This window comes from Diplotaxodon limnothrissa, linkage group LG6 (genome assembly GCF_057381915.1).
Source record: "Diplotaxodon limnothrissa isolate DT_005_m linkage group LG6, D_limnothrissa_male_GT1.1, whole genome shotgun sequence".
Classification (NCBI taxonomy): domain Eukaryota; kingdom Metazoa; phylum Chordata; class Actinopteri; order Cichliformes; family Cichlidae; genus Diplotaxodon; species Diplotaxodon limnothrissa.
In genome coordinates this window covers 36,161,529-36,304,290 of record NC_140601.1, presented here as the reverse complement: position 1 = coordinate 36,304,290, position 142,762 = coordinate 36,161,529, and the positions used below count along the sequence as shown (strand labels likewise).

The following is a 142,762-nucleotide window of genomic DNA, read 5'->3' as shown; positions in this document are numbered from 1 at the left end:
CTGTCGACAAGTTTCCTTGCCTCTTCCACGGTGGGGAAACTCTGTAGGCAGTTGTCCACATAAAAACACCTTTCGACCGAGAGTCTCACGTCATCATCTGGCTGGCTGTTATCCATGACATGACGCTGCAGGGCAAATGTGGCACAGCAGGGGCTACACGTGGTTCCGAACGGGAGCACCCGCCACTCGTAGACTGCTGGAGGGCTCTCGTCGCTGATGTCTCGCCAGACGAATCTGAGCAGGGCACGATCTTCTGGTAAGAGATGAACCTGGTGGAACATGCCTTTAATGTCCCCACTCACTGCAACTGCATGCTCTCTGAAGCGCAATAGGACTCCCAGAAGCGACGCACCTAAGGTGGGCCCAGGCAGCAGGTAGTCGTTCAAGTTCTGTCCTCTGTACTGAAATGAGCAGTTGAAAACCAATCGGTTCTTGCCATTATGGCTCACCATGTGATGAGGGATGTACCACGCCTCCTGACCTTCTGTCACAGGTGTCCCAGAGCCACACTTAATGATGGAGCCAGCCTTGATAAGCTTCTCCATCTCCACTTTGTAGGCCTCAGCTCGTTCTGGGTCTTTGGCCAGCCTTCTCTCTACACCCCGTAGACTTGGCATGACGGCGTCTTTAGTTGCCTGCAGTAGAGGCATCCCCTTCCGGCGAAGCAGTGGGGTGGCATAGCGACGTATGCCTTCAACCTCTATTCGGACAGTTCTGGTCTCCAGAATGCATATGGCCTCTTGGTCTTGCCTTGAACGAGTAACAAGCTTCTCGTTTCGGAATGGAACGATGTCGACCTGCCACAGTTTCTCCACATGTTTCATTAACTCACTGACCTGAGGTGCAACAGAAGTCAGCAAGCACTGCTGCGGTTGGGTAAGCTGGCCAACTATACTTGCTGGCCCTTGTAGCGCCCAACCTAGCCTGGTACGAATAGCAGCAGGCCCTCCTGGAGGTCCCAGCCTGACTGGTTCAACGGGGGTAACCAGATGGGGATGGTCACTGCCAATGAGTAGCAAAGGTTTCACATTTAACAAGGTGTGGATCGGAAGACCAATCAGGTGCTTGTACCTTTCCCTGAGTTGCTCCATGGGATAAGTGTGGCCTGCAAGTCCGATGCGTGCAGCAGTGAAGGCCCCAGCAATCTTGAACCTGGTCCTGGGCCTTGATGGAGAAGAAACAGAGAACGACACTGACTCACCTCTGAGAGTCTGCACGTCCTGCCTAATCGTGCGCAGTGGGACGTCCTCTGCGATCCCTTGCATGCCTAACTTCTCGGCAGCCTCCGGCAGAAGCATTGTCCTCTCTGACCCGTCATCCAGTACAGCATAAGTGCTGATTGTTCGCTTGCCATAATGAATGCAGACTTTGACAATCTTTAGAAGGACTTTGCAGCCTTCAGTGGGTCTGTCTAGATACAGGACGTCGGTTGCTGCCTTCGAGTCACCGCTCACCACCGCTGTTGTTAGCGACCCTTTAGGTGTTCTAACATTGACATCATGCAGTACCTGCAGGTGCTTCCCTTGGCAGAGGCTGCAAGTCTTCCTCAGATTGCACTGGGCTGCCTGGTGTGACCGTGCGCAGCGCCAGCACCTCTTGTTACTCTTTATCCACTCTGTTAGCTGGTCCTTTGTCAACTTGGATACCATTGTGCACTGACTGAGATAGTGCTCTTCCGTGTTACAGAATGGACAGTATGGCTTGTTCTTGCTGGCCACACCACCTGGCCTCAAAGCCTGTGGGTTCGTCATTACCTCCTTTGCACCATGAAGGACTGTGATGGATCTCTTACCCTGGCGCACCTCAGGCCTGGGCCACTGTTTCTCCTTTGTCCCTTTCACTGCTAGCTGCCCTTCAGAGTCTTGGCACCAGGACTCATACTTAAGCCACCCTGCGAGATCTGCCAAGGTATGCATCCTCACACCTTGTTGGAACATGCAGCGGCGGAACTCCGCTCTCTGCTCGGGGGGTAGTTTACTAAGCAGACGAGAAACATGTGAACCACAGTGTAGTTCCACTTCTCCTTCTGGGCCTAGTGTCCTTAACATCCCCACCAGTGACTGTATCTGGAGGGCAAATCTCTCAAATGCCGAGACGTCTCCACGTCTGATGTCAGGTGAGTCCATCATCGCAGCAATACGCCTCAGCACTATCTGATGTGGTTGGCCGAATTTGTCATTGAGGGCCTCCATCGTATCAGTGAAGGGTGTGGCAGAGTTGAGGTAAGCATCGGCTATTAATCTGGCCTCCTCTAAGTGCAGGTGATCAACCAACACTTGATACTTGAACAGCTCAGTCGTGTCCTCAGGTAGAAGATTCCCCAATGCCATCTTAAGCCTAGCAAACTCACTAGGGTCTCGACTGGAGAAGTTGGGGATTGTTGGGCGGGGACCACGGTAAACTGTCTCTGAGGTGATAGGAGTCCTGCCCGGATTCGGTCTGTCCGGCAGTGGCTGTGGAGAGGACAGATTGAACTGCTGCTCAGGGGATGCTGGATTACAGCCATGCTCAGTCTTACTGTCCCCATAGGCGGCGCGCGGATGCTTGGACCCACCCAGTGGGAAACTGCCTGGGCGAGGTGGGAGATGAACCGGCTTGAACCAGGGAGGTGGATTATGGGAGGCTTTATCTGGAAACCTGAGAGCTGGTGGAGGATCTGATGACAGACTCTGTCCTGGGTGGTCCACGACCATATTAGCAGGTGGGATTGCCATTGCCTCTGTCTTAATGGCTGGAAACATACATGCATCTTGGCGATGGGGGTTCAACACTGGTGGGTCACTAGGCAGTGGCGCTTCCTCAATTGGATCTGGCCACGGTGGTGGGGCAGGCCAGTCATCATCCTCCTCAATCTCTGGTGCATCACCCGGTAGCGGTGACTGCATTGACTTACTGGTTTGGAGAGAAGATGGGCCCTGCATGCTCTGGACAGCTTCCACTAACTGTCTCATTTCTGCCCGCAGTGCCTTGAGTTCGACCAGATCTGATGACATACGTTGCTGGCTCTGCTGGATGAGGTGGCGCTCCTGACGGATATCCTCTAACTCTGCACTTACTTCCTTATTTGGATGTGTATAGGGGAGCACGAACGGTAGAGGAGTAGAGTGATCATAGGCTTGTTCCCCATGCCATCTCTCCGGATACAGCTGGGGGGCTAGCTGATTCTCCTGAATGTGCTGTTGGCTCTGAGCTCCATAGCGCGAGGCCGTCTCATGGAGAATAGCATCCCGCCTCCACTGAGGGCTGGCTAGGTTGCAGCTAAAGGGGGAAGCGAGGGAGGTCATCCTGGCCTTGTCCTCTTGGTGTCTGAGCTCTACATCCTCTCTATATGCATGGCTAATGTAGCCTGGGTACTCCACCTCATAATCTGCGTAGTGCACAGGTGGGCGAGCATGTCGTTTAGGGCGTGCGCCACGAGCCTCGTACTCTGGGCCTGGTTCCATCTCTGAGGCGAACCTAGTGCATCCGGCTCGAAGGACCAATTAATGTAGTGGAGATATCAAAGATAGGCACGGCTGTGGCACTGATTCAGTCTTTGAGCACTACGGTCACCCCGGTGTGTCGGCCAGAACACCACTTAAGGCCAAATTGCCCAGAGCACGAAAGAAGGAGAGAGCTTGAGGTTCCGTTTGAGGCACTTTATTGTCACCGCTTAATTTCTGGGGCTGTAACACAGCGGGTGTACATAAGTGTGTGTCTGGGTGTGTGTGTGTGTGGTTTCCTACAAAGGAAATAAACAAGGGAAATAACAATAAATAAAGAGAATGGAAAAGTCAAATACTCAAATATAAACATAATACAACATAGTTAACATAATCAAATATAAAGATCAGAAAAATATAATACACTTCAAACTGCTCACACTATGCAACTAAATAGCATTAGTGCGAGGTTAAGCAACCGTCAGTACACGTGAACTACTTCCGGTAGTTATACAAAATAAAAGCGTCCCCCATTATATTCCGCTATAATGCTCTTATTGTGAAGGGCAAGCGGGACGCCATACTTCCGGTTATACTACGTTTGCTATTTTATTAATCCACGTACCTAATTGTTCGCTACAAACTCCGCTACTTCAAAGTAAACAATCACAAGCATCACATACAACATATAGAGAAGGTCTGATAACACAGGAATGACATTATGGACATACGAGCGACCGTACATGCGTCAACAAGCTAAACCGGGGCCAAGCTAACAACATAAGTTAGCATATGAAATGAGGGTGAACTCACACGTTGCATGCGTGGCCTACCGCTCCAACTATGGACTACATTAGCTCCTAAATGGTAACATACTACAGTACTGACACAACAAAGGCAAAATACGACACAGGTCACTACTTACTTGTCATTTACGCACACCTAACATGCCCCAGGAATCAGTGCACCCCCTCCGGACCAACACTGCTCAGCCGCCATTAAACTGCCCACCTTACTAACCGGATGATGTCACTAGAAGGTGGGCTGGCCCAAACTGACAGAAGATGGAACATTACATGAACTTATATAAACTTATAAACACCAGTAAAACTATTATATGAACTTTGGGGCCTTTTATACAGGAGCTTCTAGCCAAACGCGCTCTGTTCCAAACCACTGTGGTTCCTGTAATGTAGGAGGCAATGAATTATCAGGTGTAAACCATGGAAAATGGATATTAGACCTCCAGTCACAAGAGCTGCGAACTTACCGTGTCTGTTTAAGAAGAGGATTTGTATTATCGTCCTAAGTATTAACACTTGCGTTTTGTTGATCTTGGGTTTTCTTCCGTATACTTTGGTACCCGACAGACGCCTTACTTGCATGTGCAAAAACAAGGGAAAGCGATAAATCAGTCGCTATTGTTTTTTAAATATACATTTTTTTTAACCCTCAAAACGTTTGAAACTATTGAAGTGACCTTCACCCGTTCTATTACAAACTTGGTTTGCATGTTTGATAAAGGTACAGCTTTTTTGGAGTTTTTTCGCTTCCTGTATTGTAATCCCAGTGTTAACTGCTAAATGCAGATATATTTCATCAGACTGTTATATCAATTTGTTTAATAAAAATGTATTAACGCCACAGAGTATTTAAAAAAATCAATGCAATTTCCAATTCTGAACAGTGAAGTGAATGCAGAGTGAACCAGGATTAGCCGGTTCCTTAAACCTGCATTTATTTCTCAAAACCAGCATCGGGGGAAATCCTGTGCTTGCAAAAAAGTAGTCTGATTGTATAAAAGTCATTGGGAAAATGGAGACCAGCTTTTTAATTTATGACCTCAATAAAGACTTTATTTAGTAAATTATTGTTCCCATTAGATTCAGAAATAACAAAGCTGAGTATGCATTACAACAGGCCTACCTTGTAATTTGCAAGTCACAACCTAATAAGAATGCAGTCCACAATCAAGTTGTCATTCAGATCAACCCCATACTCTTAAAAACACTCAACTCGGGGCTTCTTAATGCGACCTCACTGTTGATGTTGGTACCTAAGGACAAAACTAATCTCAAAAGCCAGGATCTCTTGCCCTGTATGAGTGGTAGGAAGGATAATGCTGCTATTATCTTGTTTCTCCTTCTCCTCTTCACCTTACAATCATGATAAAATGCTGAAATGACCACACATTAACACATCAAATAGCTCAATATTCAATTATTTCATAGATTACATTTTGCTATGCAATGACGGAGCCAAAACATATCTCCATATGCAAATTTTAACTCCCAAAAGACCCCTAAATGTGCCCTGCGATATCAAATGCAAAGACATGAGTGGCAGATCCTTGTAAGTCCTGCAAGGTCAAAGAGGTTCAAACATGTTCCAGCAACTTGGGTCAAGATTTGTCTCTCCTTGTTACTCACTCTATAAACCACACATTTTGAAGATGAACTAAATTGTTTGGACGTTATAACATTTAGTCATTTTCCCTGCATCCAACAGAAACTGGATGTTCTCTTACCTTCAAATGTATTCCAGACGTTGACATGCACTGTTGTCACACAGTGAAAAACATAACATCGTCAAGCGGCTTTATCTCACTGGTTTATATCTTGGTTGTGATGTTTTTTTTAAAAATTTTTCTTCTTTTGCTACGGGGAACTCTACAGACTGACTCATCAAAGTCAAGTAAATATATTCCAGGAAGTGTATACAGTGAGAGTTTGTCTTCTTTTTATACTCGTTATTGGTTACTATGGTTCATTTGAAAGTCTGTAGATGACAGACACATTCAGACAGTCAACAAGGTCCAGACTCAGCCGATCCAGGCACTAAACATGGAACATACTCATTAGAGGGTAACCTGAGGTAAGGTCCCTGCCCACACGTAACAGGTGTCTGACTGTTTAATTTGGAAAGTAAACATCTTAATATATTACCTGTGATTATTTAAAGTTCAAAACCTGCTTTGGTCAAATATATAACTGGCTTCACTCACAATCCCAGAGTAATCTCACTTACTATGCACCTAACAGACACTAAAAATAAGTTCAGCACTATGTGTAATAAATAGTGCTAGTAAGGAAGAATAAAATCCTTGTTTCAGATTTTTGTAGGTCTCACATCATTTGATGGGCAGAGTGGAAAAAGTATACATTGGATGTTATGTCTGTGAAGGTTCTCAGTCATCCAGGTCATCGTAGTCAAAGGAGCTTGCAACGAAAAGCGTCTGGACTTCTATAAGTTGCTTGAAGACGTTTCACCTCTCATCCGAGAAGCTTCTTCAGTTCTCAGGTCAAATTGTGGGGAGTCCCAGATTTAAACCTAGTGGGAGTATCCCCCCAAAGAGGGACAAAAGGACCCCTGATGATCCTCTAATCGCCTGAGCCAAGGTGTGAAACTGGGTGTTCATCCCAATCAGCCAGGGTTTTGGGTGAGCTCATTGTGAAACCTGGCCCCACCAGGATGTGAGTGGGCGTTAAGGCGTCTGGGGAGGGAACTCAAAACTGGATTATAGATGGCAGAGAGTTGGTGTCGTAAACCACCGCCTCTGTTCAAAGATGGTCGCTCACAGTGGACGTAAATGGCTTCTTTCACTCCTCTTTCAAACCATCTGTCCTCTCTAGGGATGGGTATCGTTTAGGTTTTATCCGATACCGGTGCCAAATCGGTACTTTTGAAACGGTGCCGGTGCTTAAACGGTGCTCGAACCGGTGCTTAAAGAATGGAGAACACAAAATTGGTCCAAAAACCTCTCATGTTCAGCTGGGTTTTTTTGTAAAAAGATAACAATGTTAGCCTTTTCTGCAGCTATGGGGCATATATGGCATCACTCTTGGCTGGAAGCAGTGCTTAAACAATGGAAAAAACACAAACTTAAACCCTCTCATGTTTAACTGTTTCCCACTTTTTCTTTGGTCATTTTAGCCTTTTTGGCCAGGGTGAAGGGAGTATCTGCCATCAAACAAGAAGACAGCCGCATGTAGCTATGATGATGTTTGCTAGTTCACCTTACATGCATTAATGTAATAACGTGGTTAGCCTACTCAACGTAAATTGCACACGAACAACATGAAGCTACTCACGCAGAGAAGAACGGCTGCTGCTGCATCATCATCCGTCATCATTTCTGCTACACTGGCAGGGCTAGGGGCCAGGACTCTATTCTTCGGGTTTTTGGGGGATGTTGCTCCGGGTCCGATAACTGGCAACCCACCCGACGTGCACGGTATGAGGTCTCGCAGCAAGCTATCAAATACGGCGCATTTCTCGGCTTTTAAAAAAGACGCTATGCGTCGCCAGCTGTTTAATCGGATTCTTGGTGTTACCTCCTTTGACAGTATCACAGTATCACCTTAAAGCACTTGTTGCAGGCTGCTGAGTTTGCATATTTTGCTGTGAAGTACAGCCAGACTTTTGACCGCTTCGCCTTGGACATTTTTAATCTGTAGCTCTGCTCTAACAGAACGTACGTACCTGGCCCCGCCTACTATCCTCGGAAACGTAAAATGATTGGCTAGAAGTGTATCACAGCTCAGGAAAAAAAGCACCGAAATAAAGCACCGAAATGTGCGCTGCTTTTCGGTCTGGTTACTACCGTTTATGTCAGAACCGGTGCCATCATGGCACCGGACACCGGTACCCATCCCTAGTCCTCTCTGTCCAAAATATGAACATTGGCATCCTCGAAAGAGTGACCTTTGTCCTTAAGATGCAGATGGACTGCTGAGTCTTGTCCTGTGGAGGTGGCTCTTCTATGTTGTGCCATGCGCTTGTGAAGTGGCTGTTTGGTCTCTCCGATGTAGAGGTCTGGGCATTCCTCGCTGCACTGTACAGCATACACCACATTGTTAAGTTTGTGTTTTGGAGTTTTGTCTTTCAGGTGAACCAGTTTTTGTCTGAGTGTGTTGCTGGGTCTGAAATGCACCGGGATGTCATGCTTGGAGAAAACTCTCCTGAGTTTTTCTGATACATAGGGAATGACAATGTTGTTGCGTCTGGACAGAGAGGACAGATGGTTTGAAAGAGGAGTGAAAGAGAATCTATGTCCACTGTGAGCGACCATCTTTGAACAGAGGCGGTGGTTTACGACACCAACTCTCTGCCATCTATAATCCAGTTTTGAGTTCCCTCCCCAGACGCCTTAACGCCCACTCACAGCCTGGGCCATCTGACCTCAGGAATTCGCATGATAAGGTGGGGCCAGGTTTCACAATGAGCTCACCCAAAACCCTGGCTGATTGGGACACACACCCATTTTCACACCTTGGCTCAGGCGATTAGAGGATCATCAGGTTATTAAGGTGGAGAGGTGAAACGTCTTCAAGCAACCTAAATAAGTCCAGACGCTATTCTTTGCAAGCTCCTTTGATTGGATGTTATGTACAAGCTCCAAGTGACTCTTCATTGTGTCACATAAACAGAAGCCTCCTCCATAGTGCAGTGATGCTCTGCAGGGCTGCACAAACTCCAAATATGGAACCAAAATTATTGGGAAGTGACCAAATTCTTTCAAAGCTTACTGTTTTATTTTATTACAGGGGGCTGTTTATAATGATGCCTCATTCAGCAGCAAGTACAGGCTAATATAGCCGCCCGCCCCATCTTAATCCCGCTGAGGGGAAAAAACGCAGAGTTTGGCTGATGAACAAACGTTGACTCATGTAGTTTCATAACCGATTGTTCACTCTCTCCCCTTGGACTCATCATGTTCCTCTTTCACTCTCTGTGAAGGTTCAAGTCAGCAGCAGTTCTTTTCAAACATGAAAACACCATCTAAATTAACCCTCGAAACACACACTTTAGTGATAGTAAAAAAAAAAAAGAACTAAATAAAACAAAACTTATGTTAGTTTTTTTCCAATTTCAAAGCTCACTTTCTTATAAGAGGCAAACAAACTCATTGTGTACCATTGTTAAATCCACACTTAGAGAGACAGAGTACAAAGATTGTATATAAAAAATGGAAATAGTTGCTGTGATGCCACCCACAGTTTCAAAAGACTGTGGGTGACATCAGTCTTTTGAAACAGACTGGAAAAAAGTGCTATCAACCTCTAGTAAAGGAACTGCATTTTTTTGGCACCCGGAGGCCTTGGAGGTTCCTGCTTGCTAGGGACCAACACACAGAGGCACAATAATTCATTAAGGTGATAAGGCACTGTCTACAAGCAACTGCAAGTTAAATCATTTTTAGTCCCACTGGGGTTGCAAACAAACACTAATGACCTTTTCATGATGAATCTTGCTGATATAATATTGGCAGACCTGTTGATGGAGTTTAATGGTGTGTTTCTGTGGCAATAAGTAAGACATACATCTGCCTGGTTGGATTCAAAGCAGGACTTTGTACCAAGTGTGTAAACGAAATGGTGACTATAGTCAAACCAAACAAGGTGACTAATAATAGGTTTATCAGTCTCTGCCTCTTAGTGTTTCTGCTTCCACACAAACACCTCTGTCTCTCTGCATATTTAGCTGTTGCCCTTTTTATTCTCTCGAGAGCTGTTTTTAGATGTTTGTGGAAGTTGGCCAGCAGGCTCCACCTGGTCCCTTTGTGGATAGAGGATAGCAGTCCAGTAACCCAATGTCCTCTCCACCCACAGTACACAGAAGCCAGTCAACAGTTTTTCACCAAGGGATTTTTACATCATACTCTGGAGCTATAAATTTTAAATTTCCCATAAATTCACACAAAGACCACTTCAGGTCCTGATGCATGTTAAACTGCAAAGTTTTAAAATATTATTGTGCAATGACTTACAAAAAGCAATCCACCCAGACTCCACAGAGAAATAGGCAAACATGAGATCTGCATAGTACAAATCTCATGCGAACAAAAACAGAATAAAAAGTTCAGCCAGTCGGCTGCACAAACTGCCAAAAAGAATGTACTGTACTAAAATCTGTGAAATTACAGGATTTCCAGCTTCACACCCATTGGATTAAGCCTCTATGTAGTTTCATTTTTCATCACTTCTTATAATTGTGCTTCTTTTCCCATTCTCCTCTTTTCTGTTGGGATTAGTGTTTCATGAGTTGAAACATTCCAGAATGCCGTGGAGATCTGAGGTCATACATGGATAGCAGTGCTGCTACCTTTGGTGAAAATTAGGGACTGCTCACTGTAAGAAGGAGCAAAGAGGAAAAATTGTACATTCCACTCTTGCTGCACCTGTTCCATATTTCATAACCGTTTGGTGCCAAGTTGCCAAAGTGGATTCAAAAATTTATTTCACAGTTTAATAAGGCTATTTGAAAACACAGACCAAAATGCAGAGACCCAGGGAGTCAGTGTTCAGAATACAAACAGAACCATTTATTAAGGCTGGTTACAGGACACAGGATAAAGCAGGAAACAAACAGACGGCAATACAACAAAAAACAGAAATAAACTGAGGGCTTAAAGACATGAGAGGTAATGAAAGAAGCAGAAACAAGTGGAGAACTAAACATAGCTGAAACTAACCAAGGATGACAAGACAAGGAAGGTAAAGCTAGGAACGAGACATGGAAGATAACAGCTTCCAAAACAGAACAAGAAGTGACACAGACTTAACAGGATGCAATGGAACACAGGTTAAACTGAAGCTCAAGGACCCCCCAAAAGGTTAATTCTGTTCATCTGGAGGTTTTCAGTGGGAGAAACATTTCGTCACTCATCCAAGTGACTTCTTCAGTCTCAGGTGACTGCAGCTTTCCCCAACCTTAAACATAAACATTGCATTTGCATTTACATTACTGAGGAACAATGGGCTGTGACGTCAGTTTCTTGATTATTAATGTGCAAATTGTCATGACCATTGATCAACAACCACTGATCAAAGCCCATTAATCCATAATCAATGACCATTGATCAATGGCTATGAGTACCATTTACAGAGAGTTAGGGAATGGCTGCAATCACAGCATTGTAAGATGGCGATGTACCCTTAGGCTCCCTCCTTGATTCAGAGATGGTCTTTCCCTTTTCACGTAAATGGCCTCCTTGACTCATCTGGACAGTTGATTCTGTCCAGATGCACAACAACAACTTTTTATGATTTCCTTACCATGATGATTGAGCATGCATCATGAAACTCAAGCCTTTAAATATAAACTCTAACAATAAAATAGAAACGTCACTGTAAAACACAACAAAAATGAAAATAAGAAAATCTAAACCGAGAAAATAACCAACCAGACAATCTGTAACATAATAATAACACAAAATTCAAAAAGAACTCAAAACTACAAAGGACAGATGCTTAAAAATCGGATGAGTCAAGTGGAGGATACCAAAAACAAAAAGGTAAAAGTTCAAGAAGGTGACAAAAGAGCTCAGGAAGAGCTCATCACCAAAGGAAACAGGCAGGTTCAAAATCCAGAGTCAAGCAGCAAGCTGGAACATTCAGTTCCAGTTCAGTTTAGCTGCTTAACATCTGACATAAAGACGCTCTAAGAAGGAATGAAAAAGGTCTTATCACAATGCAGCCTGTAACCATGTTTGCTTCATTAGTGTATTGGTGTTAAACAGTTCCCTACACTGGATGCTGTTCTACATTAAAAAGTGTTAAGTGGATGTGTTGGTGCAGTACCTGTTCTGTGTCCAATATAAAGGAAAGTCCACACAGTAAAAGATACAAGTCCCATGTGTTTCTTTCAGAATCCTTCGTCTGTTTGGGAAAGACAAAGGTATCCTAAAGCTTGCTGTTCTTTTTTCCTCCCCTACATGTTAATTAAGTAGTAAAATAATCCAACACCGCATCAGCTACAGTGTTGACTCTACACTGAGTTACACTTGTCACAGAGTGGGAGGGTGTATGGTATGGACTGGAATTGGGCCGCAGACTATAAACACACAGAGGGATACCAATTAGGCACATGTGCAACACATTAGAACAGGAGAAAGCAATCTTCCTGGTGGTAAACACAAGAGGACAAAAACTGAAACCAGAGGAGTGGGGCGGTGTTGGGAAATAAAAGAAAAGAACCGTAATTTACGATGGAAATAGTGTCTGACTCAGAGACAGACAGACAGAAACAGATATAGCTGATTATTTTAACTTCACAGGTGCAGCTGACATGTGTCAAGTAGACTTTTTAAAAAAGATTTAAATACAGCATTGTGCTAAAGGTCTGTGACTAAAACAAAATATCCCACAATGATAATTTGGTAGCCTTGCCAGCTGAAGATCAAACAGCATTGTTCTTGTAAGTAATACATATGTAGCAATCTCATATCATCACATCATGATGCTGCCTCATAACTGGCTCCTGTGAAACTACTTATGATAGGTTGAAACTAGTTAATGATATTAACTATGGATATACTACTGAAGTTAATGGTTGCTTACATGAGAGAAGATGAACATGTATCATATAAAAATATGCACTTTTCCTTCCAAAGGCAAAACTATTTGCATGTAGAGTTTGCTGCCTTGACAACCTCAGCCATACAGTGTCAACATAAGGAGCAACTGAAAGCATCTGCACTTTTATGCTAAAGTGTCTAAGACAGGATTGGACCACTTAGTGCAACAGATATGGATTGATACATCTGTTGTGAATTGCTAGCACAGCCTTTTAGGTTGTCAGCACTTCCATTTAAGTTTTAAAGCAAGTGGCAATACTGTTTCTCAAGAGGGATCTGTGGGACATCTAATGGGTTTCCAAGTAATAACTTGGATATCCAGCAAGTGTAGGCCAGGAAATAAACTATATTTCCTTACTGGTTTTACCGGCAAAGTCTAAACGTTTATTCAACTGTTTCAATAAAAAAAAAACCTCATTTAGATTCCAGATGTTTCAATAAAATCAACCAAGGCAAGTAAAAACACAGGTAGCTCACAATTGGCTGCACAGCTCATTTCCTCTTCTAGCTGATCATTTTAAGGGTGAGGCATAGCCTGTATTTCAAGTTAATGGATATGTACAACATGAAGACTCAAACACTGAAAACCAGTGCTCTGAGATGGGCCTAAGTTCAAAGGAAAAGAGATTTACCCCAGCCAGACTTGCTAATGATACGCAGATGCAGATTAGTCAATTGTTCAACAGTCTGCTGAATGTCATAGCCAAGGTTTTCCAGCACTAGTTCTTTGGAACTATACTTTGGAACTATTTGGCATTTATTTCAACCTTTCCCTGATGACAACTGTAAGAGGGCTGCTGATGTGGTGGAGGAAACGCACTTGGAGACAGGAATTCTCTTTATTTAAAAATGCTGATAACAAGGCAGCTCAGGTATACAAAAACACAAAAGCATAACAAAGAAATTCTACTTACCACAAGTCTCTTCTTACAAATACACAAGTGTGTTTGTGATGTTTAAAAGACTATTTGAAAATATTAACAATAAAATTATAAACTTCGCTCTGTGTTAGCCAGTTAGTAAGCTCCAAATCCCCTTTATTTCAAAAATGTTTGGACAACGCCACTTCCTGATTGATAGTCTGGACTTTGAGGATGGCAAGAACCTTCAAGCATTTGCAATAATAAATTAGATTGGATGCGTGAGCCCACTGTTTAGTTATATTTATAGTATGACATGAATTATGTTAATGCTTATGAAAATTACAGCAAGTATATATCAAATTTATTCTAGCTAAGTCTCAAGAAAACCAATGAAGGACGGCCCACAGCATTAGCCTCACATTCACAACTAAAACAACTTTGTTTTGCCTGCTAGATGTAATAGAGCAATAGAAAACATTAAGACACATTTTATTTTAAACTTGACAGACAGAGTTGAAAGAAATAAGTCACCGCTGTATGCTGACTGTCTCTGCAGCACGAGCCTCCGGTCACGAGGAGTTTATAATTGCCAGCGCCAGTGACGTGTTCACTTAACATGAATTCTCCTGGTTTAGTTCATTTTTGTTTCAAAAGCAGTATAAATCAGCACTTGACCTACTTTGAACTGACATGAACATATCTGAAAATTGCCAACAGATGTCTGACAGGAACTATTACTGTTGTCACGCATACATAAATATCTTATTACTAAATATTTGTTATTACATGTAATAACACTGTTGGACAAACTAGAGTTTTAAATTAAGCTTGAAATAGAACTGTCATCATCATACCAATCTTATGTTCACCATCCATCTGTCTGTTTAATCACTTATCCAGGGTAGGCTAGTGTGCACCATGGACAGACCATTAGTCTGTCAAGTCCATCACAGCCATAGACTGAATAAAATAAACTTTCTTTCTTTCATAACTATGAAATCTAAACCAGAACTCTGCATTTAAAAATGAATGATTTAGGCTGCTTCTTCATGGTATTTGTGGTGTTTGAAATTATTTCCTTTCTTACAACATGGACGCATTTAACATGGTAACATTGACTGCATGAGGATTCAGTATGAGAAATTCTAACAGAGAAATCGTTAAATGACAGAAAGTTGGCACCAGTCAAGTCACTCTTCATAAAACTTTGGCTTTCCTTTGTTCTCAGTATTAAGGCTTAGTTCTTTTCTTTTTGCACTTTTCTTTTAAAATTTCCTTTCTTCTTCTTCCATTCATTACCAAATGACAATTTTATTTACACACACTCGGCTCATTTGTTTTGCGTCTGTTTTTAGAGACAAAAAATCCAAGATTCAATTTATTTTTTCTCTAAATTTGATCTGCAATATGTAAATATGTTGGGAGGAAAAAACAGCCATTACATATCCACAGTGTTGGGAAGGTTACTTTTAAAATGTATTCCATTACAGAATACAGAATACATGCCCTAAAATGTATTCTGTAACGTATTCCGTTACGTTACTCAATGACAGTAACGTATTCTGAATACTTTGGATTACTTAATATATTATCATGCTTTTTACAACAACGTGAATGTACTATTGCTGTGTGATTTATTACTATTACTGAAGGTCCGCGACTCCGAACTGTAGTAAAGGGACCTCTGACTAATACGGCTCGTAGCCGAAAAATAGCTTTACTTTGTTGTGTGGGTCAACTTTTCTTGCGAGAGATAGAGAGAGGCGTTGAAAGGCTGCTCCAACGGAAATTATTGTTTCGGAGGAAAACATGAACACGGTGTACAGTCGAGTCTTAATAGCTTACTTACAACTGGGCTCGTCAGGCACTCTTCTTGGCTGCAGTGGTTATTATTATATTTACATGCTTCCAGCTCCCGTTTTTGCTCGATGACAACTCGTACCTTTCCACTCCCCTTTTTCTCCCTCCTCGCGCTCACAGACCAATAACGTGTATGGCAGTCCATTCTCCCTGCAACACGGACTACACTGCCCATGATGCTACATTCTTTAGAGCTATGCTTGTAGCATTCTGCCTGTTAGCTTAGCACAACAACAACAACAACGAAAAGGCGCTCTCTCACCCAGGAAACACACAGACGCAGAGAGAGAGAGATAGAGCGTCGCCCTGTAACCATGGCAACCGTAGCGCTGCCGCCTGGAACAACAGAACGTAGCTGTCAAACAAAACCCAAACAGTCCTGACCCGCGACAAAATGAAACAGGAAAGTACTGCAGTGTAATCCATTTATTTCAACAAAGTAACTGTATTCTAAATACCACCTTTTTAAACGGTAACTGTAACGGAATACAGTTACTCATATTTTGTATTTTAAATACGTAACGGCGGTACATGTATTCCGTTACTCCCCAACACTGCATATCCAATAGTTTAATCTTTAATATTAGGAAGCAATAGCCACACTTTTACACAATAACTATATACTTCAGCAAAGAATTGCAGACTACTGTGAGCTGAGAATACTAGAATGTATTTTTTATTTAAATTATAATCTAATTTACATTTAAATTAGATTATAAGTGACACTATTAGGAATTATCAAAGGTTTTATATATTTTAATAACCAAAAAGCACATCATGGGCTGAGGGACTTGTGTGGTTGTACTGTAGCTAAACAAATACTCTTACCTGTCAAAACAGCCAGAAAAAGGGAAGGTCGTCTCATGCTGGGTTAAAAATGTGCAACTAAAGCGTCCTTTGAAATGCTGCCAAATGATACAAAGTACTCATTAAAAACATCCATTAACTTCCTTAATGTCTAAGTAGCTAAAATGAGGTTAAATCAGACACTGCTAGTACTCCTGATTTGTACCCCTGTAGACCCTACATTTACAGTAAAAAAAAAAAAAATGGCTGTGATTTTAGACAACTTTAAAAGCTCTGTTGTTTTTTTAAGGTGGAATATTTTATAGACCTGCAGGTAGTCATGCATGCTTTTCACTTCATGTAGACTTGACTCGTGAAAGTTTGGTATGTTATTTTTAATATTTCCTGTCTTGCACATCTGCAGATGGTACAAAATGCAGCAGCCTGTCTTTTAATAATTTTAGCCTCTAACCAGATGCTTCTTGTGGTTACCTAACAGGAGGATCATGCTTTTCAGGTTGCCGCCATAAAGCTTGAAGCGTGAAGCAATTTACTGCTTTTTATCAGATAAGCCAAAATATTATCTACTTTTAAATCAATCCTTTACACCTGCTGTTTCCAGCAGACGTTTGGTCCAGCTTGAGTTGAGAATTATTAATATTTTTTTATCCTGCTATGAGTAAGCAATAACTTACTTATTATGTATTATTTGTGCCCATTGTTTGAGATAGTCAGTGTGTTTTTCTACGTGTGTGTTTGTGTTTTAGATAGCCTTTTTTTCCTGAGAGTTATGCGGCACTGCTGTAGTTTTGAAATAAGGTCTTGAAGTACACTTTGACTTGACATACAGGGTGAAAGGTCAAACAGAGGCCAGCCTCAGGTGCTGTTGACTCTCAAAGACTTCAGATGCGTTATATATTCTCATTAGTGAATCAGGATGATCAAGAAATGTCAAATTTCATATTTAACAGTGTCTAAACTATTATCCATTATAATATTTATGACTGACATCTGCTCTCAGTATGTGCAAAATGTGAAAAATTCACTCTCTTGCCCAGATCTTGTAAAAAATACTTAGCTTACATGTTATTGATTCCAGATGATTCAAAGTCTGGATTCTCATTCATTCTTTAATCAAAAGGCTATAATATATTAAGAAAAACTCACATTTCTGTTTGAGTACTATATTTATATTGAGCTATGTCTGAAATTGAATTTTAGTTAACTTTTTTCATTTATTGCTTTTACAGTAATTCCTTCTGATGTCTAACAGATGCAAATTAAGCTCAAACTGCTTTTTAACCCCGTAAAATGTGGGCTGTAGTGCCCTAACATGGATAACACTGCGACAGTGTGTGGTTATGAAAAGCAGCTGTTTGTCCCAAACATGTGGTTTTGGTTCAGTGTATGAGGACACGGGGTCATTCAAACATGCACTCGTGCTGTTAACACACCATACATACAAGCAGGAGTTGTGGAGACCTTGCTATTTTACTGCCTTTCACTGAGTTTATTGTGTAAATAAGAAACACTTACAGAATTCAAGCTGGAGTGTTTCCAATGCGATAAGAGGAAATTACAGTATAGGTCACAAAGTCAAGTCGCTCTTTTATGCCAACTGCATTTCTTGGCCAGCAGCTCTGTCTCTACCCAACTCTCCCATGTTTGTGAAATTGCACTGTAAGGAGTGATGTAATGTGCTTCTTTTAATGCCCGTCTATCTAAAAGTAGTGCTATCATTACCATCCATATTTTTCCATCAAGTTTCATCCTCACATATTTACTGCAGAGATTGTAGCAGACGTCCACCTACACAGAATAAGCTCCACGTTACTAAGTGGAAACTTGCACATCAACACGTCCATCAGAAAAATGTTGTTCAAGCACAGCCAAAATCAGAGTGCTGGGATTTATGTGCATTTTTGACTGCATATGTCAATGAATATGTTTGTGTATTTATTTGTGCAGTGTGCACATGTATCTATAAAGCCAGCTCACCCAAAGCATGTTTATAATCATGTTTAGTTGCTTGTGACTAAAAGCCTTGTGTGATATTTGGTCTCTCAGTGTTTCATTAACAACACAGGACTATGAACCGTGAATATATACAAACAGTGAGCCATGCACCAATCACACCAAAACATTAAAACCATTAACAGCTGTGAACTTCCATTTTTAAGCTGGCAATGAAAGTATTAGTGATCCATGTCATTTCTCCTAATGATCCGCATACCATAATCAGCTACAGTATCTTACAGGAGCTTTTAAAACCCCTTTGGTCCAGTTATTTTTCTAATACTTATTCTTTAGAAATGCAGGAGCTTCTGAAAGATGTGTCCCGGTTCTGTGTTTCTCAAATGCCACTCCACAGTTTTATTTTTGTCTAAGAGGAACCAACTGGAAGAAAATGTGTGATACCATCAAATCAGTTTGAGCCCATGCTGTAAAGATGCTGTGGAAACGAGGCTCGGTGATGAGCCTTTGATCCGCCATAAAGCCTCGTGAAAGGGTAGAACAATGACTGACCTCCCCTGGCTCTCACCCCAGCTGTTAGAGAAGAGAAAATAAACAGCCTCCTCAGGACAGCCTCTGTAATCAGAAACGCTGTTTGTCTTTCTGTGCAAACCGTAAAGTGTTGATTTAGTTGCCTGCATTTGCAATCCGTTTGTTGGACACAGTGAAAAGCTCGGAAATTCTAATTTTATCGTGTTATTGATGAATTTCCAAAATATGTCTTTTTTACTTTTGTGATTTTTATTTTATTTTAATTGTTTTATTATGGTGCAAATTAAATTATCTACATATAAGCAAGACAGAAGACAAACTGCACTACCCAGCAGCATGACTGTTAAGCCTTGCAAATCTAAATGTATTTTTTTCTATTAAAGTGACTTCATATCCACACTTTTAAATTACTTTATAAATATCAGGACTGGGTAAGTTTGTATGAACCTTTAAATCTATAAGAGATTTATTTATCTTTATTTTTTTTTTTATTAAGAACATATGATCATTAACAAAAGTTGACATCTAGTGTGCTTCACAGCAGTACATTCTATTTAAGAAAAAGTAAATAAATAAGGGACAAACAAAATCACAATGTATATATTAAAATTAATTTTAACAGTTCCATCTAACACAAACATTTAGGAGTGAAAATAAAGTAAATAAAGTATAGAATAAAGATAAATAAGTAAAATAAGTAAAAGCTGTAGCCAAACCAGAAAAGAATAGTCCATCAAGCCTAGTCATGTTAGAAAATTCAAAAAGCGAGTCCATGTTTGCTCAAACTGTTCATTTCCCCCTATACTGAATGGAGGATTTTTTCAGGAGTGTAGTTTGATGACAGCTCGTTAATCCAGTGTTTCTGGCTCGGAAGTGCTGTTGATTTCCAGTTTTTTAAGTATACGCATTTTGCTACAGTAGTTGGAAGCAACGCAAAGTATCTCCAAGTATCCAGATCTTAGGAGCAGAGTCCAAATGAAATTCACACACCTCTGAGGTTATTGTGATCACAGCGTTCCAGTAGGACTGTAACTGCACACAACTCCAAAGCATATGAACAAGATCCCCAACAGAGATTTTACACCTTTTGAACTGGTCAGAGATACAGTCTCTCAGTTTACTCAGTCTATATGAAGTGTAATATTCAGTGGATAATATTAACTGTGTTGAGTAGATAACAATCATGTCTGAGATGAATTTAGCAACCAGACAAATTACTGTCTTCATATGTTCAATTTAAGTCTAATTCCTTATTTGATTTTTTTTGAACAATTATCACAGGCTGGTAAATTGTCAGTGACAATTTCATAAACAGAAGAAATAAGGCCTTTTGTGGAGTTGCGTTTGGTATGGTATGCTAATGTTTGGCTCCTGACCCAATGTTTAATCTGTAGGCATTTAAAAAGATTATGTCTGTGTAGACCATTGAATTCGGATAGCTGTCTGAAGCTAGTAAACATATTATTAGTAGGTCTCCAACTGAACTAATGTCAAACCCAGGTTTGTGATATAGCATCTGCTAAAGCTGCAAGGATATTGGGGTTGTCTTTAAGTGGTGTGTTGACAAACAGCTGTACATCTAGGCCCAAGGCGGAGTGTGACTGCTGCCATGCATCTTAAGTAGCTAAAATAAAAGGGTTTAAAGGTTAATGTGGCAAGCTGCTAGCAATTATCCCCAAGATAGGGGATAATTTCTAATGGTATTGACTTTAATTCCTGATTTATTTATCTTTTTAAAAGAACTATCTTTTGTTTTAACCTCTTTATGAGGCTTTTATTGCTGAGATCTTGTGTTTATAAAAAGAAAAAGTGTTTGTTTTTGGGATTCTACCCTGACAGGATTAATAAATAGTCAGATGGAGTCATGGAGCAACAGATGGCCTGGAAAAGCTAGGACTGATTTTAAAATAAATGACTTACACTGCTTTTAATAGTTTTTTTAAAATTATCAGTATTTCAGTTTAGTGCTGGATTTTCCTAAATTTGCAAATTTCATATGACATTGTAACCTTCGCTATGATAAAAATTAACAAACATTAGGGAACCTCTATTAAGAGGCAATAACCTATAATGTTAAACCTTTTGCTAGAAAGAAAGGCTCACGTGTTGAAAGACTACCTATACATCCGTACATACATACTTAGTCGGACTAAGGAACAGGATCGTGCTTTAAAAGCCCCTCGTTATCGATCGACCTATCCAAAAATTGGTGATTCTTGTTGAAAGGGAAAAATAATCAACATGTTAATTTCTGAGATGAACTGACAGAAATGATGTAACATTCCAAGTGACAACTGCTCGATGATGGCCTGTACACCTTGGTTAAACTGGTTCACCCATTTGAGTTCAGATATATACACATAAAGGGCAGGTGCACCAAGCCAAAAAACAAAACAAAACAAAAAAACCTTTTTCCTCCATTGAAAAAAACGGACAAATCTACAGAGACAAGACAGGCCAGGTCCTGCTCCAGAGAGTGAAGACTAACAAAAAATGGGCAGGAGATGCATTAACAGGAAGCCAAGAAAAACAAAGGGTCATTTAGCAAGGCTTATGAGTCCTGGAAGGAGTTAGCAACAGGGATTTGACCGAAACTAAAAGGTTTTTGCTCAACAGAAGACCTTATTAGAACACAAATTGACAGGCTAAAGAAGCATTAGTGCATCAACTGTATGAGCCTATCTGCCATAATCATACGTCTACTCCAGATGTTGTCGAGAGAATGGATGAGTGTGTTGCCCTAACAACAGAAATTTGTGATCTTATTGGTAAACGACTAGAAGATATAGATAAGACCTTTAATGACAGGCTCAAGAAGGAGCTTGTAAGGATGATAATAAGTAAAGAGGAGTATGGATCTGTTTTGGGGGGGAAACTGAAACAGAAACAGTTATTTCAGAGCATTCAGATTCTCAGGCTCAGATTCATACTCCAGAGCCGCCTCTATGTCTTCTAGCAAACTTGTGGACGCAGAAGCTGACCTTGCAGCTAAACTAGAACAGACGAAAGCAATGCAACAAATACATGAACAGCAAGCAAAGTTGAGTAGCTTAGCATGAATGGAAAATCAAAGAAGCACAAACAATTGCAGAATTTACAGTAAAACTAGAGGACGAGAGAAATAAACTACAACAGCTACAAGCAGAAAATAAGGTAAAAGTAGCAGCAGCAAGAGTGAGAGCTTACAACAATTGCAATAGATTGGAAGGCTTTAAGGATGAGGCAGATGACAAATCACAGCCTTACAGCCAAATTATTGAATCTCTAAATTCATTGATCCCACAGGCCAAAAACCATTTCAACCTCAATGTGCACCACCTGAGATTTTGTGAAAGCAGGAGGAGGTCAGCCTGACACAGGAGCTTGCAAGCTTGTCTCCAACCGTCTGCCTGCACCTGAACCCACAGTGTTCACTGGTGACCCTTTAAAGTTTAAAGACTGGAAGATATCTTTTATGGCATTGATTGGCCAAAAAATCCTTCCCTGCAGGAGAAAAATGTTGTACTCGAAAAGTTATCTTCCAGGTGACGGGTCACACTAGTAAAGAATGCAAGAGAAGGCACACATGCACTGTATGTGGTCGAAGCCATCCAACCTGATTGGACATAGAGAGAAATGAGGGTGCCAGTGAAATGTCAAAGTGATTCACCATCTGAAGGAAATGAGACAAAGGAAGTTCACAATGTCATGTCACCCACATTGACAAGATACTCCTCTGCTACATCTAGTATTGTTCCAGTTTTTGTGTCTTTGGCATCAGACCCCCACAGATTTTCACATATGCTCTTCTTAGCACACAGAGTGACTCAACTTTCATCTGGTCTCTGGACTAAATGTGAAGCCTCAGTCAGTGCAGTTCAATACACTGACATAGACAGTCATAGTGAAGTTGCTTGTGGATTGCAAGTTCATGGGTTCAACAGTGAGTTGCATGTTCAACTACGCCAGGTGTACACAAGGGATTTCATCCCAGCTAATAAGTCTCACATTCCTGCAAAGGATACTGCACTTTAGTGGCCACACCTAGGGCAACTGGCAAAAAAGCTACAGCCACTTTAAGACTGTTAAGTGGGATTTTTGATTGGCTACGATTGCCCATCAGCACTGCTTCATCTAGAAATAATTGCAGGCTGAGAAAATCAGCCTTTTGCTCAAAGAAATGTGCTTAGATGGAGCATCATAGGATGGGATAAAATACACTGTTAAGTCTGTTTCTGACATAAGGTTTGCTACTGTGTTTGCATCGTGATATATCTGTAAACTCTCTCGTTCTATACTTACGTTGAATTGCTATTTTTAGCAAATGGATGCATGTGTGTCACTTAAGCTAGCAGCGCTCCACGAGGAAGGGATCAAATGTTTAAATGTTCACGGGAGTTTTCCCCCTTGGCAAGCGGAACAAGGTATGTGATGTAATGTTATATTTTATTTGATTAACCTGTGAAGCACCCTTTTTTGTTTTATTTAATCAGTGACTGAAAGTAAATCTCAGAAGTACTTATTTTTGAATTTACCTGACTTAATTTAAACTAATTTTTTGTTATTGTTTATCGGTAAAGCATAATTCAAAGGGACTGTGTGAGTAGAAATTTTTTCTTATTTTTGTAGTTTGCTCAACGATGCCCAGTGAATGAGACTCTTCTGTCATTGCTGATGCCAGGGGCTGCCACACTTACCTACATATATGCATACATCTATCCATCAGGTAGGATACATCATGAGCAGATCACCAGTCTCTCAAACAAATACTGTTTTGTTTTTTATATAAATCCTCACATCAACTTGCTTTTAGATGAGTTACAGATGCTTTAAAAGCTTATAAAAACAAGTGCTTGAAATTGTATTATGCCATGTCGTATTCATCATCTCTTGGTTTTCTGTAAATGTTATATGGGGTGTTAAAGAATTTATTCCTGCTATTAAGGATAAATGTCCTTTAATCCTAGAGATGAGGTTTGACCTTTATTAGAGTCATAAGACAAATTACCTGACAGTAGAAAAAGGTCAGACAGCACAATAACTGTCAGCAGTGTTACGATTATGTGTGAGCTGGCAGGTTACTTTTGCTGTGTCACCAGGTACAGCCTGTACCAAACTATGCTGAGCAAGATCAGTGTCGTGAAAGCAGTTATCTGTCCTTCAGCCAACACGATGTCCTGCAGCGTCACACAGCTGTGGGCGGCCTGCACTAAATCTGCCACACACTTCAGTACTCTCATCCCTGCGTAACCACTCAAGTAGAAGACAAATGAAGGAAAAGTGAAGGAGGAGCTTCTTATGCAAACAGCTTCCCAATCCACCACAACAGTGTGCAACAATATTGGCCCATTTAAAGGTATTACTGCTGGTCCGTGAGTTCAATACTTTAATCTGAGAAAGCATGTTTTTATCAACAGCTCTGCAATGACACTTGAGTTAATATGTATTCTATTGATATAAAGCTTTAATCTTCAGAGCACTGCCACCCACAGACATTTCATCACGGCTGTGACACTGATGGCAAAACGGAAATTAAATAGGTGGAGGGGACTGGAGCGAAGAAAGATGGATGGCTTTAACATTTCAACCCACCCACAGTGGTAAGGTTTCATATTAGTGCTAGCAATGTAAATCTTCAGCATGAAAAACATTTAAAAAATTAATAATGTATAATTAAGGTCTCTGTGTATATGCATAGAGAGATATCTGATGTCCATCACAGTAGCCAACAAAGTTCAAAGCAATGAAGCGACTTCATTGATATCTGCAAACAAGAGCAATCCTGTGACTCTGAATTGGATAAATTGTTAAGACAATAAATTGATGGATGAAAAAATAAAAAATTAGTTTATGTAAATGATCAAGTTTTTTTCCACATTAAATCCGGGTGGTCAAAAATTTTCTTCATCAGTCTAGTCACATATCTTACACAGTTCATTTGTGGCAGATGAAAGTTGAAAGAAAGATGAAAGAATGCACGAGAACATGAACTGCCAATTGGCAAGACAGGGCAGAGTCCAAAAATGGAGACCATCCAGCATTTATTATAAGGTAAATAGGAGCTTAATGTGTCTTTGTGAGTCTGTTTTAGAAGTCAGAATATTAAAAAAATGACAAAACAGAGACTACTTCTGCTCGTTTTGTTTCTGTCATTTAACTTTGTAAATGTTAAAGCCTTGGGGCTGACTCCATTTGTCTGCGTTAAATGGCATTTCTGTCCTCTCAGCTTCAATTGTTGAATATTTTGTGCTGATAAAATGGTTCTGAGAACCGAGCAAACAGTAAATAGTGACAAACATTACTGAACAAGCTATCACAAGAGTGATAGCCTGGTATTTTTCAAATTAAGACATCTTTAGCGGAGACTGTTGGGGTTCTTAGCAAAAATTCTCGGGGGCAGGGGGGCTCTAATCAGTATTTATCACTTATGTTACAAATAATCTGACGCCACCAACAACAGTGCTATAAAATAACAAGGAAACGGCAGCCAAAGAGCACACTGACTGGTTATTAGGCGTTAATACTCCAGCTAGCTCCTACGTTTTTTTGGTCTGCTAGCTATGCTAAAAAGATTACTGTCTGTGTCCTGATGAACTCCACTCTGTTACATTACCACACAAGGCTGCAACATCAAAATAAGCAAAAGAAGTACGTAATGCTAGTGGAAGTTATTCAAATCTTCCTCATATTTAGGGCTAGACTAGCAGCAGTTGATTATTTAGCATTATATTTATTATTTGATACACTCACATCTGTCTCCCTTGTTTTCTCTCTTTGTTTTCATTGTGATGTTTTCCAAGCTGGCATTACTTTTGTCACGCATAATCATATGCAGTGTTGGTCAAGTTACTTTAAAAAAGTATTTAGTTACTTTATTACTTAGTTACTTTTAAAAAACATGATACACAACCTGATTACTTTAGCCCTTTCAGCCCAATTCTATTTTTTCTGCATATTCCAGCAAAAAATAACTAAAAGTAAAGATTCAGCAGCAGGATCTTCAGTGGACGCTAATGTTTGTGTCACTTTTTAATGGAACCAAAATTAAAGTAATGGTGTTACTTACAAGCTTTAAATGCTGCATGGTCGTACTCTCTCCCACACTCCATATTATGCTTTGTTGATCTACACATGTGTGATGCTACCACGGACGCCAAATGCTCGTACGTCATTGTCAGGAGACACTCTCACAAACAACATTACTTTTTTTGCAACAGTAATCCCTTACGTTCCTCGTTACTTGAAAAAAGTAATCACAGTGCCCATCCCTGATCATATATGATACTTGCAATGGAAGAGAGTCAGCTACTGTCATTGCAAACTTTCTACATTGCCACTGCTGTAGTTGAAAGTTTGTCCAACCTCAGAGCCCCCCTCCCCCACTGGCCTGTAACCCTAAACAGTTGCCTGGCTTACCTGGTATCAAGCAGGGCCTCTTTTTAATTTAAAATACAGAGCTACATCCAGAAAATAATTGGAATCAAGAGGTTATGTATAGATTTAACAAGATATAACACTTTAAATAGGAAGCTATTAGGTGGATTTTGTCAGTACTGAGAACAACAAAAGTTGTTTCTGCCCTGCTTTAACTTAGGGTTGGCTAACGATCTCTGGACTCTACCTTCAAAATACACAGATGTTGGCCATTACAGCATCAGGAATCCTGCTACCTACCTAATCAGCAGTGACTAAGCAGGAGATTACGCATACACTCATAAAATTGAACTTACACCCAGCTGCTACCATTAGATCTTTTCAAAAGAATCACTTCTCTGTCCAACAAAGGCCAGTATGAATTCCCAACCACTCATAATAATAATAATACGTGTCTTCTGAGCTTCATTGGAAATAATAGATTGAGCCAACAAGATTTTAATCAGTTCAGGGTTATTTAGAAAGTTTTATCATGACCTCAACATGTACTACTGCATGGCAGTGAATAAGTTTTAAAAAAAAGTATTCTATAAGCAAATATCTTGATTTAATCTAAATAATATTAAAGAAATCTCACCAGTATTTCAAAACTATGGTGAATAATGCCATCATCTGCTAAGAATTAACAGTGACGTTGTTTTTGAATAAAGACGATTTAAAGACTAGCTGGCTTTCCAGGTAAAAGGTTAATGTCTGTTTTTGTGTGTGAGATGGTAGGTGATGAGCACTTGCATCACAGTTTCCTTTTAATAGCATCTCTGCTAATTAGCAGGCTGCGGCTCTTAAACCTCACACCAATGCAGATGCACTTTAATTACCTCAGCCTCGCTTTTCTTCACACTGACAAGAGCTCTCATTAATCACTACACAAAAGCAAGCGCTTCATTTTTATTACCCCAGACATCAGCAAGACCTCTTAACTCTCAGCCCACATAGTGCGATGGTGGGTTCTTCACGTTAGAATTTATGTTTTTCAATGTCAGTCATGCATTTAAAATTTCTGTCTAGGAACATAACCATCCAACCAACCACGTCGACACAGCTGGAGGTAGACAGAGTCCTCTTTAAGATTCATTCAGAGTATGGGTTTATTTGGCAGGGACAGAGATCTGATGTAGGCCATTAGATGTTGACTGGGAAAACTGTCATTTTTTTTTTCCTCTATGAAAAAGATTTAAGAGAGAAAAGCCCACAAAAATGTTACAGTCTTTTCAAGGATAACAGGAAGGAAGCTATTAGAATTTCTCTTCTTGGATTAAGATTCAGTCTTTTTTCTTTATAAAAAGGTCACTGTGTTCTTCTTGTGTTCACTGAGAATTTACTGCATGAACATTCACAGAACAATTTAGGGAGCTCAGAGTGCTCTGTACATCACCAAATATGATTTTTATTTATTTATTTATTTATTTATTTATTTATTTATTTTATCACAAAAGCTCTGAAAACAGCAGATGATCACATTTATAACTAAAGCACTTTTTTTGACAAAATGGGAATGAGCTCTATTCAGAAAACTTAGCAACGACAAAGTGAATAAGGGAAAAAATCAGATATTTAAAGAACAGGTGTCTCAAGCAAGCCAACCAGTAAAGACTGTGCTTGTACTTGGCAAATCTTGGTTGTAAAAAGCTGTATTGCTAAAACAGCATGTGTGTGTGGTTGGATAGCTTTGAAGTTATAATGTTCCAGTATTGGGTAGCATGCTGGAACAGTGGTTAGCACTCGTGTCTTTCTGTGTTAGCCCTGCGTCAGGTTGGCGACCTGTGCAGGACGTATCCCACCTCTTACCCTATAGTAGCTAAGGTTCCGTTAACTCTGTTCTTTCTTTTAATTTATACAAATCTGTGCCATATCTTTCTTTCCTGAATGAATCAAATTTTTATAGGCTCATATTTTGGCTTTGTCAGTATACAGTGAATGTAATATATACTCACCTGCCACTGTTAGGTGTTTGGACCCTCATTCTTGGCATGAAGACCTATAAATCGCCCTCACAACCACCAAGTTCATCTGATTTCCCAGTTTGCCGAACTTGTTGGCCAGACAGACTGTATATGTAAACTGACAGGAGTTTAATGGGCTTAGAAATATAACTTTCCCTTTTTGTTTTTACCTTGATACAAGGCTAGATGGATCCATAGATATTTGAATTGCTGTTGCCTCCCTATCAATTTGAACCTCTTTTTTTCTGTAAAACCTGGAGATGGTTATGTGAGAAAATCCCAGTAGGTCAGGAAAATTTCAGAGGATCCCCTACTACCTTTTTATCTTTCTTCCCCAGACCTGTTTGAAGTTCAGGAGGCTGTTTTTGTGCCTAAATGCACTGAGCTGCTGACATGTAATTTTCTGATTAGATATTTGTGTTAATGAGCAGTTCAACAAAGTCATCAGTGCTTGTTGGGTAGAGAAAGGTTTGAATCTGCAGAAGTATTTTTGACGTTTCAACTCTCCAGTGGCTGAGCCAACAAAGCTCTAATGAAAGCATATACATGGTGGATTTTGAGGCAAGAGATCTGATGTAAATTTGATTTGAAGAACTCCAAACAAGTCAAACTTTTAAATGAAAATCCCATACTTCAGCAGAATTTGTTTTTGAATATGCAGATTGTTATGGTTTTAATTAAAATAATCCTGGATTGCTTTACAAAAATATTATGTATTGTTGTTGGTTACAGCACAAAAACAATGCGTTGACTAGTTAACGTTTACTCTCCCTTAATCAAATAAATGCTTCTTTTATTTTATGCATTGAGAATGTCTTACTAAATCCAGCTTGGAAAAAACATAACAGCAAGGCCAAATGTGGACAATGGCATCTGTTTTAAATCTACAAATATTTGGTCTGAGTCACAGTCTGCAGTGTCTAAACAAAACACCTAGTATAATGAATGCAGAGTACTCCAGATTCTTGAGCTTCATGCATTCATTTGAGACTGTCATGCCACTCTCCTTTCACATATTGTCACAATGGAGTTATTTTGTATTGCTGAGGAAATCGAGGCTCAAATTGACCAAACTACGGAAGTTCTTATGCCATATGCTCTTTTCAATGAATCACTGCAACTGCATTTGTACAGATCTAACAACTATATCTGTCTACAAATTTGTTTTTCCCTTAAAACATAAAGTATTAGGAAACCTATCCATTAGGAAAGCTTGCTATTGCCTTTACACTGTATGCGGTTCAACAATAAAACCACACGATTAGTGTCTTTTCCCTCAAATTCTGACCTTGACCTTGAAATCTGCATCACATGACTGATTGTATTTTGTCTCAGAACACTGATTACCATGAGTTCTTCTTAATGTTTATCCATGCTGGAAACCAAAAAATCAACCATAATGATCATGATACACTGCCCAGAGCAGATGTCATCTGTTATTATCTGTGGATCCTACAAGACTGGGATTTTCTATTTCTCCTGGCATAATCAGCACCCGTCTTTACAGAGTTCGAGACATGCAGCAGGCAAAACAGTAACCAAATATTAGAAATTGCTTCTGGGTTCCAGCCTGACAATCTGACAGTGTGTTGTTTTTTTGTTTTACAATTTGCACTGCAGGGAGTGTGTGCTACATCAGAGAAAAGTAGTTGAAATTGTTTCTCTCTTTGACAGCGTGTTTGTCTTTTCTTCTCCCAGCTGAATATTTTCATGCAAACATTCCACTGTTCGGTTTTTGGCCAGACAGATAATGTGTGGCTTTCCACTCATAATAGCAAAGAATTCCCATAAATATAATAAAACTGAGGAATGCACCCATATCATGGACACCTTTGCCCCACTGAATATGTTTGCATGATATCACAATGCTTGATTAAAGCTAGCACAGTATAATTGTGCAAAGTGGTGTGATAGAGGGGAATGTTCTTGATGTTAAAACCAAAACTGCAAATCACTTTTCTAAACCCGTAAAACTCCTGTCAGTTCACATATTCAGGCTCTCTAAACAACATGGTGGTTGTGGTGGGCGATTTTTGAGTCTTCATGTCAAGAAGATTTTTTCTGCATATGCAACACTAGAATTTCTTTTTCTTCCATGTTGCATGTTAAAGGATAAAGGCCTTTGTAACCTCTGAAGAGCATTTCCATCTCCCAGTGCGACAAAAAAAAATCAGGTATGCAGTGAGTGAGTTTTTTCTCTTTGCGGTGAATGTAAGGGTGTAGAAGGAGCCTCAAACCCATAAACCTCAGACTTAGTATTGGACAAGCCAGTGGACTGCAGATGCCAAATGGCATATTTTGTAGTAATTCGTGAAGAAAATGGAGGCAGCAGGGTCTCCTTTAAGAGGTAGGATAACAAACATGTATGGCAGCCAAGCGCTCGATTGTTGCGCTCTCTAAGTGGGCACTGGTAAAGGAGAAGGATCAGACCTAAATGATTTAGTCCAAGACCAACATAAATAGAGACATGTCTAATTGAATGTCCTAACAAGATAAATGAAGCCAATAAAATATAAAACTATCTAGTTTAGAATTAACATCTTTATGTGCCATCGTTATGTCTCTGTTCTATCAAATAGTGAATTTCTTTCTGTTGGATTTAACAACAAAACTAAAACTAGCTGAAGTGATCTATCTGGTTCTCGTTCACACCTGCTGTGTTTTAGCTCATGGTATTTAAGCACTGGCTGGCACTGCTACTCTCTGCCTTCCATCTGGACTCTGTGAACAATGTCATGAGGTAAAAACTATTTTCATGTAGAAAATTCACCAAATAAAGAAATCAAATGTTCAGGAAATTGTGGCGATTAGGTCAAGTACATGACTCTTCTGGTTCATGAAGAGTAATATTGAGCTATCCCTCTGACTGGCTAAAGTGGGTTTTTATAGTGTGTCCGTTCACTTACACTTTTTTGGGAAAAATGTGCGTCCATGCAAAAGAAAAAGGATTAAAAGCACAGACAGAGGCTGCAGTTGACACTTTTCATTATTTCATTGTGTCCTATAACTTCACTCTCCTTTCCGTCTGGTTCACAGAGCAACAGCAACACAACCAAGAGTGGACCATGGATGGCTGGAGCGCGTGCTTTGTACCCTGCCGTCATCTGACAACAGAGCTCAATGCAGGCAGACGGGCAGTCCCTGGAGTGGAACGGACGGCGAACGTGCTCCCTGTGTTTGACTATAAATCCCACTTAGGTAAAAGGATGAAGAGACAAAGTAACTGGTTAAAAGGAAGACAAGTGGAGAAAAGGAGAAACCTTTAGGAGGCAGTAAGAGAAGCTACTCTTTGCCACGTTGTTGTTCCTATTGTAGTGGGTGTTAAGCCTCTAATGCCTCTAAAAAGTTTTTGTGTTTTTTCAGTCTGTATACCTGCTTTCTTGACTGTTCTTCAGTTGCCCAGCCAAAATCAGAGTGATTGCACTGTTTTCTGGGACTCCTGTTGCTTCAAGGAGTGTCACAGACACTTCCAGTTCCACTTGCCTGGACCATCCAGCCAGTCACTGCTCCTGCAAAGAAAAACACTGCAATACTACAACAACAGGGAACTCATCAGAGGCTAGATCCACTGAATCGCACTATTCAATCAGTGAATTTGAAATTGCCACAACCCTCTGTCACTGAAACATCAGTTCAGCCCAATGTAATGGAATCTGATTTTGTTCCCCTGTGTGTGCAACCCCTGTGTATACACGTGAGCTGGGTTACTGCAGGGGTTTTCTGTTGAAGTGGCCTTTATTGCTCAGTAATACACCCCGTGGCTTCTCTAACGACTACCCAAAGATTTCTCATGTTGTGGGTTTGCTTAATGATCGAGCTGATAACGACTGTGTTGAGTCTGTTCCTTCCCATTCCCTACAAGGCCACCTGGGTTGGCTGGAAGACTCTTTACTTAGCCTGGCAGGGCGAAGGACACTGTCTCAGCTGAACTATGGACACGCACACACATACATATACTGATACTGATAAGCACTCACTGATGCATCACCCTCCCTACCCCGGATCCAACGCCACCTCCAACGCTTACCTCCCCCATGATGTGGACATCGGGTCAGCTGGAGGCGCAGTCGAAAAATTGTAGCGGTCCCAGATCAGATGTACACACTGGAACTCTTTCCCATGTTGCTTGTCTGTGTTTATTGTGTTATGGTGTGTTGATACCTGTGCATTCCTGTATTATCCTTTTGTGTTGCACATTTCAATGTTTTTTTTCCTCGCTACCTGGCCTGACCTGTCTCCCCAATGTGATGTTTGTATTGTATGTACGGTCGGCAAGGTCTGTCATCTCGGTTGTGGGCAAAAGATCTGCAACTGACAAATAAAGGCTATCTCATCTCTCATCTCATCTCTTCGGAGAGCTGAGTCTTATTTAATTAGCAGGTCAAATGAGTCATCCACATAAGTTTGTAAGGCGTTTAAGAGAGTGTTTGATCAGCTAGATGGTTCTTTAATTTATACCAGACAAATACTGTCACTGAGTTCTCAACTGAATTGTGTCAGGGACAAAGGCACTAAAAATCGGTTACCATCATTTCTTAAATAATCAGCTTAAACATGAACTAGCTTTAAAGGACGAGCCAGCATCTCTGAAAGACTTAAGATCTCTAACCACAAGAAACGATAGTCAGCTTTCCAAGTCTTTGTTGATTCCACTGGAGAACAAATCCTGCTTGATGACCAATTGTGGATCCATCCATCCATCCATCCATCCATCCATCCATCCATCTTCTCCAGTGGGTGCTGGGTTTTTGGAAGACCACATTTAATACACCTTTATAGTATCGCGTGGTGTCTTTTTGGATTAACTAACTCAGCTTCAGCCCTCCAAGCTTTACTTTCTTAAGGAATTTCTGAACAACTTTGTGTTTCTTGATGACATTCTAGAAAAAAATAAAATGCCATTTCATTAAGGCTTTGCAAAAGTAACTGGAAAAGAGACTGTGTGTGAAGGAAAAGAGATGTGAATTTCACACTTCTTTAGTATCATTTTTGAGTTATATCTCAAGAGTGGGCCAGTGAAAATGGACCCGGAGAAAGTCAAAGCCATGACCAAAGGGCCCACTCCAACCACTTGGAAACAATTACAGCACTTTATGGGCTTTGCCAGCTTCTATTGCCAATTCATCACAAACTATAACCAGGTAGCAGTACCTCTAACTCATCTCACTTCTACCTCCAGAGCTTTTGCTTCATTTCCAGAAGCTGAATGCGCTGACCAGTTACTCCTATTTCATGGCCAGGCTCAGTTGTCATTGACAGGTTCTTAAAAGTAATGCATTTCTTAGCCTTGCCTAAACTTCCCACAGTTACCATAACAAACCAACAATTAGTTTAACATGTTTTCAGGTTGGATGGAATTCACTCAGACATTATTTCTGTCAAATGACAAAGATTCATCTCTCAGGTTTGGAGCGCTTTCTGTGATGCACTATGATTCAAAGTTAGTTTAGTTTCTGGTTTTCATCTACAATCCAGTGGCAAGACACAGATCAAATCATCCAGGCAGCAAATCAGGAGGATTTGCTGATTGGCTTGGAGCTGCCTTGCATTGTGTTGTTTCTTCCAACCCACCTACGTGAAGCTCAATTTGCCTGCTTCTATGAGAATTTGTCCCACTTTCTCCATTTCTCAAATCATACCAGTCACTTCTGTTTTGGAAGCCCTCTTTTTTGGCAAATCCCTAAGGACCTGTGGGGAGGCGTTCATTATCCTGAGAAAATATTTCCTGCTGACCTTTATCACATTACTTCTCCTCAAGCTTTAAAAAACATTTTTTTCATTGCAGACAAAAAATTATAACAGAAGACAGGGGTAAGATGCAACTAAGGATGCCTTAATTTTTATGTGTTTATTTTGGTGGGCACTTTCGACCCTGAAACATCTGTTTGGGTACATGTGATTCTGAATACGAAACTTCAAACCACAGGGATCCAAAAGAGCGCTTACAGTTTCGCTTTGCATTTAAACATTAATAATAATTGCTGGATGGCCTTCATATTTTGTACACAAGGATGAACCCAAATGACGTTAGTTCAGTTTAATTCAATTCGGTTTTATTTACATAGCACCAACTTACAACAACAGTTGTTTCAACACACTTTATATTGTAAGACCAAACAAATGGAGTACACAAACATACAATTTTGCTCTTTGTATGTGTGTTTGTCATTGAGAAAGAGAGAGAAAGCAAGAGAGAGAATGTGAGTGTCTTTGTATAAGCATTTGTCATGAAACATACTTAAGAATGAGGGTGAGAGACTCCAACAACAACAACTATGCCCCCTCAAAAGCCAGAGGTTAACAGTGAATACATGGGAAGCCCTAAGAAAACCCAAAACCCAAGGCCACACATGCAGATGACGATTGAGCACTCAAATCAGACGGGGGAAGAGAAAGGTCCCGGACAGAGCCGAGGGCAAGAATGCCAAGGGACTGCAGGCAGCGAGAAGCTGACCCCAGTACAAGCCGAGGACGGGGCCCCGCATGCTTCAGTATTAAGAAGTAATGATGCTTAATAGTGAAACCTCTGAAAGGCAGAGTAGAGATCTTTACTGATGTAAATAATGTTACCTGATTGTAATGGAGTGGTGGAGGTGTTCTGATATTTACAGTTCACAGGTAGAGGTCTTGATTTACCCCAGTTAAATCTATGAGCGTAATTCGCTCCAGAAGAGAGTTTTGTGAGTTCCCAAGGAAAAGTAATAGCATCATCAGCGTATAGGCATGTCGGATTGCTGCTGCTAGTGGTTCAATGAAAAGGACAAAAGCTAGGCCTGTCTGGTGCCCCTCATTAGATTAAAGCCTTGCAAATTAAGTTTATTTGTCCTAACACATGCATTTGGATAGCTGTGTTTTGATCCATTTTTTGAAGAATGTACCAAATCCAAATTTGTGTAAAACTGCAAATAAAAATTTCCACTTTACCTGGTCTATGTCTAACGAGACAACTGTGGTTTCTAGTTTATTGATTGTGGAGCAATGATCTATTGCATTAAATGGTCTGTGTGTATTGTTTGCTAAGTGTCTACGCTTGATTAAACCTGTTCAATCAGGATGTATTATGAATGGAGTAATTTCACCTGCTCAGGTGAAATTAACTCCAGGAGGAGGATTTTTGGACTTCTGCTGTTTGCATCAATGTGTGTCAGTGTGAAATAAACCAAGTCAAGGGTAAACAGTGTTGGGGAGTAACGGAATACATGTACCACCGTTACGTATTTAAAATACAAAATATGAGTAACTGTATTCCGTTACAGTTACCGTTTAAAAAGGTGGTATTCAGAATACAGTTACTTTGTTGAAATAAATGGATTACACTGCAGTACTTTCCTGTTTCATTTTGTCGCAGGTCAGGACTGTTTGGGTTTTGTTTGACAGCTGTTGTTCCAAGCGGCAGCGTTACGGTTGCCATGGTTACAGGGCGATGCTCTCTCTCTCTCTGCGACTGTGTGTTTCCTGGGTGAGAGAGCGCCTTTTCGTTGTTGTTGTTGTTGTGCTAAGCTAACAGGCAGAATGCTACAAGCATAGCTCTAAAGAATGTAGCATCATGGGCAGTGTAGTCCGTGTTGCAGGGAGAATGGACTGCCATACACGTTATTGGTCTGTGAGCGCGAGGAGGGAGAAAAAGGGGAGTGGAAAGGTACGAGTTGTCATCGAGGAAAAACGGCAGCTGGAAGCATGTAAATGTAATAATAACCACTTCAGCCAAGAAGAGTGCCTGACGAGCCCAGTTGTAAGTAAGCTATTAAGACTCGACTGTACACCGTGTTCGTGTTTTCCTCCGAAAACAATAAGTTCCGTTGGAGCAGCCTTTCAACGCCTCTCTCTGTCTCTGGCAAGAAAAGTTGACCCACACAACAAAGTAAAGCTATTTTTCGGCTACAAGCCGACAGGGACCCCGCCGTATTAGTCAGAGGTCCCTTTACTACAGTTCGGAGTCGCGGACCTTCAGTAATAGTAATAAATCACACAGCAATAGTACATTCACGTTGTTGTAAAAAGCACGATAATATATTAAGTAATCCAAAGTATTCAGAATACGTTACTGTCATTGAGTAACGTAACGGAATACGTTACAGAATACATTTTGGGGCATGTATTCTGTATTCTGTAATGGAATACATTTTAAAAGTAACCTTCCCAACACTGAGGGTAAACTATAGGTGCCACCAGTGACTATCTTTCTGTTGGAATGAGACAGCAAGCAGCCTGGTCCACCTTACGCCAAGAATCCACTTGCACCAGTCTTTCGTAGAGGAAAATGTTTTTCATCTGCATAAACAAGAAAAAAAAAGTATGACATTTGTGTCTTGGATCATAAATCAACTAAATTTTTCGCCTGTTTTACAAACCTCTTTGAGACTGGGCTTCTTTTTCAAGATGTAATCCCATCTAATAGATGTTTTGATATTTTCTGCGCACTCCTCCCTTTAAGACTCTCGCAGGGCCTAAATTCTTCCTCCAGGTGTCTTGATTTAATTTTTTTAAAGGAAAAAAAACAAAATGAAAACAATTTACATGTCAGTGCCCATCTCTGCTCTTTCCTGTGAACCAGCAGCCAATCTCTAATGTTGCTTTTGCTCAGTTTCCAACCCAAAATGTGTGCTAGTGTGCTCCAGCTTGCATTCCACGACCTTGTAAAATTCAAACAAACAAAGCCACCTGGCTTCAGTATGTACTACAGGAAAAATGTCAATCAAGCAGAATACATTTTTCCTTTACACAGCTGCAGAAACCCTCAAGACTAACACCAGGGTCCTTGAGGAACATCTGTTTTATTTTCTAGAGCGTGAATATGGCTTTTCCATACCAAATTATCTAAACTACAACTGCAAAACAAACACCTTCACATGTATCCTCGTCTTTTTTAAACATTTTTTTTTATTTAATTGTTTTTTAAATTATATCTATAAACGTCAGCCTTTTGCTCCTGAATACTGAGGTCGTTTATTGGAATTACTGAAATAGAAGACCCTTCATAGGAAGAACTAATATCCACCATGTACTGGACAACTGATACCTCAGCAGAGGTTATTTTGAGCTCAGAGTTACGCAGTCAACTGCAAAAATAAATAGATTAATAGCGCAGCCTATGGAACCGAATCTGTTCAGATCGATTCATTTACAGAAGAGCCAGGAGCTGAAAAGTGTCTTCGCTTCAAGCTGATTACTGCAAATAAAGCTTTATTAACTATTTCGAGACCAACATTTTGAAGTTTACAGGGAAATTAAAACTCTAACAGCTGCTTAGGTAAAAAATAATGACTTTTTCTTTTTAAATTATTTTTCCCTTCACTCTTTTTTTGAGAAATAGTGACGCTAGGTTGCGCTTACTGGTCGTGCAGGTAATGTAAACAGGCTGCAGGGAAAGTGCAGCACAGGGGTGAGACGGACTTGACTCAGGGGGCGAACAGCAGCAGAGACGCCCACACAGACTGGAGGACACCGCGCTATAAAAATGTGAGTCGGTATTTCAGCGTCAGTGGGGATCCTTTAAAAGCCACAGTGAAATAGACAGGAGCCTTAAGCAATGGAAAAAACTCCGCGACGGACATCGCTGCAGTGGAGCTTGTCGAAAGGAAACATGACTTCTAATGAAAACAGATTTTTTCTTCTGGATTTCTTTGGACTATCCTTATGAATCACAAAGATAAACCAGCTGGACTTATAAGATAACTAATCAACTGTCGAGTGGTAAGTAATTTCTTCCATTTAAATAATAATAATGATGAAGAGGAGTAATAAAAAAGAATACGTCTTTGTTTATTTTATATGTATTATTTTTTGTTAACATCTGTATATATGTTTCTTATTTAGTGGAAATGTGAACTTTTCTGAAAATATACAGATCAGTGTGGGAATTCTCATAGATTTAACAAAGTGGTGAGAAGAAATTGTGATAGGGTGTGTTGTGGTGCAGAAAAGCAGCTTACTGGCTGTCTCTGCACTCTAAAAAATATTTTGTTGCCTCAACTTAAAAAAGTAAGGTAACAATTTCCACTCAGCTTTTTAAGTTACAAATTTTGCATATTATTAAGTAAATTCAGCAAGTAATTTTTAGGTTTGGCTAACTCAACTTGTTTAACAAACCAACATGATTTACCTTGACCTCCACAAGCATAATTAAGTTTATTCAACCTAATATTAATTTAAAATTTCTGGTAAAATTAAGTTGAGAAATTACATTAGTTGAGTTACACCAACGAACTTTTTTACATATATCCTACTCACAATTATCCATGCCAATTAGTTTAGGTTTCTATAGTAGCTTTTCTAAAAATCACACAAAGCCATTTCACTTATTCCAATTGATTATTTTATTACAAAACATTTTCAAAGTAATACACTTCTGTGTCAATACAACATAAATGAAACATTACAGCAGCCCTTTAATTATAAATGACTAAAAAAAAAAAGTACTTCATGTACATTAACATTAACATAAATTGGTATCAACTTGTTCAACTTGTCGCAGAATCAAGGAAATGACAAAAGATTTTAATGTTCAACAACAGAACAATCCAAAGCTAAGATTATATGTATTACAAACTTTTCTCAAAACTACACTCATCTGGGACTGCATACAAAAACGTAAGAGGCACATCGGAATACTACAGTCCAATTCACATTCGTTTCATGACAGAAGTTTGCACTTAACAGACATTACCCGTGGACTGGTTTAAGCCCATCAAGTTCCAGAAATACCTCTAGTGTTCTTTACTTGTTTTGGGTAGCTCAGATTGAGAGTGTATATAAGCCCCATCATTAAGGCACACACTCTGGGCACATCAAGGTCTTCCAGGACTGCTGTTCCTTCAATCACAATTTTAGCGACAGCTTTGAGAGACACTGCTGCACGTCTGGTGACTACAATCTTTACTACTTCTTCTGGGAACTGTTGTTCACCATCCTGGCAAGTAGGTAGTTTAAATGGAAACATGTCAGCATTTTATGTGCCATTTAAAAATAAAACAAAAGAATGCGAGATTCACCTACCAGCTGTTCTCTGAAGAGATCCTCTTCCTTCTCTTTCAGATACACCTTCATGCAACGGATTGCGACCTCTCTCTTCATTTCCACCGAACTCTGGAGAATAAAAAAAGCAAAACAAAACTTAAACTTACAGTTTATTAGGTGAAAAGTCAAAACTATTACATTTATGTGACTTGCATTGTGCCAAATATTGATTTTAAATATGTTTTTAAAAGAAATAAAGATTTAATCTTTGTAACTTCAATTTAAACTGTTACACACTGGCCTGCTTTAAATGCCCACTTTGCTAGCAATAGGATAAAGTGACTAAAAGTAAATGTAACCTAAATTTCATCAACAGCACAATTGTGCTTTTGATGAATAGGACCTGAATCAGAGAATGACATGAACTATAACTGTAACTGTAACAACTAATTCATCAATACACCTGCGAGGTACATTATATATACTTTCCAGTTTTAGTAGTAGGTGGGCTAAATGTTTCTCAATTAAATTAGGCAATTCCCCAATTTCTTCATCCTCTTCATTTGCTACATCTTCACACAATGGATTTTCATTATGTTCCTCAAGAGGATCATCTCCTGCATTCAAACGACTGACACACCGCTGTATCAGCTCAGGCTTGAAGTCATCCAATGAGTGAGGAGTGTGTTTTCGGTTCCTATGAGAAGCATATGTTCAAATGAGCAGTTACAATCCCAGTACAGGCAAGGCATAAACAGTCCACCATGGCTATGTTTAAGCCTGTAATGCTTTAAGAGCTCATTCCTTCTTGATGTTTCAAACTTGCAAATTTTGCAAGTCCAATGCATTTTGAAATTTACTGCAACCTTTTGTAATGCAAAGAATTATTGAAGCTTTTGAGTTAACAAGCTATTTTAAGTATAAAACCTTCTCTAAAACACTACAATGCAACACTGAAAAAGATTAATCATAAAGACTGAACAAAATTGAATTTTAAAATTGACATCTACAGACTGCAGTTTAAACTTGTAATAAGGTGTCAAATCCAAATGTGCAAGAGAAATTTCTTTTAAACTATTTAAATACCACTGTGGACATGCCACAATCCCACACTTTACATTATGCTTACAATTACAGAAAGCAAATGCAAGTCGTATGCACACACACACACACACACACACACACACACACACACAATATTGTTTTTTGGTTTTTTTTTGCTAGGTCAACCAACTTTAATCTCAGGCAGAATTCCCAGTCGAGCTTAGAACATCAACACAATTGATAGAAATACTTTTAGTCAGGGATAAATTCACCACATTTTACTCTGTCAGTAATTAGTTACCTCACCCGAGACCATCTTGTGGAAACACGAATTTACTCTGACACCATGATAAAAATGCAGGCAGCTACTGACCGGTTAATTTGAACATATACGGGTTCAAATTGAACATGCTCTGCTGTCGACATAGTCTATCAGCTAACCAAATGTACCCTGACAAGTGACATGTTTTAATTGTATCTGTACTCTTTTATTTGTGAGGAACGTTTGCTAGCTAAAAGAAACGGCTAGCTAAACTTAAAAAAACAACAACAACTATACTCTGCTAAATTACGATTAAAACCATCAAATTTCAGTTTTTTTTAAATATGACATTTTAGAGTGTACAATAGTGATGGGACGTTCTGTATCGAGGCTTCGGAGCGTGTGTCGAGTAATGGAGGGGGCGTTTCCGCGAAGCGCGTATCGAGGCTTGCTTCATTTATGGGAGGAGCTGAAAATGATGACGTCCGAAGCCTCGCTGCCCGGCTGTACCACGTGACTGGTTCATGAAGCGGTTCGAACTTTGCCGCAAATAATCATTTTCCATACTGCCAGCATAAATATACACAGTATACTGCCATCACTGCAATATAGATGTTTTACACACTCCTTTTGTTGTTGACATTTACAGGCTGTGTGCAAAATGCCACACTCTTCAAATTCATGCCAGCTATTATTTTTACGTCCAGTAGGTGTCCTGCTAGAGCAAATGAAGCTTCATGAAGCTTCGCGTTGGGGTGAACCAATTGGATGAAAAGCTTCAGTGCTTCATGGGGCTTCATCTGCCCATCACTAGTGTACAAATATAACTTGTAATTCATCTATTTAGAATTCAGTACTTACTTAACTCACCGAACACAGTCGAGGGCAAACACACCTCTTCTCCCACGAAGCCACAAGAATCCAGAAACTGTTGCGCACGATACGAACATATGCTACGGGGTTGCCCTTGTCTGTCTGAATGGTCTCAATTCAAACAGGAAGGATGTTGAAACTCATTTTTACATGTTACACAAACTTAATATTTTCTGTTGTTGATTGATGACAAAAGTATTTTATTCAATATACTCAAACATTTAAGTTAAGGAGCTGTTTTTTAATTTTTGTGTTGCACTGACTTCTAACATTGATTATTCAACTCACTAAAACGTGTACATGTAGGCAACTTACTTTTTTTAGCAGAAAAATGCTTTTTTGTTAAGTTCTACCGACAAACACAACGAATATTTTTTAGAGTGTGGGCTCTGTGGAAGTCTGAAACAGTAGGCAGGAGACAGCCCTAAAAAAATAATATTTCTTTCTGGTAGAAACTGGATCCAGTAATTGTTTTAATTAGTTTAAATTAAGGCAATTACTGTTACTGTTTAGACACCACAAACGAGGTATAAGGATTCTCTGTGTTAAAAAAATGTATGTGATTATGGAATGAAGCATCGTGAACAGTGAGCTGAATAATGCTCAGCTCTGATTTCCCCCAATATTTAGTCTTTTTTTTTGTGTTGCTGGGAGTTCTGTTCTGTTTAACTATGTTTGACCTCCAAACTAAACCTAACAGTGACGCTCCACTTTGATTAACAAAGCACTGCAGTCCTGACAGCTGCCTCAGTAGCCTCTACTTGCTGTCTGTCATCCTGTGTCCTTTCATCGCTCAAGTGTGTCAGGTTGGGTTCAAAAGGAATATTTACAAATCAAAAAGAAGAAGAAGAAGAAGAACTTAAACATTTGTCATCTATTAAATATATATATATTAAATATATGTATAAAAGATTGAAAAAATGTTCCTGCCTATGATGAATAATTATAAGTACATTTATAAGACATTTGTGTGTCATACGACTATTAAAGTTCTCTCCTTTGCACTTCTTTCACATACTTCCACCTGAATCAAACTCAGTTATAAAAGAACAAGAGCCATATTCGTGGGGAACGCAATAGATGTGAAAACAATAATTTCCTTCTTTTCTTTCTTGTAGTGTTTTTGAATCTTTTAAATGTCAGCAGCCCTGAAATCTTAAAAGATGACCATTATAGGATGTCACGTAAAGGTGGTGCCTTTGGTTTCAGAAGCGGCTTTACTGCCTCTTGTCAGTGATTCTTTGGCCAGAGAAAGAGATGAACGCATTTCTTCTGAAAGCTATTGTCTCTTTTGGCGTTTTAACAATCTGCCAATATCTAATAGCCTACCCTCTAAGGGCTGTGGCTAAAGGACCACCTGACCTGGCACTGTCCCCCACTCAGGAAGATAAAACATATTTACGGTTGTAACCGTACTGCATTTTGTGCCCCAGAGTTCAATCGTGTGCTTCAGTGCAGCCACCATGCCTCATTGCAAGGCAGCCACGTCTCCCTGTTTATGCTTCGAGGCAGGAATTCTGTTCACAAATAAAACCGTTAGTCTCATGTTCCCCCCACCTGGTTGGTTTTTGTGTCCTCCTGTGTCATCACATTTAAATAAACAAATCTGGGAACACTATTGTAGATGTTTGGTTGGGTTGGGATTTTCTGCATTCATTTTTTCCAGGATATTTCCTGAACTTTTATTTGTATTTGTGTGAATAGTTATTACAGCTTTTGTTAAATCAACTCATCAATATTTATTTATTTATTTATTTATTTATTTATTTATTTATTTATTTATTTATTTATTGTCATTGTCAAGAACAATGAAATTGCGTTTGGGGCTTCCATACAACCCAAAAAAAAGAAGAAAATAATAAATACCCCTTAAAACCCAAGTGTACATATTTAACCCAGTGTGACTCCAATGCAATAAGACAATCCTTAGCAATAATGTTCGTAGAAATTCAGACAAAGACCTGAGAAACATGACAAAATACAACAATGCAACCCATTCAATATTATTGTACTCCACCAAAAGTGCAAAAGTGTAGGAGCTCCGGGCCGCTGCGTCTGTGCGCGCCGCCATCTTGGTTAACTTAATATCATTTTACACGGATTAACAGCAGCTTAAGAGTGCTTTATAACTAAATATGCCTTTTCTATCTCCTGCAGCCTCACCTAACTATGGATCTCACGACCTTCAGAGTTCAGAGATGTTAGCTTTGAGCCACTACAACTCCTCAGCCCCCCTGCTTCTCCCTCATGTGGCTAATGACAGTGGAGGGAAGGTGGAGGTCAGGGCTGCTGTTGAAGGGCTGTCACACCATGAAAACCTCACCTTTGAGGAGCCTACCGCTGGTGGAGCGTTCATTGTCATATTGTCCATGACACTGGGCATCATCTCCAACATTGTGGCCCTCTTCATCCTGGTTAATGCTTACTCCCTTCAGCGCCGGCGCTCCAAAGCTACATTCCTTCTGTTTGCCACGTCACTAGTGATTACAGACTCGATTGGCCATGTGATTCCTGGTGCCCTGGTTCTCCGACTCTACCTCTCTGGAGCTGCAAGGCCTCAGTATGTCAACTCCTCTGATGGGATGTGCCAGTTCCTCGGTGGCAGCATGGTGTTCTTCGGACTATGCCCTCTCTTCATGGGCTGTGCCATGGCTGCCGAGCGATGCCTGGGTGTTACTAAACCACTGCTGCACTCATCTTTGGTCACAAAAAGACGTGCAAAAATTTGTCTTTCCATCATCTGGCTGGCAGCCTTAAGTGTGGCCTTGCTACCCTGCTTTCAGCTGGGTTCCTACACCTATCAAGAGCCAGGGACCTGGTGTTTCATCAAAGTGCTCAGTGACACTAAGGAGGTGGATGTGGCATTTGTAGTATTGTTCTCTGGACTTGGGCTGGCCTCGCTAGCTGTGGCGCTGGTTTGTAACACCATCAGTGGACTGACACTGGTCTTCGCCCGGCTCAGGAGGCAGCCCGGCTCCCATCACTCAGCCAAGTCCCACGACATAGAGATGGTGGTGCAGCTCGTTGGAATAATGGTCACTTCGTGTATCTGTTGGAGCCCTCTGCTGGTGAGTGTCAGGAAGTACAAGGTTAAGAAAGAAAAGTCAGTAAGATGGTAGACTTCACCTGTTGTCTAAAAATAAAAAAAGAAAGAGCTCTTACGCATCAAATGTTCTCTCACACAGATGTTTCTACTTAGGTTGGATGATTAGTGACACTCTGAGCATGCTTGCCTTCATGCCCATACTGTGCTTTATTAACTCTCGTCAGTTTTATTGCAGCTGTTAGATCACAACAGCTTTACAGCTCTCTTACTCATTCTGGCAGCTCACTACAAGTGGATTTTTAGCCAGTATGTTTGAAAGCACCTATGTGGTGGTTAAGCAGTATTTTTACTCCTCAAATTTTTGGAGGTTTTCAAGTTATGTCACATAGTGCAACTGTGAGATTAGGGGCAAACTGAGAATTTTGGTTAAAAACTGTGAAGTTAGAAGTAATATTTAAAGTCACACTGCATTAGCAACAGGATCAGTGCTGACAAAGACAAAAAAAGAAAGAAAGAATCTTCTGTCCAAATGGCCTTGTTTCTGTAAAAACAAAACAAAACATGAAATTCTTATTTAACACATTTCTGAAGAGAACTGGATCACATTACACAGCTGGATCATTATGGGATCAAATGTCAGACAGGGAACAACAACTGCTAAATTAAAGAGTAAGTGCTCTTACTTTGTGTAAGTCAATCACTTTGTTTAAATATCAAGCTCAGTTAAGAAAACAAAAAAAACAATGTGCAAACAGAGACTGAAGCAGAAATGTGGTCAGAAAGAAAGACCGCATATTTAAAAAGTGCGTCACATGCATAATAACAGAGGGATTTTGCACGCTATCAAGGGTTTATATAGGATTAGCAGAAAATGAGAATGGGAAAGTATCTCTCAAGTTAGACCTGCCAACAAACTCTAGCTTACATCTCAAGGAACAACAGCAGTCCAAAAATTCTTGCTCAAGCTTTCATGCAGCCACTCAAGTGAACTGTGCAGCAGTCCTCAAGGACAAAACAACATACACAGCTGGTATCTGGTTTGTATCATATTAAGAAGCTTACAATGTGTTTTTTAATTTGGTGATTTCAGTTTACTCAGATTGTCATTTGCTTGACTGACTCACGTAAAGATTCAGCCAAATTCTGTTTTACTAAAGTGAAATTATTTCCATCGGTTGCTTCCATCCTTCCATTTTCTTAACTGTTTATCCAAATTCAGGGTTTGTGTGGGGCTCGAGCCAATGCCACCTGACAAAAGTCAGGGCGCACCTCGGACAGGTGACCAGTCCATTACAGTTTCAAACTGGGCATGACAGGCATGGTGACTTTGTTATTTTTTGGTCAAACATCAGCACATTGCTGATAGTTACATATCAGTAGCATGCAAATTTAATGTAATGTAATGTAAGAAGGCTCAGGTGTTACTTCTGTGCACAAACATATATGAAGCAGAAGGTTTTTTGTCTTATGATACCTGCATGTGATCAGAGAATTTGCACTATCATTATTAAATAAATGGTAAATACAAGTGATCTCATTACATTGCTCTCCCTAAGATGATTGCATATTATAGATTTCACTAATTAAAAGTATTGGTATCAAAGCTGAAGATTTTAATACCAGGTATTAGGCGCAATGCAGTCCAGCTAAACTTTTACTCCTGCAGTCTCTACTTTAAAATATCAATAAGAGGTTAGTACAACTATAGCCAGACCTTATAAAGCAATGTCACTGTATCTATGACACTAAGGAGGGCAGAGTGGCATTCTATTTTTATAAACATTTATTTTGCTATTCTTTTAATATATTGTTTTTACTTTTCATTTTACTAACTGCAGTTTTATGTTTCATGTCTGCAGATCTTTGGCCTGATGTCCGTGATTCACTCCTACACGGGAACCATTGGACACAGCTTGTCATACTATAAAACCCTGATGGTGATGGGAGTGAGGCTGGCCACGTGGAACCAGATCCTCGACCCCTGGGTTTACATCCTGTTGCGCCGCACCGTGCTCCGCAAAATCTACCTCATCGCTAAGTGCCAGGCAGGCCTGAGGGGTACTATTTTGGGCCGTTGGGAGCCGTCCTCTTTTCCTAGCTCAGAGAAGAATGATGTAGATCAAGTCTGATCTGAGAGAAAGGCTGACATAGTAATTTGCGGATATATTTTGTTACCAGGTCAGTGAGCATATGAAGAACTCAGCAAAGATCTTTATAAAGAAAAGCCAACAGAAGAGCAGGATGTTTGAAAACACCTCCGTGGCTTTTAAACCTTCTCTAAAAAAGTGCTTCTTGGATTTAATCATCATTTCTCTTTCTCACATCATCAAAGTTTACCCTGAGTTCATGGTCTGGACCTTATAAATGAAAGCTAGCTAATGCTATGATTTTGCACAAAATATACACTTTTCTACTGTTTACCTGCATTGAGTGAACATTCCTTGTTATTATACCCTCATAAGGAAACTCTGAAGAGGACAAGGGAACGATTTAGGCCGCATATGGCTGCAGTACTAACCACGCTTTGTCTGGAGAAGCTCAAAGTTTTGCAGAAGTGCCACTTATACAGGGACTACATACAGTATTGCATTGATTTATTTGTACTCAGTTCTATCTGCTTTTAAAGACATGAATTGCACAGTTGGCATGCCTTCATTGTATGGTTGCAAAAGAAATCGGTTGTACTGGTTTTAACATTTGGACGGAGCACCGTACTAAACCCAGAAGTATTTAGAGCGTATTCTGCTGAATGTGTTTCATTAAGGAATGTTAATATTCAAATACTGTGGAGTTTATGTATGTTTATATGCTCTATGTGTGCTTATATATTTCTTTTTGTGAAATAAAGTAAGAGGTTATAACGTAATACTTGAATTATACACTCATTTTTCTGAGTGTGTGTAAAGACTGAATGTAAATAAAAAACGATTCAATGTGATTTTATTCCAGAACTTTGTATTTATTTTTTCCCTAAGCTAGAAACAGAACCTTTTAGCTTTGAAAAAATGTTGTACTCTACTATCATACAGATGTCTGTGACATCAGTGTTTATTATTATTATTATTATTAGTAGTAGTAGTAGTAGTAGTAGTAGTAGTTCACCTACAACCACATAAAAGCCTTTTTATTTTGTCCTAGAAATGTCTCTAAATTCCTAGAAGATCTAGACTTGCTATTTCCAATTGCTCCTTCATTATTCTGGATAATGTTAAATATTACTGCAAAATGTTAAATAAATGAAATCTGATATTTATTTAACCTCCCATAAAGCTTTCAGTCCAATCATAATAGGTTTTGCCATCCAATCTTGGTGAGTGGACATATGCCCTATTGACCCTTTCTTATTTCAGCTGATCACAGGATCTGGACTGGTTATATTGTGGGGTACAGAGCAGGTAAAATAATTCAATCATGATCATGTTTCTTGCAAGTTTGTTTTTTCATTTACCCATACAGTGATTAACAAAATTATTAGACCACATAAAAACAAGAAAACACAAATATTTTAGAAATCTGTCAGTAACTAAAAGTCATGTTGATGTTTATTAGGGGAAAAAATAAACTGAATTCATGTTGTAATACCTACATTTGAACTGGCAAACTGGACTTCTCTGAGAAGTCCGAAACCAATCCAGCATAACATTCAACAACGACAACAACAACAACAAAATAATATTATTTTTTTTGTTCAGGACTCCAAGTAAATAACTGTAATTTCAATTTCAAAAAAATATTTTTATGTACTAATTTTTTGCTTTTTTATGGAACAGTAAGTTTTAAAATTTGTGGATAACAAAAATTTTTGCATAAAAAAAATATCATTTTGATAAAATAGCTTGTGAAGATGGATTAACATTACAGAAACATAAATAATGATTTTCGCAATTACCAAATTTTAAATTATTAATTTAGGGCAGTTGAGCCTTACATTGGGTGGTGATCTTATAATTTTGTTAAGCACTGTATGCAATGGAGGACACTGATACAAATTCTACATTTTTGTTTTTTGTGTATGCGTTTCTAAATTAAATACAGTTAACTTTATGTGTGTCTGAAATAAAATAAAATACTGACCTGTATTAAAATGGATCTCAAACAACAGAATCCTTTACAAGAACCATTTAGGTTAAGTTCAAACAGAAATATTGGACCAAATAACTGTTTTTAAGTGGACTGGATCATCTTTCCATCCATTTTCTAAATCACTTTCCAAGCTTAGGGTTGCAGGGAGTGGCTGGAGCCTATGTAGCTGTCATAGAGCAAGAGGCACAGAACAACCTGGACTGATCGCAATTGTATCAGATCATTTAAAACTAAAAAATAATCTGCATCATGAATAGAAAAAATTGATTAAATTAACATATTTATTCCTATTTGTTCTCCAAAATATTAGCAGCTAACAACATTGCATTGTATCTTTGTTAGTATGAAGCAGGACCAAAGTCTAACCAGATTGCATAATGCAAACTGGTGAAAGCTGACATATTACAAAAAGGGAAATAACGATAGCAGAAGAATATGATGTGAAAAGGTAAGAGTAGTAACTGTGTGATGTAATGTTCCTCCGTGGATATTTTCAGTGTTAGATGTGGACTTACATCACACAGAACAGAAGAGAAAATGGATTCAAAAAAGAAAGATGGTCTGAGTTTATGTAAAGAGGAATGACTTTAATACTATACAAATATTTACTTGGGATGATCAGGGGAGTGGATATCTGAACATATACAACTGAGTCTGATGGCTATATTGGAAAAAAAAAAATTGACGTAGAGCAGTTAGTTCCAATAATTTTTGGTTTGTAACAGATAGAAGAGGCCCAAGAGGCTTAGATCCCAGAGCCATAAGTAGACACTGAGATCATCATATTCCACTTAGAATGTTTTTCCTCGAATAGTTAGGTCTCAGCAAATGGGTGGGTCAAGATCCAAATATAAACAGAAATGCATAATGAACTTCAAGAGAAGAAATATTGATGAACTAATGGATGACAGTCGAGCGATACCATAATGGAAAACTGGGAGACAGTGAAGGATTTGTGACAGAAGAAGTGGTATGCAGCTTTTCCATTGAGGATTATCTCCTTCCCGTCTGCATTCTCCTCCTGTTGCACTAGTCTGTTCTCCTCCTTTCCTCCTGCTTCAGAGCTCCTTCTTCAACAACCTTTGCCCAGTCTATCCTCTGTCCCTCCTCTGAATATTCAAGATTAAAGATTCAAGGTTTTTATTGTCAGTATAACAATATACACAGTATACAGCATATCAAAATGCCATTTCATCCCTTGCTAAATTTAAGTCAAATTAAAAAGATAAAAATGTACTACTACTAACCAAATATATGTACAATAAACAAAGACAGAATAAGAGACAATACAAAGTGGTCATGTGCAATTACAGTAAAGTGAGACTATTGTGCAGTGGGTATTGAATACCAGGTTCATGTTATGCTCACAATATTGTAGACAAGACAGGACGAAGACATGTGCAAGATGCAAAATGTGCAAATATATTGTAGACGTGTTCAATAACTATGTGACTGAGGTGTGCAAATAAGCATATTGTTCCAAGGTCTAGTTTGTAGTGCATTTGTGGAATGTCCAACATGGAACATGTTCAAACAAGTCATCCTTTTTACTCTTGCTTTTACTTTGCATTTATTTATTTATTTATTTATTTATTTAGTTAGTTAGTTAGTTAGTTAGTTAGTTATGACATAACGCACACTCCGGTTCACCAGGTGGCGGTATACACCTAAACACGGTAATGTGCGACCCGCAATTAAACTAGGAGAAGAAGAAGCGAAACTTCACCGGAGTGACCGATCCTGCGCAGGCCTGGCTCATCTCAAACTAACCTAACATCCTGAAGCTAACAACGTTAAGGGACCTACACCTGTTTACTGGCCCGTTGACAGAGGTGAGCTCTAAAGACATAATCGAAATGTAATGCAACGTTAACAGCACTGACATTCTGGGTAACTTCACCTAGCTTGCTAGCATCCAGTCGCTGTAAACATAGGCTAATTGGCTGCCTTGACTTATGTGGATGGAATAATTATGGGTGTAAGGGACCAGTTTTTTTTATTATTATTATCATCGTTATTATTATTATTATAAATATATTTAGTTTGCTGTGAGCGTAGTTACTGCATCCTAACCACATGTCTCAGCCTGCAGCGTAACAAGTGTACCGCTTAGTTAACGTTAGCATATACATGGATAATGTCAAATCATCTGCTGCTTTATTGTGGTTGTTATTACACAGCCAATTGCCTGCTAACTGTTTTTAACAGTGGTGTATACTTGGGGGCGCACAGGTGGTAGCTTGGGTCCTGCGATCGCGACAGCATGGCGGCCGCTGCAGCGCCAGTGTGGGACGAGCACCAGGCATACGAGGAGCTGCTGTACTGGGACAGCCTGATACAACAGGGACACCGCCTCCATCCGCATGATTTCGACAGGTACACGCACATGATGCATGGTCCTGAATAAAAGATGCCCGAAAGCTAGCATTTGCATAGTACACTCTGTACTTTTCATTAAAATACAGCAACAGGTTCTGTATAAAGGAAAAAAAAAACTAATGAAATTAGGGCTGTGCGATATGACCAAAATCTCATATCCCGATATAAGAATTCTATCTTCCCGATAACGACATAAATCACAAAAATGTAACATTTTCTGTAAATTCTGTGACTCTCGGGAAGCTCGTCTTGCGGGAAGTGTTTCCAGCTGCGCGTCATGTAGCTGGAGTCGAGTGTTTTAACCGATGCATGAAACTATACATTTTTAGACATAAGTTGTAACAGCATAACTGTAACAGTTTTCTTTGTGAGTATTTATTACACAGCGTGCTGCGGGGAAAAGCCTGTTCTAACGTTTGAGTCTAAGGTTTATTTTTTAGCACCTGGCGGCTCTTTTTTTAATTCTCATCCGTAAATAATCTGCTCTTTCACGTGATTCAGTTTATTTTGAAAAGTCTCAACAGGATCTTGAGCTTTATTGTGAAAGGTTTGTGTGGAAAATAAACAAGCGGACACGCGATGCTGTTACCATCTTTGTTGCTAACCACAATGCATAAAAACAGGCGCTTGTCCATTGTAGTGTGGTTATATAAAATATAAGAGAAAGAGAGAACTTTAAGAAATTAATATAGCCACTACAGTGACCATCAAAACGATGAAAAAAATATTGCTGTAAACAGTTTATTTTATGACACCACAAAACAAACGATAGTGTAAAATGAACCATCCGATATATATCGTTATATCGAACAGCCCTAAATGAAATAAACAAAACACAAACTATGAAGAATAATCTCTTGAAGACTGAAAAGTCTCTTTCAGTCAGGCAGCTCATGTTCAAGGAATTGGTTCATTGCAAGCACAGAATAAAGGTTCACTCACATGTTGCCACATTGGCCTGTGTTCACACCATGCTTAAACATCTGGCTGGAGTATGCTTCAGGTTTGTTTGTGCATCTCATTGCCTCTCTCGCTTTCTTGAACACACACACTTTTTAAAGGCACACTTGCAAAATATAGGGAGCTTCATGACTTTATGTATTTTGTTGTTTTTTTGTTTTTTTAGGTAAGTCTTCTCTTAAATGGCTTTTAGATCTGTCAAATAACAAAGCAATCAAGGCTGCTGTTGTTGACAAAATATCTGAGTTTCATGTTTGGGCACAGTTTACATTCATCACATACTGGCACTAGTCAAATAATGTGGACTTTGGGGGGGTCAAACATACTTGAGCACTGTACGGAGTGTGCCTAGTGTGATTATACTTGCACAGCCAGTTTACAGACCTGCATTATACCTAGTTCTAAAGTGTGAAAAATTAAAAAAAGAATACCACTTTTTTAAAATTCATTTTTAATCTAAGGTTAGTTTGTGTCTGGGACACAGAGTTTTAGACTTTAAATTCTAGGCTCAGTCCTTCCAAATATGCTTCCTATAAAATTGTGAGAGGCGAGTAAACATCCCTCCCTTGCACGTAGGTATTGATTGAGTGTTTGGGATGTCACGCAAGTAGAATAAGGCACATTATGTGTCTATGATGCGGCACAGTTCGACTTGTCTGCTGGAACAAGTCTGCAGCCTTTGAACAGCTCTGTCAGATAATGAGGAATAGATTTGTTTTCCAGTAAGCTAAATGCTTGTTATTATTGTGCTGAAAACAACCTTTATTACTCTATAGAAGAAATTGTTGTTATTATCATTGAAGCATACTGAGTAGATCAGCCGTTTCAGTGCAAATTTAAGAGCCGATACATTAACAAGAGTATGTTTCCCTGTCCTGTGAAATTAAGCAGAGATGGGCGCGTTACTGTAATCTGATTACTTTTTTCAGGTAACGAGTAAAGTAAGGGATTACTATTGCAAAAACGGTAATTAGATTACCGTTACTTTCCCGTAGTAACGCTGCGTTACTAAAACCGTGATTTTTAGCGAGAATGTCTCATGACAGTGACGTAAGTGAGTGCGACGTTCGTGACAACAACTGTGTGCAGATCAACAGTGCATCATATATCGAGTGCGGGAGAGAGTATGAGCGTGCAGCGTTTAAAGCGTGGAAGTACTGACCTTATTTTGAGTTTGATTCCATAAAAAGTGACAAAAACATTAGTGTCCGTTGTGCGTGGGAAGAAAACTTCTTTTTAAAGTGAAAAAAAACCCCTAAACTTCCAAGCAAGCACGGAGTGCGCTATGACGTAATGGGAAATTCACAGAGAAACTCGCGGATTCTTCCACTGACTGCTGCGGCACACCTGCACCAGGGTAAACCTCTGCCTATGCCACTCCTGCTGTACAGGTGAAAATAGAGCAAAAGCACCGCTAGTCTTTGATGTTATTTATTTTCTGCTGTGTTTTACTTGCATCTATTTGAAAGAGTGAGTGTAAACACACAAAAAATATATATTTTATGTGCTGGAATGTGCAGAAAATAGGTTTAAATAGGTTTAAAACAAATTTCTTCCAGTCAGAGAATGTTGCATATAATTTAATTTTTGCTTGATGCATAAAGTTAAAAGGTTAAAACTGATAAAACAAGTTTTAAAAAGAGACTTTTCCATTTGATTACATTTTGTATGATGGATTATGCAGAAAAAGTAGAATTGGGCTGAAAGATCTATCACTTTATCACCTATTCAGGTTGTAAATCGTGTTTTTTAAAAGGTAACTAAGTAACTAAGTAATTAATTACTTTTGAAAATAAGTAATCAGTAAAGTAACGGGATTACTTTTTTGGGGGAGTAATTGGTTATTAGTTACTGATTACTTTTTTCAAGTAACTTGACCAACACTGAAATTAAGTGACATAAATTATGTCACTTGACACATCTCTTCTAACTTGAGCTCTGAAACTTTTCTTCATATGTTCTCAAATTCTTTTGTCTTCCAGATATGAGGAGTTGCGTTACTGGTATGACTGTCTGTGCTATGAAGAGGAGCTTAGACAGTACCATGACTACATTGCTGCTATCGAGCATATGGAGGATAAACGTTATCGTGAGGTTGGTTCTGTTTTGCCTGATAAATAGATACACTAGATAATCACAGGGTTTCTACTCCATTGTATTACAAACCCTGCAGCTTTCCATGTCTAAGTTTAGCAGAGGTTAACGATTAAATATTATTAAGTGTTGTCCTTCTGGTATTTCTATGATTTTAAACACACAACCTTTTTTTAAGTCTTTTTTAGTCGTGACAATATAACAGGAGAATATTGTCTCATGAATATCTTGTGACGTTAAGTTACTGTAATAAACCCCCATTTTGGTCACAGTAGCCGCCAGGTCCAACAACTTCCCTGGTGGAAACCCTGAATTCACAGAACATGTCGTATTTTTCCATCCCCATTTTGTTTCCCCTCGTTCTGCAAAAACATTGTTCCTCTTGAAAGCTGTCGCCTGTTTATTTTTCCTTTTTTTTTTTTTTTTTTTTTTTAAATCACAGACTTCCTATTACCGCTATTACTCTATTATTATACTTCTTCATATGTCTTCACTGGAATATATCAGCAGCAGTAAAACGTAGTTTAAAAAATGGCTTTAATGAATCCTAACACTTACCTGTCATGAAATAATATTGCAATATGAAGTAATTATACATTTACTGTTATCTGCAGTGAGTTTCCTCCAGTATGAACTTTGTCTTTATTTTATTTATTTATTTATTTTTTCTATTTAAGGAATCTGCAACAACTCACGTACAGGCGGGCCCATATGATCGCTACGTGTTGGCCAAACATTCTGAAGTGTACCCCCCAACAGAGGAGTTGGAGGCAGTACAGACAATCGTCTCCCATGTGGAGTGCGCTCTCAAGACTGTATCTGACCAGATGGATGCTCCAAAAGATGACGAAGCAAATACAGAAGCACAGAGGTAAGAGAGAATAACCTGCGATGCTTTTAAAAGGATATCTGCAAGCTTTTAAAATAAATAAATAAAACTGCTTTTGTTTTAATATAAATGATTTAATTGGCAATTTTTATTTTTTATTTTTTTGCGCCCCTCAACTTAAAGTGATGGCTCACAAGAGCGTGTGCTGCGTGGGGTTATGCGAGTTGGTTTGGTGGCTAAGGGACTCCTTCTGAAGGGGGACAAGAACGTGGAGCTGGTGCTGCTTTGTTCCAACAAGCCTACAGTTACTCTGCTGAAACAAGTGGCCGAAAAACTCTCTGCACAGTTAGAGGTAGAAATGAGTGCCTGCAGCATACTTTAAAAACACATGTCACATATTTTGACTTGGATTATTTTAATCCAGGTTTAACCGTCTTAATTATTTGTTCTCTTTTTTTAATAGACTAATTCACCTGAGACATATGCAGTCAGCCAGTGTCCAGGAGATGCAGCCATTGTTGTTACGAGCACCAAGGAGTCAGTTCTGACTCTTATTATCCACCTGACATCACCTCTTGTCAGGACAGTGCAAGAGAGTGAAACTGCTGAAGAAGAAGCAGAAGAAGAAGAAGGTGCGTATGTCGGCCCAGCCCTGATCTGTGTTGTCGGTATGCAGGCGCTGTACTGCTCCACTGATTTATTAATCTGCACTGACTGTTTGAAATCAAACCAGTTGTCCCATCTCATTAAACCTCAGTGGAGCTTGTACAGTGACCGTGTCAGACTGATGCCAGTGAACATTGACTCTTTGCTCGCACGAGAGTCCTTTCGTCGTTTTTGTTGCAAACTGACGTATGCAGGATATTTCCTCTGTAGTCACTGATGCATCCTGCTCATGTTGTTAGTGACAGTGCCTCAGTCATTTAAAACAACAACAAAAAAAAACTTGTATATTCTTGTTGTTTTCATGTTTCAAGTGAAGGCTTTTTTTAAGAATAACAAGTTCAAGCGCGCATGCATGATCCTTGATGCTGAACATGTGTTTGGAACTAGCTGCAGCAAAACTGATCAGCTGTTGCCTACCTTAGGAGGATTTACAGTATAAGGCAAAAAAATCATTGTTCAGGTGAATATTTTGGTTGGTGTAGTGTTTGAAAGCTCCTGTGTTGATTAGCGTTAGCTGCATTTATCTGGTAGTCTAAAGTTTATTTGAATTTCAGGGGGAGCCTCAGACTGAGAACCATATCAGTCTCAGTGCAGTTTTAGTCCATTTTAATACACTATACACTGGGACTGCACATTAAAAATCCTGCAATATTAGTAATAAAATTATTAGACTGGATAATTATTGGAGCTGTTACGTCCTGGGGTAGGATTATTAATGCTTAATCATTGTTGGATCAAACCATATTTACTCTGTTTCAATAAAACAATCATTTTAGGCAAAGGTCTAATTTAAGGTCAAGGTTTGGACAAGTTAAATGTGCAAGTTGATATTTTAAAACTTTAAGTTGTGTTTGTTAAATGCCACAGTGATTAAAATCCTTGCTAATATCATGCACCCCTGATGAAAATGCATATTATCAATTTAAATTCAGTCAACTCCACTCAACTCAACAGAGTCCAAGCAGAGTTGTGCATAGTATACTGTCCAAACATGGATCAGCCTTGTTAAGTGAGCAGATATTTTTTTCCCAAAACATATTTACTGTTGCATATTTACAGTGGCAGAGATTGATCTTGTTGATCTTTCACATCAATTCTAGGGGTAATAAATACTAACAAAAAATCATGGCATAGGTTACTGCACAAATTATTTGTCATCAGCATTGGCATAGATTATCAGCCGGTGTATCCCTAGCTGTATAATGTAGAACAAATGAGCTAAAACTTGCCCAAAGCTGGTATTTTTTCTTTGTTTGTTTTGTTGTTGTTTTTTGTTTTTGTTTTTTAATATAGTCAGTCTGTCATAAAGCCTTTTTTAGGCCACTTTTTTTCTGAGGGATTCATCAGTTTTGCTGCAGCGTAGGGCAGACGTAAAGCTTCTTAAATGCTTGTGATTTACAACTGATTACCTTTTAGTTTGTCAAGTTTTTTAGGAACGCTGGACCTTTGACCAACTGGACACACTGTCTCAGGAGGGGGGAGAAGCAACAAACCTAATCCCAGTGGCTCAGGGGAGGGGGTATTTGATGTAGTGCAGTGCATATATTTTAATGCTGTGCAATGTTATAAATAAATACTACAGCTGTTTCTGACAGTCGTCTTACTTCCGCATACACTGTGGAAAATATAATTGGGATCTCTTTTAGCAGACCTTTATGGTTGCTGGGACAAAACGTGTCTTTATGTAAACCCCCTTTCCCTGCTGCTGGTTGTTTGCTGGTTTTTGTTTGCTACTCCCTGAGCTGCAAGACAGAGACAACCCCCTTGGTCAAACTGTACCTTTTCTTCTTACCCCACCTCGTCAATAGAAACGCGAACAGTCAACGATCCGCCGGACGTTCTGGACAGGCAGAAATGCCTAACTGCCTTGGCGTCTCTCCGCCACGCCAAGTGGTTCCAGGTTTGCATTCACGTCCTTACTTGTACATCAGGTTGAACTGTTTTCCTTGAGTGATCTTTTATTTCCTGTCCATTTAGAGGACCGTAACAGTTTTTGCTCTCAGTTTTTGTTCATATTGTTAATGATCTTTATAAAATGTCTAAATTAATGCTCATCTATACCAATGACAGAAGTGGATAAATCATTGGTATCAACATGAGTACATGTCGAGAGACTGAGCTCTCTCGATTTCAACGTCAAAGGTCATAAAAGGCTAACATAGCTTGAATAAGTTTTACTTACTGTTGATTTGGAGAAGGCTCAGTACTTATTACTCTTCTGTGCTTGGGTTGTTTTGTTTTTGTTTGTTTGAAATCTCAGAAAGGATTCCATCACAGACAGAAGCTCTGCTAACCTAATGGGCTTTGTTTCTGCCTCCAGGCAAAAGTTAACACCCTGAATTCTGCCGTCGTTGTGATCCGACTCATGAGGGACTTGTGTAACCGCGTTCCTACCTGGACGCCACTCTCAGGATGGGTGAGGAAACTCTTTGTGCATCTACTCCGACAGCAGCAAAGCAGAGATTTGTGTTTAAGTCATTTCAGCTGCTTTCATCCTGAAGTGTCGGTTTTGTCTTCTTGTCTCCACATAGCCACTTGAACTGCTAGTGGAGAAAGCTATTGGTACATCTGAGAGATCACTGGGAGCGGGCGAGGCCCTCCGCAGGGTTTTAGAGTGCGTAGCCTCAGGAATACTTATGGAAGGTGAGATTTTATTTGAGTTGTGCAACTTGCATGTAAATTTATACACTGAGCTGACATTCATGCACCAGTTGAATGGTATTTGTGCACAGATGGCCCTGGAATTAAAGATCCTTGTGAAAAGGAAGCTGTTGATGCCATTGGCTATTTGACTAGGCAGCAGTGTGAAGACATCACACAGAGTGCTCAGGTAAGGTGAGCCTGTAGAAGCACCCACACACATGTACACCTTTAAAATTAAATCAACAAATTAGTGCATAACTTTGATGTTTTTCTTAGTTTGCCTTGAGGCTGTGTGCATTTGGACAGATGCACAAAGTGTTGGGGATGGACTCTAAACCTCTGAGGTCACGAAAATCGCTGGGAGCAAATTACAGAGATGGCATGGGTGGGCTATTATTTTTTTTTATTTTTCTTTATTTCCTGTGTTCGAAAAATCAACACTTCCATCAAATCTCCTTTTTTTCCCTTTTTTTTTTTTTTAATAACTGTAGCCCAGATACCACCTGTTGGACAACTGAACCTGCCAGCTAAGAGACCTTTCACAGACGTGGACACAGGAGAAGAAGACACACACCTCAACAGCAAACAGAGAAAGTTTCTCAAGTTCCAGAAACGCTTTCAGAAGAAATCCTGTGAGTAATGAATGTCAAATTATTCACTGTAACACAAAAAATACTGCTGTAAAATCCCTTTGATCTTTAACTGTATGACAAAACACAGACTTGGTATTGTGGAATAAATATTCTGTATGTTTACATACATGAACATGCTTTTCTGGCAAGGTGTACATAATTTCCTTTTGCCATAATATTTCATTCTGTTTATCAAAATAATTATAAATGCTATTAAAAGTTAGATTTACTTTTTTAAATCTTTTGGTGTCCTTGGATAGAATATTTAAGTCACATAAGCTGAGTAGTGCTGTGAAAATGACAACTTTGTGACTCCTATGTTAATGTGACATTTGTCTTTTACTCTTTATGCTGACTTCTGTAGCCTTATTTTTCTGTGTGTGCTTCTCAAAATGAATCTGTTTGCTCATTTTGTTGTTTCCTTGTAGTCACCGATGATCTTACCATGAATGCCGTGATGCGTCTGAACCAGTACAGACCTGGTCTGGATTACAGACTTACATCTCAGACTGGCCCAGTTCACGAGCCGGTCTTTACAATGGCTGTCGATCTAAATGGAAAGACGTACGAGGCAACGGGGCCTTCCAAACGTGCCGCTAAGCTTAATGTAGCCACAAAGGTAATGGTGTTTGTTATCTACACAAGCTGACTTTTAGTATAAATACTCAGTACTGTGTTCTTCTTGGTTACTTTTTGGCTGATGGACTAGTTACTGTTTATTGATTGGTTCCATACATTTTGCTAATTGATTGTTTGTTTAAGTGCAGCCCAACTTGTAAGTTTGAACATTTGTAAAGTCAGACTGGGCAAAGAAATCAATGTTGTTTTATGTGTCTTATAGTTTTTTTACTTTCATTTTTCACAGGTACTGCAAGATCTCGGTCTTCCCACAACTTCTGAATCTAAATCAGAGCCCAGTAGTGAAAATGAAGGAAGCCAGGACTCTGTTAAAGCTGTTGCACCGACTTCTTCTACATCTGAAGATGTATGTCGTTGAGCTCTCTTTGGACTCCGTATTTACAAATGCATCCTAAAAGTTCCCACAGAGAGAAACACTTGTGCATTTCACCACAGTTTTTTCTTATGTGTGCTTGCTGTGAACAGACTGGTCAGGGTCCAATCTTAACAAAAAATGGCAAGAACCCTGTGATGGAGCTGAACGAGAAGCGCCGCAGCCTGAAATACGAGCTGTCGGCAGAGACGGGTGGCTCCCATGAAAAGTGCTTTGTGATGGAGGTGAGTCAGCAGTATTGTATACAGCAAACAGAAATCAGGTGTAAAGTGAGCACTGCACTGTATAGCAGCTTTGATATCTTGGGCTTTGTAAAGGCAACTGTAGAGCCAAGTAAAGATTTCTGTATTTGTGTTTAATCTGTTAAGTCCCATGTGGGTGGGATTATTTCAGAAAGAAGGACAGAGGTGGGAGATAAACGATTTCCTTTGGTCCTGTGAGCCATTATTCTGGACAGGATTCTTCCCAAAATTAACAGCATATGGTCTGTAATAGATGTTTAAACTCGGCAGGATAAACCCAAACTAATAAACATCCATAGATCAGAGGATACATTAGAGTTACTATAATGAGCTGTTAGGCTGTGCGGGTGTAACAGGCGATTTGTTGGTGGTGGCTTTCCACTCACTAAAATTCTAATGTTATGCTATGCTGCACATGTGGAGGTTCAGCAGAACACTGTAGCTATGTTTTTGCACTGCTGCTCAAAAGAATAGACACGGCGTGCACAACACACATTCTCCATCTCCTCTACCAGCAGGAGTCACTCTCTGTGTATAAATGCTGTGACATGCTTCATAAAATCCTAAAATCTTTTCTCCTCATTTCTGTCTCACAGGTGGAAGTTGATGGGCAGAAGTTCAAAGGACGAGGCTCCAACAAGAAGGAAGCAAAGGCCTACGCTGCCCTCGCTGCTTTAGAGAAGCTGTTCCCAGATGACAGTGGACTTTTAAATAACAGAAATCCCTCAAAGAAGAAAGTCACCTACACTGACATGGTAATGTATCCAACTGGTGAGCTTTAAAATGCACAACTCAAGCAATTTAACTATCAGGCTGTTTCAAAATGACATTTTTCTCACGTTTCCTTTTTGACAGCACATCCCAGGATTCGGCACCATCCGCGGCATCCCTTCAGACTCAGGGTCCCGTGGCTGGGGTCCCCACAGAGGGGGTCGGGGCAGGGGTCGAGGCAAGCAGTTTCCAGCAGGACCCAGCTATAACAAGAGTAAGAAACTTTATGCTATTTACGAGTCAATTTAATCATCGTAGGAAACCTTTAAACCTGTAAATGGAGTTTGCACTAAATGGTGATTTCTTGTTTTAAAAGCCAACTACAGTTATGAGAGCAGCACTGGCACAGGCTATCGTAAGTATCTGAATGTCTGTTAGCTTTATGCACTCTGGTTTTATGTTAGGGTGTGTGTGTGTATTTGGTTTTACATGTTTTTTGTGATGTACACTTTTTTTTAAATAAGGCTTAAATGTCATGCAGATTCGTTGAAAGGCATAAGATGCCTAATTACAGTTATATGTGATGGATATATGTGATGATGCATGCAATAACAAGGCTAAAAGACCTTTTTTTTTTTTTGTAATTATGTTTACCAAAATTTAAAACTTCTAGGTAAACATTCCAAGATGTGTTTCACTTATTTATCTTTGTCCCAAAAAGTTGATTCTGTTCTTCTGGGCGTAGCTTTTTCAGTTGGAGAAATGTTTCAGCACTCATTCAAATGACTTCTTCAGTCTCAGCTCACTGCAGGTTTCCAACCCAGTACATTTGCATAAAGACTGAAACTAGCACCACTGGTGAAAAATGGCCTGGAGGTCAGTTTCTTGATCATTAATATGCAAATTGACATGACCATTGATCAACAAACATTGAGAAGTGATAGTTGGTCAATGGCCATTCACAGAGAGTTAGGGATTGGCTGCAGTCACAGTGTTGTAAGATGGTGCCCTTAGGCCCCCTGCTTGATTCAGAGGTCTTTCCCTTTTCATGTAAATGGTCTCCTTGACTCTGCGCTCAAACCAGTGTTGCTCCCTGCCCAGGATGTGTACATCCTCATCATTGAAAGAGTGTCCACTGGCCTGTAGGTGTGAATAGACCTGTGGGTTGTGTGTGTGTGTGCAATGGCTTAACAGCGTACGCTAAATTACTCTGGTTGTGCCGGGGGACCCGATACTTAGGGTGGACCAGTTTCTGCCAGAGCACGTTTTGGGGGTTGAAAGCCACAGAGATGAGGTCTCAGCCGTTCCGATACTCCTGACACATAAGGGATCACTAAAGGTTTTCACTTAGGTAACAGTTGTCCTTCTTCTCTTCTGGATTGCCTGGAGATTTCTTTAGGTGCCCTCCCACCTTTGACAAATGTCCAGCTGGGATAGCGACTTTCACTCAGGGCTTTCTTCAAATGATGTTTTTCTGCTTCCCTGCTACGCTATGTCCAGATAAACAGGATCAACTTTTTGGGATTCCCTTACCTGGATGATTGAGCATGCATCAAGATCTTTATCTTTATGTGTGTGGTGGGGTTTTGTTTGTTTGTTTGTTTAAACTTGAACAAGCGTGAACTGTCTCGGTTCTATGATTTGCAAATAGATCAACAGTCACTTGTAGTTGTCGTCAGTTGCAGCTCTAGGATCGTGTCTTTTAAGAAAATGGCACTTACCTCTCATTTACCTCTTGTTTCTCTTATCTTAAAGATAAATTATATGGCAATAATGGAGCCACTGCCACAGCCAAAGGTACCGCCCCCACCACCTCAGCCTACGGCACCTTTTACCCCGAAAGCACCACCATCACGTACTCATCCCCACCCGTCTCCAGCTCCAACACCAGCACCACGAAAGAAGAAAGCTACCAGTCAATGCCGCCTCCTGCTGATCAGGAGAGTCCGTACAGCTACGGCTACGGAGATGAGAAGAGAAAGATGCTGACCCAAGGTGGAGACTACTCTATGTACAGCACTGCTTACCCCAGCTCTGTCACCGGGGGACAGAGTTATAATAATTATGGCAAGTTCCTTTTCTATTTCTTACAGTAACTTCCCGCTTTTCCTATTTCTTTATATTTAATCTTGATTTATACATATAAATGATCTGGGGTTATAAATGTTTCTTCACAGGCTGGGAAAACCAGTCGTCCTGGGGGAATCAGGGGTACAGCATGTACCAGGGATTTGGAGGACACACCCAGGGCTCATACTCTGGATACGGCGACATGAATTACTGATCATAACATCACTGGTGCTTTTTATTATGCTTACATGACTCCCTTTTTTTCCTCATGTCTTGACTGCTTCAAGCAATGCTATAAGGAAGGATAGGCCTGTTTCCCAGCTCTGAGCTCCTGCAGATGCCTCCTCATTTCCTCAAGGTGGGATTTAAGCAGTTCAGAGTTCCTCTGTGATGGCAGAGGGGGAGGGGAAAGAGTGCAAGGAAGCATGTCAGCATAATGAAATATGTAGTCTTTCCCACCTTGATGATTAGGGATCATCCTAAGGTACCTCTCTTAAAAAGAAATAAAAAAAGAAATGCTGGTGTTTTCTCTGAAACTGGAATTCTGCTGATCTTGTTTGATACTCTTAACCTCAGTTGTCAGTTCTTTTGACAAACCAGTAAGCCAGTTTTAAGTTACGTTTCTTTTATCTGTAGCCTTCATCACGTCAATGTTGACATGAGTGTTACGTTGGGTTGTTTTGTCTTTTTAATGTAGTGTACTGGTTCTGTATCAGTATATTTTTTTTATGTAAAGCTGCTTGTTGTTTTAAACTGAAGTCCTTTCTGTCTCATAAAAACGCTCTAATCCTTGTACAAATAAATGACTTATTTTGGAGCTGAGCTTCTGACCATCAGTTTCTTAATTACAGACATTGCAGAGATCTTGTTAGTATGATTGTTGGCATTTTAAGAGCTTCATCTTATTCAAGCTCTGACATGTGACAGCTGCAAATGATTTGTGCATGCACAGCCAGACTGCTGTGAATGCAGGACAAGCATACGGCACCCACGCGCTCCCTACCTGCGCTGCTATCAAAGCTGACAGGAACCCTCACTGACCCGTAATTAGAGGAGTGTAGTTAAAAGTTATTTGAAAATTTAAAGCACATTTTGCAAGCTTGATCCAATATTAGCACTCCCAGTGAAATTTGATAAAGATTAAAGGAGGGGACAAGTGGAAGCTCCAGAGATGAGGGTTTGCTGACTGTCGGCAAAAACAAAAAACTTAAGGACAGCAAATTATTAACAGTAAAACTCATCTTGTGTTTTTGTTTTAGCAAATGAATATCGCTCGAAAACAACTTTAGGGAATTGAGCTCAAGTTCAAGTTCAACTTTGTCACTTCAACCATATACAGTTTAAAAATACACAGTGAGGCGAAACAACGTTCCTCCAGGAACCAAGGTGCTACAAGACAAGTTAGTGCAAAAAAAAAATATATATATAATATATCTAGTAATAATATTGTGCAAAAGAGCATTTACAGGTTGGTGTGTGCGATGGTTTGGTGGTGTAGGTCAGTGTGTTTGCGCTTTGTGTTGGTTAGTCAGTCCAGTCTCAATGTTTTGAGGTATTTGAGTTAAGCTGAGTGATAATGTTAGTGTATGTGTGTGTGTGCGTGTTTATCAGTCAGTCCCTTTTTGCTGAGGAGACGGATGGCTTGTGGAAAAAAGCTGTTGCACAGTCTGGATGTGCGTGCCCGAATGCTTCGGTACCTTTTTCCAGATGGCAGGAGTGTAAAGAGTGTGTGAGAGGGGTGTGTCCGATCAGCCACAATGCTGGTGGCTTTGCGAATGCAGCGTGTGGTGTAGATGTCCTCAATAGAGGGTAGAGAGACCCCGATGATCTTCTCTGCTGTTCCCACTATCCGCTGTAGGGTCTTGCGGTCTGATATGGCACAGCTCCCAAACCAGACAGTGATGCAGCCGCTCAGGATGCTCTCAATAGTTCCTCTATAGAAGGTGGTCAGGATCGGTGGTGGAAGCCGGGCCTTTCTCAGTCTTCTCAGAAAGAAGAGACGCTGTTGGGCTTTCTTGTGCAGGGAGCTGGTGTTGAGGGACCAGCCGAGGTAACCACACTAAAAGGAGAACTGCATACTTTGTTTTTGCATTAGTATGTGACACCTCTAGGTGTGAGAGACAATTCCAGTAATGTCTTACAGCAGTTTTTCTTGATAGAGGCTTCACATACTTCAACCTTTTACCAAAACTTGTGTGAAACACTGTGAAAAAGTCTTCAACCTCTTTTTTTTGTTGGATATTTGTAAGACTTGCGTGTTTCAGATCAAGCAAGTTCTAATATGAGATAAAGATAAGGCCGGTTTTCAGGTGATGATCGTCATTTATTAAGGGGAAAAAGGCCCAAACCAAAATGAACTAACTGGGATTAACCACGTTTTTTGGAAAGCATTGTGAGTCAGTGTTTTCAGTCGTTATGCAAATGTAGTGTTTGTAAGGTTGGGAAAGCTGCAGTAAGCTGAAACTGAAGTCATTTGAATGGGTGATCAAAGATTTCAACCAGTGAAAATGCAACGTCCAGACGAAAAGAATCAACTTTCTTTGGTTCATGTTTAATTCAGCAATTTGACCCATTATTTTACTGAACTTAGTGTTTTACGTGTTATTTTGAAGTTATTCAAAAAGCAGGAAGCAAAAGATGGAAAGAAAACAAGCTAAACAGGAAAATCAGTGAATAATATTGAAGTGGAAAACATGTCTGGACACCAGCTATATTAACCACAATGGATCACATGTGTGCCCTTATGACCTTCTAGTCAGTGTCTGAGCAATGATCATGCCTCTCCAGCGTGTCCCGGGGCTGGTCCTCCTACATCCTCTCCTCCAGGACTGCTGATAAAAGGCGAGGGGGGAACGACGATCACTCTGAGGGTGGAGAGTGTCCCAACAGATCCCATCAGCCGTGAGTGTTTTGTCTTTGACGACATTATCTCTGCATATTGACACCTATTCTTTACACATGAAAAGCTGTTTCCCCCCCTCATCAATCAGGCAGCACTTCACACTGTTGTTGTGGCGTCTCTGTTGAGGGTCTTTTTATCTGTTTAATTATGTAGACGTTTGACCTTTGCCTCACACACACACGGTTTCTTTGATTGGTTTCTATTTACTCCAGCTGAGGCATGTCAGCTTTAGGCTGCAGCCAATCACAAGTCACCTTTAGGACAAAAAAAAAAAGCATAACTGAGGGACTTGTTCTTTAGCGTAGTGGGAGGCAGAGAGAGAGAGAGAGAGCGCGCGAAGCTTAGCGTCACATGGTAGGTTGTGGTTTTGGTTGTTTCATTTTGCTTCTGCTTTGTTGCTTTTGCAGGTGCTGACTTTCATTTCTGTGGTGTCACATCTTGTGACTGAGCCGAGTTTAAATTTGCCGTTAACTTAAATTCCAATGCTTTGTTTGTCTTTGAAGATGGCAGTCACTATTTTATCCATCTTGATTGCTGCCATCCCCGTGGCCTACTGCTATCCAACTGCCTTCCAAAACCTGGAGGAAAGTCGCAGTGAGTATTACGCCACACTGACTTTCATAAGCTTACTTTCCAATCAGAAGTACTAATATTCTTTTCCTCTTACAGGCAACAGAACCTCCATTAAGTTTCTGGCAGTGGGCGACTGGGGTGGTGTGCCTTATCCCCCCTACATCACTGCTGTGCAGAAGGCCACAGCTCAAGAAATGAGCAAAATAGCAGACCAGATGGGAGCTGATTTTGTTCTTGCTCTGGGCGATAACTTCTACTACAAAGGTGTGAACACTGTGGATTCTCCTCGGTTTAAGGTGAGTAGAATAAATGTGGCGTGAAAAAACAACACTGTATTTTAAAACTGTGTGTTGAAAGCAGTAACTATGTTTTCCTTCTTCTTATCAGGAAACTTTTGAATCTGTGTACACTGCAAAGTCCCTCCAAGTCCCTTGGTATGTGATCGCTGGCAATCACGACCACGCAGGGAATGTCAAAGCCCAGATCGACTACAGCAGCAGATCTAACAGATGGTAAGGGGCAGAATATAAAGTTCGGACATCTTAAAGTTTTAAGCTTTTAGGAAATACTCAGTTAAATTTTGATGCCTCTTCATTACCTTTGATAGGAAATTCCCCTCGTACTACTATGAGCTGAACTTCCGCATTCCCAACACGGGGAAGACTCTGACCATCATCATGCTTGACACTGTGATGCTTTGCGGTAACTCTGACGACAATTCGGACAAGAAGCCAAGTGGACCCCTGAATGAATTGGATGCCAATCGCCAGCTGGCTTGGCTGCAAGAGAGACTGGCTCTGTCCAAGGCAGACTTCCTGTTGGTGGCAGGCCACTACCCTGTTTGGTCTGTGTCCGAGCACGGCCCCACAAAGTGTCTGGTGCAAAGCCTCCGTCCACTGCTCATCAAATACAAGGCCACTGCTTACCTCTGCGGCCATGACCACAACCTGCAGGTTGGTTCGGGAAGAGTATGTTTAACATTTGATATAAATCTGCATAGCTACTCTTAGAGCTACAATGAATTTTCCTCTTCTTTTTCCCACAGTACCTCGAAGAGTCTAACATAGGCTATGTGGTGAGCGGTGCTGGAAACTTCCTGGATCCTGACACCCGTCACTGGCACCATGTTCCCAAAGATTCTCTTAAGTTTTTCACCGGCAAGGCTTCAACACTGGGAGGATTCATCCATGCAGAAGTGACAAAGAACAAGATGACCGTGACTTTCTACCAGGCGAAAGGCACTTCTCTCTATCGCACAGTTCTCTCGCAAAAAGATCTTGAATAGACTGATGAGCAGGAACAGTTATATACGGTGTAATCTGCAGCGTAAGTGTGAAATCAAGTAATGAGTCTTGATCTCTTATTTTTTTTAAAAATCTTTGGCATTAATTTCAAAGCATTTTTAAAAGAATCATCTGGTTTTAAATGTGACTTTATGCTACTGTAAAATAAATAGTGCCTTTGTCATCTGTCCTGAACTTTTGAAAATGTGGCTGTGGTGCTTGAATTTCTTACTCTGCAAGTGCATCTGAATTTATGTCTTTCAAAACAAATGAGAAATTAGAGAAAGCATTGAATGATTTGGGGGCTTACACTGATTTCTGAAACCTGTCAAGTCTTATTCAATCCAAAGACTTAAGAAATGTACACGTTTTATTACCAGTTCTGATATAACTGACTGTTAATATCAATGCATTGGTGAGGTATGCATCAAAAGAAAGGCACTTTTTTTTTGCAAATAAAAGACATTGTGACAAATTTAGAGTTGATTTATTCATCTGTTACATGTGTGCCAGAAACAGCACTTCATCACATCAGGAGATTTAATACTGATGAGGCTGGCTATTGCTGAAGGACAGGAGAGGTCAAGACTTTCACAGGGAGAGCTCTTTTGTCTGTGAGAGAGAACCACCTGGCCTGCCAGCAGAGGATCAGGCTCGACGACAGCAGATTTGCAGTGACTGTGATCTGAATAAATTCAGCCAGCCAGTCAAAGTTAACCTGGGAAGGACGCAGAGACTGACAACAGGCTGGTTTTTATTCTTTCTACCTTCGTCTGCTGATATATATTAAAAAAAATTCATAAACTAAAACCTGTTCCATATAAAATAAAATTATGAGAATCGTTGATTTTTATTCTCCATTGTCAAAATATGTTCACCCATCGCTTTCAGAAACAACAACAGGCAAGAACTATAATTTATTCTACATGATGTAATGCCACAAACATTTTTACCTTAAGCTTGGCCTTGCCTTAACTACACCGAGGCTATTACAGGGCCGGTGAGTGTTATCCTGATCCAATTGGGATGAGTTAAAGTCCACTAGTGTCATGCATCATCAGAGTGAGAGCAAGAATCACCAAGTGAGTCAATGCTGATGAGAAGTCAGTTGAGGGTAAGCCATCACCTGAAGATAGAGGACTGCCAAGGATCACTTAACCCTGACTTATTTAAATCCACTGTAGACCAAAAGAAAACCTGACTGAGGTACATGTCAGGTCAGACACTAAAGATTAGGCAGTTTCTAAAGTTCCTGTAAGTGAGTCAGTCTACTGATCTTTCACATCTAGTGGATGCCTGTATGTTCTAGCAGTACATCAGCAGCAGTTAAAATTCAGGTTTTAAGTGGCTATCATACATATTTTCAGAACTGGCATGAATGGAAAAAAGCACTAAAAAGGCAAAAATTTAGCAGATTAAGTCACAAATATCTTCTTTAGGAGACCAATATACATCTTAGACTTCTTAAAACTAATTTTAAGAAAACTGTTAAAATAACATACAGATGAAGTCCTTGATCCGCCCTCTGCTGCTACAAAGTTAGCTCAGTTAGTTAGTTAGGTTTGTTGCCACTGACACCACTGAAATAGAAGAGAGCACAAAATGTGGGATTAATAACAAGAAAAAGGAAAACATTGATTTGATTTAAAACAAAAGGAAAAAAAGGTTTTAAAAAGTTTTTTTTAATCTATGTATTTAGTGAAATAAAAAAGTTGTGTCATCAATTAGCTGTTTGAGTTGTCTTGAGAAGCGTTTGTGCACCTGCACATCTGCAATGCTCAGCTCCACATTTGTGCATTTGTTTTCCTTTCAAGCAAAAGCAAACATCAGAGGCAGTGTTTAAAAATGCAGTCATAGAAATTTTAACCCTCTGTGCCTCTGTCACACAAAACCCTTTCAGAGAGCTCAATCCTGGGTCACTTAAATCCGATCATTTCCTCTCCCCATTAATCTCTGGCTCTTTACTTCCTGCTTCTGCTCTTGACCCCTCTCTTCCCCGGAAGCCATTGAAGATCTTCAGTCATTCGTCTCACACAAGATTTGGAAGTTCATACACTGAGAATAGCCCGATGCTGTCCGATTATCTAATTCCACAGCTCAAAAGTAATAAAGGGACACTGTATTAAAGGCTAAGCCGCTCATCTAATCTTCTCTCCGTAATCTCCACCCCTCACTGAATGCTGACCTCCGGGTTTCACAGATGGAATGAGCAATGTGAACTCAATGAGCGTTCCCCCTGAAATATGTTACTCTGGTCATTTTTCTCCTTTTAAGCTCCAGGCCTGTACCTAAAAAGGAGATTACTCCACCTTTGCTGGCAAACGTCGTATTAACATGGTCTGTTTTTATGAGTGAAAGTGCTGACAGCGTGCAAATATGTGTGTGTGTTGTCACAGCCTCCATGTGCTTTTAATCTCCACGGATTTTGCCGGCCAATATGCTGCTTAAAATGGCCCCTGAAATCTGTCATTTGGTGTTGTATAACCATGTTTTTTTAATCCCAACAAGCAAAAAAAAAAAGTATCCCTTCTACAGATGTTCATTACATATACACATTTTTTTTAGAATTTAAACAACAATCAATTATAAATTCTTAGAAATAAAAACTTGTTTTATTTGTTGATGTTGCTTTTCTTAACCTCAATATCAAAGTGGAGATTCTTGTTCTGTTTTTGTATTTTCCATTTTTTGAAGTAACCTTCACATCTTTAGAAAGCATCACACAGTCACCTTAAAGAGGTCACACTAATCGAATCAACTTCACCCTATTAATTAGCGAGTTCAGCCTATCCTCCTAAGGCTCAGAATATATTTAGTATAGGAATAAGTCTGTGTTAGCAAATAGACTAAGCACCAATATTCACCACATGAATTCAGCACAAACACCTTCAAGGTGCACTGCTTTCATTATTATTTCTCTTTAGGTATTTAAATTTTGTGAATAAACTTTGTGATATTATTAACAGTTGTTAATAAAAGCTTTAATACATGATATTAACTGAAGTTTGAACCTTTGCCTTTGTTCACAATTATAAATGTGGTTAAATGATCAAAATTAAGTTCTTTATATCTTAGCTACAGACTTTAGTGACAGTTTAGGATGACATGACAACTGGCAGGAGAAAAAGGTATAATCATGACGCTAACTTGGCACAAATCCACAACAAGTGAGGGCTGTTAAACAAAGTATCACAGGCTCTACGTGAGCTCAGGACTGCAGGAAATGTGCAGTAGTCTGTTCCCGTCTTGGTCGAATACACATCAGCTGCTCCAAGAGAAGGAAATCCATGCATGCAAACTGGCCTTGTGAGTCATACAACTTGTGTATTTCCAGACAGATAGGGTGACTCTAGGGCAGGTTTGGAAAGGTGTTTCAGACATGACAAAAAGGAGCTAAAGAAGCTCAGCAGAAGAAGGTTGAGATCCTGTCTCAGATCCTTTGTGTTCTTCATGCATCGCTCTCCTTTGGGATTGGTCGACTGTGAGAAGGGCTGCCCAGACTGATGGAGTTGGGGAAAAAGGACGGTATGTAGTGGGAGACAGTCATCATAGGGCTGGGCAGCGGGCTCTCATGCTCGGGCGTCATAGGGATGATGATGTCATCTTGATCCCACACGTGGAAGGCATTTGGGTGGGAGTGAGTGAGGGCAGGTGGCATGTGGTGAGGGCTGACTCCCTCCACCTCTCCATCTTTCGTTAGCGCCTCTTCAATTGGTCCCAGCAAACAGTCTGTAGATGGATAAAAAAGCAGGGATAAGATCAAAATTATTGACCTTTACTGTCCTATAATTTACTTCTGAAACACCCAAAATTCAGTCTGCACAGCAGTAAAAGGCAAATCGAGTAACCTCGGGTTCTTTAAGAAATAAACTAATAAATAAAACGGCGAACTAGTAAAGAGCATGTTCATGGTTGCATTGCACATTGACAATGATGTCAGAAAACCTCAGCTGCAACTCCACCAAACCTGAAACTTTGGTAATGACCATAATCATAATGTTTCTGTTCTAGTGATAGTAGTTTGCAGTCTCTTCACTTGTGTTTAGCAGTCCTTTAAAAATAGCGGGTGTGTTTTAAAAAGGATACAGCCTGGTCCCAGTACAGGGATCTCCAAGGTGAAAGGATTTAAGGTTTGGACTATTAATACAAACTACTCCAACTACTACATCACATTAGCAAACACCACAGCACATCACTTTATTCCAATTTTAAAAAATAAAATAAAATATGGTCTTGTATATAAAAAAAATTTCAGATCATTGGAGTGAGCAGCTACCTCTGATAGAATAGATTACCTGTTATATCCAGCATGAGGTCTTTGATGAGATGACCCACAATAGCGTAAGCTACAGCAACCACGACCAGGGCGGCCATCAGAAGGTAGAGGACCGATTTGGGCAGCTGGATGAGATCTCTGGGAGGAGGCTTGTACTCCTTATAGAGAGGCTCCTCATTGTAAACCAAATACTGAAATGATGGCAATCCTTCTTCTGTGTAGTTAAAACTGTCCATATTCCCAGATTAGCAGCCTCCACGTCCAGCACAGAGAAGCAGTTATTCCATTGCATGTATAATTTACCTTCTTGCTGAGACGTCACTCCCAACAGTTTACAGGAAAAGTGTCAAAATCTACATCTGTTATCATTTCAAATCCAGTCAAGGAGTAAATTTACCCACCTGCCAAGACCATGTGTTTGCTGCTTGCAGATTTAACACATGTGGATCCCTCCAGCTCATATTTCTACCCAGCTTATTCTTTAATTTGCATTATGATGCATGTTGTTATCATCAGTTCATCCTCCAGTAAAGCAAAAAAAAAAAATCAGGATATCAGCCTCTGTGCTGCCTCCTGCGTGCTGCAATCTCTGTTCTGAAATAATCCAGACTATGATCAGCAGCAGAGCAAGAGAGAGAGACAGAGAGAGATGAAGGGAGGGATTAAGCTCCAAATCACAGCAGCGATCAAGCAACTCCTCATCCCATCCCAATCCCAGCCCACAGAATGACAGAGCACCTAATCCACAACTATCTTGTAAGTGCTTACTCAGCTATAATACTCACTTACTATTAAACCCATTCCCACAAATCCACACATATGAAGAGCATCCCAGTGAAAAGCTCAGACAAACCAGCTTCCTAAAGGTGTTTCACTATTACTACTAGCTTGCATCCTTTCTTTTGAAAAAAAAAAAAAAAAGATACAACATATAAAAAAATGAACCTATGTCTTGTGAAAAAGTACATAAAAAAAGAGTTTTCTTTCTACAGCCTTTTAACAGGAAGTTGTCTGCATGATAGCTTCAGACACTATTGGCAATATCTAAACCAGCTTAATGGGGTCATCACCTGGAAAGGTCTAAATTTAAAAAGCTGGGTCTTCTTAAACATTACCTAATGTTTGCCTTCTTTTGAGCTCATGAGCTGCGTTGCTCGTCTTGGTCATGTTGGTGCCATATTATTGGAACATCAACCAGTCAATCTAATGTAATATGCAAAGAACTGTTGTTTTCAAGTGCAGCTGCAAAAACTTTGCAGTTAAAGTGCAAAACACATCCAAATATCACTTGTAGGAAAAAAGCTTAACTCACTCACTTACTGCAAGAAGACCACCATTTCTGGAAGCTGATAGAAATAACGTGAATTTTAGTTCAAACTTTTTCTTCTAAACCAAATAAAAGTCAATTTACATACATGAGAAATATACATAACATCAGTTCAGACTATTGAATTCTCAGTGCACTTAGGTATGTGGACCTGATCAAGGTGACCTGCTAAAGTTCAGTGGGATGGCTGTGCCTCAGGAGGTGGAGCAGGTCATCTGCCCGTCCGAAGTTGGGTGCTCTGATTTTTTTAAGATGATGCAAAAAGGATCTAACATAACCATACTTGATGATACACGCTCATTTACATGATACATGGTTAAAAAACTGTTTGCCTCTGTCCTAACACATCACACCTGAGCAGCATTGAACCTGGATTAAATGGGAGTGGAGACAGTGGCAAGTAGCGTTACTACTCCCTCTTGTGGTGACAAGTTGTAATAGCACCAAAAACATCAAACGGCTCTAACACCAGGCAGAAGTTTGAAAATGTTAGAAACTGCTGATCTATTTGAATTTCCTCACATTTCCCCATCTACAGAGTTTATAGATGGTCCAAAAGTAAGTATCCAGTGAGTGGCAGTTCTCTGGCTCTCTTCTTCTCTACCTTGTTGATATCAGAAGAAAAGTGAAAACACATCATCTCTGAATGCACATAAACATAAAACCTTGAAATCTGGGCAAAAGAAGACTAGAAAAATATTGCCTGACCTGATGAATCGCGTTTTCTGCTTAGACATTTACTGGTATTAAGGTATGTAAGAAATATGACAAATACGTCCATTTTTAAAGTCGGTTAACTCTCAGTTATCCAGACGTCTCAGTTTCAATAAATATGTGTATCTAAGCTGCTTTTTCTTGTATTAGGATATTCTAAAAATAAAGTATATACATAAATTAAGCCGCTTGGACTATTTTTTGTTTTTAGGATCATTCAGATGGTTGTTGTTTTATTAATTTATTACAGTTAACTAAAACTTAACCAGTAGTTTCATTTAGTTTAACTATGATAACCTTGCTTTTATATCTACAAAATTATAATCATACGTCGGTGGGTTTGGAGTCGAGTGTGGTTTACTGTTGCTTTACTATTCCCAACTTTTCGAGGTATCTGGGAACATCTCCCCGTTTAACCATTAATTGCAGACACACATGATATATACATTCTGTGGTTTTAACACAATAATGTTCAAGTAAGTATGGCTGAATAGGTTTTAGTAGAAAAACCGCCGGATTATGACTCTAGCTTTAATCCTAAATAGGTAGTAGTTAGCCGTTAGCTAGTGTAAAGCATTATTTGTGTAGCAGTTTTGGGCCAAAGCTAGGTTATAGCCCTTGTTTATTACTGTATATGACCAACTGAATAATGTAATATGTATGTTATAGGGTTCTTTTTGACGCAAATATGCCTGTAACTAAGCTAGCTTTACAGACTAGCCTAACTAGCTATATACTTTTGCTAATGACTGTATTTTAAACTTTTTTGTAATGGTGTGATTGTTTTTCCCCCGTTCAGCTCAGATTTAGCTTTGCAGAGTCAAAAGACCCAAATGGATTTTGGTTTTGAGGACCTACCATCAAATTTTCAGTACACTCCCAAGAAAGGGTGTGAAGTCTCACGGATGGTAATGTGTATTCTCTTAATACAAGAATAAAAACAACACTGGCATATTTAGATAAGGTGACAAAGATTATGTGCAGTTATGATTAAAAACACTATATGAAAATAAATAATGGTCCACAGGTGTGTCATATCAAGCACCTAGCCGTGAAATCTTTCTTCATTTGTGAAAGGATGGGTCTTTGCTACTGTTGCAACAAGTCAGTTTGTAAAATTTCCTCCCTACTAGACATTCAGTGATCAGCTGTTAAGTGTTATTATTGCAAAGTGGATGCATCTAGGATCAGCCATTTACAAGGTAAAGTTGCAGAATAGGGTTTAGGGCATAATTTGTAATGGTTTTGACCCAGTAAGAGGTTCAAACCTCCTCTGGTTTTAATATCAGCACAAAAACTGTTCACTGGGAGCTTCTTGTGTGGGTTTCCATGGATGAACAGCTCCTGCAGGTGTAATGTGTAGGTGCCCCAGTGTTTCTGTGGATACAGTGTATTCCAGGAGGGGCCAGTATCACCACACCACTGCTTAATAAACACCTAAGACTAGCACTTTACAGGCGGCTCTTTCCTTTAACATTGGAATATCTTTTGAACGGTAGTAGTCCATCCCTCAAATTGAGCTCTAAGGAGGAAGGTACTGTAGCCTAGTGCCTTAATTATCTGAGATTTTACTTTGGGTGATTGATGATTATACAGGTTAAACTATAATTTCAGTTCTTCCTGAAATTCAGAGCATCTGCAGCATTAGATCTCCATGATTAATGTTTCTTATACAGCTGATTAAAGTAGAATAATTTCTTTGTTTCATTATGTTTGATGAGGCAGACAGAAGACACAGACTGTGATTCATCAAGGGGGGAATCTTCAAGTGTGAGCGTGACTGAGATTCAAGAGCACCATAGCAGGTAGATCAGTCATCTTTACTCACCCAGCTGTGTAATGTTGGGAACGTTACTTTAAGATCACTTGTATCTTTCCTCAAATAATAAGTGCTTCTGTACTTAAAGGTTTAAGTTACTGTATATTTAATCCAATTGTGAATTAAATGGGTGGAAGAACCATGGACTGCTATGTCTGGCAAATAAGCAAAGTTTCCAATTTACACTAGTTATGAATTTATTGGTTACATTAAGTTACTAAACTAAAATAATTCCTGCCCAATGTGATGAAAAAGAGTGAGTGAAAGAGAGTGCAGCCCTTAAATTATCAGGAAGACAGGATTTCACTTATGTGCTAAAAGAACCAATCTGTGATGGGGGATAGAGGACAGATCGTTAGGTAAAGGAAGTGGGGAAAATGTTAATTAAATAGGAATCTTAACTTCAATAAGGAATTGGATTCTAATCTAATCTACATTTGTTGTAGCTCAAGGACAGATGATATCAGCAGAAAGGCACAGGAATTGGTGGAAAAGATTAACCAAAGCCGCATCAGTAACCAGAAAATGATAGACAGCTTTCAGGAGACGTTGGTAGAAAAGGTACAAAATTAATTTTATGCATCTAGCTGGAGCTAGTAGCAGATGCTCGGCTGTCATGTCTACAAAGCTTCTGACCATCTCTGATCTGTTCTGATCCTTTCCATCTATCAGGTGACAGATTTGTGCATGCAGATGAAGGAGCACATGTACAGGGTCTTTGAAGAGAACAGTGACAGGATGCAGGTGAATCTGCAGGAGCTGCAGGAGGTGCTGGACAGCTGCACAAAGTTCAGTCATGAGCTGCTGGAAGCCAACAGAGCCCTGGCATGTCTCCGTGAAGGAGACATGCCATGAGATTATAATTTCTATCTGAAGTTAATCGTATTGTGAACTCATTAAGTTATTCAGTATTAGTAAATATATTCAGTGTAATGTTCAGTGTTTTGCTTCCTCTTTCTTTTGGTTGCTTATAGGACAATAGTTCTACTTAACATTGATGGCTTCAGTCCAAGATAAGAAAAGTTGAATACTGTTTTCTCTCTCTTTTGTTTTAACATAAGTTGATTTAGTAAATAAAATGACAACAAACAAGCAAAATATTCTAAATTACTTGTGATTTACCATTTATGTATTGTTATAAACTGTTGTCTTTACAGTGATCCCAGTGTGCGATTCTTTAGATTGAAATCAACCAATGTGACATGAAAACATTTGAGAATTCAAGACGCGTTATTTAGGGTCTTCAATTAAAACATCTTCCTGTTTATTTCAAGCCATTTATTTACATGCATTGTCATCATAAATATCATATCTCAGTTGGACCGTAAGCTATGTTAGGTTGACCTTTAATATTCACTTTAACAAGGCAATAATATATTGCCTCCCCCAGTATGCTATAAATGTGAATATGATGAGGTGTTTGTGATGTATCCCACCATGAATTGCTCTTAATATGAGGTAAATTAGTTTCAAATTTCATCACTTCAAGTCAGTTTGAAGAAGATAGTTGACATCATTTAGTTTTCCACAGTGAAAGACTGAAGTCCAGTAATCGCTCTGCCCAGGATCAAGGCATGAATATCATGGGTTCCTATAAAGAAAGTAGTGAAATGGAAAAAAGGTCATAAGTTGTTTTCAAATACAAAAAATATCTCAAATACAGTTTAATAAGTAAACCAAAAACGTTCCGTCAATAATCTGTACATTGCTGACATCTAGTGGTGGACATATGTAACTGCTGCTGAGTTTAAAAGCCTTTTCATTACTTTTAATTTTCCCTACCCTCATATGTATTGACAGCCTCCAAGTTCATAACATGACGGATGATGTGGTACTCATCCGAGATGCCGTTTCCTCCTAGCATGTCTCTGGCCTGTCTAGCAATATCCAGTGCCTTGCCACAGCTATTTCTCTTCAGCATGGAGATCATCTCCGGTGCCGCCCTATTAAGATGAGGAAGAAAAAACAAAAGAAACCCTTCTTTAGTTGTTTTTTTGGGGGGGTTTTTTTGCAGGGGAGGGGCAGTAGAACAGCAAACAATAAAGCAGGCAGTGACACGTGAAAGACAGCCCTCACTTCTTCTCATCAACAAGCCTTCCCAGGTACAGGCATGACTGCAGCCCAATGGTGATCTCTGTTAGCATGTCAGCCATTTTCTTCTGCATCAGCTGGTTTCTGGCCAGTGGCACACCAAATTGGATTCTGTTTGGAGGATACAAAGGTATGAGCCATGTGTGGGGGAAATGGTAACATGGATCTCTTTTCTCTGGATTTTTATGTTTTGCCACGTTTTTGGGCAATGTCTGCAAACACAGTTGTGTACCTGTCCAGAGTGTACTGTCGAGCAGCGTGAAAGCAGAATTCAGCTGCTCCCAGAGCTCCCCAGGCAATACCATACCGGGCATTGTTCAGACAACCAAAAGGACCCTGTATACAAAGACAAACAACAAAAAATTTAAGCTACTAATATTCATACAAGCTGTAAAAATTAAGTTTGCCAAACTTCATTAGATAAAACATTAACTTACACCGAGGCCAGAGACATTGGGCAGCAGGTTCTCCTCAGGAACTTCTACTTCATCCATCAGGATCATGCCAGTGGCAGACGCCCTAAGAGAAAATTTTCCCTCAATCTTGGGGGTAGAAAAGCCCTTCATGCCACGCTCCAAGATGAAACCCCGCACTCTCCCATCTTCACACTTCGCCCAGACTACTGCAATGTCTGCCACAGGAGAGTTTGTGATCCTAGGAAAAGATGTGGGGAAATCAGTGTATTTGATTATTTAGATATTTAAGTAATTTAGTTTCACAGAGAGCAACAGGCTTTGTCAGCATGTCTAAATTATTACACATGTTTACTTCTATATGATTAGTCATCAAATGGCAGAACTATTGTGTCCTCACCCATATGGAAAAGATATATATAAATCTTATAAAGTTTGTATCTGTCTTGTGTGAAACTTGTATGAAAAGCATATAAGAGTGAAAACAGAGATAAGATCCCTTGAAAAATTATATAATGAAACTTGTATGTTTTGGATACTTACTAAAACAATGTATGAAAGTAATGAGAAAGTGGCCACTTTCATGAGTAATCACATATAAGTTTTTACTATTTCTTTTCCATATGGGCAGTATGGGGATCCACACAGTTCCAAGTTATATAACCTTATACAGGTCTCTGCTCCATTGTCTTATTTTTACTCCATGCAAGTTTCAAACCAATACATCTTGTTCTATATGTGTCTATCTACCAGGTCTTAGCTCCGCTGATGGTGAAGGTACCACTCGATGGGTTGTACTTGGCCTTAGTCTCCATACTGCTGGGATCACTGCCATGATTTGGTTCTGTCAAACCAAAGCAACCTACAATTTCTCCCCGAGCTGCAGAACAAATAAACACACACCAGAAATCAGATGGATTTTAGCCCTTTGCAAATTTTAAATGTCAAGTACAAGAGGAGAGAATGTCGCACTTACCAAGCCGGGGCAGGTACTTCTCCTTCTGGGCTGCTGTGCCGTACGCATTAATCGGGTGCATGACCAGTGAAGACTGGACGCTCATTACAGACCGATATCCACTGTCCACCCTCTCAACCTCTCTGGCAATCAAACCATATGCCACATAACTCGTACCTGCACAACCATACCCTGCAGTGTAAAGGGAAAAAAAACAACTTAAAAAAACTACTAAGTGTAATCAGTGAAATATAACAAAAAGCAGGAAAAAAGGAGGGAGGGGGGAGCATTAGTTTTTTTGTTTGTTTTACCTTTAATAGTTGGGCCTAGGACTCCCAACTCTCCCATCTCTGAGACAATCTCACGGTGAAAATCTGTAGCATGGCGCATGTTAGAAAATAAGAAAATGACAAATATTTAGATGAGATTCATTTTACACACCTTAATGTAAAGGCGGATTAAAGACAGAAACAGATTTTTTTTCTGAATTATTCACAGTGTGCACAGCCTGAACCACACATATTAATCCTGCTTAACTCACGTTCATGTCTGTTGGCCATAAGGACGCGCGGCATGAGTTTTTCCTGGCAGTAGTCCCGAAACGAGTCCCGGATCATGATCTCTTCCTCCGTCAGCTGACCCTCCAGGTCGAGTGCATCCCGCCAGTTGAATGCCACCTTGGCTGAGCGCCAGAACATTAACACACACACATTCACTATGATCACATCACTATAATAGAACATAAGATTCACTTCAAATCTTTACCTGACTTTGCTGGCTTTTTGGCTTCTTCAGCACCTAAAGATGTAAATTTAAAGTGTTGTTGATCATCTGAGACAAATATAGAAAACATATTCATGTTTTTCCAGCTCTTATGTGTGCTTTCTTTTTTATCACAACTAAAAATTGCATTTCCTACCTCAAGACACCCATAGACTGTGATTCCAAACTTTACACTACCTTCCTGTGTATCTAAAATATCAGTCGTACCTTTTTGTGCTGCAACCGCTGTGCCCTGAGCTCTGGATGCAGTGACAGCCACGGACATACGGCTGTTGGAGAGTAGACGTGTGAAGGCACTTCTGAGAGCCATTTTACTAAAGGGCACAAAATAAAAGTAAATGCATATTAGAGTGTACACCTCACAGTGTTTGAGGCGTTATTACGCAATAATACCTGAGTGCAAGTTGTAGCAAAGTTACTTTTGTGTTTGGGTATTGTTATATCATCTTATTATATAAGGGGCAAACTTTGGTGTGTAGTTTTTATTTGGGTTAAACAAATATGTTAAAAATGTTTAATCAGACATTTCCTTATAACCTGTGTAAAATGCTTCACACATTTCTCCTTAAAGCATGCCAAATACATCAAGATCAACATATCCAAACAAAATACTTTATAGTAGCCTACCTTTTTTCCCCTCTCAGGTGGGTGATCAGATTATAAGATGACTTTTCGATGGCGATATGAGCTGTGAAAAGTTGCTTAAGTAATAGAAACGTCACAGGTTTACGTAAAGTGTAAGACGGGAAGACTTTTCCGCCATGATAGATGAGGCAAAACACTGAGCCAGCGCATGACAGTAAAAGTAGTGCAACTCGTGAACGTCACGCAACGGACTTTGAAGAGCCTTTTGCGCTTGTAACAGATTTTTATAAGATAAGTGCGGGAAGTTTGAATATTGGAGGTGTTCGAGGCTGCTCCTGCGCTATTTTTACACAAGTGTGCGAAGTTTCAGCAGGTCTGCGGACTGAATTTGGCACATATTTACGCACTCAAAATGGCGTGTGTGGATGGATGGATGAGTTAGGGGTGTGGAAGGTGTTGGCCCAGCCTTCGAGCTCATTGGCCGGTAAAATGAGCCATGTGCAGAATGTTGACCCTGCACTGAAGTTTTACAAGTGACAAGAAGCACATATGTAGGTTACACTGTAACTTTTAAGTTTGGGTAATATAAAGAAGAAAGGCAAAGAAATGAACCTGTAAAATGTAAATGTGCATATATAAATGTTTTTGATGTTTTTCCTGCTCACAGAAAAAAGCCAATTAAATGAAATCTCAACCTATATATTTACAAATTTTAAAAAGAAAGAAATACCAGTGAGCTTTGTAAAATGTTGTATGTTACAGTTTATTTGTTTGGCATATTGTACTAAAAAGCAATAAAAAACATCCTCACGCTTTTCATAAGTAACCTGATAACGTGCCAAACGCTTTAATTATTTATTGTTTTCCTGGCAAACCTTTACATGACACTTTTGGAACCAAAGGCTGGAGCCTATTATGCAATGTGAAGATGCATTACAGTCTTTCCAAACTGTTCGTCTTTCAATCATTAATTAATCTTTCCAAGAATGTGAAAATTGGTTTTGTGTAACACAGCATATCTGTAATGTCAATACCTCCCGCGTGGAGCAAAGAAACAGCAGGCCAGCAGTTTTGCCAGTGATGCCCTTCTCCCTTTACCCTTCTGATGAAAATATGTCTCCAGGTCATAGTATCTTCTTGGTATGCATGAGTTTCCTACTCCACTTTTCTATAAGCTTGAGTCTCCCATGTTATGAGTCAGTAAATGGTAATAATTATCTTACTTATTTCTTAGTAAAACATCATTTCTCAGACTACACGACTGTGCTGGTGGAAGAAGAATCACTTACTAGCAATGATACAAAATACATAGGTTAAAGAGAATTTTCTCTTCATAGTGCCTCAGAGATTTGCACATTTAAGCCACGTTTACTTGTAAACACAGAGACTGAGGGGACTGTATTGACAAATTTGGATTTTCTCTCGGTGGCAGAATCCCAGTTGATACTTTTTCTTTTGAAGAGAAGATTGCCAATAAAATTTCATTTTTATGGGGCGGAAAGTTTCATTAATTTGAGGTAAATTTGACAAAAATGTATTTTTCATCACCGTGCTCTTTGTATGCGTCTTCTTTGGGAAGTAGTTCTCTTCGATTCTCAGCAAACGACGTAATGATGTTTAGACAAAATAAATAACTTAAAATAATTACCGTATTATGCAATAATCTTTCTGAATGCGTTATGTTCTTTAAAAGCACATTTGGTCTTTAAATTCTACACATTCCATTGCACAGCCTTTGTCCTCGTCAGGGTAATCCTGAGTGGCTGCAGCAGCTGTCGGTCAGCAGGCCCCGGTCTCTCATTGGCTGGCTCTCCTTTCCGTTAGACTGGAATGCGCTTTGCTCCAATTTGGCTTGGGGTGGTCTCCGTCTTCAGTCTGCTGTGTGGCTGTTGCAGTCGGTCACTGTTATTGATGTTTTTTTGCCTCGACATTTCCATGGAAACTGTCCTGGGTTAGGTCTGATCAGCAGCAAGCAGCAGTGCGTGAGAATGGAGATGGAGGAGAAAAACCCGGACCCCAAATACGGTAAGAACAGTTTGTTTTACGGCTTTCTCTTCGATCTTTCTTTCTTTTTTCTTTAAACGGGGGAAGAAATGGAAACAATGACTGCAATGGATGGATGGGTGTGGACCTCATGAGTGTCATGCAGATCTGGAGATATCCACATCTTCAGCAACCGGACTATTTTTTTTTCCCGATTTATCTTTAAACTCTGAGAAAACGCCCTTTAAGTTGCATTTAATTATTCAGTTTGCATTGCACAGCGGGTGTAGAATGCGTACTCTAAACGAGTCGTTTATTTGTCATTAAATTACAGCCTGTATAACAAACTAAATATAGCTAAAAAAAAAAAATCGAACAAAAACTAAAGGTAGTTAATTATTGCTCTTTCGGTTAATTAGGGGTAATAAACAGAACTAGGTTGCCGGGTTTTTCCCTATTAGGCTTTATATGGAGGCGATTCTGTACTGCAGGAACACACAGAAACAGAGCAGAGTGGAGAAGGAGAGCACATATGCTGTCTCTTGGGCTCCATAACCATTTGGTATTTTGTAGATTGACATATGGCTGCTTCATCCACAGATGCACACAGCCTTTTGCAAACACATACATTTCACAGATGTTCACAGCTTTTGTCTATTTATTACATTTTCGTACACTTAGTGTGGAAAAATAATCTTCTATGTCAGTCAAACGTATGACTCATTGCAGATTATTATGTGCCACACATGCATTTTTTCCACCACCACCAAGTTAGCAGCCCACAGCAGCCTGGCGTGGTCTGGGCAGGGTTGTTATTCATATGGACTGTTGAGTCATGAAGTTTTTGTAACCACTGTTATTCTTTCTTTAATACTCCATGTCTACATTATTACATGAAAGGTTGTTCTTAGAAGGCTAAAAACCAAACCACAATCCTCATGCATTGGGAAAACTGCCCTAATACTGCCTTACTATTGAGCTATTCCTTATTTCACAATGCAAATTGAAATGTTAAATCCACATCTTCTCCAGTCAACTCCCATAGTGGGCCATTTCCTTGTGGTTTTCCTGTTGCTATACAGTGATCTGTTTTCCTCAACTGCCCTCTCCCATGACTCAAGGGTCAAAGACCATAAGCCCTTTAAACTCAAGATAAAGGTTTATACGACACCAATGTACAATACACATTTCAGCTCCTTAAACATGAGTTTTTATTTGGAGTTTCAGTTTAAACTGTAAGCAGTCACTGGCTTCTTACTACTATTGCCACATTTCCTCCATGTCTACGAAAGTGTGCGTGCTTGCAGGCAGGCCACAACCCGCTCTGCCTCGCCTGTGTTCAGCCTTGTCTGTACTACCCACTCAACAGATTTAGGAAAGTGATTTTCAGTCAATATCAAGCTGGGAAATAAACACAAACACACACACACACATACAGCTCTGTACACAGACAGAGATGCCGCTGACGATATTCGTCATTTTTGATGATCATTGATTTAGTTGGTTTTAGAAAATCTGCTTTTTCTTGATGTGAAAAGTAGCGACTCTGAGGAGTAACAAGAGACAGTGATCAAAGCCAGTGGATGACAGATTTATGTATCTCCTTTAAAAAGACTTTAGTATGTTTCCTTGTTCCACTGACCTCATTAGTGGCTTCAGGAGGAGTATTTGAAGCAGTTACAGCTGCTTGGCACAGTACAGGAACAGTTTTACACAGAGTGGCTTCTGTCCTGTATTGTAATGATGTTCAATGAATCTGCGTGCCTGGAATATAAAGATAAAAAATTCAGGGATAAGCACTCTTGTGACGAGATATATTCAGAATGTCTCCTTGTGTATGCAGTCTGTGAGTGTACATACAATCATGCACAACCACAGTAGCCACTATCCCATTAAGGTAGGCAGGGAAAGGTTCATCTGATAACCCCTTTGGGCCCATTAGCACATCATCAGTCATGACATCATCTCTCCCTTAAACACGCACACAAACAAATACACGCAGAGTCACACAGTACTATACAACTAAAGGCTGGATCATTGGCAGATACTTTTAACCCGTTACTGACCTGAACCTGAGATCTGAAGGGCCTTATACATTTTCACAGCCTAGGTTCTGTGTAATGAAGTACCTGAGGACATCCGGTTACCAAAGTGAAAAAAATATATGTATGTATTTTTAACCTTTTAAAAAATGTGTTTAAGGTGGCAGACTGACATCAGTGAACATTTTGCCAATTACATAAACGAACAAGACGACTTACACGATATTTGGCAGCCTGAACACAACAACAAGAAGAACAAATCTGCTCGCATGCTTTTCAGCACAATCAGAGATTGTTTTATGGACAAAACAGGCAAAGAGCCGCCTGTTCCTCCAGCTCTAATGGAGCGGTGTCTCACATTCACAGATGGCCCTACAAATGAAAGGCTGAAGGGAGAATCTCTTAATGTTTATCTTCAGAAGAGAGACAGAGGAAACTTAGTAGTGATGGCAGACTGTGTGGGGTAAAACTAAAAAGCAACAATAATAAATGCTGGAGAAGAAATATCTAAGCACTCTGTTATTTATTTATTTATTGCAACTCTTCTTTTACAGTATTCTTGCCCAGAATAAATATTCTTACACCAATAGCTTTATAACAGTTTGGTAGTTTGAGCTCTGTTCCATTCAGGTGCTATGGCTTAGCGGCTCTGCTATCATTGGTAAATTTATGAAACACACTGTAAAGTGGGTTGTAGATCCTAATAAAGGTTCAAAAGGTGCTACGTATGTGTAGATCATTCAAAATTATGTCCCCAGTGGCCCCTACTCATTTTGTTTGAAGAGAAAAAGCGAATCTACTACTACTGTTCTTAAAAAAAAATCGATGTACGTCAGTGCTAATACAGGTTAAAATTCTTGATTCATAAGAACAAGGCTGATTTTTGTGGTCATGTCTATTTGCAGAAGAGGCCAAGATACAATATTGTGCCCAAGGCTAAAGTCACCCTTCATTTGTTTATATTTTGCTAGAAAAATGAGAAATGGGTGTAGCAAATTATCAAAACATCTGCAAACATTCATAGGGATACAGTATGTAAGGCAAAAACAGAACTTGCACTATTCTCATGGGTTTGAAAGTTAATATTTGACATGATGGCCTTTATTCTTCAGCGCACTCTGAACTCTCTTATACCTGCATTCTTGTAATTACTTAAAATAGCTCAGGGGCAGATACATCTCTCGGGTTTTGTGTCAGGTCTTTACTCGATTTTTGGCTAATTCTTAAAGACATGACCTTCAGATAGTGTGCATCTGCTGTAGATGCTTTTTAAGCCTGCCACTTTGTTTGTCTGTTTCTTTTCATCCTCTTTTTGTCAAGTTTCCTCTCATTTTTAAAAGACTGAGATATTTCAAGTCTCAAGTTAAGACTAGACTAAAAGTAAGTTAGACACAAAACAAAACAGCAAACATGTTTAAAGTGACCCAGCACATGATCACATGGGAAGCTGTGCCAGAGTCTCAGAATGTGTAAATTCAATGCACTAAAACTCCATCCGGCCATCGGCTTTGAACTGAGAACCTCTTTGCTTTGGAACAACCACAAGTGTTCACACGTTGCACCACCGGTGGTTAGCAAAGTGCATTGGTTAGCTTAGAGAATTTCACAAAGGTTGATTCATTAACCTGTAACCCCAGGAACTCAACTAGTGTTTTTTTTTTTTTTTGGTTTTTTTTTTTAAGTTTTACCATTATTTTATTTTATTATTTTATTTTATTAGTGTATTTTACCATTATATAGCTATTTATGAAGAAAAAAATGTAATCAAATGTACTGAGAATGTTTTAGGGTTTTTTTAAATTTCAGATAAACTTCCTGTGAAATTAATAGTTTAGCTAAGACTTTATGTTCTAACTGCACCATTCTGAGAGTGTTTAAAGAATGTTGTCACGTTTCAGTTCATAAAATGTTCCCACACTGTTACAATCCAACACTGAGTGTGTATTTGAGGTCTGAGATGAAACATTGTTTCATTATGTGATTCTGAAACTGTTTTCATAATGTTGCACTGAGAATGTTTTTCCACTGTAATCTGTCACATGCCAGCAGAGGTGGTCATGTGCCACCAGAGTGGGATGGCGTTATCTCTGATGTGCTTATCAGCTCATTGCTGTGTATATGTCAGACATGCGCAATGCATCAACATTTGCTATTGGATGACTGTGGTTATGATGGCTTTGTTCATTGTTCCGTTTGAAACCACTGAGAGGTGGGTGCACTCAGAATGAGGTAACAAGCTGATAAAACAAAACAGGACGCCGAGGAAACAGAAAGAGGGCAAGTCGGCTAAAATTTTAAGAACAAACGACACAGTAGCTCAGGGGTGAGAAATTTTTTTTTACAGGTGGCAGTGCAGCTGCAGCACATGCAGGCACACTCTGTAAAACACAGCTTATCTTGTTGATTCAGTGAACTGAGCTGAAGTCTGAAATAACCATTATGTGTTGGGGTTAAAGACTGTTTTGATGTGAGAACAAGCACCCACAACTGAAGCAAACACTCTCTGCAGCAAGATGTATAAAACTGGCACATTTTAGTTTTTAGTTCATGTTTTTGGCAGCTTTGGCAGTTATCAGGTGCCACAAGTCTCTGTTTATTTCGATATCCTGTCTCAATTTTTCCATCGATACTTCTTTGCTGCAATTGGGCTGACGCAGCTTTTGCAAGGAGGAAACCCACAGAGTAAAAGAGGGAATTGGAGGTGAAGGCAGAGCTTTGAAATCTAAAATAAGGAAGTGAAGAGTAAGAAGCTAGAGGACACGCAAGCACTGTTATACAGGAAGGACCTTTAAAGAAACAACAACAGAACACAGAACACTGAGACGTATCTGTAAAACCATCCGTGACACAAACTGAGAGCAAAACAGCACCGGAATGACAAAATATGATGGAAAAGGTAATTCGCAAGCCTGCATTTCTTACATAACTGTGACTGAACGTCTTTTTGATAGACTTGTGAGATAGTTGAGTAATGGCTCACAGTCCTCTAATTGTGATGGCTAATGTGCTGCTTCACTGCTAATAAGCATAGTTTGTCTCAGACAACGTGACGCTTTTTGGTCGTTCCTCCATTGTGTGAGGAGAGCACGTGTGTTTAAGTTCTATATGTGTGCGTGTGTGCAAGGGAGAGTGTATTGTTTCCTCGGTAAGTGTAATGCAGTTAGAAGAAACAGCTGGGGCTGGCTCTAGTGCTCGGCCCATTGTTTGTGCTATAGATCCTTTAATAAAAGTATCTGTTTTTAAAAAAATGTTAAAAACTGCTCAACTATAGATTTTAGGAGAAAGTAGTAGGCCAGGTTGACGCTGACAGTAATAGGTCATGTGTGACACATCACAGAGTCTGACATCAGTTCATATTTTAACAGGATGTAGCTTGTGTTTATTAGTGAGAAGTCTTTTCTCACTGATTCTCAAAAACGTTGGCTTGCACTTTTGGCTTCGTTTCACTGTAACCAACGTGGGTTTGGTTTATGCTTCTCTCCCCTGTTGAGTATGAGGTGTTTCCATGGCGGCTGGCGATGTCCACAGGGGGCTCCCACTGTCACCGGGGAGCCATTTTGTGGGTTGCTAGGCATGACGGTCAGGCAGAAGAATCCTTTTGTTCTGTAGAAGTCACTACATGAAGTCACTCTAATGAAATACTCCCTTGTACACATATATACATTCCAGATAAAAGCATTTTCTGCAACACTTTGGCCTGCAGCCTACCTGTAAATGTGTAGTAAATGTAGTGACTATTATTTCGTAGCTAGTTTCACTTTGGTTTAAACACAGAGGCAGTGACAGCTATATTTTGAATGCCTAATTTTTTCTTATTATCCAAATTTCATTTATTTATTTCACTTATTTATTTTCGTGTAAAAATGTACCAAAAGCTGCATATGTAAAGCAGCTTACGTCTTTCTCTTTTTCTCCCTTTTGTTTTTGGTTCTTTCTTTTCTTTCTTCTTTTGCATTTCCATAGTAGACACCACAGATACAGACAGGAAATGTGGTGAGAGACAAAGAGGGAGGATGTGCAACATGACTCCATTATTAAAAGGGCGGGCCTGTCATAAAGTGTTTTTACCATAAGCCCAGCAGCTTTACTGAACACTTAGACAGACGTGTTACATAAAAGAGGAAACTTTTTTCATTACAATTATGACATATGCTATGTCAGTCATAGATAGTGCTATATTTAAAAAAAAAAAAAAAAAAAGGCCCTTTCCTGATTTTTTGCATATTTGATGCCAAAGCTGTCAGAGCAATCAGGTTGCTTATTTTCCAGTCAGCAGTCCAAGACCCATATAATCAATCTGGTATTATTTTAAACATTAGATGCAGCAGATACAAATTACTGAGAAACAACACTGTCCAACATTTTTGCTTCACCGGGAGTTTTTAATTCTATGCTTTCAGCAAAAATGAAATATGAAGACAAGACACAGCAATGAAGGTTAAAAGGGGTCAATTGTTAAATGTGAAAAATAATGACCTGTGACTCAGGCTGGCTGTTGAAGGTTAGGATGGAGTTTTGCAGAAGAAGGAGGCATGTGAGCTGTTAAACTAATAAGCCAAGAAAGGAGGATAAATCTTGACATATTCCCAGCTGCCTATGTTATGCACTTTATTAGAGTAGCTTTGCATGATTCATTGCTTCAAATAATGTTTATTTATAATTTTTTATCTTAGTCTTGAGGCATACCCTTTGTTTTTCCTTTCGAAGAAACAAGCTCCCTTACCTATTAATAAAGTAGTAGTAATGCAGTATGTACTATTTTACAGAAAAAAAGGGGAAATTATATTAGGTCCCATTTAAAAATCACATTGACAGAACTAAACACATCTAAGCGGGCCAAAGATTTTCTGCTGCCAAACATTATGGCATAGAAATCTGAGTGAAACTCCTGGGTAGCTGAAGAGGCCGATGAATGATGGGATGCAGATGTGCAAGTTGTTGAGGTGCCTCACCCACATGGGCGAGGCAAACTCACAAACACAGAGACGTACACAGGGGACAAGAAACACAGGGAATGGGAGGCAAATGGAAAGACGGGAGTCTTGGTGAAGACCATAAAATATTTATGAAAAATCATTATGGACTCTCAAAATAGCTGTAAATTATATATTATTTTTCTGTAATACAAAAATGTATCTTATATACTTTATTCACAATCCAAAAGCAAAGCCCAACAATGTAATTGTATACCTGTGTTGTTAACTTTTAATACATGTTTGGTGTAGTTGTTCTGCCCCTTATCAAAATAAATTCCAAGAAAATTTAAATTAAAAAAATAACCATGCCCTTAAAAGTTGTTAAAATTGTATGATTAATATAGACAGTGTATCCCATAAACGTAATGTTGTACAAGTACACTGTTATACTGTGAATTTATATTGAGCTGTATCTCCCAGATCTTTCGACATGTGTCTGTCTCAGATAGCTGACCGGTCAGTGTCAGAGCCGACCTGACTGTTGTCCATTCATCCATCGGGTCACCAGTCCAGTGCAGGGATAACACAGAAAGACAAACAGCCATTCACACTCACATTTACACCTACACCAACTTTAGAATCACCAGTTAACCGAACCACAAACATGTGATTTGGACTGTGGGAGAAAGCCAAGGTACCCCGAGAAAATCAGTTCAAACACAGGGAGAACATGAACTCCACACAGAAAAGCCCCAGGCCGCCAGCTTTGAAAGCAGGATCTTTTTTTTTTTTTGCTGTGAGGGAACAGAGTTAACCACTGCCCCACTGTGCTCCACTTCTTTCAGCATATGTTTATTTGTTTATTTATAAGGAACCCCATTAGCTTCCACAACAGTGGTTGCTAGTCTTCCTGGGGCCCAAACCATCAAATACCACCAAATAAAATGTTACACAATGAGTTGGATGCAAATTGTCCACATAATTTGGCTTTTACATCCACAATAAGGTTTTACAATTCTGAAAATGTAAACATGTGAATATTAAAAATTATATAAAAAAACCAAAAAAAAACCAAAAAACAAAACACTCAAACAAAATACGCAATTTCCATTACAAGTGACATTACCCTCTACAATTTTTACAAATAAATTAAAAACTGCCTAAATAGGCTTTTAGGTGATTTTTAAAATTATGAATAGAAGCCAATTCTCTAATTGCATAAGGCAACTTATTCCACTGAAAAGATGCTCTAAATATAACAGAGTTTTTCAAAAAGTTACTTTTAACTCGAGGAGTTACTAAATTGTGGTTAGTTGAAAATCGTGTGGCATGGTTATGTATTTCATCTGGATACTGCAACTGAGCATAAAAAAAGTGTGGTGTGTTTACCAGTATTGCTTTCTTTAAAAATACAAGTAAGCCATAGTATAATTTAGCTTGTACAGAAAGCCAAGAAAGTTTATCGTGCATTTTATCAATACTTGTATAATATGAACACCTTAACACTAATCTGGCCGCCCTAGTTTGGACTAACTGAAGTCTGTTCAGATCTGTCTTATTAGCTGCTGACCAAATGATTGAGCAGTACTCTAGATGAGATAATACTAGTGCATTAATGACATCTTTCATAATTGAAGAAGTGATATAAAAAGAGCATTTCCTAGCTATAGCTATGCCCTGTCCCATTTTCTTAATAACAGAGTTGATGTGCTGAGACCATGAAAGGTGGTGGTTTATGGTAACACAAGTAATTTAATCTGGGTGACCTGTTCTAATACTGATCCAGCTATGGAAAGATTTAGTTGTGGGCTGTTGACTAAGCGTACTCTACTTCCTGTTAACATGGCTTTGGATTTCGACACGTTTAAAATCATGTTGTTTTTACTTATCCAATCAAACACGTTCAGCAAATCTAGTTGTAATACGCTTGTCAATTCAGAGTGGCTACTGGCTGAATAAAACATGGTGCAATCATCAGCATACATTACAAGATGAGATTTATCCAGGACATACGGCAAATCATTTGTAAAGACTGAGTAGAGAAGTGGACCGAGGCAGCTGCCTTGGGGTAGACCACAGTTCATATAACAGCCCTCCGAGAAATAACCATTATAATAAACCTTTTGCCTTCTTCCAGACAAATAACTTTCCATCCAGCACAAAGCAGCTGGTGAAAATCCATAACATTTTAGTTTATCTATCAAAAGATCATGATTTATCAAATCAAATGCAGCACTAAAATCCAAAAATACCACCCCGGCCAAATTCCCATTATCTAGATATTTGTACCAGTTATCTGTCATGTGAATGAGAGCTGAACTGGTGGAATAACCAGGTTTGTAGGCATGTTGAAACTGAGTGAGTAACTGATTTTCTGTTAGGTAATGTTGAATTTGTTCATAGACAATCCTCTCCATAATTTTACTTAGAACGGGGAGTAGACTAATAGGTCTGCTATTGACACCATTAAAAACGTCATTCTTGTTTTTAGGAATGGGAATTATTTTCGATTCTTTCCACTGCAATGGAAATAAGCTGCATGCCAAAGATCTATTAAATATGTGACATATAGGAAGGGACACAAACTTGGCTGCAACTTTGAGCAGTTTACTGTCTATGTTATCAGAGCCGGAGGATGTATCGTCAGGAAGTGATATCAATAAGCGCTCTACCATCTCTACATTCACTGCCTCAAACTTAAATTGGCATTGCTTATTATTCATGATAACATCCTGTATAAGACGACGTGATAAGGTGGGATCACCTCTGCTCATATTAGATTTTAAATTTGTTATTTTATTGCTGTAATAATTCACAAAATAATTGGCTATGTCCTTAGCTTTACTTATAAATGTACCACCCGTGTAGATGTGAGACATCACCGGAGCAAGATCTCTACCCATTATATTATTTAAAACTTTCCACACCTTTTTGCTGTCCTTATTGGCCTCCTTGAGCTTAAGTTGATAATATTCTTTCTTCTTGCGCCTATTCAATTTAGTTACTTGATTTCTTAACTCGCGATATCTTGCCCACTCTTGTGGACTGACAGACTTATGTGCTTTTGCTTTTGCTATATCCCTTTCTGACATTGCAACCTTAAGTTCATTATCTAACCAAGGTGCGTAGTTCTTTTTAACAGTAAATCTTTTTAAGGGGGCATGTTTGTCAGCCAGGTAGCAAAAGTTTTCAATAAACATAGATAATGCCATATCAGGGTCACTCTCGAGGCAGATGTCAGTCCAGTGAATTTCTTTTACGTCATTAATATACTTATCTGCATTAAAATATTTGTATGATCTATGAAAAATAATCTTTTGTGCAGTTTTCAGTGGTTTCATTTTCTTGGTCAAACCTACAAGATTATGGTCACTATAACCAACTGGAATAGAAACAATATTAGAGCAATGCTCAGGAACATTTGTATATATATGATCAATATGATCAGTATATATATGATGACCTATGACCTCCTGCGTTGACCGTGACCCGGGTGGGAATGGTGATCATCTGAGACAGGCAACAGGCCGACGCTGATGAACTTATCTTTTTCCTTAAAGGACAAGAAGGAGCTGACCAATTTATATTAAAGTCTCCTAATAAGAACATGTCTTTGTTTTCCTCAGTTACTCTTTCCAGCATTTTACAAATTCATTTTACATACAACATATTACTACTTGGGGGTCTATAGCAGCAACCTGCTAATACAGGCCTGCCATAGAGCGGGTGTAACTGAACTCACACAATTTCCAGGTCGTTAAACATTAAGTCCATACGTAGTTTGCTTGCCATATTATCATTAATGTATAGGGCTACGCCCCCTCCAAATCTGTTTCTGTCCTTCCTATACAACTTATAACCGTTTATTTCAAATTTATTATTCTCAAAGGCAGCATCTAAATGTGTCTCGGAAATAGCCAGCACACTTATCGTATTTGTTGACAACAGTGACTGAATTTCCTGAACCTTATATTTAAGGCTACAAATATTGACATGAGCCACTGAAAAATCTTTACCGGAGAATCCGGGAATAAGTATAGGATCCAACATTTGCAGACCGATCGATCTCAACAGCTACAAATGGCAACATTGCTGAAGTCTAAATATTAATTCCGGCGTTCTGTGACCTCGGTTTAACAATTAATTTGTCATATTTCAGGATGGCAATATCACCTCTGTCTCTGGCCGCTCTCAGCTGTGGTTGTGGTTTACATTTTAAAAGACGACCATTAATCAAAAAATATCTCTGAAATGAGAACAAATTAAGGAAACCTCGGGTTTCATTTCCCCAGGTTTAATTTTGGGATCAATTCACCGCAGCCTTTGTCAAGTATCAACAGACTGAAAGCCATTGTTTGAAGTCTAATTTCTAATAACAGGCATTACTAAACCTGTTGTTCTGTTTTCGTCCACAGGGGAGTCCAGAAAGTTTGATCCAAACTTCAAAGGGCCGATCCACAACAGGTGAGACGTCTGCTTTGATTACTGGTGATCTTTTGCTGTCGGCTGTATATAGCAGACTTTAATGGCAACATGTTGCACCTGCTTTCCCTTCCTCTTTTCTTTCCTCAGGGGCTGCACAGATATCCTCTGCTGTATACTCTTCATCTTAGCCTTGCTGGGGTACTTTGCTGTGGGTATCATTGGTAAGACTGATCTCTCATCACTATAGTGTGTTCTGAGCATTATTTATATTTAGGTTGTTATGTTTTTTTACCATACAAAATTTGTGCATGGGTGGTGTCTAATATTATTAATCAGAAGTGGGAAGTGAGGCACTACCTTGGGTGGAGTGAGATGAACTTTATTAACATGTAGTCCAAGTCGTGTGAAAATGCCTGTTTTTACAGTAGCCAGTCTACATAAGCCAAGTTATAAATAAAATAGTTTCTGACTGGTTGTAATTCTACTGCCTCAAAGAAGGAAGTAAAACATCCTGTTCAACATCTCTGTGCAGCTCTCCTCCATTGTGAGGTTTGATGAGACAGAAAGCTACTTATGAGCTCGAAGCCAGAATAAACAAGTGAGAGTGATTTTTCCAAAGGTTTTCTCATCATTAGGCACCACAGAGGTAACACTACCAATAACAGCTCCCAGCTACTTGCATTTTGGAAACATTTGTGAAAATTCAACCATTGGCAAAGTTATTTAGGTCAAAACACCTGCCTGTTTATTGTGCATCATGCACACTGATTACTGCACGTACTACAACATCTGTTTACAAAGTAATTATTTGCATTATCTGCGACTTGAAGTCTTGCACATCGGCTACATTCCCTCCACCCAACCACAAGCCCCCACTACAACCAATACCTTTGAAAAGCAACATAAGTGGCCATCGGTTTTCAAGCAAAACATACAATGTACATTTACTGTTAAATTATAACACATATTCCCAACCTCACAGGACTTATCTAGCAATTTATTAGTGACTTTATAAATAGATTGCAGCTTAGAAAAACCAGGAAATGTCTCAGACACCACCCAGTGGGAAGGAAATATAGCTGAAGCCAAAGTTAGCTGAAATAGATAAGCGTTACGCAACATGTTTTATTTTTATGTTATGAGTTACACTGAGGATCACGCCAGTCTGTCCCACACTCTGTGTATGCTGTCAAAGCTGGAAGGTGTTTACACATTAAAGTCACAATACTGTGTGGGTCTACTTTCTCAGTCTTTCTTTTTAACTCCTTCATGAGGCTGTTGTCTAATTTAAGACCAGGAGCTTTTTTAAACTCAGACTTTAATTCAGAAATGTTCATATATCTGAATTTCTAAATGTATTAGAAGATGTTTATTTTATTTAAGCATTAAATAAAAGGAGCGTGCTCATGAGGAATTTAAGATGGTATTTTATTTCTTTACTTCCTGATGTTCTCTTTGCAGCCTGGTCTCAAGGGGACCCCAGGAAAGTCATTTATCCCACAGACAGCAGAGGTCAGTTCTGCGGACAAGCTGGAACACCTCTGGAGTAAGTTACAGTGTAAAAGAGCATTTGTGTTCTTGGAAACCTTCTATAATTGGATGATCTTAAGTATGATAATACTATAATAACAACAATAAAAATAATTGCTTTAATCTCATACTCTTTATTTAGTGCTTACATTTATTTATGATGAATGCAGGTGGTCACAACAGTTTAAGAAATGTTCAGAGTTACTTGTGTGGCCACTTTGATCAACACAGGCCACTGTAGCAGTCAGCAAATGCAGTTATTTTACAAGTGATATGGCCTGTTTTACTAACACACACCAAAGGATTTGTTTGGAGGAAATACTGGTACTTTAATTGCATGTTACTCAGCCTGAACTATGAAATAATTACAAGAAATCAAATCAAATTTTCTATTCTAATTCTAACTGGAGAGTTTATTGAATCTTCTGACAAGTGTTGAGCGGGCGGGCAGCCCGGGTTCGAGTCCAACCCGCATGTCTTCCCCACTCTCTCTGCCCCTGCTTTCCTGTCCTCTCTTCACTGTGTCTATCAAATAAAAGTTGAAAAAGGCCAGAAAAAAAACATTATTCTTAGCAACATTGTGATGAGGTTTTTCCTCTGGTACAGAGGAAAAAAATAGGTATTCTTTTGTAGATACACTAATCGATAGCGAAATCCAACAGGTGACCAGGAAACAAAACCAAACCACAAAAGATGGTGATCACAGTTGTAGAAGAAATAAAGTTCCCTAAAAGACAATGGATAAAATAGGACTTCAAATCAAGACTTCAGAAACCATAGAGTTATATTACAATGACTGCATCCTTATCGTCTATGAAGACCTAATAACATTGTCATTTCACTGTGACACAACAGGAAGAAACCACTTCTGTTCTACTTCAACATCCTGAAATGTGCCAGCCCTCTTGTGCTGCTGGAGTTTCAGTGTCCCACCACACAGGTCAGAAGCATTACTCACTTTATTTTAAGTTGTTCTCAGTCTACTGTAAAGTGTTGAAGTTACGCGGTTAAATGTTAATGTCTTTGTTGTTACATGTGTGCAGTTATGCGTGGAAAGCTGTCCTAATAGGCATCTTACATTGATAAAAGCCAAGGTAGGAAATAAAGATGACCAGGAATACTACAAAAAATACTGCAAGGAAGGAGTGGACTTCACTGGACTGGTAAGCATTGAAAAATTAGATTATTCATATTGTACACATTTCAAGGGGTTCTGCTAAATGTGAAGTAAATTGACTGTTTTCTATCAGAGTCCGCCAGAGATCCTTAAAGATGGCTTGTGCCCAGCTATGCTGATGCCCAGTAAAGCCTGTAAGTGAGATTCTCTGTGTTAAACTGTTTTAAAGGACTTTTGTTTCTGCAGGAAAGTGAAACTAATAAAACCCCTCCCTCCACAGTCACACGCCGGTGCCTTCCTGCTTTGGCAACATTAAAAGGTGGTGTTGTGGTGGTGGGCAACGAGACGACTTTCGATGACGGAAATAGTGGCACTGTCAATGCCAGTGATGTGCTGGAGGCATCAAAGTGAGTGTTTTTCATTGTATAGCAACATGTATGTGCAGCATGTTGCTATTTTATGTTGTCTTAAACCCATAAAACATAAACAACAAAGTGTGTGAAATGAGTTTGACCAAGTGAAACTTTTCCTTCATATTTGTTCTTCTTTGTTCATTAAATTTAATGTTTGATTAGCTAGTTTGATGATTAATTTATTAATTCAATATCAGCCTTAAGCTGTAAGCGTAAGACTCTTTCAGCCCTGTCCAACTGCTGTTTAGTGAATGATTGCTTGTTTTCAATGACCTTGGCACTTATCATGCTAGACATGAGGCATATCAGCTTATCAGTCTCCCTTTACATCTCACTGCAGTGACCCTGGCTGAAGCCTCTGTGTGCTTCAGTTCTGCTCTATTTGTGTTTACCTCAGAAGGTCCTTGTGTTACTGTTTTCCTTCCTGCTCTCACTGCAGAGAGGTTTTCATTGCTCCCTGTATGTTATTCAAGAAGATGATGAGTAATACTTCCTGTTGTTTTCTTGCAGCTGACAGCTTCCTAGAGCTGGATAGCTTCATGCTCCAATACTAAATTGTATGTGGCATATTATGTCAGATATGTTTTCATATAAATTTCATATAAATTTATAACTTAATTATTTTGTCTGGTGACAGCTATGCTTGTTTTCTTAATCTTAGTCTATTAGTTCCTCGGTATAGATGTCCAAAGCTAACAAAAGGTTATTGGACAGCTAATGTTAAATGTTAAATATTCAAAGGTTAAAACTGTAGCACTAACATCACTGGAACACTGGAAGTGGTGTAAAATCCAAAATTCAGATCATAAATGACCTAGCATGAGATCATAGGGTAGTGATTCATCAGCATAGCAAACAGTACAGACAATAGTTAGGAGAAAGGTCCAAAACTACTGAGTCCGTGCACAAAAGCAACACAAGGAATTCCCTTGAACAAAATAAAGCAAAGTCCTGTGAAATATAACAAGAAATAACTGAACAAAACCCCAAAACATCCTTGTAGCCTCTGATGAAGGTCAGTCAACCTTTGGAGGAAGCCTTGTGTCTCTTAAACCTTTTTAACCTATGGGTAGTCACTCTGAAGTCATATCATGTCAGGGCAACACTACTAAATGAAGTTAGTGTTTAGCCGTGTGTAGCAGGCAAAACAGTCCTCTTCATTGTTTTAGTAAGTTTTTACAGACAGCTGCAGAATGGTGGTAAACTGAAAAGACAAAATGTTTCTGAAAATGTGTTAAAATAGCAGAGAGCTTATGATATATTTCAGTAATTGATCGGTTCATGTGGACATGTGCAGAGGAGACAGTGGATTCATTGGGCAAAGGATGACAAATATAGAGCTGCTAGGTTGAAGGAAAAGAGGAAGAGGCCTCAAACAAGGTTAATGGAGGTAATGAAGGATGATATGAAGAGGGTTAGTGTGACAGAAGAGATAGGGGGCAGATCCACTGTGGTGACCTGTAAAGGGAGCAGCTGAAAGAAAAAGCTGAAGAAGAAGAAGATCAGTTTGTTTACATGACCATTTCTGACTTTTTGAGTAACCTTTTCTTATCTTTTGTGACTTTTAGGGCTCTATACAACATGGGGTTCTTTTTAAGCATCCGTTCTCTAATAAACATAATATTTCTAATATGACAGTTAAATGTTTAAGGATATAATTGGTCATGTTTTTAGACTCATTTCATTTTGTTACAGGAAGTCAAATATAGCTGTGGAAGCTCGTCAGGTTGCCATGAGAATCTTTGAGGACTACACTCATTCTTGGCACTGGATATTACTGTAAGTCTCCCTACTCTCTGCTATCACAGTAATAGACTAAATGTTCAATCACAGAACTACATAACTTATAAATTAGGATATAAAACCAGAATATATAGACAGAACACCTTCATCACCAAGTCATTAACCATAATATGTGTCCAGCGGTCTGGTGATAGCCATGGTCGTCAGCTTGATTTTCATCGTCCTGCTGCGATTCTTGGCTGGCATCATGGTCTGGATCATGATTATTTTGGTTATCCTAGTCATTGGTTATGGTAAGTCCTTAGCTTCTGACAAAGTTAAAGATTGTTCTGACTGAAAAAAAGGTCAGCCAATTAACTTGTCCATTTTTAGGCATTTTCCACTGTTACATGGAGTTTGCCAGCTTGAAGGGTGAGCCTGGTGCTGATGTCACCATCCGTGACCTGGGCCTGCAGACGGACTTCTCTGTCTACCTGCAGATCAGGCAGACCTGGCTGGCTTTCAGTAAGCACAGACACACTTTCATTGTTTAGCATGTCTGTGGATGAAGAGTTGACAAATCCCATTAATCTGTTGTGTTCTGTTCGCAGTGATTATCCTGGCTATTGTGGAGTTCATTATCATCCTGCTACTCATCTTCCTCAGGAAGAGAATAATGATTGCCATTGCCCTCATCAAAGAGGCCAGCAGGTCAGTGTGAAATGTGATTTACACCAGGATCTCCCTGGTCTGTTCTCCTGGTTAAAATTAAAAAGTAACCAGATGTGCTCACATATTTAAAAAGTTAGCAGTAGATCAGATGAGAATTATCCCTCGCTGTTTTGATCTTATGGTATGCAGCTTTAATGTTGCACATCTCGTCTCTAGCCTGGCATGAGTAGAAATCAGATGGAGTTTTATTAATTTAATTGCCAGCTGTTATGTTAGAGTACGCCTGTCTAGTGTTAAACAGCTGAGATAAAACAGACAAAATTAACCACCAGTGGGTAAAAGTAGCAGAGTACGTCACTTCTTAAGAATCAGATATTTCCTGTATGACAAACCCGAAGACCAAATATAGCTCAGTGGACTATTGCACATGCATTCATAAGATGTGCATGAACTATTTCTGTCCCAGCAAGTGTTAGGCAATAATATGTTAATGCTGTAATCATTGCTGGTGCTAAAAGATTAATTGCATTTGTTTCCTTAGCAATAAAACATCATTGTAAATCAGCTTTACCTCTCCTGCTATACAGTATTGCACTCTTAGAACAAATGTATTAAAAAAAATGTGTTGGACACATTTAACAAATTTTGTGTGAATTTTGACATGACGTTTTTAAAAAAAAATGTATACCATTTTCTTTGTCAGAGCTGTTGGCCACGTTATGTCATCGCTGTTCTACCCACTGCTGACCTTTGCCCTTCTGGCTGTGGTGATCGCTTACTGGGCCATTACTGCAGTGTATCCTTTCAGTTGTCTATGATAATCAAAGATAATCCGAACCTAATTGTCTCCTTTCATCACGGTAGCAGGTATAGCATGACTTTTAAGCAAGGATGTACTTTGCATTCTTCTCCTTGACATGTCTGAACAGCTTCTTATCCACCTCTAATGAGCAGGTGTACAAAGTTTTCAACACCTCTGACTGCCCATTCTCACGAGAGACCTGTAACCCCAAGGTATGCTTCTAAATGTCACTGTTCTGTTAAATTAGCCTGCTAAAGATATTGTAGGTGGCAAGGTGGCAAAGTTATTGGTTGTAAACAAGCACCTGTTTACCTGCACAGCAGCATAGATCACAGAACGAAAGATGTCTTACAATATGCCCCTTCTCTCTCTTTCTCTTGTTCAAAGACATTCAACTCCTCCAATGCATCACTTGTGTGTCCAGATGCAGAGTGCCTGTTTGCTTTTTATGGTGGTGAGACTCTCTACCATAAATACCTCATCCTCTTTCAGTTCTACAACGTCTTCCTTTTCTTTTGGTGTGCAAACTTTGTGACGGCCTTGGGCCAAGTCACTCTGTCGGGTGCATTTGCATCATATTACTGGGCCTTCAAGAAGCCTGAGGATATCCCTGCCTACCCCATCTTCTCCTCTCTTGGAAGGGCCCTAAGGTTAGAAAATACATTTTTAATAATAACAGTTTTTTTATTTGTAGAATTGTTTTAGCGCAGCTTGAAAGGCTTACATGGTAAGATATCTACAACGCTGACAGGAAGTTTTCTCCAAAATGTTTAAACTTTTGTTACCCTAAGATAGAATGACTGATGCTCACAACTAGCCTCTGTTTCCTTGTGCTGATTAGATACCACACAGGCTCTCTGGCTTTTGGCTCTCTCATCCTGTCTTTAGTCCAAGTTATCAGGGTCCTTCTGGAGTATCTGGATCACAAGTTAAAAGGTGAGCTATAACATGTTACATTTGCCTTTTGGTCTCTGTTTATTGTCTTATAATTAAACTCTGTGTTTATATGCATTTACGTTGTTGATACAGACTGTTAAATATACATGCAAACTGCAAGTTTTGCATGTAAAGTACTTGATTCTTATGTTATCATAAACTGTTCCTGCTTCTAAGGTGCTCAAAACAAATTTGCTAAGTTTCTGCTAAGCTGCTTGAAGTGCTGCTTCTGGTGTCTGGAGAAATGTATCAAGTTCCTGAACAGAAATGCGTACATCATGGTGAGTTCCTGTAACTGGACACAGCGGCCTGACAGACCGTCTCAACCGTTAAAGCGCTTCACGATCGTCTTTTTAAATTTTTTTCCTCTAGATTGCAATCTATGGAAAAAACTTCTGCACCGCAGCTCGAGATGCCTTTTTCCTTCTCATGAGAAACATTATTCGGTGAGATTTCATTCATATTCATATTTTATTCACTATTTCCTATTCTTAGCGTGTTTTAATTCAACACTCTCTCATATTCTGCACAGGGTGGCTGTTTTAGATAAAGTGACCGACTTCCTGCTGTTCCTTGGGAAGCTCCTTATTGTTGGCATTGTTGGTAAGAGAGTTTTTTTTAATTTTATTTTTAGATCCAACTGCAGAGAGAAAAATCTGCCTTTCTAGTGTAGATCTACTAATTCACCTTTTTCCTGCATAGGGATTTTCTCTTTCTTCTTCTTCTCCGGAAGAATCAAAGCTGTAGAGCAGGCTGCTCCATCTCTCAACTACTATTGGGTCCCAATACTGGTAGGCACAATTATATTAATAAGGTTTGGTGTTAGTCTTCAGTTTGTCTGTGGCCATTTAATGACATGTGTGACTTTCTCCTGTTAGACAGTGGTAGTGGGATCCTACCTCATCGCCCATGGCTTCTTCAGTGTGTATGCTATGTGTGTGGACACACTTTTCCTCTGCTTCTGTGAGTAATTTTTGCCAAATATCCACATTTCCTCTCTTCCTTTTTTACAAACAGCTGTCTAAATGTGAGCTGCTGGTTTCGTCTTCTTCCTAACGGTTTTCTGACCTTTCTTCTCTTTGTCTCATTTTTCCTATTAATTTCACTTTACTTTAAACCCTACACATTCCTTTCTTTCACCTTTTCATTTTCCCTTAATTTTCCATTAACCCATTCAAAAACACAACATACCCATGCACTTATAAGGTGAGGACTTGGAAAGAAATGACGGCTCTTCTGAAAGGCCTTACTTCATGTCCCCTGAGCTGCATGATATCCTTTCCAAATCAAAGCCGGTGGAGGAAGATCGCAATGGTGTTGAGCAGGCGGATGCTGCGAAACAAGTGGACGAAGTTAAAGTGGAGGAGGAAACACCTCTTCAGCAGCAGGATGGAGAAATACAGCTGAAAGAACAGACAAAGCTGAAGGGGGGAAATGAGGAGGAGCAGGCTTTGCAATCAAAGATAGATGCTGACGAGTCAAAAGAGGAGAAGACGGAGGAACAAAAGATCAGTCTGGAAGATGAGACTGAAAGGAAAGAAGAACCAGAAGTGAAAGAGATGTCAGAAAAGCAGGAGTTGAAAACGGAGGAAAAGGTGGAGGAGGTGTCCGCTGCACCTGTGGAGGCAGAGAAAGAGGAGACTGGTGAAAAGAATGAGAAAAAAGAGGAGACTAAGGAAGAAAAACCTTCATCTGGACCACAGGAGTAGATGTTGCAAAGCACCTGAGGCTCAGAAAATCTCATAGAGCATAAAGAATGAAAGATGTGCAACTATACCTTTGTGATATGGACCTGTTAAATGTATGCCATACAACAAGCTAAAGTTTCAGATTGCTTTGCTATGTGAGTATAGGAGGGATGTCCACCTGGAGAGGGTTGAAGGTTTGAAGCAGGTCAAAAGCCCAGTGCATCTCTGTAGCTTGAAAAAAAACAAAACGCTCTTTGTGTTGGTTTTAGAACAGTGTTGGTTTTTATATCGTGAAGATCTGTTGAACATCGTGAGTGCTGAACCTGTGCCTGATTACTGTCACTAATATTTGTTGTCTTAATGCTGTTAACAAATGCACTACAGATACACTTAAGTACCGTGTTTACAGTCAGAACAAACACATCTCAATCAAATCTCTTTCACTGTTTACAATAATACCAGCTGACGCCAAAATGTTAACAGACATATTTGATATACTGTATGAATATTGGATTTTTTCCCCTATGGAACTTGTACATATACAGTAGTGTACATCTGTTATGTATTTTTTGGCTTCAGTCAAGTGGAGATCCTTGCAGAGAGGGGTTCCATATATTGTCTTTCCACCTACTTGCCTTGGTATTTTGGACTGACGTAAGTGCTGTGATTGTGTCGCCATGATGAAGCCATCGTGACCTCTCGGACTCTACGAACCCCCCAGTTTGTTTACTGATGCCTCCTGCCTTGCTCTGTCCCTCCCCTTAAATCTCTCTCTCTTTAAGCACTGCATGGTACTGACATGACCTTCTGAATGCTAACTAACATCTTAAGTCTCTGGATGCTTTTGTACCTTTTTCTTGTCACTTTGTGAAAAATCTAAGTCGTTTTTCCACTAAATTTTCTGATGACATTCCGTCATCACTGTGTGTCAATCTTGATTAAAGGTGATTGTATTTTAATCGTAGTAGTTCAGAATTTCAAGTTTGGTTGGTGTTTTGAAGCAGGTGAGTTTTCATGTGAAATAAATCCCTGGCAATGATTTAAAGCACCTTTAAAGCACACAACAACAAATTTTACATGCCAAAATCAGTCTGTATAAATTTCCCTTCTTCTTCCTTCTTAAAATAATTATCACTTGAATAAATCTACAGTTGGGCTTTAGATACTTAAATCAGAATATCTCTCTCTTTGTTATTAAGAGCATTTTCTTCACAATTGTTTCCCATTTATAGCTTGTGAGCCCTTAAAAGAAGTGGCATCGTGTATACATTGTGACCCTTAATCACATGCTATTGAATTTTGTGTGGAAGTTACTTGTGAACAGTTTGAACTAAGAGATACATGATGAGGTACATGAAGAAAGGAATGAGAAAAGTCATTAAAATAAACGATACATTGTAACCTAAATGTGCCTTTTCCCCTTTTTTCCTTTTAGTCATGTCATTCAGGGTTTTTTAGGAGTATTTAAAGGATCCCCCCCCCCCCCCCCCCCCCCCCCCCCCACCTATTTAGATAATACTCAAAGCAATTTACTTAAGTACACCTTAGGGGGCTGTAAGATAAAACTGGCGGCAGATAGACGATGCATAAATAAAAGAAAGATAGATTACAGATCTGTGTTGGTGTGTGTGAGAAAATTGTTCTTCAACTCTCTCTTGTCCATGTTGCAGTGGAGGACCTGGAGCGCAATGATGGATCACAGGAGAGGCCGTATTTCATGTCACAGGACCTGCTCACACTCCTCAAGAAGTCTAATGAAGATTACAAATCAATGGACTAAGCCTCAGTTTGTATTCATGGGTGTATTTTTCTGTGTGTGTGTGTGTGTGTGTCTCAAGTTAAAAGAACAAAAGGAGGAATTACAGTGCCATTTCATTTGTACATAAACAGTGTATTTGTATCTAACTGTCAAATCGGATTCATTTATATTGGTTTTATAATATTACTCTTTGTTTTGTATTTTGTGACAAACTCTTAATTATCTCTCTTTACCTGCATGCACAGGTTGAGATTTATTACAGAAGGAAAATGTGAGCTGGAGTTACAGATGATAAGCCCTGTTGCCTTAAGAGCTATTGCTTTCTGTTTCATTGTATATTTGGATTTTATGTCTATATGGAAGTTTCAGTGGGTACAGTTTAAGGCAGATTGAATAAAGCTGTGCTTTATTAGTTTAACTAAGCATATTGCACTGTTTAAAAATTAACTCACCAAAGCAAAATTCCTTAACTGCAAGTGATTAAATCTTAGTATGATAACCAAAGCCTTAAGAGATTACAAATGACCCAAGTGGTTTAACCTGGATATAGACTCAATATTTTAATAGCTTTGTCTTTATTCTTTTTTGTGTCATACATGCCACTGAAAATGAAACATGTTCATACTGTGTGAATTTTGACTTTGTAAAATGTTTACATTGTCTTTTCTTTTGTATTCAACTAATAAATGTTGGTTTTGACATCCTTTTTTGTTTTTAGTGTTTTGTTGGTTTCTTTAAGCTTTTCTTTATCATTGGATTATCATTATGACTGATTTACTCAGTCCAGCTGTCCATTACTATATGGTGCTGCTTGATAATGTTGGCAAATAACAGTAATATTTACATAAAATGAAATAGCATATACAAAATAATTTTATTTTTGTAAATATCTTTATCTTGGTAAAAACTACTACACTATAACAGGGTTCTACAGGGAACAAGTTGAGAACCGTCTCTACGACGGCCGTCAAGCCGTTAAATCTCAGCATTCATTCTGAGGTACAGCAGCCCATACAACGTACATTATTATAATTAGAATAATTGTGAAAGTGTAATAATTCTACTAGACTTGTGGGCTTTTGAGACAGAAAATACAGCTTTTAAAAAAAGGAATGCTCGAAAGATCCCTAACTTTCAGTCCCGTTATAAATGTACATGTTGCTAGGCAACGTGTGCACGTAAAACATTGCGGTTAGCTCAAGCTAAAACGAAATACGGGATAATTTCTCCTTTGCGCACTCTGTGCTAACTCACAAAAATGGCGGTCAGTGGCAGCATATCTGATCAGAAACTGGAGCTTCAGCGTAAAATCAAATTTCTTGGTATGTTTGTTTGAAATGCAGTGGGTGCCTTGATTTAATTTCATGCTAGTAGGCATGGGTTAGCTGGAATCAGCCAGCTAACTGCCATATTTAGCGTGAATGAATATACATGAATTCTTAATGCTTTATAATTCATATAATTAAGTCGAATAAAATAAGCGAGCTATTAAGTATAAAGTTATGGATCGCCTATTTCCATGCAGTATTATATTTGTCCACTAGAGGGCGAAAAAACATTACGTTATGAGAGGACTGAGGCCACCACCAGGAAGCAAAAAGAGTTCATCCGTCAGCTGAGGCAGGAGAACGAGAATCTGCGTAAACAGCTGGCAGAAACTAAGGCTGTAAGTAAGGCGATCAGATCACAACAAACTAAACATGAAACATGTTTTTAATTGTGGGGAAGTGGTCTGAAATTTGGATAAATCCAACTTACTGAAATAATAAAGGTTACAGATCAAGGTTGGGCACATTTTATTTCAATTTAGTTTTATTTATATTGCACCACATCACGAAAACAGTTGCCTTAAGGCACTTTATATTGCAAACTAACGACCCTAAAATAATACAGATAAAACTCTAACAAGCAAACGACTCCCTACGAGCAAGTGCTTGGTGACAATAGCAAGGAAAAAACTCCTTTTAACAGGAAGAAACCTCCAGCAGAGCCAGGCTAAAGGAGGGATTGTGGTTCTGCCACTGCCACTTGATTGTGAGGGGAGGTAAGTGAAGAAGAAACACTCTAAGCCTATTGCAGGGTAACTGAGGGAGGGTCCAGGGTCTTAACTATAAACTTTATCAAGAAGGAAAGTTTTAACCCTAGATCCATAGATTGGTACATCTCTTTTGAGCAACACCTGACATTAGGAAAATTAGGAATCTCACACATACCACAACTAATTAGAAGTGGTTTCTCAGTGTTTATTTTTTGCTTCATTTGCTTTTCTTTATGCTTTATTGCTTTTAATTTATGTCAGTCTGTATAGCTAGTAGTGACTTGCACCTGGGCACGGCTTTGGCAGCAAAATACAGGTTAATCTGCACTTGTAAAAAATCATTTCTACTGGGTAAAAGTCAAACATTAGAAAAAAGTGTCCTGAAGTGCAGTGTTTTAATAAACTAAAACTCATCAAAATAAAAGACACAGAGACAAGAGATTTTAAAAAATGCTTTGCACTCCCCACAAGGAGTCATCCAGATCAAATGTGTCTCAGTCATTGTCTTGTCTTTCCTCTTAGCCTGATGAACATATAATCAAAGTGGCCTTTAAAAACAGAGATATGGAGGGGAAGGCCTTCTGCAACAGCACGGTGAAGGTGAGAGGAAGTCAGTATACACATCATGAAAAAACAAAGTGTAATAAGATGGGATTTCCTATTTTATATTAAATAGAAGAAAGTTTTCACAGCAGTCTACTGATTTCTATAAACTAAGTACACCTTTACATAATGCCCGTTTGCTGCTATATCTATACTCCATACTGGTACTCAGGTTGTTGTACTCTATTTATTTTATTTGTATTACTTTAATACTTGCATTTATATTACTCAGGTTGTTGCACTCCATTTATTTGTACTACCTATTACTTCTTATTGTTTCTTCTTATTCTGTTTCATTCGCTCCGGGACCGTGTGCACGTAATTTCGTTCCACCTTATGTAAACATGTGATGCGAATGACAATAAAGAAGCCTTGAATCCTTTAGCAGAATTAGGTTAATGTCTTTTTGCTATTTTCTGACCAATGCACAGCCTGACCTCAGAATTAATTTGCATCTACTCCTAGGATGATTGCTGGACCAGCAAACTGGCAAAATGTGTTTATATACAGGTGATCACACTTGTTGATGATCAGTTAATCAAGTGTGTAATTACTCATCCACTTAATTCCACTAGAAAGCGGTGTACATAGTTTTTCACAACCCCGTGAAAACTTTCTTTTTCATTACTGTATACAGTGTCAGTAAATATAGTTTTATTGTATGTTTTATTGACTGTACTGCATTCCTCACAAACGCCTGCATGTTTTTCAGGAGGTAAATGAAATGCTAAATGAAGGAGTGCTGTTCAAGAGGAAGTGTATCAATGCTGTAAAACACACAAATGAGGTCTACCAGCGTCGCCTCAATCAGTTGAAGATGGAGTACCAGAGGCTGAAATCAGAGAGCAGCAGCAGTAAAGTATCCTCTGATGCTCGCACTCGGAAAAAAAAGGACGATGCCATGGTAATTACCTCTCTGACCCCCCAAAAAAATCAAATTTTCTTGGGATTACTTTTTGTTGTTTGTTGTGCTCATTTGCAGACTTGAGCAAAATGACAGATCATAGATGACGATGACCAATGATTTGTGTTTATGTTTAGAAACTGCGGACTCTGGAGAATGATCTGGAGAAAACCCAGTTTAAATGCATGGAAGCTAAGAACATCATGGTTAACTATCTGAAATTCAAAAATCACTTACATGTAAGTCCAGCATGTGAGAAAATGTTTTGTTACGCTTAAACTTATCTTCATTTGATGTGATTTTTGTTAAAGAATTTGTTAATTGTCCTATAATGGTTTGTCTCAGATATTTTTGAAATATCAGTAAATTTGTAGTGATTATTTTGCTATTCACGCTAGCTGTTAACTCTCCATTATGCATTAGCAGATGCCTGCATGCAAGTGGAAGCACTCAAACATGAGCAGTGTTTTGTACAGAGTCTATTATTCATTGCTGTTTGGCAGTTTTGCAGAAAATAGTAGATCTTCGCTGTACTCTGCGCTTGGTTGACTGTTATATGGGACTCTGTTTGATACTGTACTTTTTGTCCCTGTTTATTCTTCAATTGACATACTAGTTCTTGATTCCTGTTTTCCAAGGAAACCAGTCAAATTTATTTACATTTAAGGTTTTTTTCCCATTTTTTTTAATGTGTGGTTTAATTGCTACTGTAAGAGCAAGTACGGTATATATAACTGCTGCCACACCATCAAAAGCCCCTTTGACAGAAATAGAGCAAGTGATCTGTCTGTTTATAGTGCAAACAAACACACTGTTACATACACAGGTGGAGATTTTAAATCCAGGTCAGGAATTTTTAAACCTGCTGAAAAAAAATAACCCATCAAAAACTACAAAATAGAAAGGTAATTACAGGATGTCAATCGATAAGTTCCTAATTTAAATACAATGTTAGCAATAAATAACAGCATCAATAGGACCTGACTGTTGAAAATCGTAAGGATTATATGATTAAAATATTATTTAAATTAAATTTTGTGTTAGTGCACATTTTGTCTTGATTTGGTTTTAATTCCTTGATCACAGTCAGGTAATCTAAATACTTTATTTCTCTCACATGGACAACCTTATTTCTGATTCTGTTTATTTCATGTTCACTCACTTTTCCACCTTCACCGCCTCAGGAGGAGAGTCTCACTTACAAGGGCCAGTTGGACTGTCTGGAAGCAGAAATCCTGAAGCAACGAGAGGAGATGAATAGGCTGCAGATCATGAATAATGACCAACAGCTCTCCAAAGAAGCTACTAAGGTGACCTATAAGATATATCCTGTGTGATGAGTTAAAAGCATAAATGTTTCAAGATACAGTGTAAGAATTAGAATCCACTCCCTATTGCTATCATAAGTCAGACGATGTGCTGGAATTATAAATTAGGAGTTATAACTTGGAAACACTAATACACTAGCCTTGCCTTACCTTATCTTATCTTGTGAAGGTAAAATGAAATGATTGAGGATAACATGTCTGTCCACACTTATCTCAGACACCTCCTTCTGGTCTATATTATAGGTAATAATACGATTCTGTCATACTAACAATCTGTTTGTTTCACTGTCTCCATTTAGTTTAAGTGAACTGAAACAAGTTTTTCAGCCATTCTTCTTGTTCTTTGCAGGATGAGTTGCAGAAGCGGGAGGAGCTGCTTTACAAGGACAGTAAGGAGAGGGCGTGTATAATAGCAAGTTACAGGAAAAAGGTTAAGGAATGCAAGGCCCAGGCTGAAAAAGTCGATATAAGGGTGAGAGACATAAGGTGACACATTATGTATGTATTGAATTTTACTTACCAAGAAATGTATAGCCGTAATTATATCAGTGGGGTATTAAATGTATGGATGCGAATAACTGGAGATTTTCACAAGGAAAGAAAGCTAAAGCAGAGCAGCCTAAACCTAATCCACAGTGAAGGCCTCCCTATTCTTTGGTAAAATAATAATAAGGGAAGAAGAGTCATTTACATTTGGAATGATTAATACCTGCAGGATCAGATAACTCTGCCAGAAAAACTAAGCGGTGAGGCCCAGCACATCATCACCAGGATGGAAGAAGAAGATTTGAAAAAAATTTCTACTTTTGAGGAGGCCTTCAGGCGCATCAGCGAGACCACAGGTGTCACAGACACACAGGTATAAATGTTCCCACTGATTCTAGTACACACCGTGTAGTTGCTGTTATTCTTTTTTTCATCCATTTTGTGTTTGTGTAGGAGATACTGGAGTGCTTTAACTCTCAGGAGGAGACACACCAGCATCTGCTGAAACTGAAGGAAGAGAATGAGAAAGTCCTGCTGCAGCTGAAGGAAGAGAAGGAGCTTCTGAGCCAACAGTTTGAGGAGATGAAATATTTTAGACAGGCTAAACACCCCAGGTGAAGTATAGACATCTGCTTGACAATGGTTGAAATCTATTATTACGCTTGTGATAAAAACAAGAAAACACAAATATTTTAGAAATCTGTCAAGAACTACAGAACTACAAGAACTAAAAATTATATTTAGTCAGATAAATATAATTTATAACTTATTCTGTGTAACTTATACAAAGGTTTGAGCCGGCACACTGGGCATAAAAATGTTTTTTATGTCCAGAAATGCAAGTAAATAACAGTAATTTGACATCTTAATCACAAATAATAATGTGCTTTACTAATTTTTTCGAATTGTTGTCCATGAAATTGAATATTCATGGATAACAACAAAAACTCAAGCATAAATATGATTTTGGTTATTACAAATGCTGTTAATTTAGGGCAACTGAGGCAAATAAAAATACATTTGGTAAGCCATGTATTTAAAACTTTAATGCAACAGCTATCACATTGTCTGATAGCCTCTGCTCTTTCTCTGTTTCATTAGTGACCAGCAGGCCCTGCAGGAGTCTGAGCAGCAACTGCAGACTCAGCAGCAGAAGTGTGATGCAGCCAAAGAGCAACTGGATTGGCTCTTGAAGACTCTTCACACTGCCCAAGCTGGAGTTGAGCACCTGGCCAACAAACTTCAACACATCTCACTGGTACTAACAATTTCAACCAGTCATAATATTGAAATAGCCAGTTTATCACTTATTCCTAATATTAAAATATTTTTCTGCCCTCAAACACAAAGCTTTTTAAGTGTAATTCCTTTTTATGTTTGTTCACTCATCTTCTTCAAGAGTGAGGACACAGTTCCTGAAGTGGATCCAGATTCTGATCACTTTGTTCTGGAGCTGATGGCCCAGTGTGAGAAGAAATTATTGTCACTGCACAAAGAACTTCAGGGGAAGGATGTGGCTGGTATAATGAAGGAGCTGGAAAAAAACAAGGTGAGACAAAGGCCCTCTGTAGCAACACGGCTATTTTAAAGACAGGTCCTGAGCAATGTTTCCTCTAATTTTTCATGTGTCTGAGCGAACACACAAACTCCCTGAGCGGTCCCTTGGACCACTGTGAGCAACAGCAGACGTGTGGTCACGCCAGCACTGAATCCCTCTGGTATAACGTGGCCTATCAACACAATTTAAAAACTGGTATAAAGTCCACACTTTTCCCGTCAATTGTTCCGTCTGTCCTGCTCACATCTCCAGTGGTTGTACACGTTGTCATTAACGGCTTCACTCCTTATCAGCCACGCCACTTTGCTAGCTAAAACACCGGTGTCGGCACATAAGGACGCTGTCATAGCCTGTCAACCACGTTGTTTAGTTCGGTATATACAAATGTAAATCGCATGATTCAATGCAATTCAGGTTAGATTTTTTTTGTGCACAAGGCAGATTTTTTGTGTGCAGAGACTGTGCCAGCAGTGTGCAATTGCGCACATGCGCAGCTTAGAGGGAACATTGGTCCTGAGTCTGGATGGGATATAGAAAACATGGTTGACATTTGCAGAGGTAGTTCTAGCAAAGATGTAGTAGTCAGAGTGGGAAAGGCATGGGCACAACATTGATTGCATTGCACATGGTGTCTCTATTAACAGAGAATGTTAGAACATTATACGTATATAGTATAACACTTATGAACAGGTGCCTTTGAAGAGCTGAGAGTCACCTGATCAGAGCTATTAACAGGAAAACGTTTGGGAACATTGTCAGACAACTTGTAATAATTAGACTGTCACAGTTTGAAATTTAAACACTGTCTGAGCTTGAGCTTTTCACAGCTTACATAAAGCTGTGTAAAAGCTGCTGTGTAAAAGCTGCTGTGCTTTCTTTGCTTTACTTATCAGGATGGAAAGGTAACCATTAGAGGCACCTGAAGTGTTTGTTCTTGACTGAACACTCAACAGCACCTTCTCACTTTGAGAATATGAGGACAGGAAACATGCAACAGTCTGCCTGACATTCAAACATGACATTGATAATATGGGTCACAGGTCCGTTTTTAAATGGTACGATCTTTGTAACTGACGCAACTCTGAGCTGATAATTTGGAAATCAGTCCAGCCTTATTTGCCTGGCTGGTGCAGTTGAACTTTACTTGGCTTTCCTTTGTACCTCTACTAAAGGAGAATTTGAAGTGTGGCAAAGATCAGTCTGTTCATCTTAGCTTTTGCAAGTTAACCCTCTCCAGGCAGACGTTGCAGATTTGCAACAGTTAAGACCTAACAACCTGATTACCCCACATACATATTTTATGAGGTTTTTTTACTCAGAAGTACCACTGCAGGACTTGGTTGTGCATTAGCAACAAAAAACTTAATTTGGTCCTGAGAGGGTTAATGTTGTAGACATACATAAGCCTAGTAACCACTGCTAACACATGGGCTATGTTAAGAATCATATTGGATAATATAAAACAAGTAGCTGGTATTATGTGATAAGGTGGTTAAATTTCAATAAGCTTTTAACTAACTTATTCACTGTATTTAAAAGGGCTGCAATGATTCATTGAGTAAATCAAATCATTTCATTACAAAAAACTTTTGAAAAATTGAAACAGCAACACTTGTTACTGCAATCATCATTAATGCAAGCAGACTACAGTACAAATGTATGTAAGCAGATGATCTGTCTAGATTAGGCATCTTGCTGAAAGCATTTTCTGTCACAGTGATAAAAGAGGCGGTTTACGACACCTTATTTCAAGGTTATTACTATTTCCATATTATTTTGCAGATTTAAACAAGTATAAAATATCAAATTATATTAGTTAAATTGTATTAATATTTTTAAATATAAAAAAGGTTATTTTTGCTTTGTTTTTTCTGAAGGATGTAAGATCTGGTGCTGTTAGGCTGAGCTGAATTATTCTTAACATTAATTAAGATCATCTGCATCAACATAACATCTGTTTTCTGCAGCAGGAAACACTGCATCAAAGCACAGGCCAAACCTGAGAATGCTGATATGCTCACTACACTTAACCCTTTCATGTATGAATTATGACAACCTCAATCAGGATTTTTTTCTTAAGTATTTTTGATCATCTTTAGGCATGAAAAAAAGATTTTTGAACTTCGTTTTTATAAACATGTACTTTTTTTCAAAGAGTTTTTTTTTACATGTCCACCTGTTAGGAATGTGGACTTTGATGTTTTATTTATCAGGGTACAACCTTAACAGTCTTTCACCCTATGATAGCTGCGATCTTACAGGGCAGTGTCCCTTTATTTATCAATTGAATAATTTTGGGAGGTGACTTGCAAGGTTACAGAAATGTTGTACTCATTGTTCCCCCTGGTGACATAAAAAACAGAAAAGGATGCATGTGTTTAGTGTTGCACACCTGTAGAGAATGAAACTATAATCTTATGTTGCTATCTTTGTATCTCTACACACTGAAGAAGGCACAAGCCAGTAAGTGAATTGCTTTAAATGTGGGCAGGGCTTATGACTCACAGATTTTTAATGGAATTTGAGATTTTTAGTGTTTAAAAAAACATCTTAATTTCTGACTTGATGTTTCTTTATTAGTTGTACATAAGAAGTGAAGAAAAACTGTCAGCATACATCACCAGAGCCAAACCACCTGTGGATCAAGCACATGACCCCCTCCATGACAGTAAGTTGGTATCCTTTTACACACCAACAGTAATGACTGCATACTGTCCCTACTTACTTCACCGCTTCTGTTGCAGAGAATGAGACTGACGAGGGCAAAGCTAAGGTCATCACGCGTGAAGCGCTGAAGCTTCAGTCTCAGCTAATCATTGACTCCCACTCCAAGAGAAAGACCAAGATGAAGATGATGAAGAAGAAGGGCAAGTTATAAAGCGACAACACAATCCTCAATGTCTCCCAAAAACATGAAATATAAAATGGGATGATTGTGTCCAAGACTTTCCACCACAATTGTTTCACCTCTGTAATTGTTATTTTGTGTCTTAGCCGGTGCTATAAAGATATTTAGTGTACTGTAAATGAAAACATGTATTTTAACAGTATAACAGTATTAAATGATTTTCATAAATTGATGCTTCGTGTCTATACTTATTGTGTAACTGGGTTTGTTTTGGCAATAGTCAGGTGTCACTGTTGCACCAACACACTCTACCCCACCTCTGTTTTTTGAGCTCACATTTCACCCTGAGCCTTCCTGGAAGCCAATGAAAAAATACTGTTTTTAGTTTTTATTCTTTTTACCATAACTCCCTGTATAGTGTGTGGAATAGAACCCAGTAACTAGCAACTCCTTAGTTGTTAATGTTGTTATTTTCCTGTTGTTAGAAACAATGAATGTTGTCGGTTTTATCTAACAAACCCAAAGTATAGTAGCCTTCTGAAAGCTAATACTTGTGACGAATCCAGCCTTTATTCATGCTTGAATTACATCAAACTTGCTTTGTCCTGCTATAAGTTACAGATGTGAATATGAACCCTCCCTAAAGTGCGTACACCTGAACTATCTCTGCAACGATTGGCATCTCAGACAGTGTTTGTTGCTTCTCTTCTTAACCACTGGTTGAGTAGACTGAATAATACATCTCCATACCAACATGTCAGATAATAACCACAGTGAATGTCTCAGTGTCTCGCACAGGGCTAGGTCAGCAGCAGTGATTGAATGACGTACCAAAAGCAACCAGAAAGACAACTCTGTGCTGTGAACAAAAGCTCTCTGAGCACAGTTATTAGGTTTTTGTGTATATATGTGTGTGTGCTCCAAAAAAGGTTAGAATAAGGACAACTGTGATAAAACATTGTGCCTAACATGGCTCAGGTTGTGTTCATTTTATAAGTTTTGCTGAAGTTTTTTGACTGCTTGTTCATGTCTTTTTTATCCATTGCTCTCTAAAACTAAGTTTATCTACATTTCAGTATATTTTATGCGGGAATAGAAGCTGTTAGAACTTATATGATGTTTGGAAGATAATATAAAGGGGATTTTGTGATACTGGAAACAAAATAAATCTGACTTAGAGCGTAGCTTAACTATCTGAATGCGTATTTGATCCCAGCACAATTATGCAATTAGTACTAAGCCTCTGTTTGTTGTTATGGATGGACTAATAAAAGCTCCTGAGAACATTTATTTAGAGAGTTTTTTCACAGACTTATGCACTTTGAGTTCATCTGAAACATTACATTAGCCTATACCTAAAGTTATTGTTATGTACTGGAATTTCTATAGCACTTCTCTGGTCTTACCGAACACAAAAAGCACTTTAGCTACTAATCACATTTTAACCATACATTCCCACAGTGATTTATTCTATATTCACTGCTCAAAAACATTAAAGGAACACGGAGAAGGCCGTTGGTTTAGTTCACCAGGATAAGCAGTAACAGAGAAATACACCAGATCTCAGTGGGGGAAAAATCACAATGGATATCTGTACTGATATGGACTGGGTAATGTTCAAATGAAATGATGCCACGTCATTTGGTGGAAATTAAAAATAGCAACTTACAGATGGCTAAATTCAAAGAGACCCTGAAATTCTAAGAGAAAACACGATGCAGTAGGCTTGTCCTTTTTACCGAAATTTCATTGCAACAACTCAGGCTCTTATGTGCCTGTAAGCCTTTGTGACAATGTCAGGGCATGCTCCTAATGACATGATGGATGGTTTTTTGGACCTCTCCTCCAGGGCATCACTGAGTTTCCGGATAGTCTGAAGTTCAACCTGTTGCCTGTCGAGGTCTGTGTGTCCATCTATGGTTATGCCTCCCCAAACCATCATTGACGCACCACCAAAGTGGTCACGCTGAACGATGGTTCAGACAGCATAACATTCTCCACAGCTTCTCCAGACCCTTTCACATCTACTACATGTGCTCTTGGTGTGGTGACCCTGGTCTCTGTGAAAAGCACAGGTCTGAACCCATCAATTCTGCTATTCTGTTGGCCACAGGCTCTACAGTGATCGCAGGGCCCACTAGAGAATGCTGGGCACTCTGATTAAGTCTTTAGGAACTGTGCTTTCTCCCACCGTCAAAAAATATTACACAAAATATTTCTACTATAGTGATATTTTAAGCATCAGACACTTCCTTTGCCACATTCAAGTGAATCTGCACAAATGTATCTATTTTATGCATCAATATGTGGTAGGAATGTTCTTATTAATGCCAATGACCCATATAATCAGGCACCAGGTAACAGTTCAACATAGACTGCAGTTGGTTTTGCTTAATTATGCTCCGGGTTTCTTTCTGTAAATTGGCTTTGATACATCAAGGCAGACGCACAATTTGCTCTTCAGTCCTCATTTATGTTTGCTTGGTTCCATTTGAGGAAGTCAGAGCATAAGGAGACAATACTGCACCAGGCTACTTTTAGACAATTTGAGAAGGTAACCTCTTAAAGTTGGCATCTATTCATGTCAATGTTAATTGCACTTTATGTATTTATTTATTAGGAATCATGCATATCTCTGCTTTGTTGTTTTTAAGGTTTAGCCAGGGAAGTAGCAGCAGTACTTTGACAAAGTGGCTCACTTGTTTTTTAGACTTTCTAGAGAAAAGATGTCCTAATATTAGACTTCCTTGTTTTTCTTTCTGGCTCTTTCATGGCTATCAGCTCTTCTGGTCGTCTGTGCATGGTTGCAGCGGAAAGGCTATACAGCTGCTGACTGACATCACAACATTGCGTGTGTTTAAGGATGTTTATTACCAAAAAGCGCTGCATTATAAACACAGAATTCATATTTTCTAGTAAAAGAGATGCCCATTCCTGCACTGCCCATTTCTTCTCAATAATTCCTCTGCTTCCTTAATTTTATTAAGAATCTAAATTTCTGACGGGGGCTTGTCTCCTCAGCTTCCTGAAATCTACACATGTATGTCTGCTTTATCGCTGCCTTTTTGCCTTTACCAACCAGTTCGTGAGAGGAGACAGGCATGCTCCTTCTGCTGCAGAATTTGAATCACTGCCACAAGTGTAGGCTCGATTCTTCAGCATCTTATGCCAAAAATGCTTTCTGTTGAACATGCCTCAGCTGTTAGTGGAGGCTTTAGGTGTGACTGCATGCTTGCCTTGCCTTTCAAATGCGAAATAATACATTCCTAGGTAAGAAGAATTATTTAAGGGCTTGGCATTTTACCACCAAACTCTCATCAGTCAAAATGAATTCATGGCAATTTGCACTGTTTAACAAAAAAAGGGCACGTTTTTTGGGTTTTTTTTACATTTCTGCAGCAGAGGTGCTTATTTCTATCCATGGCTGAGGGGGGGGAAAAGAAGGCAGTGAATTTTTGTGAGAAACGATTAAAATGGGACATAATTACATATCACAGAGAGTACAGCCAAACAAGGAGGAGGCCATTCCAACACACACACACATACTCACACATACACACACGTACACACACGTACGTACATGCGCAGGGCATCATCCACCCACAAACACAAAGAACAATCAGCCCTCGGTGATAAATACCAGAGTCTCTTCCTTGCAAGTTTCACACTGCTCTAAATGAGTATTCTGGTTGGACAAGTGCAGCTCTGAACAAGGATTACTGAGAAGCAGTAAGTGACTGTCGTTTTCTTTGCTTTGTGTAGATGTGATCGTATTTAATATCAGACTGATGAAGATTTTTCTTGGAGATTCTGTGGCCGACGCATTTTCTGCATCTTGCAGGTGTTTCAATATGTTAATTTTGTACCTTATTAGAGAAATATTGAATGGTCAAAATGAAAGTAATATGTCACTCAGTGTTCATGTTTTTGTTTATTGTCTTATGTGCCCATTAAAAGCCTTTTTAATAGAAGATAGGCAGCTTTTAAAAAGTCAGTATGATTCCAAAAATGTAAGCAGTGTCATTTTAACAAAGCAAACACTGGCGCATTTCATGTATACACTCAGTATTGGGTCAGTTTTATTTTATTAAACTTAAATTAATTCAAGATAAATGCCCCATATCTTAATGCTTTCTTATAGTTCTTTCTGTTTTTTTATGCTATAGAAGAACAGATAGATGTATTTCATTAAGAAGTGAATTAATCAAATTAAAATGTTTTATGTCATAGTGCAGTGCTGTTTTCTGTTGAATATGATTTTATTCAGCTACCGTTATTCCAGTTTTTAGCACTGGTCTGTTTAATAGATTTTAAAATGGCTGGATATCAGAGGTATCAAGCAGTACTACAGTGTTAGCCGCTCTAGAATAAACTTTAAATGACTGTAAATGTGTGGTGGTTGTTTTCACGCTCTCCTCCATGACACAGATGAGGCATCAGGTGTGGGAGAGGTCTGACGAGGTGTGCGTGGGCCTGTAGCGTGACCGGCACAGAGCCAAAACATGAGGACCATCCTGCCTGTGTGTGGAGGCAGTGATGCCGGGGAACCCCGCAGCCTCCGCAGCAGGGTTGGCAGGATGAAGAGGCTGCTTTGGCTGAGGCAGAGTCAGTGCATGGGCGTTCACATGAACACGGAGCCTGGAGTGTGGCTAAGGAGTTTCCAGTTTTTGGACACCGATGGACAGTGTGAGGTGAGTTTGGAGTTTTGTAGCAATGTTGAGAAAAGGCTGGTGTCACGCTCAGCTTTATGCAATAGTGGGGTGCTATTCTTGGTGCACTGTCAACAACTGTGTTTTACATTTTCATCTAAATAGTTCAGGTGAACCTCCTGAAAGTCAATAGTGAAACTAACCCAAAACATCAGTAACCCCAGTTCAAAAATGCCGTTTATTTTCTGAATAGAAAACACAAGGTATGATTTCTATATAATATGACTCACTAGAACATTACATGAAATATAATCTATAATATTATTACATTTTGAGATTTATATGCCTTTATTCAACTTTTATTTGACTGAGATTTGGATTGTAAGCAATAGTAAACAAAACCAGTACACAACATAAATAAATGAATTACCTATAACATTTGTTAGATTCTGCAATCACAAAGTTGCACTGAGCTGTAAAAGCACTTACAGTCCATTATTGCTAAAGAGTCCTGTGTAGTGGCAAGGCCCTGCCAGCCCTGCCAGTTTATGTAATAACCCACAGCTGATAAAAACAATGATCTGCAAGACTTTTCATTAATGATTAACTGTTAAGATAGTTCACACCATTTAGCAAAATATGTTTTAGAAAAGCACCGTTCACTCTCAGGAGACTTAAGTTTCTCCATATTCTTTGTTTTGTGTAACCAGCAAAATATATTCAATTTCTAGAGAAGAAAGGAAGTTATTTATGCAAAGACTGATCCATCAGTTTCAAACTGGAATTAATTATTTTTCATTAAAGGTTCATTTTTCTTTGAATCATTGTGAAACATTAATAGAAGTTGCCTGTTACAGGTTCCTATATCTCAGGTTAATGTTGCCAACAACCAAACCTAATATTCTTTCTAACTATCATGGATGACTGGGATAAAACTGGAAAACAAGAACTTACTGATATCTAAGAAAGAAGTCAAATATAATAGTTTTAAACTGATTACTTAAAAATCCTGTGTCCTGTGTGTGTGCGTGTGTGTGTGTGTTCATGGGTGGGGTGAGTTCAGCTATTGTCCCGTTGTTTTTACAGTCATGACGTCATCACTAACAATAGCCTTTTAGTAAAACTAAGGAAGAACTACAGTGCATTAGACTCTCCAGAAAATATATCACATTTCAGACCAAAGAAAAAGCCTTTTGATCATGCGTGTTTTTCAAAGCAGTCATCGTTAACTGTTTGTAGGCTGGGTTTTACTTGTTGCCTGCCTGCCATCACATCACCATTTATTGTGTCTAATTAGAAGTAATTGAGGTCTCCCCTTCCTCTGTTTCTCCACATTTTTGTTTAGCCTCTTTCGAAATAGAGGGTGGCTTTGTGAGAGTGAATGAGAGTGAAACTCATTAGGCAAACAAAAAGCTCATTCTTCCTTTTGGGCTTAATGATCAATGACAGAAGCCTGACTGAAGATGCTCCATCCGCTCAGCTTGTGTTTTGCTCATTTGTCAGTTTGTCTCCAAATTCATATGAAAGAATTTCTTTGGTTTTAATACGTAGATGCCTATCGCTGTTTTGTACCTTTTCTTTTTAAATCGCACACATATTTTTAGAACTACGACCTGTCTTTGTGGTATGTCACCGCGCCTTTAACACGACATTAAGCTCTTGGGGAAAAACTGTCCTGACTGGATTCTTTTATGGTGTGACTGCATTGTTTCTAGTTTTTTCACACTGGCCTAGAATTAGCTTTGCATTTGCAAGATCAATCTTCCCTTAACATTTTCCAAAAACAAAAAAATAATATTTCCTCAAAGAAGATGAAGCAAGTGGAAAGCACTTGGGCCTGTTTAAAAGGAGCGTTTATGTCTATTTACAGCTCTGTATCTACTGGAGTCTATATGATTCACAGTTCAAAACAATCCCTGTTTATCTCGAATTGGATGCCTTTATTGTCAAGAAAACAAAAAAATAAGAAAAGGAAAATAAAAATATATACACATTCTTATATATGAATACATATGCATACACACCTACATATACGTAGGTGGCCAACAAGAAGTCATCATTTGGTGGGAGGCTTCCATTAAATAATTACTGCAGCGATTAACATTCTTCGGGTGGGAACTGGTTAGTTAACCCTGACTGATGCAGTGACTAACTTTTTAAACATTTTTTAAAAATATTTTAAAACCACAATTTCAGAAGCTGCCTCCTGTTGTCGTGGAAGAGATGATCGTCTGTTTCAGAAGTGTCCGATTTTAAGCCTGCATCAATCAGAAAACCAAACAGACCATAAAATAAACTGTAGAGCTCATAGCAAACTAAATGGATTGGGGGTAAACAGCTGTTTAGCTTTAAGAAAACCGCTTATCAGTGAGGCTGTTTGGCAAGGAAAGACTTTCACTTTGCTAGGGACTGGACTCTGGAGCAACAGAAAGGTCAAACGGTCAGATGACTCCACATTTATCCTGTTCCAGTGTGACTGGCCCATTAGGATAAGAACTGAGCTGAATGAGGTTTTCCCCCTTATGAATAGCATCTGCTGTACAAGCCTGTGGGGGCAGTATTATGATGTGTTTGCTTCGGTTAGTCAGGTCTTTAATATTAAATCAACCCTGCCTGAATATAGTGTCTTTGGGACATGCTGGAGAAGACTTTAGACAGTGGTCTGACTCCTGCATCATCAGTACAAGATCTTGGCAAAACACTTAATGCACGTCTAGAAAATAATAAATGTTGTGGCATTTTGTAATGCTTTTCAAAACACTGAAATCTAAAAGGTCCCCAATTAAATAGAGTGTGAGGTTTTGGCCAGACATAAACACAAATCTACATGTACACACAGATATATTCATGTATAAACAACAGAAAGTAAAATCCCCAGAGTAAATTGTAGTAGTAGTATTTCAGTAAAACAGTATAGGATGAGGAGAAGTTCTTTCACATGATTAGGAAGTGTTAAATGCTGTTTCTTAGTCTCGCCCTGATTGGATGGTCCTCTACAGTTTTATTTGCTCTACAATTAAGGCCACCCAGACTTTGAGACAGAGTTTCACAAACTTCTTCTGACATGCCCCCAAAACTGTTAACTTCCCACATAGCACAATTTTTTATCCATCATTAAATGATGATAAAAAAGTTTCCTCCTTTTCATTAGGCTGTTCCCTTTAGGGGCTGTCGCAATAGATCATGTGCGTCCATCTCAAAATATTTCTTGTAACCGTGCATCAGAATCCAATATATGTCAAGACATACTGAAAAAGATGATAGTTAAGGAAATTAAGGTTTCATCAAGTCCATCTTTTACTATTTATACCATGGCCAGCAGATGTCACAGTAGTTGCCGATTATCATTGTTTTATGAGTTTTATGTGATATAAATTTGAACATTTCTAAATACTTACTTATACTTATTAGTTATTTAAAAACATATAGCTATGACTCACTATTACCACACATATTGTAAGCCGTCACATTGCATTATGTGTCTGGTACTAACACTCAAATGGCACTGTGGAGTCAAGCTTCCCATTCTAGGAAGGGTGCTGGACCATAACAACATCATGGTGGCTTCAGTGAGGGAGGTGAGGCTAAATTTATGACCAGCAAACATGCCAAACCCATGACAAAATGTGATATCTCTGACACTAGAAGTCACAGACTTCACCTGTAATGGCTGTGCTGGGTTCGTCTAAACTCTTTTAAAGAGTCAAACTCACATCAGTGATAGAATATGAAATCGTTACAGAGGTTTCATGCAAAAACAAGTTGGTTTTTAAGACCATTCTTACTCCACTTTATTTCTCATGAAAATATAAATAAAATAATATTTTTATCCGACATGTGTGCTTTGGAGACTTGGAAACTCAGACAGCAAACTCTATATGGTTGGAGAAATAAATATAGAACAATTTAATACCATTCGGGTAATTATGTCTTTGTGACTCTCCGTGGTTTATTTTACTTGAGTGGCTTTCAGTTTGAGGATCCGGCTTTTAAAAAGTAGCCAGACAGACGGATAGATGGGGTCCTTACTTCCTGATGTCACACGTAAACAGCAGTGATCATATTACTCTGCTGATGCTGCTGTGATAACAGCGCTGGAAACCTTTACAGTATTGCCAGTATCAGTAACAAATTTCCAGTCACAACCTCAGGCTTAACATATGCACGATAGCGTCTGATGCTATTTATTTGGCTAATCTTATTGGTTGTTTGTGTTGAGCCGGCCCACACCTGTTTATTAGCTCCGCCCACCGAAATAACTTCTATTCGTTTTACCCGACCAGGCGTCATTCTAGTTAAGCGACAGTTTGGAAAGTTGTGCTCGCGTATCTTTGTATTTATTTATTATTTTTTTAAAGAGACATTTTCGCTATATTATTTATGAAGGATGAAAGTGTCAGGTTTACTTCAGACTCAAGCCAAGTGTCGAAGACCGTGATTGAATCCTTAAAAATCCACTGCCACGAGAGTTTACACACAGAAGGACTTATTTACTCCAAGAGCAGGATAAAGATGGGAAAATGGCACTTATCCATGGTAGGTCAAATGAACGATCTTCTTTCTGGCATGCATTAGTTATAAGTTAACACATGAATCTGACTGCAGCTTTTTCATTCTTGGTTGTTTTCATTTGTTGTCAGCTTCATGTGAACTTAATCGTGATTCTATGGTGTGCAGGGAAAATATAAAAGTTTCATTCACTGTTGAGTATGCGCTGGTGTCACAATGCTTTGCACACTGGTTTCTGTCATGTGGTGTCAGGTATTTTAAAGAGTGCTCTGCTCCTATTGTCATGCATGCACAAAATAACGCTTGTTTACCAGCAGGATCAGCGAGCCTCATTTCAGGTCTGTGAGTATTAGAAGATGAGGTGACACCCAGATCTCATGGCAAGTTTGAGATTGTTTGCCTGTGGGGTTTGGAACCCAGTTACTGTCTAATGTCTGTGGCTTTGTAAAACACCATCTATTTGGAGTTATAGTTATTAGTTTGAAGGGCTGCTAGATCAAATAAGTATTGTTGTCTTTTCTGCATTTATAATTATTTGTGCTTTAAGAGTTGCTCTGCAGTTTCACTGCCTGATCTCACATGTCTTCCATAGCTTATATAATTAATAATTCAGCTGATCAGTGGTCTGTTTAAATTCCTTTTAAAGTAAGAGTGGTAAATTTTTATGCTCTTAAAAATCATCATTGTTGTTTGACTGTCAAAGATGTTATAATGTTGTTGTTTGTCATTAATATGACTAAATTACAAAATTCCAATCTAGAGACATCTGGAGTTTTCTCAGATCTGATGTTAAAATAAGTTTTAAGTTAATCTTTCCATTACAAAATGTCATAATTTTGTGTCACACGTAAAAATAAACCAATGGCCCGTTTTTTTTCCCTATTACATCTGACTATTTCTGTAAAGTTTTGGAGGAGGAAATATGAGGTTGTATCTAACTAAGACTTTCAAATTCCTCATCAAATTGTAGTCAACTGTGTCAGGTGCAATGAATCATCCCCATGTTTTTTGGCATAAACAAATACGTCAGTAAAACAAAATTTTCTGTCATTGGTCACTAGGTGTGTGTGTATGTGCGTATGTCATCAGTGAGTTTAACGAAGCAGAGTTCGATCTTTTTAAATAAAATCATGGAATTTGTTAAGTTAATTTTGAAACAATCATCTGCGTATTCCAAGGCTTTAAACAAATTTAGATCACATTTTTTTATTCTCTCTTATACACTGAATGAATTCTGGGGGCTCTGCAGAATCACAAAGACCAGAGCAGAACACAGGAAGAAATTTCATGTGCTAGGTCCAGATTTGTCAGATCATTACCTGAATTTTCTCCTGCAGGACCCGGTTCAGGAGTGGGGCGAAGAGGAGGAGGACGGGGCAGTGTTTGGGATCACGCTACGCAGGGAGCCTGTGCCGACCTCGACCATGGGAGAGCTTCCAATGAGCTTCGTCCAGTACCACACGGTGAAGGTGCGCAGGCTGAAGGCAGCTACCCTGGAGCGTCTGGTTACCCATCTACTGGACCCTGAGAAAAGGGAGTCCGACTTCATCCAAGTGTTCCTCTCCACCTACAGGGCCTTCACCTCCACCAGCACCCTCATTGAGCTGCTGTTTCAGAGGTGAGATTTTGTAGACTTGTGTTAACAGAAAGCATGAGGGTGCTGTCAGCTGGTGTGTAAGCCCGTATATGAGATAATTTTGCTGCTTGATTTAACATGTATAAATGTACACAGCTGGAGTCAGATGAAGGCCTTAATTTTTTGTGAAATGGACCATTTGAAAGACGAAATCAGTTAAGCCCTAATCATCGCTCCTTATCAGAAGCCACAGATAAGAAGGCTTTAATAATTGCCTTCTAACTTATTGACATTTATTTATTATTCCACTTTGTGCTGCTTTTAAAAAGGTCATCACTGCTTACAAATGAAAGTGGAGCGCATGCGTAATAACCAGGTTTACAACATGCCCAGTGCACAAATCAATTTCCAAAGGACAGAGCAGTTTAACAGCCTGTTTACATCGCCTCAGCAGGTTTCTATGACAGGTATTATCGTCATGAACTAAACAAAGCAGTCTCGAGCTTTATTCCATTGTGAAACGATCATGGCTACACCCTCCACACCCAGCAACTATTTACAGTTAACTTATTGATTTTGCCTCAGGAAATACCTTCAGGAATCTTTTGCAAAGTACATATTTCGGAGTTGTGTATACACCAATGTGTTAGGATGATAATAGAAATTATTCTATTCTCCTCCTAATTTCTATTAGGAGGAGAATAGGATGTTCTAAAGCAGTGGTTCTTAACCTTGTTGGAGGTACCGAACCCCACCAGCTTCATATGCGAATTCACTGAACACCCCTTTACTGAAAAATAAAATGTGATTTTTTTTTTCAAATTCAAGACATAGATATGTTTTTTACTGGTGCACAAAATGAGCCATGCATGTCATGGCGGAGGCTCTGCCGAACCCCTGAGACCGACTCACCGAACCCCTAGGGTTCGATCGAACCCAGGTTAAGAACCACTGTTCTAAAGTTATAAAACAAACACAGCTCAAAGAAACTTTGATGTCTCTTTTCTTTCTAACTCACCTTTGCTAATTACATCATGTATGGATCTGTGACCACTAGTGTGGAGTTCATATATTATTTGTCAAACAGTCGCCCTCATGACTGCAGTGCTGATGGCAAAAGATTTCCTGGGAAATTTCTTAGAAGCGATCACCATCAGAACAAACTCTGAATTGTGTTTTCCGTCTTTTGCCTTACAGGATTTTGTACAGGATGTGGCCTTTTGCTGCTGTTGTAAAACTTCTTAAAGAACTATATTTTAACTGCATAAGTTGGGTTGAATTAATTTACCCAGCTTACACAGTCTTTGACTTGCTCCTGTGCCGTGACCACTAAGGTTCTTAAAGTTCTGTTTTGTTCCCTGCTTTCATGCAATAAAGGCACAGGATCCTGTTATAAAACTTCCTGCACATGCGACAACGTGGCACCATTCTCCAGTTTTACTGCACGCATATCATTATTAAACACCATGGGGGGCATTTATCTGTTTACACTCTGTAACAAGGACACGGTGTGTCTGCACTGCAGGGAGTTAGAGTGTTGCAGGACATTTCCACAGGATGAACAGTTGTTAAGCTGCAACCCTGGGACTTTCCTTGTTTACAGGGTTTATTCTGTCATCATTCGCTCACTATGTTGTCCTTTTCTGTGGTGATAATACATAATCCTGTCTCCCTTGCCGATTACAGAAATGACTCGGTCACAAACCTGGATAACTCAGTGAACGCGAACAGGTGAGTACAAAAAACAGTTACAAGTTTGTTTGTTTTTTAGTTAATCTGTTGTAAATTATGCATGTGTTCCTCAGATATCATCAAGTCTCATGTAAACTAACCTTGTGGAGTAAAATTAACAATCAATCAGTAATCGTCATCTCCCATGAATCTCCTTTAGTACCTTGGTCCCAGTGATCCGGCTTTGGTTAGAGGAATACAGCGAAGACTTCAATGAGCCCCCTCAGTACCAGGCTCTCCGGACTTTGTGTGTCCACATGCAACATCGGCTCTGCTTCAGATGTTTGGTTCATCATGCAGAGGGCCTGCTCAAGAGGTTCCAGGAACAAGGTAAAAAAAACAAAAAACAGATACATAATGTGTGAATCAGTTTTTATCAGAAGAATTTAGTATAACCTGATGTTCAAGACCTTATATCAACAATAAATCATTTAATTTACAGGTCCAGATTAAGCTAATTACTTCTAATAATCTAATCTTGGCTATTTATCTAAAAGAAGGAAGCTACCTGTGAGATACTTGTTTCAATGACCTCATTGGTCTGTTGATTTTTACAAGGTCATTTTTGCAGCATCTGAAACAGTTCTCCTTATTTACAAATACCACCGTGGGTTCACGAGTGTTTTCCTTCACGTGTGCATTGAGCTGCACGTTTTAATGTCATTTATGATTTGGCGTATTTGACAGATTGCGGCCAGCCTGCGTCAGAGCACAGCAGTGAATCACTGCAGCAGGTAGATGAAGCCGAGATGTCCACTAAGAATGAAGACAAATACAACTTTATGGACTTGCCCGTGAGGGAAGTGGCTGAGCAGCTGACCAGACTGGACGCTGTAGGTTTCGTTTTTATAAAAAATTGAAGTTCTGTGTTTCTCGGGTGATTGTGGGAGGGTTTTTTTTTTCTCATTAATTTTTTCCTGTCTTATGACAATTTTTTCCCCCAGGACCTGTTTGTCAAAGTGGAGCCCTTCCACTGCCTGGGCTGCGTCTGGTCCCAACGTGACAAAAAAGAAAACCGAAACCTGGCACCAACGGTCCGCGCCACCATCTCCCAGTTTAACGCTGTCACCAACAGTGTCATCACCTCACTCCTCTGCACATCCCCGCACCTCCCTTCCACTTCCTCCCCTGGCTTGTCACCTTCTTTGTCCTCTAACTTCCTGTACCCCTCCTCTGCTCCGAGCTCACCTTGCATCTTGCGCACCAGCCCCTGTCACAGAGCACGCGTCATCGAGCGGTGGATCGCTGTTGCACAGGTTTGCATCACAAAATATTTAGAGATTAACAAAAAGTTTCCATCCAAAAACAAAATGAGGACACAAGAAAGACACTAACAATCTTATTGTATCTGTGCAGGAGTGCAGAGAGCTGAAGAACTTCTCTTCTTTAAGGGCCATCCTTTCAGCACTGCAATCCAACGCTGTGTATCGCCTCAAAAAGACATGGGCTGCTGTCAGCAGGTCAGCAAATATTTCATTTATATTACAGGGTTGTTTCACTCAAAAGAAGAATATACTACTGCAGGAAAAAGAAACGATCTTTATGTAATAAATATTTTGGGTTTTCAGGGAAAGCATGGCCACCTTTGACCACCTTTGTGAGACTTTTCCTGATGAGAACTGTGTGCTGACCAACAGGGAGATCCTGGTGGAGGTAACTACATGTATTTTCTACACATACACATGTGGGAGAACGTGGACCGAAGATGAGAGAAGAAAGCTGTTATTAGTACCAAGTGTTCTTGAAATAGGCAGAACTGTACTGCCTTCGGGGTATCTGTATCTTTAGCTCAGTCCTCAGAGAATCAAGGAATACAATAATGAATGCACTGCAGGAAGACATTACCAGGATTCTTCCTGGAATGTACAACAAGAGCCTTGTTTGACTTCTCATAAAACCTGCTTTACTTGTATATGTGCCTCTTGGGTCTGTAATTACAGCTGGATGATGATAAATGTAAACTGTGGTAAATTAAAACCTGACAAACAAACATGGACAGAGAAACACCTTTTAAAAACTAGCCTAGAGAGTGTACTGCTACTTAAAATTCCAGCCACGAATACCAATACAGTCACATGAATTCTCACACAGCTCCGTGATCACATTTTCAAACTAAAATGTTTCAAAGGAGGTCCTTAATCATTTCATAGAGAAGCTTCATAGAGAAGTCCTGTCAAGTGGCCTGTTATTGTTCATTAATTACTTTCTCCTTTTTGATGGTTGAGTCACATATTCTTCTGAATTTAATTCACAAGTCTAAAGGTGTGTCCAGTTCACTTACCACTTTGCTTTTTGTTCTGAGAGCCTTTCCCTGTGGAAAGAAACTGATACGAGTGTGTATTCAATGATACTGCTTTTATCAGTGACAAAGAGAAGCCCATTGTTCTTAGCTGACACTAATAAAACTGCAAATAAAAGTTACTCCCTGGGCATTTGTCCTACTCAGTGGTTATTAATATGTTGAGTGCACATGTCTAACACTCGTTTGCAAGTTTTAAACACATTTGTTCTTCAGAAGTACCCTCCCACAGCACCCTGTTAGGAGGCCCTCAACCCTGACAGGAAGAATTATATAACATGCCTACTTTGTTTTCATCTCACATTACAAACCTGAATTTCCATTTTCCTATAGGATGGGACTCACCCACACAGCAGTGGCATGTCGGCTGATAAATCACCCCGGCTCTGCTCGGAGTCCAGGCAGATGGTAAGAGGATACTCATCATCATTTCTGGTTCCTCAATTTTAGATTTCACCTAAAAAAAAAAAGTGAATCTGTCAACTAAGCAGGCTGGTAAAACTAAAAGAAAGAGGTCATTTTCCCCCCCATCATCAATTTAGCTTCCTTAAATATCACTTGTTCTCAGTTTCTAGATATGTTGCTAAGTTCCACTTCTTGTTTAATAGAAATATATTTAATTGAAATTTTAAATGCACTGACAGCTCACACAAATGTTTGCATGTATGGAAAGATGCATACACCCAAGAGGTGTGTGTAGCATTTCCCACGTCCATTTGTTTACTCAGTCTGGGTGTGGCTGTGTGTAAAATGTTTTATACCCCCATAGTCATGATGTCTATATACTGAGATGCTCTTCTCTCTGCTGTTTTGTTTCTGTGCCTGCTTACGTATTAAATATCATTTTCCCTGGTTTCCTTCTGCTCTGCTCACCACCGTCTTAAAATCTCACTAGTTTTTTTTTCTGCTCATTTTGCGGGGATGTTCTCAGTCTTAAATAATGGATTTGGCTTTTTTGTGCTTAGAACTACAGCAGTGGTGTGGTACCATACCTGGGCACTTACCTGACAGTCCTCACCATGCTGGACACAGCGTTGAACGACACAGTGGACGTGAGTTCTTTATTTGTTTGCCTTTATGGCACTTCAGTGGATCTATTATCCAATATAACTCAGGTTGTTTATTTTTCCCTCTTTTGTTCACAGGGTGGCCTCATAAACTTTGAGAAACGCAGACGGGTAGGTGTCGCCTCCTAGTGGTGTCTTGCATAAATTACTGACAGATTTCTATATGCCGCCTTGTTCTTTCTGTTCTATATTTTAACCTCTGCTGTATTTTATTGTTTCCTTTATAGGAATTTGAGATTCTTTCTCAGATTAGGCAGCTTCAAGCTTCTTGTTCCCACTACCGTTTTCCAGTCAACCTTCGTATCGCCGCCTGGCTGCAGACGCACACGCTGCTCACAGACCAGGAGAGGTGAGAATCACATAAAACCCCTTCATATACATTATGAAGTAGGTTTTGGTGAAGTCCATCATGCCTTATTTTATTTGTTTTTGTCTGTTGTAGCTATGAACTGTCTCGTGGACTGGAGCCTCCAGCTGACCTCTGCCCCAGCTCTCCCAACACATGGAGCAGTTATCTGCTCACAAGGAAGCTCGCCGCGTAAGTTTAAAGTCTGTCGGTTTATTTTTAGGTGCTTTAGAGGTTACAATTTTAGTTAATTGAACATTATTTAGTTAAGGTGGGTGTTCATTTCTGACTCCATAACTTTAGAATGTCATCCTTATTTATCTTACACACGACCAGTCAGTCGCTTTAATGCCTCTCTCTGTAAAACAGCTTTCTTCCGATTGGCTGTTCCTCTTAAATAGAAGGTTTTTTAAAAAAGCAGGTGGAGGAGGCTTCATGGGAGCCAAGAGCAGAACAAGAGATCTGAGCATGTAGATCAGTCTGCAGTCTGAGATTTTGGCTCACAGAGATCACTTGTATATACTTTGGCCTCATGATTTGAAGTGTTGGTCATGTTTAACATGAGTATCTACTTTTGCTACACTATAAATATGACACAAAATTAGGAAAATCATAATAGCCACTCTTTAAATTCTGTTTATAGCTTTTTGAGTCAGTTGAATGAAAGCTGTAAGTGTTAAAGTGCTCAGAAGTGCTCAACTCAAATTGCATTTGCAGGTTGAGAACATCTGTCGACACTCCTGTCAGGAAGACCCACGCTGACCAGATCAGTGTGTCGTCTTCTGGCTCGAGCGGTTCAGACATGGAGGACCTGTCTGTGCCTCAGCTCTCCCCCCTCAGACTGAAACTAAAGGTATGAAACCTCCACACTCCTGTATATAGTCAGACAGTATAACGGTTACCGGGGACAAATGTTGTATTCATATTCTTTCCTCGTCTCTCTCCCCTCAGTCGTTCTCGGGCTCCCTTCACAACGTCACAGAAGGCACCTCCTCCGGGTCCTCCTCCCCATCCCTGTCTAGATCCTCCTGCAGCTCCTCACATCCAGACCTCACATCCCCCTCCCTGGTGCTAAACCCAGACCCATCGTCCTCATCATCATCCAGCTGCTCTCCTCGGGCGCTGCCTGTTTACAACAAACAGGTTTCTGACTCGTGTATCATCAGAGTCAGTGTGGAGTGTGTCAGCAATGGAAACGTCTATAAGAGCATAGTGGTACGTCTGGTGATCTGGTATATCTGCTCTTTAAAGGTCAGCCAGAATGTTTTTGGCAAACTTTGTTCTAAAATAAGAAATTAGAAGAGTAGTGTCGGGATTACATGATGAACTTTCTTGTCCCCCTTTGTGTTGACGGAAAAAGTTAGGTGTGTTTTTAGCTTCCTTTTAAGGTGACAGTTCAGCGCAACGTTCAAATTTCAAATGCATCAATGCGGATGTGAAGTGTTGACTCTGTTATTTCCTCTCCAGCTGACCAGTCAGGAGCACACACCTCAGGTGATTCAGAGAGCTCTTGAAAAGCACAACATGGAGGACTTCAGTTGCAGTGACTTCGGCCTCTACCAGGTGCTCAAAAATGGAAAAGGTGAATATCTCTGCTTCACACTTCAATTCAAACAGTCTAAACATTTGAGTGCTGGTGTAACCTGCTCAGAACAGAATGAACCTTTATCAGTGAGGACTTTCAAACTGTGTGTCTCCTCTGCTTTTAGCTGTTTGCAAAAACACAAGAGTATGTTCTAAAAAGTAAATAAATCATGAAATGTGACCTTAAACTGTGCACTGCATTAACTAGATAAACGATATACCAATATTTAATCTCTGAAAGCAGGAAACATTTTCACTTGTGCAATGATATGTTTCACCATCAGTCTGCAGCTTTCCATAAATTAAAATGCAAATCAGCCTCAGCACAAGATGACATATATATATTCTAACTCCTGCTCTTGTAATATTTTAATAGCTTTTAATTTCTTAAATAGACTTGAAGGGCAGACATTATTGGAAATTTGTTTCTGCATTAGTCTTGCAAATGGAGAAAACTAAATGGTACTTTACTTCTCTTCTTGCCACAGAGCTCCAGATACCTGACAAAGCCAACGTGTTTTATGCAATGTGCCCCACTGCCAACTATGACTTTGTCCTGCGCCAGCGCTGGAGGAGCCACGGGAGAAATTTTGGCTCTTCAACCAGCCCTGGAGCTCTGCCCAGGTGCCGCCGTGGAAGGTGAAAAGTATTTGGTCTGAATGAAAGGATCGAAGGACACTTTTTTTAGAGCGAGAGTGGAGCTGTTTATCTGCACCAACCACTTCAAGACACATCTGTGGCTGTTTGCATCTACTCATCAAGATGAGATTGTTACTATGTAGCAGCAGACGAGAGCAGAGATTCCCAGACTTCGACTGAAACATAACCCGGAGAAGTTCTCATCGAAGCTTAATATTCATCAGGAGCAGCACTGGAACAAAAGCGATCCTGTGCTCCTTGAAAAAGTTTGAAGGAAATGTTCAGATATACATAAGACTGAATGCAGAGAATAACCTGAGTAACAAAAAGTGCAATCTCACCAAGGATTGGTGCCACGAAGAACTCTTCAGCTTTCACCGCAGGAGATGACACATATCAGGATCAGCTGGTCTTACAAAGCAGTCCTGTGTCATGACCCAAAATTAACTTGCTGTGCGGCTTCTGTCTGTGACCAGTTTAGCACACATGACACTTTTCTCTCAGCCTGTTCGGCTGCGTGAGCAACAGGGGCTGCTGTCTTTCACAAACCCGGCAGAACAAATGGAAGAACAGTGAGTCAGGATGATTAAATATGAGATGTTCGCTCTCAGATGATGAGCACAGATTCCCAAACAGATCGAGGTTGAATTTTACTCATGCTGAGTGCATTGGATGGAGTGAAGCTCTGTTTAGACCAACACCTACTGACCCTGATGTGGACGTGTCTGCAACAAGTATTCATTTGTTTTGTAGTAAATGATTTCAATATTTTAATGTAACTTAATGAAATCTTGTCATTTAAAATTATTTATAGTGTTTCAGTATTCAGCTTTTAGAGCTACGGTGATGTAGTAAAAACGTGTCTGTATGTTTTTTCATGTTTTCTAGTCTTTGATGAAGTGCTGTAGAAATCATGTTAACATTTAGTTCTCATAAGCTCAACTCAGTTTTGTATCTGTTTGATCGAAGAAAGCTATTTCTCTTTTCTTTTTCTATGTTTCTTTTTTAATTTGCTACGGTGAAATGAAGGACTCTTTTTAAGTAAGATAATATGCACATTATGTATGTTTATATAGTCTGTGGACTTGCCTGGATTGTGGCATTTGTTTTAAGTTTTAATGCTTACATGGGACATCACACAGATCATTTTCCCCTACCCAAACTGTTATTCAGGTGCCGCTTATGGTCACTAATGTCTGTAATCTGGGGTAATTATAGACCACCAGGCCTACTATAATAAGTCAGTTTGCATGCATCACTGTGCATGAAATTAATCTGAAAAATGGTTCTCGTATGTGAAAATAAGGATGAACTAGCATGTGAATTAAATTAGCAGGTTAGAGCTACTCTGTGAGGCTAATCCTCCTGAAAACTACCAGCCAGATGTTTTTATGCATCTAAGATGAAAATTTAAGTCAAGTTCAAAAGTGTTCAGTCACTGAACGACATAAAATATTTTTTGTTTTGTTTTTTAGCTTTTGCACACTGGTGGGTTGTTTTTTGCAGGATTTTGCATCACCCATTCATTTTAAAGCTTCTATGATCTGGTTTAAAAAAAAATCAAGTGAAAAGTTGGTAGCAAAAGGAGTGGCAGCTGCATTAAATGAAGGAAATGAATTAGCAGGTTTTCATCTTTGTTTGTTTTTTTGCACATCAGAAGTTCGGTATGAACATTTTTTAAACACTTTATTTCAGCAGATTCTTTATTTAAGTTTCATCTAAGCATTTGCTCATAATAACTGATGTTAAATGTTTAGTAATAAAATGATTTTTGTCATAGTGACACTGTAATCAGTTGTTTTAATTTATTCCATTTTTAATGGTGTGACTTCCTTGAACACAGAAGAAATGATACACTCGTCCATCCATCCATCCATCCTCATCCGCTTTGTCCGGGGCCGAGTCGCGGGGGCAGCAGCCTAAGCAAAGAGGCCCAGACCTCCCTCTCCCCAGCCACCTCCTCCAGCTTATCCGGGGGAATACCAAGGCGTTCCCAGGCCAGCCGAGAGATATAATCTCTCCAGCGTGTCCTGGGTCTGCCCCGGGGCCTCCTCCCGGTGGGACATGCCTGGAACACCTCACCCAGGAGGCACCCAGGGGGCATCCTTGTCAGATGCCCGAACCACCTCAGCTGGCTCCTTTCGATGTGGAGCAGCAGCTGCTCTACTCTGAGCCCCTCCCGGATGGCCGAACTTCTCACCCTATCTCTAAGGGAGAGGCCAGCCACCCTTCGGAGGAAGCTCATTTCTGCCGCTTGTATCCGCGATCTCGTTCTTTCGGTCACTACCCACAGCTCGTGGCCATAGGTGAGGGTAGGGACGTAGATCGACCGGTAAATTGAGAGCTTCGCTTTTACACTCAGCTCCCTCTTCACCACGACGGACCGGTGCAGCGTCCGCATTACTGCAGCTGCAGCCCCAATCCGTCTGTCGATCTCCGGCTCCCTTCTCCCATCACTCGCGAACAAGACCCCAAGATACTTGAACTCCTCCACTTGGGGCAGGAACTCATCCCCGACCCGGAGTGGGCACTCCACCCTTTTCCGGCTGAGAACCATGGCCTCAGATTTGGAGGTGCTGATCCTCATTCCCGCTGCTTCACACTCGGCTGCGAACCGTTCCAGTGCGAGCTGGAGGCCCTCACCCGATGAAGCCAACAGAACCACATCATCTGCAAAAATCAGAGATGAGATTCTGAGGCCACCAAAGCGAAAGCCCTCCGCCACTTGGCTGCGCCTAGAAATCCTGTCCATAAAAATTATGAACAGAACCGGAGACAAAGGGCAGCCCTGGCGGAGCCCATCACCCACCGGGAACGAGTCCGACTTATTGCCGGCAATGCGAACCAAGCTCTTGCAACGGTTGTATAGGGATCGAATGGCCCGTAGCAATGGGCCAGACACCCCACATTCCCGCAACACCTCCCACAGGACACCCCGAGGGACACGGTCGAATGCCTTCTCCAAGTCCACAAAACACATGTAGACTGGTTGGGCAAACTCCCATGCACCCTCAAGTATCCTGGAGAGGATAAAGAGCTGGTCCAGTGTTCCGCGACCAGGACGAAAACCGCATTGTTCCTCCTGTATCCGAGGTTCGACTAACGGACGAACTCTCCTTTCCAGCACCCTGGCATAGACTTTGGTGAGGGACCAAACAAAGAGCGATTCATAAGACCCTTATGAAAAGGAAACTGAGGGAACAGTTTACCCTGCCCGGGATAGGGTTACCGGGGCCTCGCCCTGGAGCCAGGCCCGGGGAGGGTGCCCGAGGGCGAGCGTCTGGTGGCCGGGCCTTAGTCCATGGGGCCCGGCCGGGCACAGCCCGAAGAGGAGACATGGGCCCATCCTCCCGCAGGCCCACCACCCGCAGGAGGCGCCATAGGGGTCGGGTGCATTGTGTGCCGGGTGGCGGCCAGGAGCGGAGGCCCTGGCGGACTGACCCCCGGCTGCCAAGACTGGCAATAGGGACATGATACACTCGTATCAGACTTTATTCACAGCAGAGAGAATTTGGTCCATATTGAAATGACGACGTCACGCAGTTACTGTAGATTTCCCGTTTCACCGCTTCTCACAGGTGTTATATTGGATTGAGATCTGGTGACTGTGGAGGCCATGAACTAATAGTCATCTTCAAGAAATCAGTTGGAGATGATCAGTTGGAGCTTCATGATGTGGCACATTATCCAGCTCACAGGAGCCACGTGTGGATAGGCACACTGTGATCAAAAAGAGATAGATATCGTCAGCAGTAATACTCAGCTAGGCTGTGGCATTTAAACGATGTGCAACTGAACAAAGAGGCGAGAAGTGTGCCAAGAAAATATTGTCCACACCATTAAACCACCACCACTGGCCAAAACCAATGGCAAAAGGTAGGAAAGAGCCATGTTTTCAAGTTGTTCACAGCACATTCTGGCCTTCCATCGGGCTGTTGCAGCAAAAATCAAGACTCAAAGACATCAAGACTTAAATCACCCTTTTCTGCAATTATGATGCTCAGTTTGAACTTCAGCACATCATCTTGAGCTTGTCTACATGCCTAAACGATACTGCCATGGGATTGATTAATTACATATTTGCATTAACAAGCGTTTGAGCAGGTGTACATAAAGTGACTGTGAAGTGTATATATGCTAGAAGCCTACAACACAAGGAAAACATTAGAGTGGCCCTTTAAATGCATGTCCCCTCGTGGGGTTTTTTAACCAGATAGGCTGTTAAAAATGTAACTACCTTAAAATGTGTTTAAACTGGGGGAAAGTTACTGTTTTTGAGACAAAGGAAGTCGGTTAGCGCTCTAGAAGACAGGCTTGTTTTTTACAGTGTAACCCTGCTGGATAAATGATGTGTTGTAGGCGGCCACTAGGTGGCGATAGTCACAAAGACTGCTTTTGAGGCGTTGCTTGGCGCCTTTCAAAAGCAAACAACTGGTTCACCCTTTAGTTAAACACTTCTTGGCCATGGCCTACATTTGATGCAATATCAAACGTGTTCGCTTAAAGTGTTTCATAGGAAACTGAGTTGAAATGAGAATAAAAATAAAAATAAAATAAAAAAGTCCAAAAACCACAACCAAAGAGCAGCAGGAACACATGAGGAAAGTCTAGTCAAGCAGGCCATTCTTCTGCTTCTGCACCCTTTACTCTGATGAGGCAGTGTGGGAGGTCAGAGTTCACACTGACAGATGTGTGGGAGGTTGTGACCTGTCTGGCCAGTTCTGCTGCCTGTGACTACAGCTCTGATGTTGGATTTCCATATTTTAAACTGTCAGTAGCATCAAGCTCAGAGTTACTGAGGTGTTTGTGAATCAAATATATTCCCCTCCTCTGATTATCAAGCTTAACAATACTTTAGATTAAATTTTTTCCTCCCTTACACTCTTTCTTTTATCTATGAAAAAAACAGTATAAATTGTATCAACATGTTAAAAGACTGCCTTTTCTTTTTATATATGCAGCAGCAGAATAATAAGATGAACTGAAATAATCAGTGGCATGGCCCTTGAGGGCAGAGCCGTTTTCTCTTCCCACTTGTGGTTTTTGGTTTCTTGTTGTCCTCCGCTGCCCCTGACGCCTCAGACTGATTGATTGTTTATGACGTCTGTTTTTTACTCTGCAGATATTGTGGAATCAGCTGACAGGGTGACTAATAGTAAAGTGGCTTCATGTGAGTGGATATTATTTCATGTCAGTTCAGATTAGTCCTGCTGGGTCACAATACAGAACAAATATGGTTGCTTGAATGAAAAGCATTCAGCATTCAACTCTAAATTGTGCCTAATGCTGTAAATTTGTTATTTTAAGAACGAAATGTTTTACCTGGACGTTTTTTGGTGTGTATCTAGCAGAATGCATGTTAGAAGTTGTCATCTACAAAAATAAATAAATAAATTAAATTAAATTAGTCATTAATTAGCAGCTTTGTTTGTTGGGTTTTTAAAGACACTTACTGGTTGGTTACATATTTTAAAACATTATGAAAATATGAATAGATTTTTTTATTAAAATGGCACAAATGATTTTTTATGCATTATATGTTTAAAAAGTTATTTAAATCCCCATACGATGCTGCTGACTCTAGCAAAACTAATCTGGTTTAATGAGCCTTTGGCTTAAGTTAATGAATTGGGTAATTTATTAAGTTAGGTAATAACTACAATACACAAAGTGTGACAGAGACATGCATGTAAGGCAATTGTTCAGGTTGGGGTCTCACATAACTGAAAAGCTATTATTCATTTAAATCCACTATAACCTAAAGTGTTTTCTTTAATGGCTTTTTCGAACTAAGCCACAGAAAATATCTACATGTATAACCTCACTGTTTTCTGTAGTAAATCCCAGGTCTTCATATTCAACTTTTAGATTTTCTTCAGCTAAATAATATAAATTAAATTAAACAACAATCCCATTAAGACGAAAAGTTATGCACAGTTTCTCACAAGCACAGTCACATACTTATACATTTAATCTAAACAGAGACAGCTGTGTTCGAAGCCACACGCCACTGATTCCACCTTCTCGTGTACATGAGTTGCATGTCTCCTGTTCACTCAGCTAATCACAGATTAGTGTGTGCATGTATTTTTCATAAGCGTGTCTGCAGAATGCATGCATGTGACGTGAGCAAATGTGTTCAGTGTGTGTGCGTGCCCGTGCATGTATGATCACACATATTGTAGATTTACAGTACAGTAGGTCAGTTGGAAAAGATTTGCTCACATGCTCATGGAGACATATTTCTAATATGTCTTTTGTTGTGTTCTCCTGCGTGTATGTGCTTTGCTAGTGTCTTAGCGTGCGTCCTGCAGAGCTCGTGCATCAGCAGGTCTGTGCTGTAACGGTGGACAGATGGGAAACATAGCTGAGACTAATCCAAAGGGGTTAATCCCTTAATAACCAGCTACAAATGACTGCAGGTTACCTCACTGATTCCAGCTCCAACATGTTGTTTGTAGTCTGTCGGGCTGCTGGAGCGCCATTAAAGTTTGACTGTGAGGAGAATGCTGACTGGGCATTTATGTGGTTAAATAACACATCGCCAGCTTTGTGCACTGTATTGTGAGTTTTTTTGCAAACACTGCAGAAATGTAGAAGAGCTCACAAAAACAAAAGAAAACAAACACAATGTATGGACATGACCTAAAACATCATCAGAAGTGCAAAAAGTGCATTAAGAGAACCCGTTTGAACAAATGAAGAAAAAATAATATTTTCAGTGATTATTTTATAGAAGAAAAGATGCAATATTGCATATACAAAAGGGTCAAACATATGTGAACCTTTTCTTTTGGTGGCTGATGTGACTCCCTGTGTACCAATGTTTCTGTCATGATTGTATTTGAGTTTCTTTTGTTCAGCTTTTGATTTTATCAATTTTTTTTTTGATTGTCTATGTCTCCCTTTGTTTTTACACAGGGACAATAGATTTTATTATTTTTGGTAATAACTCAATTTTGTGTCTCTGGTTCCTTTGTTGCCTCTGTTTTGTTGTCTTGGAGGCATTTCCCCAAACTAACCGTTTCAAATCTGTGATCTTTGATGGTTTACTGCAATGAACTGCAATGAACTAAATCAAAGACATTTAGTGGAGTGAAATCAAGACTTCTACTTGACAGTGGTGTGTGTGTGTGTGTGTGTGTGTGTGTGCGCGCTAAGTGTTGCTGTCTTGGTGCACGTGGATAGTGCTTGATAGTGTTATAACGCTTTACTGCAAACGTAATGTCTTGTATTTAAAACAAAAAGCCAATTTTGTCTCATCTGTTTATTCAGTAAAGTGTAAAAACTGAGGTTACACCATCATTAAGCATCATTCTGATGGTGGACTGATGATTGATAATAGCCTATATAAAAGAGGCCTTTAGCTTCTTCAAAGCTGCCCTGGGCTCCTTCATGACTTCTGAAGTCGTTGCACATCTTGCCTTTGTGTGAGGATGACAAAACTCTTTAATCTTTTCATCTCTTTCACTTTATCTGATTGTATATTGAATTATCAATGTATTCAATTACTGACTGAATTATTTCTAATGGCCTGAAGAAGGCCTTGGTGCACTGCGGGATATTAAACTGTTAAACGTCCCATCAGTATTGAGCCAGTTTTAATTACAATCAATATATAAGCCCTTATTGCCATCCTGCAAATTGTTACTAGAAAACTTTGAAAATGCAGGTAGCCTCCTCTTCTGTGTTTAATTAACTTTATTGATCAGCGATGTTCCAGTTAAAATATTTATGGAGCACTGTAACAGCTCTGATTTAAAGCTATGGACTCGAACCAACGTGTTTGTGGACCATTAGAGTTCCTTTGATGTCAGTAAAATATTTGAATTGTCTACACACATCTTACAAATATGAATCTTTTTTTAATGTGGAAACAGGAAAGAGACATGCATAATGGCTGAGTCAGAGCTCTCCAACAGCTAGGTGGGAAGCCAACATGTCTAGACTGAATCAGGAGCTGTTTCTCTCTTAGGTAATGTGAATCTTTTACTGTGCAGATCTGCTGAATAACGAAAGGTTAAAGAGCGTGAAGAGTATATTTCTGAGATTTTGATCAAATAAAAGCTAAGAGCTTAGAAACAGTGTTGGGGATATTTCCCATGCTCTCAACTCTGGAAAACCTTTCTGCAATTGGATTGTGACAAGTGGCAGAACCAAGCCAGTTTTATAGTGGTGGCCAGGATGAGATCATTACTTACGCTGAGGTTAAACATAAACAGATGATTCATTACAGTTTTTCTGCATGACAAATCATTGGTGGCCAAATGATTTGTGGTCACTTCCTGTTACCGGGCATGAGTGCCCTGTTGGAGTAAACCATTACCACGACAATCTTTTTGTGAAAAGCTGAACTGATTAACAAAATGTGGAATTGTTGAATGTTTGGTGATTTGAAATTGGCCGTGGTTTGAACGTGAGCACAAATGTTTGTATGTCTTACAATTAACTCGAAAACAGACTGCAGGGCTGTCCAGGATGTAACCTTGTCTTTCACTGTGTGACAGCTGGATAGCCTGAAGCCCCCGCTGAAATGCATAAGCAGTTTAAGGAATAAATGGGTGGATATTTGTGTAGGGAAAGAAATGAAACTACCATACTACATCGGACAGTGAGAGAAGTTCAAAGCTGGCTGTAGGATGGGGACAAATTTCACAGTGTTACACAGTTTATATGATTGTAGCATTAAATAATGCACAGATCATGGTGACACCTGGCATTCATGGAAAAAGAAAGACAAATGGAAAAGATGGAGGTATCTAGTTGAGTTGTAGCATTAGTTATATCTTCCAGATCTTGTGATCTGCGTAAGCAGGGGGTAGCATGGAAACAAATACGGAAAAAAGACGTGAACCTCTGCTCTACATACTTGAAATTTAATGCCCTTGCCAAGTTTCTTTTTAAAGACAACACAGTGTTCCTGAAATCTCAGTGAGCTGGCAGTGTAATGGGTTTCACTGTTGATTGTTTGGCGTGGCTGTTAGTCAGTGGTAGCCATGGCCACCCCTGGCTTCACCTTGGCTCCACCGGGGATCATGACCACAATTCAACATCGAAGAGCAAAACTGAATTAAGCTTTAGGAAAACAAAATTACAGCCCATTAAATTCAACGGGCACATGATGCATCGCTGAAGTCAGAGTGAAAGGGTACGACTCTCTGTACCCTCCGTTTGGACAAACACGCCTACAGCCTTCTTCCTGTAGCACAAGGGCACAAGATATGGTAATACGTGGTTTAGCATTGCATAACATGGAGCTGATTCATCTCTCACACATGCGCATACCAACACGCACACAGTTCTTCCCTGTGGCCTACTTTCATTTCAGAAGTGCACAACTTTCTTGTGTCCTATTTTAAGGCTATGATGTAAATGCTGTGTATACAGATGTGTGTCTATGTGTGTGCTAAAGTGTGTCACTGAAGTTGGCAGTCCTCAAATCATTGTTCTACACACATCTGTAGGATTAGACACACATACATTGAGTGACCTATTTTACAGTGCTCTGGCGGTCAGAGGCAGCAGAGACTGAATGGGTCATGGCAAGCAACATAACTCTGTCCTGAATGGCAGCCAACCAAGCATGTTCAACAGAGGAGTCATTTTTCTCCCTTTTTCTCTCTCTGGCTTCCTGCAGGCATGCACCAACTCTAAGCCCCATTTGTTGTGTTGCAAATAAAATATGCTACATTTTGTTGATATCACACTTTTATGTTGATTTAATTTAATACTTTGAAGGTGTAACTTTCAAGTTGCAAATTCACTCTCAGCAGCTAATCACGACCCCAAATCTGAATTCAGATCATTAGAGTAATCATAACAGGAAAAGGCACGGGATTTTAATAGCTCTAACAATGCTCAGAGAAGGAACTTGAGACTCTCCTAGCCACCATGTCTAGTCATGCTTCAAAGAGTTTAATAATTGATTAGCTGAATTCCAGAGTTTCTTCAACAATCTCTCTTCTGTGAACCGAGCTAATGTCTGATTGTTTTTGTAGAAAAACAAAATCTAACCAATTGCAATCAAATCAAGACTTTTTGGGGGGCTTTTAGCTCATAATGGTGCTATTTTTCTTTCTTTTTTTCAATTTGACATGCTTAAATCTTTTTATAGGCATTAGAACATTCAAACTTTTGCTATTCAAAGTTTATGAGGACTTGAAGGTAGGTACATTTGTCTTCACTGCAACGCAGCAGCAAGCTTCTTTCATCCTCTTGG

The 142,762-nt window shown here is 39.5% G+C and overlaps 8 protein-coding genes across 12 annotated transcripts; 7 read left to right on the top strand and 1 right to left on the bottom strand.

Moving 5' to 3' along the window:
• The first annotated feature begins 37,280 nt into the window (after positions 1 to 37,280).
• LOC146631118 (prostaglandin E2 receptor EP1 subtype-like) lies at positions 37,281 to 47,187 on the top strand. 3 transcript variants are annotated; one of them, XM_085356353.1, is made up of 3 exons: positions 37,281 to 37,843; positions 43,443 to 44,353; positions 46,191 to 47,187. In XM_085356353.1, exons 2-3 carry the CDS (start codon positions 43,484 to 43,486, stop codon positions 46,458 to 46,460), a joined length of 1,140 nt encoding a protein of 379 aa, XP_085212479.1. In that variant the 5' UTR covers positions 37,281 to 37,843; positions 43,443 to 43,483; the 3' UTR covers positions 46,461 to 47,187. The 3 variants fall into 3 exon arrangements, with proteins under 3 accessions (XP_085212479.1, XP_085212480.1, XP_085212478.1); XM_085356354.1 differs by lacking the exon at positions 37,281 to 37,843 and adding an exon at positions 39,259 to 39,283; XM_085356352.1 differs by lacking the exon at positions 37,281 to 37,843 and having other exon boundaries at positions 43,400 to 44,353.
• Positions 47,188 to 50,128: 2,941 nt separating this feature from the next.
• Positions 50,129 to 63,372, top strand: LOC146631117 (interleukin enhancer-binding factor 3-like). Its single transcript, XM_085355147.1, has 20 exons — positions 50,129 to 50,246; positions 50,623 to 50,790; positions 53,736 to 53,847; positions 54,525 to 54,718; positions 54,860 to 55,028; positions 55,140 to 55,308; positions 57,151 to 57,242; positions 57,663 to 57,758; positions 57,874 to 57,985; positions 58,075 to 58,172; positions 58,262 to 58,370; positions 58,477 to 58,617; positions 59,046 to 59,236; positions 59,483 to 59,602; positions 59,722 to 59,853; positions 60,468 to 60,626; positions 60,727 to 60,856; positions 60,959 to 60,997; positions 62,338 to 62,649; positions 62,760 to 63,372. The coding sequence occupies exons 2-20, from the start codon at positions 50,678 to 50,680 to the stop codon at positions 62,864 to 62,866; spliced, it is 2,595 nt and encodes an 864-aa protein (XP_085211273.1). The 5' UTR covers positions 50,129 to 50,246; positions 50,623 to 50,677; the 3' UTR covers positions 62,867 to 63,372.
• Positions 63,373 to 66,036: 2,664 nt separating this feature from the next.
• On the top strand, positions 66,037 to 67,412 carry acp5a (acid phosphatase 5a, tartrate resistant). Its single transcript, XM_085356351.1, has 5 exons — positions 66,037 to 66,148; positions 66,224 to 66,423; positions 66,515 to 66,639; positions 66,735 to 67,080; positions 67,173 to 67,412. The coding sequence occupies exons 1-5, from the start codon at positions 66,037 to 66,039 to the stop codon at positions 67,410 to 67,412; spliced, it is 1,023 nt and encodes a 340-aa protein (XP_085212477.1).
• Positions 67,413 to 74,016: 6,604 nt separating this feature from the next.
• On the top strand, positions 74,017 to 76,401 carry syce2 (synaptonemal complex central element protein 2). The gene is made up of 5 exons (XM_085356349.1): positions 74,017 to 74,117; positions 74,527 to 74,635; positions 75,453 to 75,532; positions 75,993 to 76,107; positions 76,219 to 76,401. The coding sequence occupies exons 1-5, from the start codon at positions 74,017 to 74,019 to the stop codon at positions 76,399 to 76,401; spliced, it is 588 nt and encodes a 195-aa protein (XP_085212475.1).
• Positions 76,402 to 76,788: 387 nt separating this feature from the next.
• LOC146631114 (glutaryl-CoA dehydrogenase, mitochondrial-like) lies at positions 76,789 to 80,497 on the bottom strand. The gene is made up of 12 exons (XM_085356348.1): positions 80,416 to 80,497; positions 79,996 to 80,102; positions 79,771 to 79,803; positions 79,547 to 79,687; positions 79,317 to 79,379; positions 79,027 to 79,197; positions 78,801 to 78,930; positions 78,075 to 78,291; positions 77,870 to 77,973; positions 77,623 to 77,748; positions 77,329 to 77,489; positions 76,789 to 77,137 (listed from the first exon to the last, which is right to left on the bottom strand). Exons 2-12 carry the CDS (start codon positions 80,096 to 80,098, stop codon positions 77,064 to 77,066), a joined length of 1,323 nt encoding a protein of 440 aa, XP_085212474.1. The 5' UTR covers positions 80,099 to 80,102; positions 80,416 to 80,497; the 3' UTR covers positions 76,789 to 77,063.
• A 1,739-nt stretch (positions 80,498 to 82,236) lies between these two features.
• Positions 82,237 to 104,965, top strand: LOC146631113 (choline transporter-like protein 2). 3 transcript variants are annotated; one of them, XM_085355146.1, is made up of 22 exons: positions 82,237 to 82,398; positions 93,730 to 93,778; positions 93,887 to 93,960; positions 95,201 to 95,285; positions 96,125 to 96,209; positions 96,313 to 96,432; positions 96,520 to 96,580; positions 96,667 to 96,793; positions 98,495 to 98,578; positions 98,723 to 98,835; positions 98,915 to 99,046; positions 99,133 to 99,232; positions 99,897 to 99,989; positions 100,123 to 100,207; positions 100,383 to 100,645; positions 100,837 to 100,931; positions 101,109 to 101,212; positions 101,304 to 101,377; positions 101,464 to 101,534; positions 101,634 to 101,722; positions 101,810 to 101,894; positions 104,290 to 104,965. In XM_085355146.1, the coding sequence occupies exons 1-22, from the start codon at positions 82,362 to 82,364 to the stop codon at positions 104,397 to 104,399; spliced, it is 2,136 nt and encodes a 711-aa protein (XP_085211272.1). In that variant the 5' UTR covers positions 82,237 to 82,361; the 3' UTR covers positions 104,400 to 104,965. The 3 variants fall into 3 exon arrangements, with proteins under 3 accessions (XP_085211272.1, XP_085211270.1, XP_085211271.1); XM_085355144.1 differs by lacking the exon at positions 104,290 to 104,965 and adding an exon at positions 102,138 to 104,014; XM_085355145.1 differs by lacking the exons at positions 82,237 to 82,398; positions 104,290 to 104,965 and adding exons at positions 86,995 to 87,294; positions 102,138 to 104,014.
• A 671-nt stretch (positions 104,966 to 105,636) lies between these two features.
• On the top strand, positions 105,637 to 114,290 carry LOC146631112 (outer dynein arm-docking complex subunit 3-like). The gene is made up of 13 exons (XM_085356644.1): positions 105,637 to 105,700; positions 105,923 to 106,044; positions 106,939 to 107,016; positions 107,732 to 107,923; positions 108,061 to 108,162; positions 109,108 to 109,233; positions 109,601 to 109,723; positions 109,967 to 110,110; positions 110,191 to 110,351; positions 110,839 to 110,995; positions 111,137 to 111,286; positions 113,876 to 113,963; positions 114,040 to 114,290. The coding sequence occupies exons 1-13, from the start codon at positions 105,637 to 105,639 to the stop codon at positions 114,171 to 114,173; spliced, it is 1,641 nt and encodes a 546-aa protein (XP_085212770.1). The 3' UTR covers positions 114,174 to 114,290.
• A 4,355-nt stretch (positions 114,291 to 118,645) lies between these two features.
• rgl3a (ral guanine nucleotide dissociation stimulator-like 3a) lies at positions 118,646 to 132,547 on the top strand. The gene is made up of 17 exons (XM_085356347.1): positions 118,646 to 118,834; positions 124,639 to 124,919; positions 126,564 to 126,608; positions 126,769 to 126,938; positions 127,296 to 127,441; positions 127,553 to 127,864; positions 127,965 to 128,068; positions 128,177 to 128,261; positions 129,241 to 129,315; positions 129,873 to 129,959; positions 130,053 to 130,085; positions 130,202 to 130,323; positions 130,417 to 130,512; positions 131,038 to 131,173; positions 131,272 to 131,535; positions 131,788 to 131,902; positions 132,393 to 132,547. The coding sequence occupies exons 1-17, from the start codon at positions 118,646 to 118,648 to the stop codon at positions 132,545 to 132,547; spliced, it is 2,415 nt and encodes an 804-aa protein (XP_085212473.1).
• Positions 132,548 to 142,762: the final 10,215 nt, after the last annotated feature.

Coding starts and splice junctions, on each gene's coding strand:
- LOC146631114 (XM_085356348.1), bottom strand. CDS start 80,098: ATGGCTCTCAGAAGTGCCTTCACACGTCTACTCTCCAACAGCCGTATG. Junction 78,292..78,800: donor ATCAGCGGAGCTAAGACCTG/GTAGATAGACAC, acceptor ATCTTTTCCTAG/GATCACAAACTCTCCTGTGG. Junction 77,490..77,622: donor AGGCTTGTTGATGAGAAGAA/GTGAGGGCTGTC, acceptor TCATCTTAATAG/GGCGGCACCGGAGATGATCT.
- syce2 (XM_085356349.1), top strand. CDS start 74,017: ATGATAACCTTGCTTTTATATCTACAAAATTATAATCATACGTCGGTG. Junction 75,533..75,992: donor ATTCAAGAGCACCATAGCAG/GTAGATCAGTCA, acceptor CATTTGTTGTAG/CTCAAGGACAGATGATATCA. Junction 76,108..76,218: donor AGGAGACGTTGGTAGAAAAG/GTACAAAATTAA, acceptor TCCATCTATCAG/GTGACAGATTTGTGCATGCA.
- LOC146631112 (XM_085356644.1), top strand. CDS start 105,637: ATGGCGGTCAGTGGCAGCATATCTGATCAGAAACTGGAGCTTCAGCGT. Junction 108,163..109,107: donor AATTCAAAAATCACTTACAT/GTAAGTCCAGCA, acceptor TCACCGCCTCAG/GAGGAGAGTCTCACTTACAA. Junction 111,287..113,875: donor AGGAGCTGGAAAAAAACAAG/GTGAGACAAAGG, acceptor TTTCTTTATTAG/TTGTACATAAGAAGTGAAGA.
- LOC146631118 (XM_085356352.1), top strand. CDS start 43,421: ATGCCTTTTCTATCTCCTGCAGCCTCACCTAACTATGGATCTCACGAC. Junction 44,354..46,190: donor TCTGTTGGAGCCCTCTGCTG/GTGAGTGTCAGG, acceptor TCATGTCTGCAG/ATCTTTGGCCTGATGTCCGT.
- rgl3a (XM_085356347.1), top strand. CDS start 118,646: ATGAGGACCATCCTGCCTGTGTGTGGAGGCAGTGATGCCGGGGAACCC. Junction 128,069..128,176: donor ACATGGGCTGCTGTCAGCAG/GTCAGCAAATAT, acceptor TTGGGTTTTCAG/GGAAAGCATGGCCACCTTTG. Junction 128,262..129,240: donor ACAGGGAGATCCTGGTGGAG/GTAACTACATGT, acceptor ATTTTCCTATAG/GATGGGACTCACCCACACAG.
- acp5a (XM_085356351.1), top strand. CDS start 66,037: ATGCTTTGTTTGTCTTTGAAGATGGCAGTCACTATTTTATCCATCTTG. Junction 66,149..66,223: donor AAACCTGGAGGAAAGTCGCA/GTGAGTATTACG, acceptor TTCCTCTTACAG/GCAACAGAACCTCCATTAAG. Junction 66,424..66,514: donor TGGATTCTCCTCGGTTTAAG/GTGAGTAGAATA, acceptor TCTTCTTATCAG/GAAACTTTTGAATCTGTGTA.
- LOC146631113 (XM_085355144.1), top strand. CDS start 82,362: ATGGAGATGGAGGAGAAAAACCCGGACCCCAAATACG. Junction 96,794..98,494: donor GATGTGCTGGAGGCATCAAA/GTGAGTGTTTTT, acceptor ATTTTGTTACAG/GAAGTCAAATATAGCTGTGG. Junction 101,535..101,633: donor CCTTATTGTTGGCATTGTTG/GTAAGAGAGTTT, acceptor TTTCCTGCATAG/GGATTTTCTCTTTCTTCTTC.
- LOC146631117 (XM_085355147.1), top strand. CDS start 50,678: ATGGCGGCCGCTGCAGCGCCAGTGTGGGACGAGCACCAGGCATACGAG. Junction 57,986..58,074: donor CTCAGGAATACTTATGGAAG/GTGAGATTTTAT, acceptor ATTTGTGCACAG/ATGGCCCTGGAATTAAAGAT. Junction 60,627..60,726: donor AAGTCACCTACACTGACATG/GTAATGTATCCA, acceptor CCTTTTTGACAG/CACATCCCAGGATTCGGCAC.